Source organism: Erpetoichthys calabaricus, chromosome 15, assembly GCF_900747795.2.
Source record: "Erpetoichthys calabaricus chromosome 15, fErpCal1.3, whole genome shotgun sequence".
In the NCBI taxonomy this organism is placed as follows: Eukaryota; Metazoa; Chordata; class Cladistia; order Polypteriformes; family Polypteridae; genus Erpetoichthys; species Erpetoichthys calabaricus.
The window spans coordinates 28,213,175-28,357,353 of record NC_041408.2 but is presented as its reverse complement, the minus strand read 5'-3'; the positions used below and the strand labels follow the sequence as shown (position 1 = coordinate 28,357,353).

At 40.7% G+C, this 144,179-nt stretch overlaps 1 protein-coding gene across 1 annotated transcript; it reads right to left on the bottom strand.

Annotated features, from left to right (window-relative positions):
• Window positions 1-25,843: 25,843 nt before the first annotated feature.
• LOC114644474 (CB1 cannabinoid receptor-interacting protein 1) lies at window positions 25,844-68,895 on the bottom strand. Its single transcript, XM_028792569.2, has 3 exons — window positions 68,579-68,895; window positions 67,792-67,936; window positions 25,844-26,609 (listed from the first exon to the last, which is right to left on the bottom strand). Exons 1-3 carry the CDS (start codon window positions 68,755-68,757, stop codon window positions 26,445-26,447), a joined length of 489 nt encoding a protein of 162 aa, XP_028648402.1. The 5' UTR covers window positions 68,758-68,895; the 3' UTR covers window positions 25,844-26,444.
• Window positions 68,896-144,179: the final 75,284 nt, after the last annotated feature.

The window sequence follows — 144,179 nt, the reverse complement described above, 5'->3', positions numbered from 1 at the left end:
TTATCAGTATGCTGCTGCTTGAGCATGTGAATTTCTAACGTATCTATCTATCTATCTATCTATCTATCTATCTATCTATCTATCTATCTATCTATCTATCTATCTATCTATCTATCTATCTATCTATCTATCTATCTATCTATCTATCTATCTATCTATCTATCTCAGAGTACAACAACATTTACAACAACAACATTTATTTATATAGCACATTTTCATACAAAAAGTAGCTCAAAGTGCTTTACATAATGAAGAGAAGAAAAATAAAAGACAAAATAAGAAATTAAAATAAGACAACATTAATTAACATAGAAAGGAGTAAGGTCCGATGGCCAGGGTGGACAGAAAAAACAAAAAAAAACTCCAGAAGGCTGGAGAAAAAAAATAAAATCTGTAGGGGTTCCAGGCCACAAGACCGCCCAGTCCCCTTTGGGCATTCTACCTAACATAAATGAAATAGTCCTCTTTGTAGTTCGAGTCACTTGATGCTGATGGTCATACAGACTTCTGGCTTTTAATCCATCCATCATTGTTGGAACATCATGGTGCTTTGCGCCACCACCAACAGGACACCGGAAAAGGAAACAGAAGAGAGAGTAGGGGTTAGTACAGATTTTGAATGAATAGTTATTATAATGAATTAGATATACAGAGTATCAGGATTAAATTACAGTGAAGTTATGAGAAGGCCATGTTAAAATAATGTGTTTTCAGTAGTTTTTTAAAGTGCTCCACTGTATTAGCCTGGCGAATTCCTACTGGCAGGCTATTCCAGATTTTAGGTGCATAACAGCAGAAGGCCGCCTCACCACTTCTTTTAAGTTTTGCTCTTGGAATTCTAAGGAGACACTCAGTTGAGGATATGAGGTTTCGATTTGGAATATAAGGTGTCAGACATTCCGATATATAAGCCGGGGCGAGATTATTTAAAGCTTTATAAACCATAAGCAGAATTTTAAAGTCAATTCTGAATGACACAGGTAACCAGTGTAGTGACATCAAAACTGGAGAAATGTGTTCGGATTTTCTTTTCCTGGTAAGGATTCTAGCAGCTGCATTCTGCACTAGTTGCAAATGATTGATGTCTTTTTTGGGTAGTCCTGAGAGGAGTGCGTTACAGTAATCTAGCCGACTGAAAACAAACGCATGAACTAATTTCTCTGAATCTTTCGATGATATAAGAGGTCTAACTTTTGCTATGTTTCTTAGGTGAAAAAATGCTGTCCTAGTGATCTGATTAATATGCAATTTAAAATTCAGATTACAATCAACGGGTACCCCTAAGCTTTTTACCTCCGATTTGACTTTTAATCCTAATGCATCCAGTTTATTTCTAATAGCCTCATTGTATCCATTATTGCCAATCACTAAGATTTCGTTTTTTTCTTTATTTAATTTGAGAAAGTTACTATTCATCCAGGGCGGCACGGTGGCGCAGTGGGTAGCGCTGCTGCCTCGCAGTTGGGACACCTGGGGACCTGGGTTCGATTCCCAGGTCCTCCCTGCGTGGAGTTTGCATGTTCTCCCCGTGTCTGCGTGGGTTTCCTCCGGGCGCTCCGGTTTCCTCCCACAGTCCAAAGACATGCAGGTTAGGTGGATTGGAGATTCTAAATTGGCCCTAGTGTGTGCTTGGTGTGTGGGTGTGTTTGTGTGTGTGTCCTGCGGTGGGTTGGCACCCTGCCCGGGATTGGTTCCTGCCTTGTGCCCTGTGTTGGCTGGGATTGGCTCCAGCAGACCCCCGTGACCCTGTGTTCGGATTCAGCGGGTTGGAAAATGGATGGATGGATGGACTATTCATCCATTCTGAGATACAAGTTAGACATTGTGTTAGTGAATCAAGAGATTTGGGGTCATCAGGTGCTATTGATAAATACAGCTGTGTGTCATCAGCATAGCTGTGGTAGCTCACGTTATGTCCCGAGATAATCTGACCTAATGGAAGCATGTAGATTGAGAAGAGCAGTGGACCCAGGATAGAGCCTTGTGGAACACCATATAGAATATCATGTGTCTTTGAGTTATAATTACCACAACTAACAAAGAATTTTCTCCCTGCCAGGTAGGATTCAAACCAATTTAAGACACTGCCAGAGAGGCCCACCCATTGACTAAGGCGATTCTTAAGAATATTATGATCAATGGTGTCAAATGCGGCACTCAGATCTAAGAGGATGAGAACAGATAAATGGCCTCTGTCTGCATTTACCCACAAGTCATTTACTACTTTAACGAGTGCAGTTTCTGTGCTGTGATTTGTTCTAAAACCTGACTGAAATTTATCAAGAATAGCATGTTTATTGAGGTGCTCATTTAACTGTATAATGACTGCCTTCTCTAGAATTTTACTTAAGAAAGGCAGGTTAGAGATGGGTCTATAATTTTCAAGAGCAGAGGGAACGAGATTATTTTTCTTAAGTAGGGGTTTAACTACCGCAGTCTTAAGACAGTCTGGGAAGACCCCCGTATCTAATGACGAATTTACTATGTCAAGAACATTATCACTAAGCACGCCCGATACTTCTTTGAAAAAATTTGTTGGTATTGGGTCAAGGGCACAGGTGGAGGGTTTCATTTGAGAAATTATTTTATGTAAATCAGGTAAATCTATCCTAGTGAAAGACTTTAATTTGTTTATTATGGGGTACTGGGGTTTAGGAGGATCCTTAGTGTTGGGGAGATATACTATGTTATTTCTAATATCATTAATTTTTTGATTGAAAAATACAGCGATAGCCTCACAGGTTTTACTGGAAGTACTTAGGAGGCATTCCTTTGAGTTACCTGGGTTTAACAGACGATCAATCGTTGAAAATAAGACTCTGGGATTACTAGCATTGTTATTTATAATCTTAGAGAAATAGCAGCGCCTCTCAAGACGGACTGTGTTATTGTATTCTGTTATTTTAACTTTTAATATTTCATAGTCAATAGTTAGTTTAGTTTTCCTCCATTTACGCTCAGCTCTACGGCATGTTCTCTTTAAATCAGACACTCTTTGGGTCTTCCATGGTATAACAATCCTAGAAGATTTTTTAACTGTCTTTTCAGGTGCAACTAAGTCAACAGCAGCCCTCACTTTAGTATTAAATCTTTCCACCTTACTATTTACATTCTCCTCGCTATTATAGTTGGCATTATAAACGGACTGATTGGTTAGAATGTTTGAAAGTTTTAAAGCTGCTGATGAGTCAAAGAAGCGTTTTTTAACAATATGCTTCTCATGAGTGTTTTCTATCATTATTTCTATATTAAAGAGTAGAAGAAAATGGTCTGATAGACCCGTATCAATGACCTGCTTTATATCAACTTTTAGTCCTTTAGTAATTACTAAGTCTAACGTATGACCTGCTTTATGTGTAGGCTGATTAATGAGCTGTCTCAAATCAAAAGAGTCCAGGAGGTTCATAAATTCTTTTACTTTCTGGTCACATTGATTATCTATATGAAAATTTAAGTCGCCGACTATTAAGAGTGTGTCATAGTTCGTAATTAAGATTGACATCAAGTCAGAGAATTCCTCAAAGAGTAGACATCAATGACAGAGGGTAAACCAACCCCTGGAGTGGCGGAGAATTGTCATTGTCAGAGCCATTAAACTTTCCCCTATGCATGTATATATAGCTTACCCCTTTGGACAACTGGACCCTGCTTTGTCTGAAACTTACATGCTTATATAAGCAGGTAAATCATTCCACAGCACTGGTGCCCTATAGTTAGACAAGAAGTTGAAATCATAAGTAAGAATGTTTAAACAATGAAAACACCCATTTAAAAAATGCAAATGTTCCAAGAAAGAATATAGCAAAAGAAAAAACTTAAATAAGCAAAACATAGAGGCCCACTTAGCACAGTACGAGAGTAGTGGCTGAAAGAAACCCTTTGTCCTAAATTCACACACACCCCACTAATGATATGATTGCTAAATTATTAATGTTGTGAAGGAACTCAGCAGGAGACTCTGTTTCAAAGGCAAAGAAGAGAGCACATGAAAACTGTATTGAAGAGTGGAGTCTGAAACAAAACCTGGTCTTTTAATTGAGAGAATATAATAAAACACTAAGGTCTGTGTATCAAGTACCTCTATGCAATCTGATTGATCTGTTTGGCTTTGGTGTGATTGGTCAGTTTGGCTTGGGTGATGCGATGAAAGAGGAAGTGTGTGTTTGAGACACACGAGGAGGATTAAAGGAGTACGAGGCACGCTGATAGAGTCACCTTCAAAGATGTCATGTGTAAAACCAGACAGGAGACGAGAAAGACACCTTGAAAATAGCAACAGATTCTGAGAAACAGGTTTTGCTGGAACAGGCTTGAGAGAAGGAGCGCAGGTGAAGAGACATTAACACACACAAATAAAGATGAAAGGCATTGAAAGTACACATAGGACAGGAGACAGCAGATATTTTTAAATTATTCTAATACCTGTCTTCGACAGATCATGCGGCTAGTCTTCTACTATATAATAAAACACTATGGTCTGTATGTCCAGTCGCTCAGAGCAATCCGATTGGTATGTTTGGCTTTGGTGTGATTGGGCAGTTTGGCTTTAGTGATGCAATGAAAGAGAAAGTGCAAGTGTGAGGCACATGAGGAGTAGAGGAGCATGCTGGAAGTTACCTTTAGCGCCGGTAAACAGAGGCTCAGACACCCATGAATACAAAGGAGAGGAGCTAAAAGTACACAAAGGGCAAGAGATAGCAAATATTTTTAAATTATTCAACAGGTACCATGGCTAGTTCTTAATAAACCTCCTGTAATATCTTGAAAACACTATGAATCAATTACTTTCTTTTTTAAACAAACAAGGCAGAAGCCATTAATTCACATGAACCCATTAATAATGCTGCTAAAATCTTGTAATCTAGATAAATTACTGATGACTTAAAGAATTATTTTTTTCCATTGTTATCCCCATGTACATAGGGGACATCTAAAGGGCCATGGTGATTCCAATACCTGCCACTCCAGGGGATGGTGCTGTGCTGTAATGCCTGTTTTCTACCTCTCTTTGCAGACCAGGGGCCTCATGTATAAAAGGTGCGTACGCACAAATATGTTGCGTAAAAACGTTTCCACATTCAAATCGTGATGTATAAAACCTAAACTTGGCATAAACCCACACACATTTCCGCAGTAGCTCATACCCTGGCGTACGCAAGTTCTGTGCTCGGTTTTGCAGACTGGCGGCACCCAGCGTCAAAGCAGTGCTACTGTTCCTGTGTGGTTACCCTTTCTTTTTTAGATCCACATCCCTGACGTGGCTTTATCATATACACTGAAACTAACTGCATATTGTTTATTAGTTTAAGGCATCTGATTGTAATTAACCTGTAACAATATAATGGTCCACAGAATGGTCAAACTATTCTAAATACAATAGCTGCTTTAGCGTTGTTACTCTCACTGCACCTTCTTCTTCTTCTTCTTTCAGCTGCTCCCATTAGGGGTTGCCACAGCAGATCATCTTTTTCCATATTACTCCCACTGCTCCACTCAGAGTATTTATATCACTGTATCTGAGTGGGGAATCACAGCTGTACAGCAGCTGATCAGAAAGAGAATTATCAGTATACAGCATCAAGCACACGCTGCCTCAGCCATGCTGTCTATTGAACTGCTCTCATACGGCAAACGCTTCAGAGCCTTTCCTGTACTGACTTCGCGGTTCAGAAACAGTTTCATCCCAAGAACTACAAACGCGCTCAATCAGTCCATCAAGTGCTCCTTGTAGAACTGTTTGTACCTATAAGTACAATTACCTCACTGTAAACTTGCAATACAGTTATAATATTGCACAACCTGAGCAACTTTATAAAGCGCATATTTACATACTGTATGATGATGATATCATTTTTAAGATGAAATGCAGCAAAATATGTTTATTATACAGATAAAACTTTAACTTCATTTAAATAAGCTATATTGTTAATAATTAAACATGTGAGGACACGGTGCTGCAGCGCTAGTGAGGCACTGGCGTTCCATTCATGGATTGTTCCTGCCTCGCACTGTATTCTTGCTGGTGCTGGAAAGATATATGGATAGAATAATTAAACACGTACTACACAGATATTTCAATGTTCCTTAAGAGTTTTGAAGAATTGGCATTCTAAGCTTACAGATGTCTTAACGTCTATTACAGAGCTGATTGTGTGGCGATTGGGTATTTGGAGAAAGAAAAGTAAGGACAGGAATTAGGGGTTAGTACGTTTGAAAGAGACAGTACTGCTACAATAAAGTATTTCATCAAAGGTCGCGCATGGCGCAGCAAGCATCTTGCATGAGACATGAACAATCACTGCGCCACCATGTTCCCATGTTTAATAACGTTGACATTTTGTGCTTTTTTCCCACTGTGTGCCTATTTTTTTCTCTCTGTACCCTAATAAGCTTTCATATGACACTCAGACAGTGGGCTACGACTCGCCTTTTCACGGCGACTTTGATATGTGACTTCTTTTTTATTTTGGGCACTGTGCAACTTTGTGAACTTGAGCTTTCGAGTTTCTCCGACACGCTATGTCACTCGATCAACTTCCTTTTGTTGTTTATACCACTGTTTAAACCAACAAATAGTACGTTTTTCCTTGCCTCCAGTTGATATTCACTGAAATCCTTCTATTTTCCCTCGTGCTTTCGTCATTGTCTTTTCACAGAAGGCTGATCTTAAGGGCTATTTATATTGATTTTTATATTCAAAGAGGCGTAATTCTGGGAGGAGTTGGGGCAGGATAGCAGGTGCGTGCACGTGTGTTACTTTTCACGCTGACCGGGATTTATGTAGTGGAAGAATGTGGAAGTTGGCGTTCGCACAGATTTATGCATCTGGATTTTTTTGTGCATAAGCACATTTCCGCTTTTGTGCTTACGTCATGTTATAGTGCGAATTCTAAGCACGGCGTTATGAATGAGGCCCCAGGTGATTAACAACTATAACATCTCTGATCTCCGCTTCTTCCTGCCAGAAGGACATACAACCAGAAGTTTGAACATTTTGAAGTCAGTTCACTGTGGACATTAAAAGACATTCCTTGCAATTATTGCCTGTTTTCTGCTTTTCAATTATTTAAGGTCACTGGGTGGTTCCCTAACTCTTTATCGTAGTTTGTCTAATCTCATACATCATATTTGCCAAAGATTTTAATTCCTTATTAATAATTTAATTTCTTAAATTTGTTGACTTTTTTATTTCTCCATTTTTGAAAGTAAAAATGTCATCAATATTTATCAATTCACGCACTTTCAATTAATCCATGAAAAGATAATTATCCATCCATCCATCCATCCATCCATCCTCTTCTGCTTATCCAAGGTCGGGTCGCAGAGGCAGCAGCTTGAGCAGAGATGCCCAGACTTCCCCCTCCCCGGCCACTTCTTCTAGCTCTTCCGGGAGAATCCCAAGGCGTTCTCAGGCCAGCCGAGAGACATAGTCCCTCCAGCGTGTCCTGGGTCTTCCCCGGGGCCTCCAACAGCTTTGTTAACTGGTGTATAGGACAATAAAGAATGTTTACAATGTTCATTGTTAACTATGAGTTCCACTTGTCTTTTTTTCTAATTTGTATTACACTGTAAACCTTAAATCCAATTTTGTAAAAATTATAATTGTTTGCCATGCTCCAAAAAGAAGACATTTGGTAAAATGAATGATTTTTGTTGCAATAGTTGGTTTGAAAGACTTAGAGATAGTCCATATTACTGACCGAGAATGGTAAACCAGATGGCATGGACGCAGGCTTACTAACTAAACCAGATGGCATGGACGCAGGTACATGGCGATGGGACCATGAGACGTACTGCGCAGGCGCGTACAGCGCACGTCTCATAAACCGCAATCGAAGTCGTATCCACCGCGAACAAAGGACTCACGGCCCAAAAACGAAACAGCTCTACTGACGTGAATGAGAAATGAAGCAACAAGGCGCCCATAGCGAACGACTACCGACACAGCCACGCCAAAAAGAGGATTCTGTGCTGCAGCCCGGATTCAAACGGAAGAGGCTACGGCGGCCCCACAGGTCCACAAAGATAGTACGAAGGGAGCAGGCGTCACCGCCATATTGTGAGTGGCACTACTGCGGGGTGAAATTAGGAGTAATGTGCTGCTTGGGATTGTACAAACCGCTGAACGCTTTACACCGAATTCAAACACAATACAGCTCAACGATACAAACACGGGCCCACCTGGATAAGATCAATGAACGCAGGCGCCTACAACACGTGTCTGAAACTGCGGCAGCAAAGCAGGCACGGGTTCAAAACGAACGAGTACGACTGACAGATATACAAACGCGAGCCCGGCTGGATAAAATCAATGAACGCAGGCGCCTACAACGCGCGTCTGAAATGGCGCAAGCAGAGCGGGCACGGCTCCAAAACGAACGAGCTCGACTAATGTATTTCAGGATACCCAACGCCGGGGGTAGGCGAGCGAAGTGAGCAGGGGGCGGAGCCCCCCTTGTACATAGTCTCTATGAGCTTTCTGGAATCTAAGAAAGTTTCAGTGCATTTCCCCACCTGTTTCTTGGTACCTTTTCTGCTTTTCTTCTCATTTGTTGTGGTGTTTGATATATTCATTTTTTGTTTGTATTATGCCTTAGTACTTTTGAAGTTGTCAAGTAGGCACCAGTCTGATACACCAATAGAGGAAAACACAAACTCAGAGCAGCGTCTTGCAGCCTGAATCAAGTATGGAGTGCAGACCTGGATGACACAGCAAGAACCATGATTAAATCGGTAAATATAGTATATTTTGTTTACATCTATAAATCCAGGAAGCAATTCAATAAATAGGTCAGACACGATCACAGAAATCAGGCAAAGCTAGCAAAAACAGAGATGAAAGACAGAGCTCAAAAACAGGCAAAACATTTATTCACATTAAAAAAAATCCAAAAACTTTGTAGCCCCCTTCCCCTCAAGTGATGGATGAATGATTGATGTTGCACTATGCACTGACAGGAGGAACCAGGAAGAAATGCTGTCAAAATGAATGGCAAAGGTTAGGATCCAAGCCAACTTCATGTTAACTCCACTGAAATACCATATATCAGATGTTGGTAGGTTAAGGGAATCACTGTCCAGTATGGCCAAGTACATGAAAACAGAGCACTTTTAACTACCATATATATCCTGATGTTTATGAGCCTCTTATAATATTTTAATGGTACAGTATGTAATTCATTTTTGCAGGTATTATCAAGTTATGTTGTCTTTCCATGGGTGCCGCCATCTTTTTCACTGTTTCCATGTCAGTTGCCTTCACATGACTTTCATCACATTACATGTAATATCATGACTGTGACACTATATAAGATGGTGGCACACAATACTCTATATCCTATTTTTGGGATATAAAGGACAAATGAATTGTGTTTGTTTGCTGTTATGGATTTTTGATTAAAGTTGGTGTTTGAACTTTTAGCTTTCCCTTTTTGACTTTGTTTTTTGTCTAATGCAGTGTTTCCCAACCTGTGAGAAGTGGCCTACTGCTAGGCCATGGTGGCATTACAGGGGGGCCCTGGCTGATCCCGGACAAAATCTCTAAAGTCTGAGAATCACACTGGAGTCACATAGTCAGCATCGCTGGTGGATCGTGGCCAAAGCCAGATGAAAGCCCACCCACTGGCAGCATCATAGGTGGATCTCCGCTAAAGCGTTCATGATCACACTTGATTCAACTAAATCTCTGACCCTATATGATTGTGTGGGACCCATCCCTGTTTTGATGATCATGCTTGATTTGTCAAGGATGACTTCCCCACTCTTCAGCTCAGAAAATCCCGCTAAATTCACAGAGGGGGACACCAGAGTGGAAACCCCCCTAGAGGGTTGCAAACACTCTGGCATGTGAAAAAATGGTTTGTGTCACCACAAAGGATGGAAAACACTGATCTAATGTTTTGGCTTTTTCAGCTGGTGTTCGGGTTCTCCCTACAAAGATTTTTGACCAGTTTTATTGACAATCCTTTTGGTTTTACCTCTTAACTTCCAACATTTCTCTTGATCTCAGTTCACAACCATTTCTAAACTCATTAGGCTTTCTTTGCATCCTGGAACTTCCAGTTTCCTCACTTGGCATTTCCATCATGAACATTTACCAGACCACTCCTGAGAAAAAAAGAAGAAGATTCTGTTGTAGTGTGTAGGACAGACTGGTATTATTCATTATGCTATGTTTTGGCATACAAGACTTTACTGAAAAGCAAACTGCCAGCCACTATGGCAGACCTCACAGAGACTTTTTGAAATGCAGCCTCTGGGCCTTATCTGATAAAATGATCAGTCACAAAGAGACATCCCAAAGATGACTCCTCGATGCACCATCTAAATACTCATCAGTGAACAAAGAGCTCTACATCAATGATGGCCAAGATTGATGGAAAAAATCTTGCACTCATTTTCATCTGGAAAGGTTGGACTTATGTGGACCAAAGAAATCAATGGCAAAACTCTTCCTTTTTTTAAAAAACATTGCGAGCACCAGATCTATGCCTCAGCCTTGCTGTAAGTTTACCACATAGCACTACCCCATTGCCAAGGAAATGGCTTTAACAAAGGCTGGAGTGATTCTTTTTATTTCAAAGGGTAGTCTGGAGCTGGACTGGAAGTGTGGAAGGCTTGTCTGTCGAAGTTAGACAAGGGTGCAACAAGTCCAAAACTTGCTAAAGTAAAGCAAATTGCATGATCAAGAGAGAGACCATATGTAAAAGCCATGCATTCGTCTTACTAAAGTTAAGAGTTGACAGATAACCAACTACGCAGCAGACAAATTATACTAGCAGAAGATAACACATTCTGTAATACTTTGAGTAGAAAACTGAAGTACTGCCTAGAACTAGAGGGTATGACTGAGGCAGAGAAGGAGAAGATATCCTGAACAAAGAAACTTAACTGCTTTTCTGATTTGAAGGAGTAAGCTGACCCAGAAGGAACAAAATATCACTTACACCAACCCATAAGTACACCTACTCTGATTTCTAGAACTATTAATTGTGACATTGTAGCAACCGCCAAATTCGGGAACGCGATTCCTACACTTCACAACCCGCACAGGGGGGTGGACAATGTTTGAAAGCATAATAGCACAACCATATTCGGTCCTCGTCCCATCTTGCCACGATTCCCTTCTTAATAATTTGCAGCAAATAAAAACACAACAGGAAGTGGAACAGAAAAAACATATTAACAGTTGCTGTTACATTAACTTGACCGGTGCCTGAGTGCTCCTTAGTGAACCCCTTCCCCAGACGCCCTCCCTAGCGCCCAAATATTAACCCCTGGTTTGACACCGACAAAAAAAAGAAAAAAAGTAAATAATAAGAAAAACTGTTCTTTGAGAAAGCAAAAGGAAGATTTCACTTAGTCCAAAATATAGGAAAACAAGAAACACTGCAGTTTAGTTCCTCCGTGAAGGCAGGAAACACACTCGTCCTTTGGCGGAACGGCTTCTCCGCGGACTATCACAAAGAATAAAACTCAGGAATCCAACTCACCAGACGGGAGCACCCGGAGAACACCAGACCCTGGCCTCTTCTCGGGGATTCATCCTTGAATATTTCTTCGGGGGTGGCCACCCATGAATAGCAGACGTCCCTGGGTGAAGTAAAATCCTGAATAGTTCTTAGATCGTGGATAGTCGCTGCGATGCCTTCAGCCTTATCCTTTCTTTTTCCCTCCTTACTTGTTCCGCCATTCCCCTTAAAAAGAAAAAGTTTCCCACCGAAAATCCTTGCCCCCCTCGGTTGTTATAGCAACCTCACGCCGGCAACAGGCAGCTGGAAAGTGTACTCGGGCGGGACGTCACCAAAGGTGCCTGAAGGGCTATTTAAAACATCCTCCCAGTCAACATTATAAAGTGACGGACAATTCAGAAGGCTAACCCGACTGTCCGTTATGTAGCCTTGCTACAACATAGTAGTTAGGATAAAGCCAGCTAAAGGATTATGGTATTGGTATCACTGTGGTTGAAGGTAACTTTTGTGAAGGTTTAGCTGTTATAAGTTTATTTTCCTAAATCTACTAGGAAAGTTCATAGTTGTCTTACATACACAAACACACACACAAAGAACAAACTGTGTTCAGAGGTAAACAGTTTTTGACCACCACTGTCACAGTATAAATGCTAGGACCCTAATAATAAGATGAACAACTTGTCCATCTTGACCACATGCATTGAAAGATTAGAATTCATAAGTTACTAGCCATTCCCCACAGTTCCGCCCACATTGTAGTGAAACAGGACAAAGTTTAAAAATCAATAAACAAAAGGTATCACTAGCTTAGTGAAGGCAAGTTACCCTCCAAAATACAGAGATAGAACGACTCCCCACTCCTGACATCACGCATCCCCCTTCTCTCTGCCCGCAGCCTCTGTCTCGGACTAGCACAAATATATCGTTCCTGCCAGCGAACTATGATTCTTAGCGCGATGAGAGAAGTCGCAAAATGAACGGGAATGTTCAATCAAATTCTAGGAAAAAACACGATCTAAATCCGTTAAGTAGTTCTTTCGTTCGCTAGCTATGCGGGTGTAAGATACACCCCAAGGCTGGCTCGGCCCGCTTCGTCTCACTTGGATTCATGCAAATAAATCGGTACTGCAAGCGAACTATGATAATTAGCGCGATGAGAGAGGTCACAAAATCAACCGGAATGATCAAGCAAATAACAGAAAAATAAAAACCCAATCTAAATCCGTTAAGTAGCTCTCTCGTGAAAAGCGGACAGACAGACGTTGGATTTTATATATATACAGATGTGCCTTTTTCTACAGGAGAGAACTAAGCTAGCATAACTATATGTTTTGTGCTGTTTGTCCTGTATGTTATCTGTCTTATGGAAGGCCAGAACTATGAAGAGATCCGTACAATTTATGATAAACTTGTGCAACTTTCACTTTCTCTGTGGTTTGGATGTGATGATATACTATTTTTCAACAAATAATCCAGACATGCTTGTTGCAATAAACCAAGTAATACAATGGAAAAACAAGTAGGGATGCATAGAAACAAAACAATACACAAAACTAATGAAAAACACATTATAATACAAATGATACATATATATAGCAATGTTAGCTTCAGGAAAGGAATCAAACATGAACAAAAATGACATAAAAAAAGAATTTGAACACAAGCAAAGGGAGGAACCCTGGTTGAAACATAACATTAGTATTTTGCAAAGCTTGTAACTGCATTTATCTGTGAACTAAGCTGAATTTAGATGATTTTTTTGTTCTTTATGTCACCTTATACAGTTTCTTGAGTTCAACAGACTATCTGCAGTTACTTGTCGATTCTCCAGGTATTTCCCCTGCACTCCAGCTCAGTCATCATGAGGAGGAAGAGGAGGAGGAGGTGGTGGATAAGAAAACTGTAACACTGGGAAGATAAAAGCGTTATGAACGCAGTTGTGTTTTTGAAAGAAAAGCGAGTAACTTTTTTAAGAGAATGGAATTTGGACCTTGCAATGATCTGTAGAGTAGGGCGAGGTCTACTACTGATTTCTGTGCAAGTCCTGATCATGAAAACATCACTGACTTTTTTTGCCAAGGCAGACAAGGAGAATTGAATTGGAGGCAACACCTGTTGCTTAAACTCAGCCCGATATCCTGCTGGATATCCTGGCAATAGCACAGCAATTTTAACTGTGCAGCACATATGTGTTTGAACTGCACTGCAAGTGTTATCGGGAAGCAAAGCTTGTTGACTGTGCTTAATTACTTAGAGGCATGCTGGCACCCGTTGCTTCATGAGGGTCTTCAATCCCTCAGACCCCCTCAATCATTGATCATGTGTTATTTCCTGGTGGTGATTAATGCTTTGATGGATACCCCAAACCCTGGATCATCAATCAACTGTCTAAGTTTTACAGGGACACATTTACAACATTATTGAGATTTATAAAGGTTTTGCTCAATTTCTCAATTTATATTTATATTTTATACTTAAATGGTCACAAATTTATACTAAAATTGTCACAATAATCAAATACCTGTTATTGGAGGAGAGAGTATATCAACAAGAAAGAAGGAGACCTTGTGCAGATTTCCCCCAAAACAACAGTTGGTTTCGCCACCTACTTAATAATTCTGCAGTCTTCTGTGCTACTTTAGTCTGGATTTTTATATTGAATGCATGATTCTCAAGTCTCAATTTTAATTGCTTTGCAAAATTGAATTCCCTAAAATCTTCTGCAGCATTTTAGTCTATGAAGGCTTTTAAATGAACTTGTGTCTGTCCCAGTTTAATCCTTTCGATACTCTACTGCTATATTCATTTACATTATTAGCTAACAAGTGTTAACATTTTCTATGAATATTGAAGCAATTTTTCATCTGAAATAAGTAGCAGTTTCTTTGTTATTCATCATTTACACTATTCAGTATAACTGTCTGTTGAGTAAGAATCATTGCCAGGCCACATGGCATTTCTGCTTCAGTATGGCTGAAAAGACAGTAGTAAAAAATCTTTAACATATCCGAGCGTAGCAGGCTTTAGTAGAGCCTGGCCAACAAACACGTATGTGATGTTTGTGATTGTAACTTTGCCTTTAAAAGTAAGGTTTGCAATACCAGTTTACACTGCTTTTGGAAAGACATGATGAACTTTGTATTCTGCAAACCCCTGGGAATATTCTTTTTACACGTTACAAGTCGAGAAGGTTCAAGAAGGCAGGTAGAGACTCCTGGGACACTGAATAAATAGCAACTCTGAGAAGATAAGTGGGGATCACTGAGACAGACAGACTGAGAGATGATCAGAAACATAAGAACATCAGAAATTTGACAAACAAGAGGAGACCATTCAGTCCATCAAGTCTTTTTGTTTAGCTAATAGCTAAGCTGTCCTGATATCTCATCCAGATTCTTCTTAAACATGGTCAAGGTTTCTGCTTCAACTACATGTCTCTGTAATTTGTTCCAGAGTCCAACAACTTTTTGTGTAAAGAAGTGCTTCCTGGCTTCAGTTTTAAAGACACTTCCCCTTAATTTACACTGTTGTCCTTGAGTACATGATTCGCCTTTAAGCCAAAAGAATGTTGCTTGATCTACTTTACCAATGCCTTTGAGGACTTAAAATATCTTGGATTAGGTCCCCATGCAGCCTTCTCTGCTTGAGCGTGAGCAGTTTACATTCTCTAAGTCTGTCAGAGCAGGACATGTCCTCACGTCCCAGGATGCACTTGGCTGCTCTCCTCTACACAGCTTCATCTTTTGCTGTGTTCTTCTTATACTGTGGAGGCCAGAGCAGCACACAGTACTCCAGATGTGGTCTTACTAGGGCATTATATAATTTTAGCATAATATCCCTTGATTTAAATTCATACTTTATGATATAACCTAACATTTTATTTGGCTTTTTAATTTCTTCTGTGCGTTGCTTAGTCAATGGAAATGTGTAAACATAAACCCCTAAATCCTTTTCAGAGGTGACTTCCTGTAGTTCAGTGTCTCTCACCTTTTTTTTTATAATTGATGCTCCTTTTACCCCCATGTAGCACTTTGCACTTCTCTGCAGTAAACTGATGTTCCAGTTCTTAAGGTTATCCAGGTCTTTTCTAATTCTTTTTGCTGTCTCCTCAGTGTCTGCCATCCCTCCACTTTTAGTGTCAACAATACCAGAATCAATGCCATTAGTAAAAATGAGAAAAAGTAATGGTCCAAGGACAGACCCCTGAGGGACTCCACTGATGACCTCTCTCCATGTGATTCTCCTCTTCTCTGAACTCTTTGCCACCTGCCAGTTAACCAGCTAGAGATCCCGTTTTGTATGTTACCTCTGATGCCTACAGCTACTAATTTCAGAATTAATCTTTGGTGTGGGACGACTGAGTCAAAGGTTTTTTGAAAGTCTAAGTAAATGATGTTGTATGCTTTTGTTTTTTTATCAATTTTTCTGGTTGCTTCTTCAAAAAAATCTTAAAGACTGGTTTGGCAGGACATTCCTCTCATAAACCCATGCTGGCTGCTATTTGTTTTATCATTTTCTTTTGAATAATTTCTAGTTTATTTATTATAGTTTCCATGTGAATGGCATGGAAGTGAGACTTATTGTTCTGTAATTACCATTTTGTCTCCCTCCTTGAAGACTGGAGTCACATTTGCACCCCCTTAGAACTAACTCAGATTGTGACATTTATGGTAGGGGAGATTGATGATAGGACTGCTGGCAGAAGTAGTGGATGAATTCTGAAGTGTACACGGTGAGACTTTCTGCTCAGACTCAACCAATTGCTGCAAAACTGATAGGATGACGCTTCACAGTACAGATGGTCAATGAGCCAAAACATACTGTGACAGCAAACCAAGGGCTGTTCAAGGCAAAGTAGTGGAATGTTCTTCAAAGGCCAAGTCCATCAAATCACCTCAGTCCAACTGGACATGTATTTCACTTGTTGAAGACAAAACTGAAGGCAGAAAGTCCAACAAACAAGCAGCACCTGAAGACAGCCGCAGTAAAGGCCTGGTAAAGCATCTTGAGGACGGACGCACAGCACTTGGTGGTGGCCATGGGTTCAGACTTCAGGCAGTCATTAACTGTGAAGGATTTTCAACCAAATATTGAAAATGATCATTATATTCATGATTATGTTAGTTTGTTCAAATACTTTTGAGCCCCTGAAAAATGGGGGACCACATATAAGAGTGGCTTTCTTTTCTAAACAGCTCATGCAATATTTTTGGTAAACCCCTTGAATTAAAGCTGAAAGTCTACAATTCAGTCACATAATGATTGCTTAATTTCAAATCCATTGCCTTGGTGTACAGAGCCAAAATTATGTAAACTGTGTCACTATCCAAATACTTATGGACCTGAGCGTGTATATGAAACTTAACCCCTTCCTTTTTCTTTACTCTGTCTAATTTCCCAAGGTTATACAGTCATATGAAAACGCTTGGGAACCCCTCTCAGCCTGCATAATAATTTACCCTACTTTCAACAAAAAAAAAAAAAAAATAACAGTGGTATGTCTTTCATTTCCCAGGAATATCTGAGTACTGGGGTGTTTTCCGAACAAAGATTTTTAGTGACTCAGTATTTATTTGTATGAAATTAAATCAAATGTGAAAAACTGGCTGTGCAAAAATGTGGGTCCCCGTGTAATTTTGCTGATTTGAATGCTTGTCACTGCTCAATGCTGATTACTTACAACACCAAATTGGCTGGATTAGCTCGTTAAGCCTTGAACTTCATAGACAGGTGTGTCCAGTCATGAGATATAAAGGTAATTAAGGTGATCAATTACAAGTTGTGCTTCCCTTTGACTCTCCTCTGAAGAGTGACAGCAAGGGATCCTCAAAGCAACTCTCAAAAAATCTGAAAACAAAGATTGTTGAGTCTCATGGTTTAGGGGAAGGTTACAAAAAGCTACATCAGAGGTTTAAACTGTCAGTTTCAACTGTAAGGAATGTACTCAGGAAATGGAAGGCCACAGGCACAGTTGCTGTTAAACTCAGCAGGTCTGGCAGGCCAAGAAAAATACAGGAGCGGCATATGCGCAGGATTGTGAGAATGGTTACAGACAACCCACAGATCACCTCCAAAGACCTGCAAGACCATCTTGCTGCAGATGGTATATCTGTACATCGTTCTAGAATTCAGCGCAATTTAAACAAAAAACATCTGAATGGCAGGGTGATGAGAAAGAAGCCCTTTCTGCACTCACACCAAAAACAGAGTCGCTTGTTGTATGCAAATGCTCATTTAGACAAGCCAGATTCATTTTGGAACAAAGTGCTTTGGACTGATGAGACAAAAATTGAGTTATTTGGTCAGAACAAAAAGCGCTTTGCATGGCGGAAGAAGAACACCACACTCCAAGAAAAACACCTTCTACCTCCTGTCAAATTTGATGGAGGTGCCATCATGCTGTGGGGCTGTGTGGCTAATTTAGGGACTGAGGGTCGAGGGTCGGATGAATTCAACCCAATATCAACAAATTCTTCAGGATAATGTTCAAGCATCAGTCACAAAGTTGAAGTTATGCAGGGGTTGGATATTCCAACAAGACAATGACCCAAAACACAGTTCAAAATCTACAAAGGCATTCATGCAGAGGGAGAAGTACAATGTTCTGGAATGGCCATCACAGTCCCCCGACTTGAATATAATTGAAAATCTATGGGATGATTTGAAGCAGGCTGTCCATGCTCAGCAGCCATCAAATTTAACTGAACTGGAGAGATTTTGTATGAAGAATGGTCAGAAATACAGTACCTCCATCCAGAATGCAGACACTCATCAAAGGCTATAGGAGGCGTCTAGAGGCTGTTATATTTGAAAAGGAGGCTCAACTAAGTATTGATGTAAAAAATTTATGCACCTGTCTAATTTTGTTATGATGCATCTATATACAGTATATAATTCTGTAAGCCGCCGCCAGAGCGGGCAAGACACCCATGAAAGCACACAGAGCAAGCAAGGCATCCATGAAAGCACGCAGGAAGGAGCCACGCCCACCAACTCTAAGACCGTTCAATACGACGAAAACTCGCAGAGCCATGCCCACCAACTCGGATGCAGCAACTAACAAAACACGACGTCATTGGATATGACGAAAACTCGCCAAGCCACGCCCACCAACTCGGACGCAGCAACTCGCAACACAGGGCGTCATTCACGTTCGTCTCTGCTAGACTCCACATGCACCTCTGAACCATGTTGACTTTTTATTAGTCAACCTCAGTGGAACCTCGGTTCACACACAGGCAGCCCGAGAGAGAGAGCCACGGACACACACAGGCAGCGCCAGAGAGAGAGGGGGCTGGATTCATAAGGTAGGAAGGCAGTTAAAGAATGCACTGGGCTTGATTTTGTTTTCACTTCTGTTTACAGCGATCGGTTCGTAGTGTGCATTGTTGCAATGTTACTTTTCTTGGTGGTTTATTCAATTACGAATTTTTTCAAGTGTTCATTTTTTTCCCTGTGCTTAAAACTCATTAAAAAACCAAATCGGTTTACGACCAGAGTTTTGGAACGAATTATGGTCGTGAACCAAGGTTCCACTGTATTCTTTTCGGTTATGACGCACGACCGCGTCCACCATCGCAAACTGTTTTACACACCATGGTCTTAGAGTTGGTGGGCAGGTCTCCGTGAGTTTCTCTTGCGAGCGGGCACATGACCAGGCGGTGTGTATGCTTCGAGACCGAGGGTGGACGTGGCAGGACTATCTAAGAAGAGGCATGTTTGTCACGGATGTGAATCGCTGTATGCAACGTGTAAAACGCTGTATTGTATGTTGCCCTCTCCAGAGTTCCATCTTTTCATTAACTTACAGTCGTATCCTCAAAACCAACTCCATTTGGACAACTGTGTCTTTCAGGAAGTGTTCACCCATCAATACATAATTATGCGGTGCGGGTTGGCTAGTATTGCATATTTTCTGTTAATCCAATAAACTTAATGTCACTGCTGAAATACTACTGTTTCCATAAGGCATGCCATATATTAAAAGGAAGTGTCTACTTTGAAAGCTCAGCCAATGATAAAGAAAAATCCACATATGACTGTAGATAAAGAAGGGAAAGAGGGAAGAAGTGCTAAAGTGCCTGACCACAGAGTGGTACTGTAAGTGTATGGGATATTAAGACATTTTATTAAGGTTCACACAACAGAGGGTATAAAAAGAAAAAATAGGGTGACATAGGAACCTAGAAGACAAAACACATTTCATCATGTCTCCTGAAGTAGAAAAATAAATTAACAAAAAGGATGAATAGATATTTAAATTGATTTTAACCCTGTGCCAGGACTTTAATAATTTTTCCTTTCTGATTTTAACCTTTAAATGAAAGGGTTGGACCAATGGGGAAAAATTTATGGACAGGAAAATGCTAAAATTGGCAATGGAAAAAAAATCCCAAAATGATTATCTTACAATTTAAAATGATTCATTAAGGATCTAATGTTGAAAAAAAGAAGATTGAAAATGTGAAATATCTACTACACAAGGTCACTTGGTATTCTCAGCTTTAACCAAATTAAATTTGTCAAAGTGGATGTGAAACAACAGACCAGAACTAAAGGCAACAGTTCTCTTGTGTGCAGATTGTACCTTAAAAGTAATATTATGTGGGTATTTGGTAAAGGAGCATGCACATAGTATGGTTAGGTTGTAAATGGTAAGACTGATGTGTAGGTCATTTACTAGCTGTCTTCTTGTTTTGATGTCAAACTAGTCTGTAATGTTCCATTAGTCATCAGGGAAACCATTGCTGATGGCCTCTGACAGAGCAATGGTCAGGCAGCAGCCATTCACAAAAATTGAACTCTTTGGGCAGACGTCAAAGCAGTTTGTCTGGCAAAGACCAGACACTGCTCATCACCTGCCTAATACCATCCCAATGATTAAAGGAATATAATGGGATCAAAGTGCTTGTCAGCAGTAGGGACAGGGAGTCCAGTCAGAAAAGAGGGAAGGATGAATGCATCCAGATACAAAGAGGTCATACAACGAAACCTACTCCAGAGTGCACGTGACCTGAGATTGGAGTGACAATTCGCCTTCCAGCATTACACTAACCTGAGTGGTCCAGCCTAACTTAAACCCCATAGGACAGGGGTAGGCAATGTCGGTTCTGGAAGGCCGCAGTGGCTACAGGTTTTCATTCCAATCCAATTGCTTAATTAGAAACCAATCCTTGTCAATCTCACACCTTATTTAATTTAATGGCTTGTTGCTCTACAGTTTAAGGTCTTATATCTGAGGATATCATCCAAATAATTTGAAGCCTAAAAAGGATAATTTTCAGTCGGTCACATTTTCTATTAAGTGTTGTATTAAATCAAACAGGGTATGATAAACACACACAGATATAAATGGAAAAAGCTAGACGGAGAACTATTGCCTGCTTTGTCATTTACATCTTATTGCTAATAAGAAGCCATTAAATCAGTGAATGAAGCTGTTTAAGACTGAAATAAGCAATTAAGGGTGGGGAACCTTAACAAGCGAGACCACTATATTGAAGCATCAAAGTGTCACTTAAGCAATATGTGCTTCATCAGCAATAAATGACTTCTTATTAAGAAACTGGGTTGGAACAAAAACCTGCAGCCACTGCGGCTCTCCATGACCGACATTGCCCACCCCTGCCATAGAACATCTGCGGAGAAACCTGAAGATAGCAGTTTACAGATGCTTCTCATCCAATCTAAAAGAGGATCTGCCAAGAAGAATGGGATAAACAGCCCAAATCCATGTGTGCAAAGCTTGTAGAGACTTCTCAAAGACGATTGAAGCTTTAATGGGTGCCAAAGGGGCTTCTATAAATTAGTATATTAAGGGTGTGAATACTTATATGAATGAGACATGTCAGGTTTTGATTTTTAATAAATTTGCAAACGTTTCCCGAAAACGTTAGGGTTACTGAGTGTAGATTAATGGGCAAAAATGGCAAATTTATCCATTTAAAAAAATATACACCACAAAAAATTGTGCAGAAAGAGAAGGGGTCTGAATACTTTCTGAATTCACTGTACTTCACCAACCATCCGAAATTACGTATTGATTCTCCATTAGGGAAAGCACACATCATCTGATTGTTGTATTGTAATCATGAGTGGGATTAAATTACAAACGCACCATCTCTTTATCCCTATGCTATGGTGGCCCCGAAGTGCAACCGACAGAAATTAAAAATAAGTGTTGCGCACAAAATAAAAGTTGAGTGTCAACTAAGTCAAGCAAAAAGTTGAGTGTACGGAAAGGGTATAGGTACATGTTCAAAACGAAAGAACTGTCAATCAGTTCCGTGTGAGCGGGATGACAGCAGCAAGCAGACTTTCTAATTCATTTTCATTTGCAATAATGTAGATGCCGTTCTAGATTTCCTATAACATCAGTCCTTTTTACGTACACCGGAGCATTTATATACCTTGTGATTCCAGTTCTACCATTGAATAATCAAGATAAATTAACATACATGTGGGTGGGGAGGAGCCAAAGTAGGGCATAAACAAGCCTTGGGCTCAATGCCATCACATGCACATAAGCATGATCACCAAAACTCAATAAGCACGTCTTTGAGAGGAGTCCGACCGTTGGGTATTTAACACCTTAATGAATATCCATCCATCCATCCATTGTCTCCCGCTTATCCGAGGTCGGGTCGCGGGGGCAGCAGCTTGAGCAGAGATGCCCAGACTTCCCTCTCCCCGGCCACTTCTTCTAGCTCTTCCGGGAGAATCCCAAGGCGTTCCCAGGCCAGTCGAGAGACATAGTCCCTCCAGCGTGTCCTGGGTCTTCCCCGGGGCCTCCTCCCGGTTGGACGTGCCCGGAACACCTCACCAGGGAGGCGTCCAGGAGGCATCCTGATCAGATGCCCGAGCCACCTCATCTGACTCCTCTCGATGCGGAGGAGCAGCGGCTCTACTCTGAGCCCCTCCCGGATGACTGAGCTTCTCACCCTATCTTTAAGGGAAAGCCCAGACACCCTGCGGAGGAAACTCATTTCAGCCGCTTGTATTCGCGATCTCGTTCTTTCAGTCACTACCCATAGCTCATGACCATAGGTGAGGGTAGGAACATAGATCGACTGGTAAATTGAGAGCTTCGCCTTGCGGCTCAGCTCCTTTTTCACCATGACAGACCGATGCAACGCCCGCATTACTGCGGATGCCGCACCGATCCGCCTGTCGATCTCACGCTCCATTCTTCCCTCACTCGTGAACAAGACCCCGAGATACTTGAACTCCTCCACTTGGGGCAGGATCTCGCTACCAACCCTGAGAGGGCACTCCACCCTTTTCCGGCTGAGGACCATGGTCTCGGATTTGGAGGTGCTGATTCTCATCCCAGCCGCTTCACACTCGGCTGCGAACCGATCCAGAGAGAGCTGAAGATCACGGCCTGATGAAGCAAACAGGACAACATCATCTGCAAAAAGCAGTGACCCAATCCTGAGCCCACCAAACCGGACCCCCTCAACACCCTGGCTGCGCCTAGAAATTCTGTCCATAAAAGTTATGAACAGAATCGGTGACAAAGGGCAGCCCTGGCGGAGTCCAACTCTCACTGGAAACGGGTTCGACTTACTGCCGGCAATGCGGACCAAGCTCTGGCACCGATCGTACAGGGACTGAACAGCCCTTATCAGGGGGGCCGGTACCCCATACTCTCGGAGTACCCCCCACAGGATTCCCCGAGGGACACGGTCGAATGCCTTTTCTAAGTCCACAAAACACATGTAGACTGGTTGGGCAAACTCCCATGCACCCTCCAGGACCCTGCTAAGGGTATAGAGCTGGTCCACTGTTCCGTGACCAGGACGAAAACCACACTGTTCCTCCTGAATCCGAGGCTCGACTATCCGACGGACCCTCCTCTCCAGGACCCCTGAATAGACTTTTCCAGGGAGGCTGAGGAGTGTGATCCCTCTGTAGTTGGAACACACCCTCCGATCCCCCTTCTTAAAGAGGGGGACCACCACCCCGGTCTGCCAATCCAGAGGCACTGTCCCTGATGTCCATGCGATGTTGCAGAGGCGTGTCAGCCAAGACAGTCCTACAACATCCAGAGCCTTGAGGAACTCCGGGCGTATCTCATCCACCCCTGGGGCCCTGCCACCAAGGAGTTTTTTGACCACCTCGGTGACCTCAGTCCCAGAGATGGGGTAGCCCACCTATGGGAGGGGCCAAGGAGGTCGGGTGCAGTGTGAGTTGGGTAGTTTTATTTAATTAAATGAAAACTTTACCATGGCTACGACCTGTGAACTAAACCTGAGGTAAAGTGTGCACGCCAGGTTGTACAGCGACCCGAACGCGACTGCCCACACCACCGCATATACGACGACACAGCCATAGAAAAACAAAAAAGAGACTGCACGAATAAAAACAATAAAAGAAGCGCATTGAAATGAACTTTCCCAGGACGCACCCACCCTCCATGATATTTCATCCCTCCAAATATCGGAGGGAACAGAAAGTGATTGCCATTCTTGGATTTGCGATTCTTTCGAGAATCACGGGCTTGCTAGTGTCCAAGAACTAAGACTGGACATATCCCTGCTTCTGCGGGCAGAATATACTTTGTGTACGCATTCACTCGAATGGGTGTGGCTGGGGGTCTTCGTAATCTGGTAAAAGTTGTGTCGAACATCTCAGAAAATCGTGCCTCAAGTTAAATGGGCAAGTTTCCGTCCAGTTGTTAGCGTTCTCGGTCCATGGCTTCGGCTCTTCCTTACTTGCTGACATAGTTTAAATGTATACAGAAAGCACTAACTATCCATCCATTTTCCAACCCGCTGAATCTGAACACAGGTCACGGGGGTGGATAGAGCCAATCCCAGCCAACACAAACTAGGGACAATTCAGAATTGCCAATCCACCTAACCTGCATGTCTTTGGACTGTGGGAGGAAACCGGAGTGCCCGGACAGACACGCACACACGGGGAGAACATGCAAACTCCACGCAGGGAGGACCCAGGAAACGAACCCGGGTCTCCTACCTGCGAGGCAGCAGCGCTACCACTGCGCCACCCAGCACTAACTACAATACTGTTAATTTATCTCGATGTGCATGCTCGCAAGATAACAGAAGATTGCGACTTTTAGGTTTTCTTTTATTAAACTAGAATTGCTGCATTGGAGCTGAAAGCAAATTTTGAAGATATAGTCTTTCCTTTGCGGACATACGTTCCGATTGCTATATACAGTATTATTCAATATAACAAAAAGCTATATATTAACTGTCATCACGGTTACTAGGGAGTAATTGACAGTTCTTTCCACCATCCAGCATTCTTCTTTTGTTTTGAATGCATACCTATACCCGTTAGTGTTACTGCACTGGAATTATGGATTCATTTTTACTTGGGACGCCATCTACCTGTTAATTAGCTACCTGATTTGGGAACCAAAAAAAAAACCAGAGAAAAACACAAGGAAACATAAGGAGATCACACAAACTCCCACAGAGAGTGTTGGTATTTGCGAACACCTCCCTGTAAGTGTGGGACAGATATATTATCAGGTTGGTTAATTTGCTGTGTCTATTGCAGTTCAGACTGATTACATTTATTTTGATGGCCTCTGACTACCAGTGACAAATTTCATTAATAAGTGGGTAACAAAAATGAATACATGAATGAAAAACAATAGACCTTATGTCTCTTGTATTCACTGATTTTCATAACTGAATGTTTTGAAACTCACTTAATCCATTGTCTCTCATGCGCAATCTTTGGATCAGCCCAGATCAAGTATGTGATACAACTTCAGGACAAGAGGGGGAGCTGTCGCTGACAGTCTGGTCTCTTCACTCCAAAGCTCTGAGACTGCATCTGGCCCCGCCCTCATCGCTCTGAGATGTCCCGCCCCTTTCAGTCCAAATGATATAAACATGGCTGCAGGACGAGGCTCCCAGACAAATCCTTACCATGGGGCCATCAGAGGCTAATGTGTTTGCATTGTCTAGCACCTGTTTTTTTTGTTGTTCCGTTAATGAATAGGGTGGTAGGATTGGCACCCCATCTTTTCTTTGTACTTTGTCTGTCACTTGTACCTGACACCATTGAAAGGTGGTAGAGAGTAAGGGTTGGAGCCTATCCTTGTAGCACAGAGTGCAAGGCAGTAAACATCCTTGGAAGGACACAGCACACCACAGGGCCCACTCACACTCACAACACACACTCACCTAAGGTCAATTGGGAATCCCCAGTTCAACTAATATGCACATCTTTGTAAATGTGTGAGAACACCCATGCAGATAACTTGCAAACTCTGCTCAGACAACAAACCAGTGTGGGATCTGAACGAAGGATTTTGAATTCTAGCAGTAACCACTGCACCACCATGCTGTGCAGCATTGATTTCCATAAAAAGAGAAACTTCGCGACACTTTATAAAGATTAATTTAGTGAACTTTATTGCATCGTGATTGGTAAATTGAAGAATTTCAATTAAATCAGAAAGTATTTATAGAATTGTGCCTGCTATTTTGTGTTAAGATTTTAAAATAATACAGGAGATTGTCGTAATTTAATGACTTTGTCGAGTATGTAATTAATATTATTATTTCAATAAAAACACACAAATAAGTAAACAACTGAAAACATAATGTGATCACATGTCATAATAAATAACTTAATGTGTAAACAAGTAAACTCGTTTTTAATCTAACTACTGTAAACTTGCTTAAGCTTTTGGGAATCAGAGGTAGAAAATATTTTGACTGCACAAAAATCACCAACACAAATACTTGAAAGGGTAAATGGCATGATCTCAATCACAGTACCCACTTTATCTTGAACTTGAAATGCAAAAACCACTCATCTTTTTTTTTTTCAGACTGGGAAAACACTAAACATACTACAACAAAAGAATATTTTCCTTGAAGAACCAAATGTTGGGATCGATGCCTATTTTAAGGCATAGTGCTTTCGGAGTAGCCCTCAGAAAACACAGTTTTGTTTTTGCATCTCCTTCTTCTTCAGGCATCTTCAGTGAAATGTCTCCTTGTTTATCCACATCAGGCTACGAGTCTCGTTGGGTTTGCATTCATATTCAATGCTGCTAAAGCTGTTCCCCCACTGGCAGTGGTCCCGCTTGTGATAGTTGTAGTATTTTACTTGCCAGACCGTCTCAAAAGCACCAACATCATCAAACTGGAAAAAAAATTTAAAAAAGTTAAACTATAAACATGATTTGAAGCATTTGATTTGATATACTTGTTTCATTATTTCAAAGCAGTTTTCATTTAATTAACATTTGATAAAAAGATGAATACCTTAAAATACACTGAAAAAATGTTTTAAATAAATACATAAATATAAATATAAATATTTTTTGCGCACAAATATTTTGCTTTGTTATATTATCTTCCATAATGTTTGAAAAAACCTATTTATCTTTGATTTACCCCTCTGCTCCACAGTTTGAAATTACAAACAATTTAGACAGTGCCCATTGTAGAATTTCATTTAAGGGCATTTGCATACATTTTGGCCACAATATGTAGACATGACAATGCTTTTTATATATGTACTCCCCATTTCAGGGCACCATAATGTTTGGGACAATTGATGTCACAGGTGTGGTGGGTGGGTTTCATTGCTTCATAAGATAACTTGGCTTGCTTGCTTGGAGTCTGTAGTTGCCATTATTCAACATGAGGACAAGAGCTAGATAGGTGAAAGAATGGTTCTCCTGGGATTTGAGGCCACAGCATCGCCTCCAGCCGAGAGCGAAAGTGGGAGTGAAAGTGCAAGTGAGTTGGGCCAGGAGACCTCATCGATTCCAGAGGGTTCAATGAAACTGAAAATGGCCTTACTTTCCATGGAATGTTCCCTCTAAGGAGTAGCATATAGTGAGCAAAAAACATTTTGTTTAAGCCAAAAATTTATGAGCACCAACTCCGACGGTTGGAGTGAGCGATCGTGCGATAAGTACGAGCGACGCCGTCGGAATGAGCGATCGCGCGGGAAGTATGAGCGACGCTCTGAATTCGTGTGAGTGATTGCTCACGCGCTCAGCTTAGAGGGAACATTGTTTCCATGCTGTCCACTACCCACTGCGAGCCAGCGGCACCGACTCCGACTGGGCTTGCTACTCCACCCACGGAGCTCGGAGAAGACCAGATCAAACAGTCCGAGCTAAAGATAACAATTCTTGCAATGATCACCACAATAACTACCACACTCGGGGAGGATATAAATGAGATAAAGAGCAATATAAAGAAGATCACAGTGGATATAAGGAAATATATAAAGGACATAAACATGACAAATGAGAAGCTGTTTCAGTATATTAAATGCTTGAGGAAATGTTTCAGTAATTGCTTTGAGGCAACCTTTAAAGGTATGCTAGAATAAAATTGAGGAAAAAATACAAGAGAATGCAAATAAGTTTGAAAATAAATTTAGAGCACTTGATGCTCAGCTTGAATACGTTAAGCAAATGTTCACGACAAAATGGTTACTAAATCTGAATGGAAAGTGCTTGGAGACAGACTAGCTGTGCTGGAAGATGGATATAGAAGAAATAATATCAGAAATGAAGGACTCCCTGAAAACCATAAAAGCCCAAACTCAGTGATATTCACCACTGAACTATTCCCTTAAATAATTGGAGAGGACTTCAAATCAGCAGTTTACCACATATGTGGATCGAACGCCTCAAAACCTAGAGGTACATTTCAATGAATTACAGTCTAAAATGAATCTGATGTTGCCTCACAGACTGAAACAAGAGATTATATTTGAGAATAGCCACATTCACATTGTCCCTGATTTTTCACTTTCAACAGCTGCCAAATGTGCCACAGTTTACAGCATTAAATGGCGCTTACGCAAAGCCAAATTTAGATACAGCCTCTCGTATACTGTCAAATTGAGAATGGACATTCAAGGCAAGTTCTACATTTTTAGTTCTCCGGACGAAGCAGAAAAAGAGCTAAAAAAATTGAGAGAGAAGAGAAAGTGAGCAAGCTATTTCTGATCTATTCAGTTTTATCCCCACAATTGTAAGTGCCAACACAACAACAATAGGCTTCATAGACATACCGTATATACTAGTGGATAACTTCTCCCATGGATAAGTTGGGGCTTGATTTTACCGTATAATTTCCGGTATTTTATAATGTTGGTTGTATAAGTCGAATGCGGAAAACTCACACTATTGGTCCAAGAGATTATGACATGCTAACGGCCACCTGAGAGAGAATCATGGAGCACACTGCCTTTTTTTTCTATGTATTGTGCCTACGTGACCACACGGTAATACCCGAACTATTTTGAAACAACGTTTGCACTGATTTGTGTTTTTTGTATCTCACACCCTCATACACCTTTATCATAAGAGCATCCCTTATTTAAAATGGAGCGTTTGATCAGAAGAAAATATGAAGACGGTTTTAAATTAAAAGTCATTGAAGTAGCGAAAAAAACTAGTAACTGCGCTGCTGCAACAAAATTCGATGTGTCTGAGAAACTGATGCGAGATTGGAGGAGGTAAGAAGATGTAAAAAAAAAAAAAATGAAATTTCACATTTTTGAATGGCAATATAAGTCGGGGTCTGATTTTATGATTGATTTTTCGGGTTTCAAGACCCAACTTATACGTCAGTATATATGGTAACTTCTGGCAATATTGGAAATTAAGGTTAAAGCTATCATATGTAATAATGTACAACCTTAATTTAAGATTATAAACTGACTACAAAAGTTCAGAAACAATCTTTCTATGACCATTCAGTGAACTATGTTAGCTGTAATGTCAAAGGTCTCAATCAAAAATTAAAGAGGAAGGAAGTATTCCCTCACTTAACAGCTCTAAATGCCAAAATAGTATTTTTACAGGAGACTCACTTAATCAGCAAGGATCAGTTTCAGTTTCAAAGAGACTGGACTGGCCAAATATTCCACTCCAGATATTTAAAGAAAACTAGAGGTGTGGGAATCTTAATTCATACAACAGTTTCATTTGTAGTATGAGATGTAGTATCAGATCCTGAAGGGAGATATGTGATAGTTATGAGAAATTTATTTAATTGTAAAATGATTTTGATAAATATCTGCACACCCAATGTGGATGATAGAGACTTCATCCAAAATGTATTTGTATCCATTCATAACTTGAACACTCACAAAATTATAATTATAAGAGACTTTAATTGTGTTTAAAATCCAGACCTGGATAGGTCTTCAGCTACAGGGGTGATAATGTCTAACACTGCAAAAATAACCACACAGTTTTTAATTGATCATAACTTAGAAGACCCATGGATATTTCTAAATCCATACTTAACAGCATATTCCTTCTTCTCACCAGTACATCATTGTTACTCAAGAACTGATTATTTCTTCATAGATAACAATTTCTTACCCACAATCAAATCTTGCAAATATGATGCTATGGTTATTTCCACCCATGACCCTCTGATCAAGGAGCTCACATCACTATGCTCCACATACTCATCTTCACTTGTCTTAACCCCCTGCTATTAGCTGATGAAAACTGTACAGAATTTATATCTAAGCAAATTGATTTTTTAAGAGACAAATGCATTCTCAGAGGTTTCTGCAGGAATACTCTGGGAAACTCTGAAGGCATTTTTAAGAGGCCAGATTATCTCATATCTCTCCCACAAAAATAAATCTGAAACCAAGAAGGCCTCAGAGTCAATCAGTGAAATTACCAGAAGAGATCAAGAACACCCCAGGTCTCCAAATCAGGTACTTTGCAAGACAGGCTTTGCAATCAGAACTCAACCTTTTAATAACAAAAGAAACAGAACAATTCATTTTAAAATTATGACATCATTACTATGGACACAGAGAGAAGGTTAATAAGATCTTAGCTCAACAAATCTGCAAGCAGGAAGTTTGCCATGGAATATCAGTAATCACCAACACAGACGGGGATATAATCATTGGCCATAAAAATATGATGCACACATTTATTACCTATTCACCATTTTGCATAAATTTGGGTTTGGCCCGAACATATGTGCATGGATCAAATTATTGAACCAGTCCAGAAGCTTCAGTTTGTATTAACAACATTATTTCAGACTACTTCAACCTAGAACGTGGTACTAGACAAGGATGCCCACTGTCACCACTGCAATTTACATTCGCCATTGAGCCATTGGCTGTTCACTTTCGAAATGCATCAGAGATAAAGGGGATTTTCAGATAAGGACTTGAACAGAAAACATCACTATATACAGATGATATGGTACTGTATATATCTGACCTACAAAATTCTATGCCTGCAGCCCTAACTGTACTAGAAGAATTTCAAAAGATATCTGGACTCAAAATTAATTTGAACAAAAGTGTGCTTTTTCAGTGAATTCTCTAGCAAACAACATTAGATTGGACACCTTCCTTTTTATCATTACAGATCAGTTTAAATATCTAGGGGTAAACATCACAAGTAAATATAAAGCTCTTTTTCAAAATAAATTACTGTTTGCATGGACAAAATTAAACAAGACGTGCATATGTGGTCTACCTTCCATCTTACTTTAGCAGGGAGAATTAACACTATCAAGATGAATATCCTCCCTAAGCTTCTGTTTCTATTTCAAAACATCCCCATGTACATTAACAAATCATTTGTTATTAAATTAGATTCAGCCATCCATCCACTATCCAACCCGCTATATACACTAACTACAGGATCACGGGGGTCTGCTGGAGCCAAACCCAGCCAACACAGGGCGCAAGGCAGGAAACAAACCACACACACACACACCAAGCACACACTAGGGACAATTTAGAATCGCCAATGCACCTAACCTGCATGTCTTTGGACTGTGGGTGGAAACCGGAGTACCCGGAGGAAACCCACGCAGACACGGGGAGAACATGCAAACTCTGCGCAGGGAGGACCCGGGAAGTGAACCTGGGTCTCCTAACTGCGAGGCAGCAGCGCTTCCCACTGCGCCACCCTATATTAGATTCAATCTTAATCTAATTTACTTGGAACTCGAAATATCCACGCATCCAAAGGGCACCCCTAAAACAACCTAAATCAGAAGGCAGCATGGCTCTACCTAATTTTCAATTTTATTAATGGGTGGCAAACATACATGCTATAAAAACCTGGACATTGACACAAGTAGATGAACACACACTAGGTTGGTCTGCAATAGAAATGAAATCCTGCAGTACTTCTTTGCTTTGTACACCAGTAAATACAAGGTATCTTCAATATACTAACAACCCAATTGTCCTTCATTCACTCAGAATATGGAACCAACGTAGGAAGCACTTCAAGTTAGAGAATATTTAATCTGTGGCACCTCTACATGATTACCACCTTTTTCCACCCTCTCGAACTTAGTTTTTAATGTTTGGAAAATATATGGGATGAAATCATTTAGAGATTTGTACATAAATAATGCCTTTGCATTCTATGAACAATTATACACTAAATTTAGTTTCCCATCACCACAATTTTTCCACTATCTCCAAATTAGAAACTTTGCTAAATGTACAGTTTTCCTCACTTTCCACCTATTTCTATTCCAGAAGACATATTGATCAGTCTTGAAGACTCAGACATTTCTATAATATATAAAACCATTTTAAAGTCCCGTCCTTTTATAGATCCCAGAGTACAATGGGAAAGGGATCTCTTACTCAACATTTCAGAAAAGGAGTGTAAGGCAGCTGTGCACAGAATTCGCTCGAGCTCCATATGCGCAAAGCATACAATTATTCAACTTAAAGTCTGTTGTCGAGCACAACTATCTTGTTTAAACTTGTCCATAATGTTTCCAGGGCAATATCCAACCTGCGACATTTGCAATTGAGCTCCAGCTTCACTGGACCATATGTTTTGGACCTGTACCAAATTAACATCTTTCTGCACAAAAATTTTCAAATGCCTATCAGATAGCCTTGGTGTCACAATCCCTCCTAATCCACTAACAGCTGTGTTTGGTGGACTCCCAGATTGATTTAAAGTGGAGAAATGTTATACTATGTTTTGTTATTAAGTTTAATGTCACTGTTCTCTGTGTCCACTGTTATGGACTCATTCATTCAGGCAGACCAAGTATAGTACACAGGGCACAGCACCAGCATTTAGAATTGCCGAGCCAAGCACAGAACTAGAGAGCCAAAGACAACTGGAGAATTGAATAGTCAGCCTAAAGACAGACTAGTATATTTCTGTCTTCTGTCAGCACACTATCCTCTTTCCTTGTTGGGAGAATGAGAACTGTATGTAGGCATTGTGCTGTTCTTGTATTTTTGAAGGTGGGGTTTGAGTCCTTTCCTGTCCTTGTTTGGATCCGGAGCCAAGAGCCTGTGCATGGAGCAACCACAATATAAGGATGGACCTATGGCCAACACACTTTGAAGCTACCGGGCGGAAGATTATGTCTTCCATCCGAGGCCGGGCGGAAGATTATGTCTTCCATCCGGTGAAAATCCTTTCAGCGTGGTGACGAAAGATGGCAGACTGCGTAGGTCAAGATACCCACATTGCTTGATATGTCTGTCATAAGCTTCCCGTCTAATACTGTGTGAACCCAACAGTAAAGAGTTAAATTATCCTTTTTACTTCTCGTGTAATCTTTTAACCGTCATATTGCATGCGGGGGGGATAATACCTTTTTTATTTATAATTATTTAAATTCAGGTTAATTAAAACGCCGCAATTGAAAAGAACACATTTCCAGAGAGCTACTGCCTCTTAAGGAAACAAGAAGGACAAACAAACTGCAATTACCTTTACTTCACTACCAGCACATAGACTTATCTTGCTCAACTGGAAGAATCCTAACCCACCTCTACTAAGTCATTGGGTAACTGATGTTATGTACTATTTGAAATTGGAAAAAGTCAAATTCGCACTTAGAGGATCTGTTCAAACCTTTTTTAAAAACCTGTCAGGATCTAATCAATAACATTTTAGAATAAGCATTTATATTCGGGGAAAAGACTCCTTTCTCTCTTTACTACTCTCAAACATTTTACTCTGGCTGTTGGCCTTCCTCTCTTTCTCATGGGTGGGGGTTGAATTTAGTTTTGTTAAGTTTGACTTGATTGTATGGAATGTTACACGCTTTTAATAAATAAAACCAATAAAAGATAAAAAATAATAATAATAAAATGGCAATAATCCAAAGCTCTGTTCAAAATCTACCAAGGAATTCATGCAGAGGCACAAGTACAATGTTCTAGAATGGCCATCCCAGTCCCCAGACCTGAACATCATTGAAAATGTATGGATTGATTTGAAGCAGGCTGTCCACACTCGGAAGCCATCAAATCTGACTGAACTGGAGGCATTTTGTATGGAAGAGTGGTCCAAAATACCACCAGCCGGAATTCAGGGACTTGTCAGTGGCTATAGGCTGTTATTTCGGCAAACTGAGGCTCTACTAAATATTGATGAGATTATTCATTTGGGGCACCCAAATTTATCCACATGCCTATTTTTGTTTAATTGCACATTAAATTGGTTCTGTTGGCCCAATAAAAAATATTTCACTACTGAAATGTCGCTGTTTCCATAAGGTGAAACATATGTTAAAATGAAGTTGCTGCCTCAAAAGCTTATAAATTGATAGTGATTTTATCAGAGGTGCCCAAACTTTTACATAGCACTATATGATAAGGTGGGCGGCACGGTGGTGCAGTGGGTAGCGCTGCTGCCTCGCAGTTAGGAGACCTGGGGACCTGGGTTCGCTTCCCGGGTCCTCCCTGCGTGGAGTTTGCATGTTCTCCCCGCGTCTGTGTGGGTTTCCTCCGGGCGCTCCTGTTTTCTCCCACAGTCCAAAGACATGCTGGTTAGGTGGATTGGCGATTCTAAATTGGCCCTAGTGTGTGTTTGTGTATGTCCTGTGGTGGGTTGGCACCCTGCCCGGGATTGGTTCCTGCCTTGTGCCCTGTGTTGGCTGGGATTGGCTCCAGCAGACCCCCGTGACCCTGTGTTCGGATTCAGCGGGTTGGACAATGGATGGATGGATGTATGATGAGGTGTTATGGTAATTTTTAGAGGTGGTCCTTGTGATATGGCATTTTCAATAATCCAGCCCTCCTCAGGTCTCAATGATGTAGAAATAGTGAAGGTCTACCTGCATTATATCTTAGGTGTTTGCAGGGTGACAGATGGGGCACCAAAATCACAGCGAAAGAGAGGTAAAGGAGTTAATGGCAGACTGAGAAGGCACCCAATACATGTCAGAAGCATATGAGCTTGTGCTTCCACCCTGGTTTTAAAGGCAGCATTGAAATAACATGTTAAGGTGTATAGAAGGCTAAGACACTTTTAGGACATCAGACACAGGGCCGTCTTAATGCATAGGCAAGCTGGGCAGTTGCCTGGGGCTCCACGAGCATAGGGGTCCAATGCTAATCTATGTATGTTGTGACTTGCTGAGAGGTTGTGTAGGTAGGGGCCCCAGTGCACTGCTTTGCCCGGGGTCCTATAATGCTGTTAAGATGGCGCTTATCAGGCGGCTGTAGAATGGGGACCCTGGAGCAAATACACACCTGGAAGTGATACAGGAAGGAATTTAAATACACTGCTGACAAATAAATAAATAAATAAATAAATAAATCCTTACTCTGTCATTAACTACAACAAACGCCTCAGTTTCATCAGGTGCTGTCTATTACCATAGAAAACACTACGTTTATCAGAATAGGATTTTTAATTCTGCCTTTTCCTTTGAAAAAAATCCTAGAAAAAATACAGCTTTCTATAATTAGTCCTACATTATTACTTTCAACATGAAGAAAAAATATCTATCAGCTCTCCTCCCTAGACACCCCGTAGCAGAGAGGCAGCTCTGATTAAAGCAGTGACTGACATACTTCAATCTTCATACACAGGAATAAGTTTCAGTCCTTCTTCTAATAGATTTTATTCTAGCTGTGAACTTCCATGCCTCATTTAATTTTCTTAAAAGTAAAATCTTTTTGTTATTTATATTTCAGTAAGTGAAGACAAATAACAAGGGTCCAAATGTCCCTTTGATAATTTTTGATATCAACACCAGAGCCTCTGTCACAAATAGAGATAGAGAGAGATAGAGAGATAGATACTTTATTAATCCCAATGGGAAATTCACATTTTCCAGTAGCAGCATACTGATACAATAAATAATATTAAATTAAAGAATGATAATAATGCAGGTGAAAAACAGACAATATCCATCCATCCATCCATTTTCCAACCCGCTGAATCCGAACACAGGGTCACGGGGGTCTGCTGGAGCCAATCCCAGCCAACACAGGGCACGAACCAATCCTGGGCAGGGTGCCAACCCACCGCAGAAAACAGACAATAACTTTGTATAATGTTAAATGTTAACGTTTACCCCCCCCGGGTGGAATTGAAGAGTCGCATAGTTTGGGGGAGGAACGATCTCCTCAATCTGTCAGTGGAGCAGGACAGTGACAGCAGTCTGTCGCTGAAGCTGCTCCTCTGTCTGGAGATGATACTGTTCAGTGGATGCAGTGGATTCTCCATAATTGATAGGAGCCTGCTGAGCGCCCGTCGCTCTGCCACAGATGTTAAACTGTCCAGCTCCATGCCAACAATAGAGCCTGCCTTCCTCACCAGTTTGTCCAGGCGTGAGGCGTCCTTCTTCTTAATGCTGCCTCCCCAGCACACCACCGCGTAGAAGAGGGCGCTCGCCACAACCGTCTGATAGAACATCTGCAGCATCTTATTGCAGATGTTGAAGGACACCAGCCTTCTAAGGAAGTATAACCGGCTCTGTCCTTTCTTGCACAGCGCATCAGTATTGGCAGTCCAGTCTAATTTATCATCCAGCTGCACTCCCAGATATTTATGTTCACATTACCAGGCTGAAGTGACTCAAATCTGATATTTTACCACAATGTAACACAAATCTGATGTTTTCAGGTATGTGTGGACACGGAAATTCAATCTTTTCAAATCAGATTTGAGTCACTGTCATATGTGGTCCTAAATCCGATTTGTGGCCATGCAACATGAATGGTTACAGTCACATCGGAATTCATGTGTGTGTTTGCCTATACACCTGGGCTGAGTGTTGTCATCATCAGCCAGCACTGGTAATGTGGTATAACAACAACGAGGGGGAGCTACAGCTGTGACAACAGTTACGTTCCCACAATTTCTGACTCCTTTTTTTACCCACATATTTCTTGGTAAAACTAGCCATCTAGCTTTTTCTCACCTTCTTGACCTAATAATGTACAGCTAACAAATCGTTTGCCATCCTCTGGAGCAAAATGCGATGGTACCCTAGATGCTAGCACATCGATTTTGTTGATTTTAATGGTGTGTTCCATTTGAACTGGGAGGCCAAGTACCTAGTCAGAATTTTCAACTGGAATACCCTCAACAAGTCAGATTTCCTATTCAGTAACCCGGGGCTGATCTGTTTGTCCAAATCCAGATCCTAACATCAATCCAAAATGGCCACACACACTGCAAACTTGAGTGAAAGCTGTTGTATTATAAGCTTCTTTAGAATATTTGTCTATTTGTGTCTCATTAAATCAGTGACACACACAGCACTGCCCAATCCCTATCTGTGGACATATTGTTGTAGTGTTTCGATGCATAAAATACCATGTAATGCGATGTTCAGTAGTTGTCTGTATTCCGAAAGAGCAAACACAACAAAGGATTTCCTGAAAGTGTCCGTATTACTTTTTTGAATATTTTACTGAAGCATGGGCACCTCAGATGTGATGTCATTCCCAATTCTGATATCTGACTTCCAAGGTACAGTATATGGAGTGCAGCATTGAACTTGAGTTGTCTCACAAATATGACATGTTTTGTTTTTGGTGACGCAGAGGACTCAAATGTATCAATGTGTGCCTGTGTGTTGCAATGCGTTCACATTGCAATTAGATACAGGTGACTTATTCTTGTGAATGTGGACCATCAATGAAGAAAAATCCAGTCTGAGCAAAAAATCAGAATTGAACAATGAAGCCTGTAATGTGAATATAGCGTGAGATGTCTCGGTGGTACATGATCAGCACAGCTGATACACAAACAATAATGTTTGAATCATGGCATTTCACTGACTATATGGAGCTTACATTTCTTTCCTTCGCACGTGTTTTATGCCCTGGGTATTTAGTTCATAATTCCACATCCTAAAGACTTATGTGTTTTTATTGTAGTGTAAGAAGCACAGGAATATTTTATGAGAGAGATTGGGACAGGAGACATAAATAAAATGTAGTAATATTATACCAGCAAAAGAATCTTCAGCAAAAGTACTAAGACTTGAATAAAAAATAAAGGTAAAAAAATCTTAGAGCAGAAGCAAAAACCAGATAATACAATAAGAAGGAATTAAAGAGGCAGATGCTAAGACCCAAAATGTAGTTATCTATCTGCTAACTCAGATGAAGGGGTGCTCTGATGGCTGACCTTTCAACCTGTTGTGTGATTAATGTTGGGGTTGTGACCTCACTGACTCCAACCTAACAACTGCCAAAGCCACCTAGCTTACTCTATATTGCTGTATTTTGTCAGAAGATGAAGATGATGATGATGATGAGGATATGAGAAGGTATTACAATGATCTAATGCCAGTCAAGCCAGACCAGCACCAGCATCTCATTGTTTTGAGTTTTTGGAGATGCAACTGATGTGTGAACTTGCACATCTTGCTACTTATTATAGATAGATAGAGCTTTACTTGTCCCCATAGTGAAATCTGGCTTTTTACAGAAGCTCCATAAATAAATAAATACGCACGCACACACAATATGGAAAGAAAGAAAGAGAAAGAAAGAAAACTTCTGACTTGACAGTTCCAGTTACAGCAAGGCATTATGCAGGTGTATCACTGTTGGCATGAAGGAGCCCACTTTTGCTGAATAATTTGTTGGCTGAAAGTTCTCAGTTTTGGTGTATCAGAGAGAGGATGTGCAACATTGTTCATAATGGCCCTTAATTTTTTTAAAATTGTCTTCGCTACAACCTCTAGGGGGTCCAGAGTGGATCCCATAACTGATCTTGCCCTTTTAATTAGGATGTTGAATCAGTGGGCCTCATTTGAAGTGATGTTATCAATCTAGCACACCGCAGTGTAGAAAATTGCAGAGGAAGAATTCAAAGAAAATATTTACCTAATTCCAACAGACAGCTCACAATGATCCACTGGCTGGGCTTCTTACTTGAGCCTCCACACAAAGCGTAGAGGAAGCACCCAGCAACAGTGACATTAGGGTGGCCACGCCTCCTGGGGCTCCACCCACAAAGTGCACTGAAAAGAATTTTATTTAATCATGGCTTACCTAAATACATATGTAACAGGAAATACATTAAATTTACAAAATGTAATAATTTAAAAATAACTATAAAACATACTGGGAAAATACAGATCCATACAGTACATAACACTGTTCTTTTACTTCTAAAATATTGAATCTCCTTTTCTGCAATATTTCTTTCCAACAGCCATTTAGCTTTCCTAATATCCTTTTTAACTGTTGCTCTTATGCTGTTATATGCCCTACTGTTAGTGCTTTGAGTTACTAGCCTTATACACCCTAAGGCTGTGTCACGTTACATGACTTTTCCAGTGATTTTAAGTTGTAGCCTTCATTTACATACTGTAATCTTCATGAGTTGGAGGCATTCGGTTGTCTGCTCCGGTGAAAACAAGTCACCTAGTCTGATATGCCCAGCAGCTTACTCCAACTAGTTTGCAACTTGCCCTGACAAACTCAAACACATTTGACTTTGTGTTTATTCGTAGGGGTGGACTCAGTGAACATGAGAGCTGAGAACACATGAATGCCCATGTAGAGTAATGCAGAGACAAGGAAAAAGGATTGTGGGTGTTTTGGACCTCACGAAACTGAACAGAAGCTGGCCTGTCTGATGTCTCATGTTTTATGTTACAGAACAAAAAAAAAAAAAAAAAGGAAAAGGAAAGGATAGAGATTGCAGCTGAACTTTATGTGCCATTCATACAGTCAGGGTTCAGTCATGCAACAGGCTATTAGTTGTCAGAAAATGGGGTTAGAATGACTGTGCTAGAAAGTGCAGTTACATAATTAGTCACGGTCTGGCTATGACATTAGCAACACAGTTGGCAACCTTGACATAGCCTACGACTAGAAGTTGCACGATATGGCTTCATACAGCTTTGTTCCTTTATAACGACTTTCTGGTAGTACTTTATTATAACTTTCATTAACAAACCCTAATGTTTAACAGATCATGAGTTCATGCTCATTCAAATAGTTATAAATGTTATTAAATGATAATTCATACATTAGGCAATGTACTTTTAAACATTTAAAAATGATTTAACAACTGGTTAGTAAGGCATTTTTACTGTTTGTTAGCACATTACTGATGTTGACACTGCATTCACTAATGTCTAGCTGATTAGGAACAAATATCTTTAAATATTAGTTACACATTTTATTTATCATATGCAAGTGTGTGGTCCATGTATTGTACAGTCTGTAAAACTGGTTATTTAATATTCTGGCCTTCTTGTGACACTGCAAGAATTTTTACCAGCTTTCACACTTTGCATATTTTCAAATCAGTTATTCATGAATTGTACATGTTTTAAACAATTTGTCCATTGTAATCATTTATGAATTTTTATGAACCATTTATTCATTACTTGTAAATGTTTTTATAGTATCCAATCTAAAGTTCCAACTCTTTGTGCATTATAAAGGTGCGTAAATTGGTAATTGATGCATTAATAGGTAATAGGAAGCATTTAACATCTATGTCTTGTGAGATTTAGTGACATAATTCCATTAGCTTAGAACAGGCATGAAAAACTATGGGCATTTGTTGTTAGTTTCTCATACCTATATTATTGTTAACTATATTCGGAAATGAAACTTTTTTAGAGGTCTGTTATGATTTCTGTAGAAGTAACATGAATAATATAAAATCTGATATTTGTCAGACCTATATAAGTAATCTAAAGGTTTTTTTTTATAACAAAGTCTTAGCACTACTATTTCTTTATGATGAAATAGGGATATAATTTGTTTTAGAATGTACTGTATTACAAATCTGTAATTTAATCAAACTGAGTTGTTCCTGAGTTGAGTTAATATCGGTTACAAGGATAAAACTAAGCTGTTCAACTACCTACTCCTTGTTGCTTTCTTCAGCAGGGTGCAGACCTGGGGCCTCATGCATAACGCCGTGCATAGAACTCACTAGTACTCACACTAAAACATGGTGTACGGACAAAAGCGTAAATGTGCGTACGCACAAAAAAATCCAGATGCATAAATCTGTGCATATGCCAACTTCCACGTTCTTCTGCTACATAAATCCCGGTCAGCATGAAAAGTAACGCATGTGTACGTGCCTGCTGTCCCGCCCCAACTCCTCCCAGAATTACACCTCTTTGAATATGCAAATCAATATAAATAGCCCAGCATTCTGTGAAAAGGCAATGGCAAAAGCACGGGGGAAAATAGAAGAATTTCAGAGAAGACCAAGAGGAAGCAAGGAAAAACATAATATTTGTTGGCTTTAACAGTGGTATAAACAACACAAGGAAGTTGATCGAGTGACAGTGTTGGAGAAATTCGAAAGCTCAAGTTCACAAAGTCACACAGTGCCCGAAATAAAAAAAGAAGTTGTCAGATATCAAAGTCGTCATGAAAAGGCGTGTCGTAGCCCACCGTCTGAGTGTCATATGAAAGCTTTTTAGGGTACAGAGAAAAGAAAAAAATAGGGACACAGTGGGGAAAAAAGCTTGAAATGTCAACTTTAATCTCGAAATTTCCACTTTAGTCACGTAGTTTATTTTGTCATTAAAGTAGAACATCATAAACTTCATCTTTAAATTGTTTAATTTACTAGTTTCTCAAATACCATCATAACTAAAGCAGCACGTTAAATGTATTTGTTCTTCTATGTGCTCTATGTGTGTGAATCACTATGTGATTCTTAAACTGGCTTTTTCTTCCTCCGACAGGACACAGAATTACATTCATGATATTACACCTCTCTGAATAATTAAAATACTGAGATGTAAACTTGATATCATTTTCATGATGGTAGGAGTTAAAGCATGTTATTAAACATGGGAAACAGTGATATTGATGAACTGCAATCCAGAGATTGTTCCTGCCTCACGCAAGATGCTTGCTGCTTCATGCGTGACCTTCGATGAAATAATTTATTGCAGCAGTACTGTCTCTTTCAAACGTACTAACCCCCAATTCCTGTCCTTCCTTGTCTTTCTCCAAATACCCAATCGCCACACAATCAGCTCTGTAATAGACGTTAAGCCATCTGTAAGCTTAGAACGCCAATTCTTCTAAACTTTTAAGGAACATTGAAATATCTTCATAGTATGTGTTTAATTATTCTATCCATCTATCCTTCCAGCGTCACGTCGGTCCCAGCAAGAATACAAAGCGAGGCAGGAACAATCCCTGAACGGGGCACCAGATCACCGCTAGCGCTGCGCCACCGTGTCCTCACATGTTCAATTATTAACAATATAGATTATTTAAATGATGTTAGCATTTTATCTGTATAATGTAATAAACATATTTTGCTGCATTTCATCTTAAAAATGATATTGTCGTAGGTAAATACGAGCTCTATAAAGTGGCTCAGGTTCTGCAATATTATAACTGTATCGCAAGTTTAAAATGAGGTAATTGTATTTATAAGTACAATCAGTTCTACAAGGAGCACTTGATGGACTGATTGAGTGTGTTTATAGTTCTTGGGATGAAACTGTTTCTGAACCGGGAGGTCAGTACAGGAAAGGCTCTGAAGCGTTTGTCATATGAGAGCAGTTCAAATAGGCAGCATTGCTGAGGCAGCGCATGCTTGACGCTATATACCGATAATTCTCTTTCCAATCAGCTGCTGTAGAGCTGTGATTCCACATTCAGATACAGTGATATAAATACTCCTAGTGGTGCAGTGAGAGTAATATGGAAAAAGATGATCCGCTGTGGCAATCCTTAATGGGAGCAGCTGAAAGAATAAGAACAAGGTGCAGTGAGAGTGACAACACTAAAGCAGCTATGGTATTTGGAATAGTTTGGCCATTCCATGGACCATTATATTGTTACATGTTAATTACAATCTGATGTCTTAAACTAATAAACAATATGCAGTTAATTTAAATGTATTTGATAAAGCCGCGTCAGGGATGTGGATCTAAAAAAGAAAGGGAAATCACACTGGAACAAAAGCACTGCTTTGATGCTGGGTGCCGCCAGTTTGCAAAACTGAGTGGAGAACTTGCGTACGCCAAGGATTTAGCTAGCGTGAAAATGTGAATGGCTTTACGCCAAGTTTAGGTTTTATACATCGCGATGTGAGCGTGGAAACAGGCTTACACAACATTTTTGTGCGTACGCACCATTTATACATGAGGCCCCTGGTCATGCTGCAGCCCAGTGCCTATTAATGCATCAATTACCCATGTACACACCTTTATAATAAATGAATAGTTGCAACTTTAGATTAGGTACTGAAAAAACCTCCACAACTAACGAAAAGATTACAATGGAAATATTGTTTAAAACATCTACTATTCATGAATAACTGATGTGAAAACATGCAAGGTGTGAAAGCTGGCAAAAATTCTTGCAGCGTTACAAGCAAGCCAGACCATTAAATACCCAGTTTTTCAAATTGTATAACTCATGAACCACAAACTTGCATATGATATATACAGCATTTGTAACTAATATTTAAAGATATTTGTCCCTAATCAGCTACACATTAGTGAATGCAGTGTCCACATGAGTAATATGCTATCAAACGGTAATAAATACCTTACTAACCATTTGTTACATTATTTTTAAATGTTTAAAAGTACAGTACCTAATGTATGAATTATCATTTAATAACATTTATAACTATTTGAATTAACATGAACTAATGATCTGTTAAACATTACATAATGCTTGTTAATGCTTTATTAATGAAAGTTATTATAAAGTGCTACTGACTTTTTAGCTCCTTATTTTTCCACCATGGAATTCTCATTAATTTCATACTGCTTCGAAATGTTGGGATAAAGTTGTGCTGCATTTTATATAAAACACGTTTATACACACCGCACGTCTCTTCAACACTCTTCACACTTAAAAGCTTATTCAATTTTATTTTACTTATGTTTTTCTGTATCTGCTTGGAATTTGTATTACTAACAGTTAAATACAGGTTTAATAAACTGTTATAGTTTATGAATGTGAAGTCTGCAGTAACATTGTGAAATTTATTATATTATGGTCACTAATGATTCAAATACATCTATTCCCTGAATCCTATCCTGATTATTACAGAATGATATATCTTGACAAGCTTCCTCACTTGTTGGTGCTTTAAAAAACTGCATTAAAAAAGTGATTGATTAGATCCAAAAAAATCAGGTCTACTTTGCTATGTAGATTAGATTAGATACACTTTATTAATCCCCGAGGGGAAATTCAAACGTATGCCACAGCAAAAACATAGAATGAACAGATATTGACTTAAAATATATGACAATAGAATAAAAACATGTAATACAGTAAATGTTATGCTAAAATAACTGTAGTAGGCAGAGTCTGTACTATCTTCTTATGACTTCTGGGTGAGTGGAAAATGGATGTTCATGGGAAGAAATGATCTGTCTAACAGCAGCAGTCAATAAAGGTCCCCAGAGGTGCTTCTTATTGCACCATGGGGAAATGAGCCTGTGGCTGAAAGTACTCCATGAATCAACGCTGGAAGGGATGGGCAGATTTGATCATGATGTCATCCCATTTTGCCACCATCCTCTTTTCCACAATCACCTTCAGCTACAGGGTCAGTCCTGTGATCAAGATGGCTTTTCTAAGAGGTTTGGTCAGGCATTTTCATCACCTGAACACAAATTCCTTCCCCAGTAGACCACACAGTAAAATAACACATTGGCTACAAGGGACTGGTACAGCATTTCCAGTAGCTCACTGGACACATCAAAAGACATGAGTCTGCTCAGAAAAAAGACTACTTTGACCCTTCTTTACGTGCCATTGTGTTGTCAGACCCGCACAGTCTATTGTTCGTATGGACCCCAGGTACTTATAGTGCCCTCCATAATGTTTGGGAAAAAGACACATTTTTCTTTAATTTACTCCTCTGCTCCACAGTTTAAAATTACAAATCAAACAATTCAGACGTGAGTAAAGTGCATATTACAGACTTTCATTTAAGTGTATTTGCATGCGTTTCAGTCATACCATATAGAAATGACAATACTTTTTTACACTGTCCTCCTGTTTCAGGGCACCATAATGTTTGGGACACAGCAATGGCAGGTCTATTAAAGCCGTCATATTTAGTTCTTCGTCGCATATCCCTTTCATGTAATGACTACTTGAATTCTGCAATCCATAGACATAACCAGGTGCTGAGCATCTTCTCTGGTGATGCTCTGCCAAGCCTCTAATGCAGCCATCTTCAGCTCCTGCTTGTTTTGGGAGCTTGTCCTCTTAAGATTTCCCTTCAGCATATGGAAGGTATGCTATACTGGATTTAAATTTTGTGATCAATGTTCCAAACATTATGGAGGGCACTGTATATTTTTCACCACCTTCACTTCTTACCCCTGGATGATGATGAATCCACCACTAATGCTTTTGTCTCCTCCAGCTTTCTGCATTCTAACTCATCTTCTTTATCAATGTAACCAATGATGGAGGATTCGTCTGAGAACTTCTGTAGATGGCAAGAGCTGGCATTATACTGGAGGTCTGTTGTGTGCAGAGTAAAGGAGAAGGGAGGCAGGAGGAGATCCAATATTACACACCACGATCTCTGACACACAGCCCTTGAGCCTCACAAATTGTCATCTGTTGGTCAGGTAATACTTGAAAGTATTAAAGGGACTGGAGCAATTGAAGAAAATGATCCTGACTGTGGTGCCGGCTTTGTCCAGGTGAGATCTGGCTCTGTGGAGTATATAAATGAGAGCATCCTCGATATCTACACAGTATGTGCCTAGCAGACAAAATGCAGAGGATCAAGATGGTCTGTAACGTGGTTGTCAGAGATTTTTCAGGATGACCATTTCAAAGGTCTTCATAATATGTGTAATGGGAGCAATTGTTCTAAAGTTGAAGAGTGCCATTTCTTAGGCACTGGCACCACATAAAATGTGTTACCCAGTAGGGGAACCTTTTGCAAACTCAAGGAAAGGGAGAAAAGATAATAAAGGACCCCAAAGAACTTATTTGCATATGTTTTCCACACCTTGGTGCTGATTTCATCTCTCTCATCACTTGGTCAACAGAGACAGGAAGTCTGGGATGTGGGAGGGTGTGGAGACCACAGGTGTAATGATACTGGAAGGGAGGTCCTGGGGAGGTACAGTAGTCGTGAATGGAGGATGTGGCAATAGGGAGCCCAAGATGTCCTCAATTGGAACATACAAGCTGGCGGTGATTGGGGAGGACTGGACTTGCAAGTATGAGTCAAACCTATTATAGAACTGGTTCATTTAATGGTCCCTGTCCTTGATCTTCTGCAAATTTTACAGCCTGCTTATAGCCAGTGCAAGTCCTCATTCCATTCCACATTTCCTTTATGCTGTTCTGCTTTTGCTTGTGTTCCAGCTTGCCCTAGTAGCAAACCTTCTCTTCTCGAAGCGGCTTCCTTAGCTCTGATTGTACCCTCTTGATCTGATGTTTATCACCACACCTGAAGACCCTCTTTTTATTTTCTGGTAGGGCGTTCAGGTCCTTTGTAATCCAGTTTGTTATTAGCAAACAACGCATTGTTTTGTGGGAACTGTGTGACTCACAAAGCATATCGCAGTCAGTGTCTTCAAAACCATCCTGCAGAGCCTCCTCAGCCACCCTTGTACATACCTGCACAATTGTGGTGGTGACTGACAGCTACTGCACAATGGGTTTATATGTGGGCATAATCTGAACCAAGTTGTTGTCCAGTCTAACCAGGGGTGTCAAAGCAACAGAGTAATAGGTCCCTTTAACATTGGTATATAACAAGTCCCTGGTCTGATTATTCCTTGCTGTACCACTCACAAACTGGTAAAAACTGCTGAGGGTGGAAGAGAGTGACTCCTTCAAGAGCCCAGAAATTGTAAAGAAAGTGCTGGGTTGATCGGTGAAAAGTATGGTGACTGCAGAATATACTGTGTCCATTATGATTGCTGCATCTGCAGATTGGGGAATGTAAACAACCAACACAAAGGCATGTGAAACTCTCCCAGTGTATAAGAAGGTTATAACCCACCACAAGTAGCTCAACGTCACAGACTTTTGGTTTGATTGTAATGAGTCCACTTTTCATTCACAAAAATGGCAAGTCCACGTCCCTTCTTCTTAGCTCTTTTGCTCCTACTTGCTCTCTGTGTGCAAAATATTAAAACCGTCCAAGGCAACCACAAAGTCCAGAGTTTAGGCTCTCAGCCAGATCTTGATGAAACATATAAGGCTGCGGTGTTTGCATTTCCTGTGGCTTCCAGTTGTAGTGGGGCTACATAGTAGTAATAGTGTTTTCAATGTTTGTGCTGAGTGCGTTTTGTTTCCATCGTCCCGTTTGCTGTTTATCTTGTGTGCGTCAGTGAATGTTGTCCCCGTAAATACAGAGGGGACGGATGATGCAGGGAGACCACAGCCCCAAGATGGAAATTACATCTGGCTCATTACCATATAAACAATCAGGAGGGAACAGACCAAGAGAGGAGAGGAGAAAGACGGAGATTACATTTTCATGACAACGAATCAACTTTACATGCTGTTTTTCACATCGCGCTTTTGTAACCAGTTTGTTTTTCATTCCGCCAGAGACCCCGGGATCGGACTACATCATCCACCACAAGCTGAGGATTCACAGTGAGGTTGCTTCATTTTTTCCAGGAAATTCAAACACATCACTTATCTGTTGACTATTCATCCCTATTCAGGACCTTTGTATACTCGGACTCAATTTCACTATCATTGGCATTTTCCGTATTCATTCATTGTTATTTGTGTTTTGTGTTTGTTGTATGTTACTGGGACAAGGGAGGGTTTGTTATTGTGTATATACAGTATATATATATGGTGTTGTCATGTTGTTGCTTTGGTGGAGGGATATACATACAGTGGAACCTCGGTTCACGACCATAATTCATTCCAAAACTCTGCTCGTAAACCGAGTTGGTCGTGAACCGAAGCAATTTCTCCCATAGGATTGTATGTAAATACAATTAACCCATTCCAGACTGTACGGACTGTATGTATATATATATTTGTTTTAGTTTGTAAGCACAAATATAGTTAATTATACCATAGAATGCACAGCGTAATGGTAAACTAAATGTAAAAACATTGAATAACACTGAGAAAACCTTGAGCAACAGAGAAAACTAACACTGCAATAGTTCGCGCTATAGTGCTAGGAACCGCTTGCTAAAAACACTTTTTTAATGAGTTTTAAGCACAGGGGAAAAAATGAACATTTGAAAAATCCGTAATTTAATAAACCACCAAGAAAAGTAACATTGCAACAATGCAGGCTATGAGCTAATCACTGTAAATAGACCTGAAAACAAAAACAAGCCTTCTCTACCTTAAGCGTCCCTCGCTCGCTCTCTCTCGCGCCTGTGTGTGTGTGCGCGTGCATCTCTCTTTTGCGAGCCTGGAGTGTGTGTCTCTCTAGTGCGCTCCTGTGTGTGTGCGCGCCTCTCTCGCGGGTGCTCCTGTGTGTGTGCGCGGCTCTCTCTGTCTCATGCTGCCTGTGTGTGTGCCTCTGTCTCTCGCACTGCCTCTGTGTGTGTGTGTGTGTCGCGCTCTCTCACTCTCTTTCTTGCTTGCTGCACAGGAAATGCACAGGGAGAGACTGAACATGTACAAACCGAAAGGGAACCTGGCTTGTTCGTATACCGAATGTGTGGTCGTGAACCGAGGCAAAAGTTTGGCGAACTTTTTGGTCGTAAACCGAGTTGTACATGTACCGAGACGTTCGTGAACCAAGGTTCCACTGTATATTTTTTTCTACGTGGGGAATGTGCAGTAGTGTTTTGTTGTGTTCCATTTAATATATTCACTTATTTGACATACCTGTGTAGAAGAAGAATGTTCTCCTCAGCACCATGTATTTTGTGTGTTTAGTAAATTAGAATTTTTATAATAACTATTTTGTAACTTGCCAGTGAGAGACACTTTGGCTTATGAACTAACAAAAATATGTTATTCCAGGTTTCAGGAGAAATAGTGTCCAGATGAATAAAATGTAAGCTGTTTCTTGTTTTTCCCTTTCTCAGAGTGAATGTTTCAGGGACAAGGTCACAAGGCTGCAGAAAGTACATGTGGTTTATGCAAAGGCGTCTCTCCTGTGCTCAGCTTCCAAAACACAGATAATGCTTAGCTCAACAGACATATTGTTTAACTTTACTGTTTTGATAAGGATGTTCTTTCTGTCTTATTAATCATGAGATGCTGAAGTATAAAAAACTCCTCCTGGCTTTTAATCAGGGTTCAATTGAGCTTTGCGGCAATAAGTTATGCTCTTTTGAATCTCTACTTACTGCGACTCCGAATGAATAAATAAAGTGAATTGAGAAAATATTATCTGTCTGCTTTCCAGTGTGCCTTTTTCGTCCACAGTTTTTGGCGCCCGAACGTGGGGCAGGAGACGGCAGACGACTCCCTGGGCGGGTTCGTCCAAGTGGACCGATTTCCGCGGATCGAGGACCAGCTCCGGTAAAAGTTAGGACTGGCCAACCTTGGGCGTTTTCCTGCGTGGGGAGTCGCTGACCTCCTCCTGACCGAAACGAAAAGCAACTGGATGGGATTTTTCCAGGCAGGCAGAAGGAGTCGTGGTGAGTAGATTCGGGGGATTCCCGTTGGTTTGACTGGTGTGCTGGAAGAAATAGAAGTATACGGGGAAAAGAAAAAAGAAAATAATAATAAAAGAGAATAAAAAATAAAAGCATGCTGAAAGAATAGAGAATCATACCGTATCGACCTAGAAGGGTTTTAGGGATTCATAGAGAGTGATGGCACAGTGTGAATGCTAGTAAGTCATCCCTTAAGAATTCGAGTAGAAAGGACCGAGTGGCACGTTCCTATATTAAGAGGAATAGGGGTGAAAGGGGCAGTTAGAGTACGTGTGAAATTTGGAAGAGGGGAGGTTGATTTCCACTTGTCAACTGGTTGATTCCGGGGACGACAAGTGGGACGAGAAATAATCGGGGATTGAGTTGCTCTCTGTTGAAGGCCTGCCGCTTACTATGGGAAATTATAATGGCACGCCAGTCAAACAGGTCCCCCAGGGTCCTCAAAACCTAATGTTAGAAGGATTATTTTCAGAGAATCACCAGGCTCCTAGTACACCGTCAGGATTGAAAGCGGGTCCCCTAAACAGTTAATAGAGAAGCAGACTGGGTTGGATTTAAAAAGGCATGTAAGAAGTGGAATAAGCAGAGGCGTAACAACCTGCTGGCTGCTGAAGTCAAAACACAAAAAAGACAAGGAAGAATTATTGCTAGCGTTGCAGAAAGTGAAGATAGAGACAGCGCCCAAGCCTGAAAGTAAAAGAAAGCAGACCGAAAAGAAAGACCCCCTATACCCCATAATCTGTCCACCCCCTCCTTACCAAAACTCCCCTGCTTCCACCTCCTGCACCCTCTTCTCCAACAACACCCCTGTTAACAGACGAACCGTCTGGAGCAGGTTTTTACGATGAACAATATCATTATGACCCATCCTCACATATTGACCCTGAGGAAGATAATTCAGATCATTCACAAGATGCTACTGGATTGTAATGGCAGAAATTAAAAGAGTCATCTGTCTCCCAGCGCACGAGCAGTCGGTGGACTGCAATTTGTGGAGCCGTTACAGCAGCTGGATAACATGTATGAAACAAATGTTGCAGAGTGGACACAGGTGCTCCGTCGACAGCTGAGCACCACATGGGCAACTGTAAATCACGGTGATCATACCGGTGTCCCTTGGTGTTGGAATGAAGGTCCTTTCCTCGCCCAGTGAGAGCCTTTGAAAGGAGCCCTGGCAGAAAAATATAAAAAGGGCACAAACTGGTCACTACTTTCAGCCGGCTCACCGATTGCAAGATCTGATGGCTAATCACTCTGGGCTAGACAATATAAACGATAGAACTCATGCTGCAGTGCCTCCTTTCATCTCGAGACTGAGAAGTGCCATTCAAAGCAAAGTCTGCACGTCCTGAAAAAAGGCTGGAAGACCGCAACGTTCGAGGAAGACAAGCGTCATGCAGAGCATGCTGACAGACAGACTAAATTAAAAGAGTCAGAGACACAGACCAAACTTTTGGCTGCACAAATAAATTATTATACTGGAAGAACTGACCTGGCTAGGGGGAGAGGACGCGGAAAATTATTTGGAGGTCGAGGGCGAGGGCACAGAAAAGGACGTGGGTTCCATTTATCAAACCCTAATAATCCTTTTGCTCAGATGCCTAACCCTTCGGAGCAGACGCCAGCGTCATATGCCTGCCGCTGCTGCGGTGAACTTGGACATTTCAGACGCAACTGCCCACACAAGCGCCTCCGTCACCCCCTCTCCCTGAGCCTAATAACATTCCTTGGTCCTAAGAAATATCAGGGACCCCAGCCACTTTTTCCAGTTTCCTTTGCTTACTCGTCATGCTGAAACTGATCTTTTATTGACTTTAATGGCAAAGAAACTGCCTTTGAAATGGACACAGGAGCCACGCGCTGAAGGAGGTTCCTGTGCAATTACAGCTCAGCATTAACAGTTTCATTATTGACTCGTTGCTTTCTGTTAAATCATTTGTGCCCTGTGAAACTGCTGGGATGGGATCTTATGACTTAATTGTCAGTCTCAATTTTCTTTAACTGAACAAGGATTTTTGCTGCTCCATTCCTAAGCTCCTGTGCCACACTTCACACCCCAAGCCCTCTTTTACAGCCTGGACCCTGAACATCTCCCCGCACACCTTCCTCTTGAAAGCCCTTCATTCTTTCCCCTCATGCCTATTTTCCTCACTTACAAGTCCCGGACACCCTGCCTTGTACTGCCCAGTATTTCCCTACTGAAGTGGACACACCTTGGTTAGAATTTTTTCTTTCCTCCAGCACATGCCCTGAAACTTTGCACATTCCATGCATTTTTGTTGTCTACTAAAGCTGTTGCTTCAGTGCACCTCACATATTCACAAAGCGTTTTCTGTTTAGGAGATTCGGTTCCCCATGTTTCCTTAGCACTGTGGTCCCAAGGGAAAAATTGATTATGGAAGGATAGCACACTGAGCCACTGGTGATTTTCTCAAAATCTTCCTTCCGCCCGTACCGTGTCCAGGATCCTCTGTCTCCAGAGGCAGAGGCTGGCATCGCCGCCGTACATTCTGATCTCGTGAGGCGAGGAGCGATTATTCCAATTACATACTTTCCAGTCAACTCCCCCATTTTTTCCTGTAAAAAAAGGCTGACGGGTCCTATGACAAGTTAACTCTGTGGTTTTTTTCCTAGAACACCTATTGTTCCTAATCCATCCACTATTCTTTCCACGATACCCCCATCCGACCGGTACTTCTCTGTTCTTGACCTTGCTAACGCTTTCTTTTCCATTTCCCGTGCACCCTGATTCTCAATCCTGGTTTGCTTTTACCTTTCAAAACCGCCGATGGACCTGGACCGTCATGCCTCAGGGATATACTGAAGCCCCTTGTGTTTATGGTTTTGGCCAGAAAAAGATAATAAATTGATACAGTATATAGATAAGAAAAAAGAAAAGAAAAATAAATAAACAACAAGTGCACATGATACTCAGAAAATTGCTATTCTTTTTAGGTGAAAATGGCCATAAAAAAGTGTTGAAGAGAAAAAAAAAAAAAAAAAAAAAAAAAAAAAACTGCAGTTACTTCAAGCTATCGTTAAATATTTAGGTCATGACATTTCTTGCGATACAAGAGCTCTCTCTAGCGGCCGTTTAACCATCATTCAAAACCTTCCAAGACCGGTCACAAAACAACAGGTTAAGTCAGCATATTTCTCTGTGGCTGCATAGCTTTTGGTGGGAATGTTTTCTTGTTGTGGAGTTGTGCTGTGTGTTTCCCGAGATGGATTATTTTTGTTTGCAGTTGGCATTTGGGTCGCCACGGAAATTAGTGTTTCCTTGTTGTCGCTGACCCGGTTCCGCCTCAGACTTTTCCATGATCTGGAGGCTAGCATGTATGGCACCACGGTGAGATGAATTCCTAATTTAAAAGTAGTACCAGCTTGCGGCCTAAGAAGTTGTTTGATTGTAAGTTTTTCAGGAGGAGCACAGCCTTTACAAAATCTAGCTAACACTGCGATCTGGCTGCATGCAGTGGTATAGCAGGCTGACAAGGCTCTATGTGATTAAAAACAAATAAATAAATAAATAATAATAATAATGCATTACTCTCACTAACTATATTCTCGTCCATTCACTGTGTTCGTGGACGAAAAAGGGGGGATTAATGAATGCAGTTTTAACGCAACCACATACAGACAAACAAAGTGCTCATGAGCCCCCTAACAGTAAAGGTACCTCACACCGTTCGTTCTATTTTAGTAGAGGATTTAAGACCAGCGCTGGCAAACCGATCCAACATCAAAAACTGATTGAATCCCTCTTAGAAGCTATAACTAAACCATCAAAGTTAGCGATCGTTAAATGTCAAGCTCACATAGGAAAACAAGATCCTGTCAGCAAAGGAAACGAATTAGCTGATCACTTTGCTAAACAGGCTGCATAAAATAACACACCAATCTCTTTATTCCAACAGAGAAATAACCAGGACCCTGATAATCAACTTGTTTCTTTACAGAGTGCAGCCACGGACAGAGAAAAAAGAAAATAGTCCAAAGAATGGTCCCTCTCTTATGGAGTCTGGACCCATAGGCAAACTAACAAACCTTTCCTCCCAAAGGCTTCTTTCCCAGGTATGGCAAAAATCGCTCATGGTCTAGACCATGCTGGAAGGGACGCCATAATTCAGGATGTTGAAAAACACTGGGAAGCTGCAGGCTTTTCTACATATGCAGAGCAGTTCTGCAGACGCTGTGCATTATGTCAAAAGTCTAATGTAGGAAAGGGCACCCAGGTACGTTCAGGTAAGTCCCGCCGTTACACCTAATCCAATGGGTCCGTTTGAACACCTCCAAATGGATTTCATTGAACTAACTCCGTCTAAAGGTTATCGTTATTGTCTAGTAATTGTTGATGTGTTCTCCCGATGGGTAGAACTTTTTCCTGCTAAACACGCTGATGCTAAAACTGTAGCCAAAGCTTTAATCAAAGAAATTATTCCTAGGTGGGGCATACCACAGAAATTGCAAACTGACAATGGCACCCTAACATCTAAATTAGCCAAAATCTGTGAGCAGACAAATTTATCCTGGCCAGACACTTTGCCTCTGGCCTTAATGAGATTGAGGGCAAGAACACACCGGCAATTAGGACTGTTGCCGTTTGAAATTCTGACCGGACACCCATGCCTGTGGGCATGGTTATGTGAAATGTTAACCTGCATACTGTGGACAATGATCTTCTCTCTTGTCTTACAGGTCTCCGAGCTTCTCTGAAAGAAGTCCACGAGCAGGTTAACCAGGCCTGGAGGACTAGTCTTCCATCTAAAGACACGCCGATTCCCTTAGGCACTTGGATCCTCGTCCATGACACTCGGACGAAACATTGGCATCAGCCGAGGTGGAGAGGACCGTTCCAAGTTCTTCTATCCACACCACATGCAGTGAAAATGGAAGGATTGCCCGCCTGGATTCACGCCTCACATTGCAAGAGATGGCACCCTTGATTGCTGTGCTACTATGCTTTCTTTTCCCTTGTCTACTGCCCTGGTCACCTTGACTTTCCTGTTAGGAATCACCACATCAGTACAGGTTGATTTCTGCTCTATTATCAACTGTGGGACTGGTCGACAAGCCCAGTGGACCTGGTCTGACAAATACGTGTGTATGACTGTTACGAAGTATTATTGGGGAAGTAACTGTGACACCTGGCAATGGGTTTTTGCTAACACTGGAACTGAGGACTGGGGTTCTCAACCTTTTGAGGCCCAAAAATACGGTTTGAAAAATCGATTTTCTATCATAAAAGGACATGCTTCTCATAAATGTGTTGACAACCATTGTAACCCCTTGATCATCATTTTGAAGAACTCCTCTTTACATGACTCAGGAACCTATATATTAGGGGCATATGTATCTGGAACAGACCCTTTAGGGAGATTTCTAATTAAGATTGACAATCCTGTTACTAACACCTCATTCTCCTGCACACACACCTGTCTCCCCAACTTCTGGTTCAGACTTTTCTTCTGTTAAGATTATGAATATTTCCACCCTCTCATCCACTTTTTCAATTGAAACTGGCTATGGCGATCAGAATCGTTGGTTACAGTGGGTATTATATTCGGCTAAGCAAGTAAATCAATCTGATTGCTACGCCTGTGCTACGGCCAGGCCACATTTGGCTACCGTCCCTTTCCCTCTTTCTAATATTTACCCTGTTGGTCTTCCTTGTCTCCTTGCCCTTTTTACCTCTCCGTCCACACCAAAAGACTCTAACTGCATTACACTTTCTCTCCTCTTTCCCCCCCCACTTCTCATATGACTCCCCCGATGTTCCAGTCTCATGAAGGCAATTATACCTGCTTCTCTAGTAATTATAGTTCCCCTTTCCAAAGTACTAATGTTGGTCATATCCCTTCTTCCTTCTGTTCCCAGACTTTCCAGGTTAACTCCACCTCATTTAATTCTACATTATCACTTTTCCCGTTGACACAGTCCACTCCGCGTGCTGATGTTTGGTGGATGTGCAGTACATTAAAATTACTTGATATTCTTCCCCCTGTTTGGACTGGCACATGCGCATTAACCCAACTTGTTATGCCTTTCCGCCTCCTCCCTTTGAATTCTCCTCGCATGTCGTCCAGCTCTGGCCGACGTCGTCGACCCCGCTCTGCTGACCCCTCCACATTCTCTCTTCACGGCCCTGGCGTTTACTTTGATTCCATTGGTGTCCCTCACGGAGTCCCTGATAAATTTCAAGCGCGAGATCAAGTTGCTGCCGGATTTGAGTCTATTTTCCCCCAAGTTACAATAAATAAAAATGTAGATTAGATTAATTACTTATATTACAACCAACAGCGTTTCCTGAATTTTACTAAAGAGGCTGTTGAAGGGATACATGAACAGCTTGATAGAACATCTCTTATGACTTGGCAAAATCGATTAGCATTAGATATGCTCCTTGCTGAAAAGGGGGGTGTATGTGCTATGTTTGGTGATGTGTGCTGCACTTACATCCCTAATAATACGGCTCCCGATGGATCAATCACCGTGCTTTGCCAGGTTTAACTGCCCTTTCAAATAAATTAGCTACCACTTCTGGCATTTCTAGCCCCTGGGGCTGATGGCTCAGGTCAGTTTTTATTTCACTGGCCGTTGCTTTTATCATTCTGTTGCTTGTGGCCTGCTGTATAGTCCCCCTAATTAGATATATTGTGTCCCAGTATTTCACTGCCTCCGTGGCCAAGGCTTATATGTTACACGAAGAATGCATGCTTCCCATTTCTTCCTCCTTTCCTTCCACTCCTTCCCCTTCTCCTACTCTCTCCCTTGTTACTCTTATGTCACCCATATTTTTGTTGGTTCAAAAAGGGGGGAATGTAGAAGAAGAATGTTCTCCTCAGCACCATGTATTTTGTGTGTTTAGTAAATTAGAATTTTTATAATAACTATTTTGTAACTTGCCAGTGAGAGACGCTTTGGCTTATGAACTAACAAAAATATGTTATTCCAGGTTTCAGGAGAAATAGTGTCCAGATGAATAAAATGTAAGCTGTTTCTTGTTTTTCCCTTTCTCAGAGTGAATGTTTCAGGGACAAGGTCACAAGGCTGCAGAAAGTACATGTGGTTTATGCAAAGGCGTCTCTCCTGTGCTCAGCTTCCAAAACACAGATAATGCTTAGCTCAACAGACATATTGTTTAACTTTACTGTTTTGATAAGGATGTTCTTTCTGTCTTATTAATCATGAGATGCTGAAGTATAAAAAACCCCTCCTGGCTTTTAATCAGGGTTCAATTGAGCTTTGCGGCAATAAGTTATGCTCTTTTGAATCTCTACTTACTGCGACTCCGAATGAATAAATAAAGTGAATTGAGAAAATATTATCTGTCTGCTTTCCAGTGTGCCTTTTTCGTCCACACCTGCTTTTGCATGCTTGTGTAAACCGTTGATTGTGGGGAAAATTTCATTTTTTAGAGGTACGGCTTGATATAAGATTCATCTCAGTAATTTATCCAGGCTACAGGTCTTGGAAGTGTAGCTGCCGGCTGGGTAAGGAGTCGGCCGTTACACAGTCAGTGAAGAGAGCTCGTCTGTTTTGCTCACCAGCAATCTTATATTACTCCTAATGGTAAAAGGCAGGTAAGGTCTGTACAGTCAACTCTAATAGCGAAGCTGGGCTCCCACTCTCTTCCCTTTTTTGGGTTGCTCTGTTGGGAAGTCCAGTCTGCCTTGAGGCAATGGGCACAGGTCCATCAGGTGTTGTCACCTGTGGATGAATGCTAGTCTTTCATTATGGATTTTGGTATCCATGGGAAAAATATGAAGATGAAGATATTTAACTTGGTTAATTAATTATCAGTCTTGCCTTCAAAAATGCTGGTAATTAATCAAATAATTCGGTAAGGCTCCTACTTTATTTACCTTGTCTTTCTCTGTTGTTGGCGCCTCTAGCTGGTTTCCAGCTCAAGTCAACTGAAGCCAAATCATTTTTAAAAAAAGAATAATATAACTTCTTGGTAAACAGAATGTGGACAGTAGGGGCGCTCCAGCTCCTCAAACACCCAACACAGACAGACACAGGGCACAAGTTAAAAGCACAAAGAGCCTTTATTGTGGAAACCTCAAGTCCATTTGGCACATTTGGTCAGAAAGATGTGAGTTCAACTCTCATTTATGCCTTTGTGATCAGAAGAAGCACAGGCTGACATTTGTACGAACTGCAGTTCAGCCACATATATTGGAATATAAATTGGGGGATGATGAAGCTGGATGTCTGACTCCCTGATAAATCTGCTATCTTAACAAGCCTTGAGTGCCACTAAAGCCTAGCAGAATGGACAATGTCCACTTTGTCCTACAGCTAAGGTCCAAAAACAGTAGCTGATGGTAAAAACAACAACAACAACAAACAACATGGGAGCATCTTTAGCTGGCAGCCACTCAAGGCTGCATTGTAATACTAATCCAGTTAATATTTGGGTAATTAAAGCCCCTCATAAATATAATATACCCCTCTAACCTTGCCTTTGTAATATTATTAAAAACATAAAAAATGAAACTGCTGTCTGCATATTTCTACAAAACACTCCTAATATGAAGCCTCAATTCATAATGCTGTTTCATTAAACCTAAACATTCTCACTAAGCTGTCTCATACACCATTTAAATGAAAACTTGCATTTAACTTCAATTTCACTTAAATGGAGAATCCAATATTTTTTGATTTTGCCTGTCTAGGTGTCTGTATTGTACCCGACCCCATCTCTGTTATTTAGCCAAGTTCCAGTTATTCCTATTATATAATTGTTATGTGCAGCTACACATTAATCCAACTCATTTATTTTATTAGCTTTTAGGCAAGAAATGTTTAATGTATTACTTTACTTTTACATAACAACCGTTATGCTCGGAGTGTAGTTTTGATAGTACTTCTATCAGAACTGTGCTTTACTTATTGAAATATGACATGCATGGTCCATGCAATTTACAAAAAAGAATCTTAATTTTGAGGTCATATACATGGAACATTTTTTCTTTCTCTGTATTTTAACAAATTGATCAATGCCAACACAGAACAATACATTTGAGAATCACATGACTCTTAAACACTAATTAGGATTACAAGCCATTAGTCTGTAGAAAGTAACAAGAACAATGAGCCTGACTGCATTATCAAGTGTTGTGAATGAGGCCAACCCTTTAATTTAAATTATGATCGATCAATGAGCTTTAAAAATACCCCCATGGGTACTTTTTTGTAATCTGAGCTGTTTTATTATTTGGAAATTCGACAATAAGTATTTGATAAAACTAAAAATAAGTGCAATAGCAGTAAAGTATTGCAAAGCACAGTTTACCGTAACAAAAACTTGTATCTTAGCTTTTAAATCCCAGCTGAAGACTCACTTCCTCAGTGTAGCTCACCATGACTAGAGCTGCTGATTAGCTGTGTATACTGCATCTCTGTTGTTAGGCGTTAGCACTAAAATGTAAGTAATATGATATTTATAAACTGTTACTAACTCTCCCCTATTCTTTTTCTATTCTTTGTATTTGGATGTGGCACTTGGTGCCACTGCTCTACTGCCAGGTTGTTGACCTGCCTATGGAAAAGTCATCTCTTATAAAGGAGCACTGGAACAACTGGGTAGAATGGTCCTTCCATCTGATTGGCCGGCCCAGCACTGACTGCACTGTAGTTTGGCCAGTAGGGGAATGTAGCTGTTTGGATGAGGACTCCAGGACTCTCACTCTGTCTGGCTTGTCTGATTCCTTTTCTGCAATCTGGACATGGTTCTGCAATTAACTCTTGGACAGAATTTGTTGATTTTCTTTTACAGTATGTTGTTCAGTTTTTACTTGGATGTTGATGTACTTTAACAAATCTGTATCCTCATATGTGATAGTTCTGTATTTATGGAGTGGTATAATCTATTTTTTCATCTTATCTTGAGAGTTGCCACGTCTGCACTTGCACTTGGTGATCAACATTGTACAACAACAGAATAGTTTCTACTGTTGTGTTGAATCTCTGAGGTGGCCATGATAAAGTGACGATCTAGCTCTGTGAAGAGCATAACTTGTGTTCTGTTTTGTGTGATTTATTTAAACCATTTCTGACACCCATTAATGCTTTCTCTGAATTAGAAGATCTAATTAATAAAATTTTAGTATAAACATCTATATCATGAATAAATCTTTCCCAAGATTTTTTCCATTTTTTTTTTTTTGGGAGTTTTTTCTTGTCTTCTTAGGGAGTCAAGGTGGGGGGGGGGGGGGGGGTGGTGGTGGCTGTCAAAGCATACGAAACTATGTACAAATTGATAATATTAGTTATTATTATTATTAATATACTTTTACATTTATATAGCACCTTTCCCATGTTCAAAGAGCTTCAAAGAAATTCAAAATGGACAACAGGGAATAAACAACATTGGGTACAAATAATATCTGCATAAAACACTAAATAAAGAGAAATACAAGAAACACAAAGATTTGAATTAGAATAAGAGGCAATAAATAAGAATAAAAATACAAAATATTGTATATAAAGTACTACAAGAAAATCTTGAACAAATTAGATAAATTGTGATACAAAAACAATCCTGAGCACCTGATAAAGAGGGTAAAGAGAAGGGAAGGGTCAGAATGTCAGGGTGAGTTAAATGCCTTCCTGAACAAATTAATTTTTAGTTGTTTTTTAAAAGAATGATTTGAGACAGCCGGCAAGTCCCAAAAGAAAAACAAACACAAACAATAAGTGTATATACAGAAAAATTGTCGGTCGCCCTGAATAAAAATGCTGGCAGGAAGATACTACACAACAACACAGTCCTCCAAATAGTACAATCCACAAAAATATTTACAAAGAAAATAAATCCAGTGTATAGTATATAAAAAAGTGCACCACATACCTAATATGTGGGACATAGCAATGGAGGAGGTCACTGATGTAGTCTGGTGCAAAGCCATTTAAATCTTTGCAGGTTAGTAATAGGATTTTATATTCTCAGTTAAAAGGAGACAAGACACAACCTAATGAAGATTTTGATGATGTTAAGATACTCCTCAAAGTTCTAGGTAGAAGGATTGAGAAAGTGCTTTCTTCTGTAATACCACAAGACCAAACAGGATTTATTAAAGGCAGACACTTAACTTGTAACTTTTGGCATTTGTTTAATGTAATATACTCACCCATAAAATCTAACACAGCAGAGATTTTATTATCTTTGGATACAGATAAAGCATTTGATATGGTTGAATGGGACTACCTATTCATCACATTGCACAAATTTGGGTTTGGCCTGAACAGTTGTGCATGGATAAAATTACTATATACCAGTCCAGAAGCTTCTGTCTGTATTAACGTGATCTTAAACTACTTAAAACTAGAATAATAATAATAGATACTTGACAAGGTTGCCCTCTACCACCATTGCTTTTTGCAATTGCCATTGAGCCATTGGCCCATCACTTTCAAAATGCATTAGAGGTAAAGGTATTATCAGAGAAGGAAAGTATCACTATATGCAGATGATATGGTACTGTATATATCAGACCTACAAACATCCTCTGCGGTGGGTTGGCACCCTGCCCGGGATTGGTTCCTGCCTTGTGCCCTGTGTTGGCTGGGATTGGCTCCAGCAGACCCCCGTGACCCTGTGTTCGGATTCAGCGGGTTGGAAAATGGATGGATGGACAAACATCCTTACCAGTAGTCCTTAATGCACTAGCAGAATTTCAAAAGAAATCAGGACTCAAAATCATTTCTGGGACACATGTGTTGGGCAAACACCAAATTAACATAATTTTGGACAAAAATCTGTCCTATCAGATAGCCTTGGTGCCCCAATCACTCCTAGCCCTTTAACAGCTGTGTTTGGCGTACTCCCAGATGGGCTTAAAGTCGAGAAGGACAGCTTGATTATAATTACCTATACCACACTACTAGCATGTAGACTTATCTTGCTTTACTGGAAGAACTTCAGCTCACTTTTTATAATTCAATGGGTAACTGATGTTCTATACTATCTGAGACTGGAAAAAATCAAATTATTTTTTAGAGGATCTGTTCAAAGCTTTTTTTTAAAATATGGTAAGATTTAATTAATAAAATTTTAGTATAAACATCTATATCATGAATAAATTACATTCTCCCTTCTTTGTTGTTTTTAAAGATTTGCTCTTGCTTTTGGCTCTCTTCTCTTTCTGTTGGGTGGAGGTTGATTTCTTAAGTTTGTCGTGATTGTATGTAATGTTATTTTCTTCATTGTACAAGATAGTATTGATCATATGGAATGTTATATTTTTCAAACAAAATTAAAAAAAAATTTATATTCAATCCTGTAAGGACAAGGAGTCAGTGAGGCCGAAGTGGGATGGGTGGTATGTGATTGTTGCTGTGGGTTTGTGTAAGGACTCTTGCAGGAGAGTTTTGAACCAACTGAAGCTGTGGTAAGAGAGTAGTAGGAGGACCTGCAAGTAGGTTGTTACAGTGATCAATGCCAGGTATAATAAAAGCATGGAATACAGTAGTTTCTGAGTATCACAAAAAGAGAGGGGCGAGCAAACACAAGTTATGTTATGGAGGTGAAAGTTTCTTCAAGTGATTTATACGTGTGGAATATGCTGCAGTGCTGGTTGAAGCTGATTTGGAGCCCAAGATACTGCTGATGGACGTTGCCCCTTGTTGTCCACAGCAGATAGTAAGTATTATTAGTCTTCAACAACCTCTAGGGGGAGTTCTCCCTCTGTGTCCAGAGCGCGCACACCTTCAATAGCACAAACAGAAACCCTTTTTGTGCATGTAGAAGAAGAATGTTCTCCTCAGCACCATGTATTTTGTGTGTTTAGTAAATTAGAATTTTTATAATAACTATTTTGTAACTTGCCAGTGAGAGAAGCTTGGCTTATGAACTAACAAAAATATGTTATTCCAGGGTTCAGGAGAAATAGTGTCCACATGAATAAAATCTAAGCTGTGTCTTGTTTTTTTCCTTTCTCAGAATGAATGTTTCAGGGACAAGGTCACAAGGCTGCAGAAAGTACATGTAGTTTATGCAAAGGCGTCTCTCCTGTGCTTAGCTTTGAGAACACAGATAATGCTTAGCTCAACAGACATATTGTTTAACTTTACTGTTTTGATAAGGATGTTCTTTCTGTCTTATTAATCATGAAATGCTGAATTATAAAAACCCCTCCTAATTTTTTCTCGGTGTTCAATTGAGCTTTGCGGCAATAAGTTATGCTCTTTTGAATCTCTACTTACTGTGACTCCGAATAAATAAAAAAGAGAATTGAGAAATATTATCTGCCTGCTTTTCAGTGTGCCTTTTTCGTCCACATGCATATACCCCGACATTTGATGTATGGAGCATGCTCACTTTTACTTTCACTAATATCACTCAGCGGGTAATGACGCCCACTCAGTATCATCACAGTTCATCACACAGGGGGCAGGGGCAATAGTCCTCAGGTTTACTTTCATTAATGGTGCCCATTTATTATCATCATATTTTGACAGCGATTTCCCTCTCAGGAACGTGCATGCCATTAAAAACAGAAATGCTGCCTTTTTTATACAGATCAAGCACATTATCACACTTCTACAACCCAGTGAGGGGTGTCCGGAGTGGGTGCCTTCTGAAACACACACAGAAGCGCATGCCCCTTAACTTTCATAGCCATTCACATGATTCACTTCACCATTAACATGATACACTCTTTATCAATTAATGTAAAGCATGGTGTAATTCAGCTAAAAATGGTAGTTTTCACTAAGATTATCCAAAATATATCTGGGACAAAACCTAAATAGTAAAATAAGTCATTAGGCACCTTCCTTAGTAGGTCAAATGAATTGGGAATGCCCACAAATACAGTATATACTCGCATTTAGGTTCTCCCGCAGATTAGTCGGGGCTTGATATTACAGTATCATTTCTGGTATTTTATAATGTCGGTCGTAGCGGAAAACTCACGCTATTGGTCCAAGAGATTATGATATACTAACGCCTACCTGAGAGAGTGACCACGGAGAACACGGCCTTTATTTTCTATGTATTGTGCCTACATGACCACACAGTAATACCCAAAGTAACGTTTGCACTATTTTGTGTTTTTTGTATCTCACACCCTCATACACCTTTATCGTAAGAGCATTCCTTATCTACGATGGATTGTTCGATCAGAAGAACATAGGAAGCTGGTTTTAAATTAAAAGTTGTTGAAGTGGTTAAAGAAATTGGTAACTTTGCTGCTGCAATGAAATTTGATGTGTTAGAGAAACTGATACGAGATTGGAGGAGGCAAGAAGATGTAAAGAAAAAAAATTAAGTGTTGCATTTTTGAACGGGCATATAAGTCAGGGTCTGATTTTATGATCGATTTTTTCGGTTTTATACATGAGTATATATGATAATTCCTGGCAATACTGGAAATTAAGGTTAAAGCTATCATATGTAATAATGTACAACCTTAATTTAAGATTATAAAATGATTTTTTGGTTTTCAAGTCCCGACTTATATGAGAGTGTATACGGTAATTTTCTTTGCTTGGTTATTTTGATTTGTATTCTGGTAATGGTGTTATTAGTGAATGGTGCTATGTAATATATATTTAAAAACTATGGTACTTTCTTGGATACTTATTATTGTGACATTATCATCTTTACTGTTTCAGATATAAAACAAGTTTAAAGTGTTACTCATTCTATTATTTAACTCTCAGATGAACTTTGCTTATTTATTTATTTATTTATTTGTTTGTTTGTTTTTTACCACTTTGTCAACAAAATTAAATATTTGAAAGAAGAAATGAAATAAATTAGGATTTTAGAAATACACCTGATCACCTGCCTTTTCAATTTTTAAAAAATTTTGCAATTATCTGAAAGCTGTTCAAGTACAACAACCCTGCATAGAAGTGGGATGAGGTGAAGAGGATTAAGAAAAGAAGACCTATAATTTCAAATTAAGCCAAACTAAGGCAGAGGTAAAGAACTGTTATTACAAACGTGAATGCAAACTTCAAAACACATGTTAACCCTACTATTAAGACTGCAGTTTTTCACATAAGAAATATTGCAAAGTTTAGCTCTCTTGAAACATCTGAAGATACTGAAAAATTAATTCATGGTTTTATTTTCAGCCAGCTAATAACTACCTAAGAAAGACATCAGTTGTCCAAAGCTACTATAAAATACAGCAGCATGAATCTTATTCAGTAAAAGAAAATTCAAACACATCTCATTGGTCTTAATTCATTACCTGTGTCCCATAGAATTCTTTTGAAAATAGTATTAATCATATGACCCTCCTGATAGTTTGGGGAGCCTGTCCCCTGATATTTCCAGACATAATCTTAGAACCTCAAATGCTAGTGATCTTATTATTTAAGACAATTTCACCCTGTTTCACTTCCTTCTATTGCCTCTCCTCACCTTCCCCCTGTGTAACATTACTTCTGCTTTTGTGAATTGTCATTTCTAAATGGTGTGACTGAAATGTATGCAAATCCCCTTAAATGAAAGTCTGCAATGTGCACTTTAATCATGCCTGAATTATTTCATTTATAACGTTAAACTGTGGAGCGGAGGAGTAAATCAAAGACAAATGTGTCTTTGTTCCAAACATTATGCACAATACTGTTGTCTTCCACCAACAATGCAGCCATTGTTTCTGAAATGTTTCAAAGTTGCAAATATTTTAAACACATATTTGTTTATTTTTTTATTATTCAATCATTCAATTTCCTAAACCAGCCAAAGCTCATGAAAGTCAGAAAGTACAAAAAAGTTTAGGCACACAAACCACAGGGCTCAGCCACTAATATAGGGGAAATTAAGTTTCACCAATCAGCCCAACGTGCACCTGTTTGGGATGTGGCACAAACCTGAGAACAGGAACAATACACATGCAGATATGTGGAGAATGTGCAGATTCCAATAGACAGGGGAAAGTGAAACTGAAATTCTAAGAATGGGAATGAGCAATGCATGCCTATGTGTGTACTGTTGAACCACCATCTTAAATAGGGATAACACAATGGTGTCAAATGCTTTGATAACATAAAAAAAACGATTTGCAACAAATGTTACTATAAACAATATGGCCTCGGCCACAGCTAGATGATATTTTGTGAAATACCAATGGGTTCCTAATTTTAAAAGGACTCTTGCTGGATGTGAACAGTAACACATGCTAAGTCCAGGTTTTCTTATCTGTTAGTGTAATTTGCCTACCATATATTATAGATTTTATATTTTTTTATTTATTAGGAAGTTTTTCAAAGCACAAAGAACCAACGTCATATGCACTGAACTCTTCCCAGAATTAAATGGTGCTTTGACAAGCAATGGTTCTGTCGTGATCTGAGAATCCTGAAAGCACAGGTAACCAAAAACAATTCCAAAGTTGCCCATTGGGTGGGAAAAAAACAGCTGAGACGAATCTTCATAAAAACAAATGATTTATTTTCACAAAAGACTGTGCAAAAACCCAGGGCTCCAGAGAGCACAAGGACATGCCTGAAAAGGCAAAACAGAATCCAAAAGTTGTGGTCGAAAACAGAGTTAAGGTTCAAAAAATAGCAAAAACACAGTCCTATTGTGAAATCCAGAGGCGAAGCCAAAAACAGAGCAAGGATTCAAAAAAATCAATCATAGTCCCAAAACAAAATCTAAAAACAAAGTTGAAAAACAAAAGCACAGGATCGAAAATTTCATAAAACACAAGAAATAGCAATAGCACAGAAACTCACCAAAACTCTCCACTCATTAGTGCAGCCAATGGCAACCTTTTTCGAGTTGTGGCGCACTAAGTCCAAAAATTTTCTTTCGCGGCGCACATAAATAAAGTTGTGACGACACAATCTATGGACAATCGCCAATAAAAACAGTTAATTTTACAAGTCTGAAAGACATTTTATTAATAAAGGAATCAAAGGATAAATCTTAAATTTAATTAATGTGAACGTTGAGATTGTTTTTCAGCACATATTTGCTTCACCTTCTTCTATCCGTACAGTGAGCGAGATCTTCTAACAACGAGACTTTTTAAGTCTCACGAGATGTGTTTTTGACACCGCTGGTGTTGATATTATGATGAATGGTGAACAGCGAAAATTTTAACTTGCATTCAATATAAATACATTCGTTTATTCAACAATCTGATTAACCGTTATCTGTTTTTCCAACATAAAATATTTTTTTAAACATTATCTTTTTAATCAATCAAAAGTTCAAAAACACTAGCAATTTTAAATATTTTACAAAAGTTTTCGCGGTGCCCCTAGAAAATTCCACGGCGCAGTTGCCCGACAGTGCATTAGTGTGTGCAATGAACCGCAAAGAACCGTGGAAGGCCCTCCCTTAAATAGGGTGAAGGATCATTCTTGCTGGTGATTGGCAGGTGGCCCCACCCCTTGGGGAGCCACCCACAAAACACAAAGGTTATAACCTAGGCCTTGCCCCTTTCTCAACACACACCCAGTAAAATGTACAAAGGAAACATTACTACAAATAAATGATGCAAAATTAAACAAAACAGAGAAGAAACACAACTGCGAACACCAGCAAAGGGGAAAATGCTGGCTGAAACATAACAGGTTCTATGAGGAACCACACAACCCAGTAAAGATCCCTAAAATGTCACTAAAGAAACAGTATTTCTCCTTAGTGAGTGTGAAGTGGTGCAGAATTAAACTTTGCAGGAGCCAGGCAGAAGTACTACTTGAATAAAGTGTCCAGGAAAGACAATACGGCACCACAGCTTATGGTTATTTTATACTGTATATAATATAGGTTATTTATTTTATATATAACCTATAGGTGTACATCACACTCATTGCCAGGGTGTGTGATAATTAAGATTACTATAAAGGTGGCAACAGAAGGAGTCAATGGAGAATCAAGCCAAATATATTCAGCATTCAGAGTGTGCTCTGACCCCCAAAGGTCATGCAAAAAGACAATTTCCCATACAGTATTCCAAAAATACACTTATTTAATTTTAAATGGACAATTTGTTATATTTATAAACTACAAAAGCGGACATAGATGTTAATTTGTGGAAAGAAATTCAAAATCTGAGATGTTACTGTTGCATTTGTAACTCGCTTTTCGTTTTTCCAGCTTGATATTAAGTGTCAGTCAGTTATTTTCCAACCAGCTTAGTCCTGAACAGGGTCCCGGGGGTCTGCTGATATGTCACCTTTTTAATTTTTTTTTCGTGGGGTTACAACGATGCATATATACTAAAAATAACCTTTCTTACTTTCTATTTTGAATTAAACACACGTCTTTCTCTTATTATGTTACAATTACTTAACTGGATTCCCAAGCAATTAGAGTTTGCTTACTTAATGAGCATGAGAAAAATCCATTAATGTATGAACAGTGATTGCCTTAAAGCCTTGAATACATGCTGATCTCTTTTCATTTCTGTACCATAGCAGTTTCCTGTTGCAAAATATATTTCCAAAATAATTCAATATGTCTAATGATTGCCATTTTTGTTAAAATATGAAACAGGCGACCATGTCGGTTTCCCGACGGATGCTGGGTAGACTTCAGTTACCTGTATAGTCATTTGCACCGGCTGTCTCTCCCCGCTTTTGGTGTGACCCACTCCTTCGGTGTCATATATTCCGATGTAGTTGACAGCTTGAGGGTCTTTAGACTTCTGCTCTAAGGGGAAGCTCACGGAGCCTATGCTCATTGTCCTAAAAAAGGGAAAGAAAAAAGGGATGTTATTTATTTCTTTTTTTTTTTGTCGACGGCAATATGCAATTTAAAAACGCACTGATTACCTTACAGTGTAGGCTTTCGGGAAAAAAACATTAAAAATTGCAAAAATGCACCAATGATTCTAATCTTATTAACATATAAAAAAATATCGAATGCTATAAATTACTGAAAGAACTAGCAGAACAGTGCCGATGAGAAGCCATTAGAGCGACAGCGTTGGATAACTACGAAAATGCAAGGAGAGGATTTATTGCAGGCTCTGGATTTGGTCGACACGCAGACCAGCAATCTGGCAGCTCCTTCTGTCATTTTATCCGTCCTTGAACGTAAACAAATTGAAAAAAGAAATACAAATGTAGAAATCGGGCTGTCAAAATATCCAACAAAGAATGAATGGGAAATATATACACTATTGTTTCTTTGAATCGCAAAATTCATCCATCTTTAAGGTTTGCTTTAAGACTCCCTATCTTCCAAGAAGAAAATGCCCATTTACTTTCAGGAATCGCTGTATACAGTATGTGGTATCGTGCGCTAGCCGAACTGCAAAACAATTATTTATTATAGAAAGCATCAGATTAGAGTATACCTACGTAAAGGTAGGCTTCAGTACTTACGTTGCAGATATCGCTCCAGGTTTTACGACCAATTCGATTTTGTATTTGGAGCCCGTTAGTAATTTTATAGTCCTGTTTTGGCCGAATCTCTGCCCGTCCACTTTAAAATAAACAGGTCCGTCATTAGGCTGTATTTTCAAAGAAACGTTGATTTTAATTAATTGTGGAACGTCGCCCATGATTTGTGAATATAATGCAGGAATCTTTTTTTGATAGCACTCCCTGCTTAAAGCGATAGTGCGCCTAGTAGGAGGCAGAGAGAATTTCAAGGCATAAAGGATTTTGTGACCCACCCTTCCCCCATTCCTGTATATTGCAGATGCAACTGCCACTAAAAAGCGATGCATTCTCTTATAATCCCTGTAGGACAGGCGGCACGGTCCACCTTCTGTTCACGGGATGGAGACACAGAATTCTACTTTGCACAAAATAAGAAAATAAAAGATATTGGAAAACAATTCGGGGGAATATCGCGAAGAGATATTTTTCAATAAAACTGTCGAAAATGATTAACTTTCTGTATAGAATAAAATCATGATTGTATTCAGACCTTTTATTCCTTTAAAGTATTTTTTGTTTGTTTTGAACACCTCTACCTATCCACTCATTACCGGTAGTTTATGAATAGATGTTGGCACTTTTGTGGGCATTTTACTTTATAATCGATTATTTAACATAAAGGTGCCTGCTTTTAATTAATATGTTAGTTGCTTCTATTCCCAGTAAATTCACACTGATTTGAAAAATCTTTTAAGCATCTTATTAAAAGTTTCTACTTAAACAATACATTTCCCGAGACAGCTCAGCTTGCACAAGTCCGATTTGTCATTACAAGGCTTTCCTGCTTTGATTATCTCAAGATTTCAAAAATCCGTAAAAAATACATTATATTACTACACAGTAAAAACATCGGGTCAGCTTCAGGGTCAACAGCTAAAAGCCCCCCCCCCCCCCCCCCCTTTGCAGATGTTTCACCCCTTTAAACCCAGAACATCTCCAGGTGGTGGGCCAGCTGTACTGACATCTCCCTCTACTCTTAAAAATAAAGTTGCCAGAGTGGTTCTTCAGAGCAACGCCATAGGGGAAGCGGTTTTAATTTCCAAAAGACCCATCCACATGAAGATTCCCGAAAGAACCTTTATTTATTTTCAATCTGTAACAAGTTCCATATAAATAAATATGAAAAGATAGTAACAGAGTTATGAAATACCGATGGGTCCTGATTTGAAAAGGACTCTCACTGCATGCGTAAAGTAACTTGGGCTAATTTCAGGTGTTCTTGACCTGTTAGTGTCCTGCTAGGTATTTTACCAAATATTAAAGATTTCTTTTTTTCCCCTACATTTTTCAAAGCACAACCTATTCCAGAATGAGGTGTTTCCTTGTCAATCAATGATTCTGTGAGAAACCATAAAGTGGCATTAAAGAACCATTATTGCTAAGAGTGCACCACTGCCTTCATTTGACCATAAAATGCTTTTCATCCTACCTTGCAGCTTTCCTTCAGAGCTACAGCCAGAAACTCACCTTACTCTGCTTCCTCAGCCAGCTCCTTGAGTGCCTTCTTCTGTATGGACCTAGTGATTCCAAGTGCTTTCAGGAATTGTTGGATGGATTTTCCAAAGTCTCCGTAGCCTTCATACTTTCATTTGCTGGGGACGGTGATCTCGATAATGACCACTGCCCTGGCAGAGGTGGACCCAAGGATAATAGTGACCCGACAAATGCGCGATAGACACATGCGCGCCGACAAATGCGCGCTGACAAAATCGTGACGTCAAAATCGCGCCGACAAATGCGCGATAATTAGTAGTATAAAAGCATAAAAAGTTCTACTTAAATATGGTTTGTAAAACTTAATTTAGATGTCAATATTATGAGATATGAGAAATAAAACATTTTGCTATATATTACATGATACCTGGCTACATATTAGTGGGTCAGCACAGTCAATAGGATTTCCACAGCTTGTTGATACAGAGATTTTGATTTTCGCGATTTTGTCGACGCGCATTTGTCGAAAATCAGTTTGCGGGTTTGTCGGCGCACATTTGTCTATCGCGCATTTGTCGGTGAACCAAGGATAATACCTCATTATAAGGAGGTTGTGGCGATCTCACATGGGAATTTCAGCTGTTGGTTCAGATCCACTCTCGTATAAAGCCATCTATAACTTACCTTATAGTAGTCAAATTTGAGTTTATTGATACACAATCAGTATTGGTAGATTTTTCTTATCACAAAAGCCCACCTCAACAGCATAACTACTCAAACACACAGAAACATTATAAAGGTACAAGCAATTCTAAAAATGAAGTCCAAATCCAGACAAATGCCACAATTTTAAAGTAGGGCTGTTGTGCAGTAAGTCACCCAATACTTGGTGTAAACTGGGAGTTCTTAAACATCTCTCTATTATATAAAAAAATCCTGGGACGAGACAAGACTTTTTATACTGCAACAAGATGTGATCATTTGAAGAGAGACACTTTCATGTCCCGCGAGACGAGACTTTGTCCCAAGAGATTTAACCACACCTGGGGCCGGAAATAAAAGACAAAGAGTAGATGACAAAGTAGAATGTCGTAAAGAGGTTTGAAAACGTTGGCGCGATACTCATGCAGAGCAGGTTAGAGATAATGACAGTATTAAAATTCGAAAGTCTCCAAAAAATGATAGTAAAAATCACATAAGCGCAAACAAATGAAAATTATTACTCGGTGAAATAATGGAACAGCGAAAAGAGATTGAATATATTGTTTGGATTTAAATTTTAAGTCAGAGACTTGTAGATCGTTTAATTCGTATTGCCATCAGGGAATTAAATAGAAAAAGAATTAAAAGATTTGTTATTTGGTGAAAGTGAAATCCACATATGTGAGCCGCAGAGATGCAAAATGGCTGGTGTGTAGTGCAGGCTAGGAGGTTAGCAACTGAAGCCCCCTAGTTTTAAATAAGAATATCGGTATCATACTGGTATCCTAGGATAGGATCATTATCATAATGACAACAGAGCCATACAAAGAGAAATAACAGTAGACATATCATAAAAAAGTTAATATTTTTGACTATATTCAAGCATATTTCTCACATAAATATTACTTAAAGATAAAGGTATAAAGCAAACATGTTACTAATAAAGCAATAACTATCCTTCAAAATAGATTCTTTAGTTATATTACTGCCAGTAAAGCTAAGAGAAATGCATTTCCCTTAAGACTGGGGATGGCGTGAGGTTATTGACATATTCTTGAATGGTCATTTAACTTAGTCAACTCATGGCACCAGATAAGCAATCAAGCAGTCAAGAAGATAATTAATCAATGCAATTTATTTACCTTGTTTTAAATAATGTTATTTGGCAAAAGTTTTTTTTTTCCAAATGACTTCTATTCATTAACAATATATTCTTATAAACAAATTTGCAGATTGTTTAAACCAGGGGTCTCCAATCACAGTCCTGAAGGGATGCAGTGGCTGCAGGTTTTTGTTCTAACCCAGTTGCTTAATTAGAAAGCAGTTCTGCCAATAACTTAATTTCATGGCTTGTTAGTGCTTTAACTCTGCTATGTCAGGTCATTCTCATATCCTAGACTTTCTTCCCCTATCTAAGGATATCATCCAAATGATTTCAAGGCTAAAATGGATGAGCAATTCTCAATCATTCACGTTTTTCTCTTTACTTTCCTTCCAAGTATTTAATTAAACCAAATAATGCAAGATAAATACACACTGGCGTAAATGGTAACAAGCCAAATGGAGAAATGCTGGTCTCTTCTGTCATTCACATGTTATTGCTAATTAGGATCCATTAAAAACTGAATGAATACAGCTGTTTAAGATGAAAATAAGCAATAAGCATTCAAAATCTTAATGAGCGAGACAACTAAAGTGAAGCAGAAGTGTTACTTGAGCAATTAGTGTTTCTTATTAAGCAATTGGGTTGGAGCAAAAACCTGCAGTCACTGCAGCCCTCCAGGACTGTGATTGGAGACCCCTGGTTTAAACTAAGGAATTATGGGGGTTGGGGGCAGGGAGTAATAGACAGGCCAGGTTTAGAATTGTTCATGAGGAGACAAATGATGAAGTAAAAACAAATACGCATGTTAATGTAAATTATAGTCCGTGGTTTAGGTACAAAAGTAAAATAAGTAACACATTAAAAATAGCTTCCTTTAATGCTAAAAGTTATCAAAAAAAGAAGTAAGTTGGAGTTGTATGTGGCCAAGTGTAATTATGATATTATAGCAGCAACAGAAACCTGGCTAAATAAAACAAATGAGCATAAGTATAACAAAAGTGGGTGCACAATTTTAGGAAGGATAGACAGACCAGAAAAGAGGGGGTTGCTGTTTATGGAAAACCAAATTTAAATGCAAGTCTTCTTCCATTTGGATGGTAAGCCACATTTTAGTGAGGACGTCTGGATTCATCCGGAAAGCATTACCGAAAGAGGTCTTATTTTAGGAGTTTGCTATTGATCCCCCCCCCCCCAAATGCAGACAGTAACTTAAACATGCATCTTTATAATGGTATTAAAAAGGCAAGCTTACAGAAGGATATTCTAGTCATGGGGGACTTTATCTACCCGGATATTAACTGGCCTAACCTTGCAAATAGTGGCGCATGAGAACAGGAGCTTGTAGATATAATCCGTGACTGCAAGTTTAACACAGCACGTTAAGTATGTGGAGTGAAGCCCGTTCTGATTTAGTATCTTGCAATAAGCGGATGGAATTGAGGGTACAGAGGTGATTGAGTCAAGTGAGCGTAATATAATGAAATTCTCAGTGTTTTGGAAGAGCACAAATGCAGAGACTAAATTTTGAACATATGTGGCAAAATTGGGAAGGCATAAACTGAGACCAGAGAATTTTCTTTCTCATGGTCTGAGAGTCCTTCAGGTGCCTTTTGGCAAACTCCAGGCGGGCTGCCATGTGCCTTTTATTAAGGAGTGGCTTCCGTCTGGCCACTCTACCCTACAGGCCTGATTGGTGGATTGCTGCAGAGATGGTTGTCCTTCTGGAAGGTTCTCCTCTCTCCACAGAGGACCTCTGGAGCTCTGACAGAGTGACCATCGGGTTCTTGGTCACCTCCCTGACTAAAGCCCTTCTCCCCCGATCGCTCAGTTTAGATGGCCGGCCAGCTCTAGGAAGAGTCCTGGTGGTTTTGAACTTCTTCCACTTATGGATGATGGAGGCCACTGTGCTCATTGGGACCTTCAAAGCAGCAGAAATTTTTCTGTAACCTTCCCCAGATTTGTGCCTCAAGACAATCCTGTCTCGGAGGTCTACAGACAGTTCCTTTGACTTCATGCTTGGTTTGTGCTCTGACATGAACTGTCAACTGTGGGACCTTATGTAGACAGGTGTGTGCCTTTCCAAATCATGTCCAGTCAACTGAATTTACCACAGGTGGACTCCAATGAAGCTGCAGAAACATCTCAAGGATGATCAGAGGAAACAGGATGCACCTGAGCTCAATTTTGAGCTTCATGGCAAAGGCTGTGAATATTTATGTACATGTGCTTTCTCAATTTTTTATTTTTAATACATTTGCAAAAACCTCAAGTAAACCTTTTTTTCACATTGTCATTATGGGGTGTTGTGTGTAGAATTCTGAGGAAAAAAATGAATTTAATCCATTTTGGAATAAGGCTGTAACATAACAAAATCTGGAAAAAGTGATGCGCTGGGAATACTTTCCGGATGCACTGTATGTGCAGTATATCAGGAATAGTAAAGGAGAATTAAAAAATACAGACTGTGAATTGGCAGATGCTCTAAACTTGCATTTTTCTGAGATCTTCACATGTGAAGAAGTAGATAACCTCCCAGCGGTAACAGGGACTACTATGGTGGGACTGAGTGATTTGGAAATTGTAGAGGGAGAAGTACTGTTAAGATTAAATAGGCTGAAATTAAACAAATCACCATGACCAGATAATATTTATCCTCAAGTGCTTAATGAAGTTTGCGATTACACATATAAACCCTCAACACATGTAAGAGCCATTTGTTACTCCCTAAAGTTATGATAAATTGATAGAAGTATTTTTTAAAGTATTTTATTAAAATCAAATAACATTTCACACAAGCAAGTCAAGGTTAATAAAACTAGGTTAGAAACAAATCAACCCCCACCCCCGGGGAAAGAGAGCTAGACCAACAGAATAAAACTTTAAACTAGTAAAAATAAGTATATGGGTGGCACGGTGGCGCAGTGGTAGTGCTGCTGCCTCACAGTTAGGAGACCCGGGTTTGCTTCCCGGGTCTTCCTTGTGTGGAGTTTGCATGTTCTTCCCGTGTCTGCGTGGGTTTCCTCCGGGCGCTCCGGTTTCCTCCCACAGTCCAAAGACATGCAGGTTAGGTGGATTGGCGATTCTAAATTGGCCCTAGTGTGTGCTTGGTGTGTTTGTGTGTGTCCTGCGGTGGGTTGGCACCCTGCCCAGGATTGGTTCCTGCCTTGTGCCCTGTGTTGGCTGGGATTGGCTCCAGCAGACCCCCATTACCCTGTGTTTGGATTCAGCGGGTTGGAAAATGGATGGATGAAAATAAGTACATAGATAAATGAATAAATATAAATAGAATAAAAAAGAAGGGAGAGAATCCACTTCCTCAATTTAAATGTTTATTCTAAAATGTTATTGATTAAATCCTGCCAGGTTATGAAAAAGTTTTGAACAGATCCTCTAAGTGTGAATTTGATATTTTCCCATTTCAAATAGTATATAATATCAGTTACCGAATGACTTAGAATAGGAGAGTTAGGATTCTTCCCATTGAACAAGATAAGTCTACCTGCCAGTAGTGTAGTAAAGGCAATTCCAGTTTGTTTGTCCTTCTCCACTTTAAGCCCCTCTGTGAGCCCACCAAACACAGCTGTTAGTGGGTTAGGAGGGATTGTGACTCCAAGGCTGTCTGATAGGCATTTAAAAATTTTGGTCCAAAATGATATTAATTTGGTACACACCCAAAACATATGCCCCAATGAGGCTGGAACTTGATTGCAAGGTTGGATCTTGCCCTTGAAACATTTTGGACAATTTTAAGTGAGACAGATGTGCTTGAGTCCTCAATATTTCTTCTGGAATATAAATAGGTGGGAAGTGAGGAAAATTGGGCAGGTTCTGTTTAACAAAGTTTCTAATTTGAAGGTAGTGTAAGAAATGTGTTGCTGGAAAGTTCAATTTGGAGTGTAATTGTTTGTAGGCTGCAAAGACGTTGTCTATGTACAGATCTCTAAGTGATTTAATCCTGATTGTTTTCCAGACATTAAAAACTGCGTACGTTTGAGAGGGTGGAAAAAGGTAGTTCTCATACAGATGTGCCACAGATAAAAGCTTCTCTGTCTTAAAATGCTTCCTACATTGGTTTCATATTCTGAGTGAGTGAAGCACAATTGGGTTGTTAGTATATTGGCAATGAATTGTACTTATTGGGGTACAAAGCAAGGAATATAAAGAAATACTGAAGGATTTTATTTCTGTTGCGGACCAAGCCTGTGTATATTCATCTATTTGTGTCTATGTCCAGGTTTTTATAGCTTGTATATTTGCCACCCAGTAATAAAATTGAAAGTCAGGTAGAGCCATGCCACCTTCTGCTTTAAACCAGCCTCTATTTATATTTCCTTTTAAATAGTTGTGGAATTTTATTATTATAGAAGTCTTTCCCATTCACTTTGTTTAAAAAATGTTGCAGGGGAGATAAAATAAAATTTAGGAAAATGAAGGTATTTAAAAATAATCCATCCTTTAGGGCTGGGAAAGAAATGTAGAATGAGGAAAATAATTTAAAATTGATTAATTAATTATCAGTTTTGCCTTCAGTAATACCAATAATTAATTAAATAATTTGGTAAAGCTCCTACTTTATTTCTCTTACCTTTCTCTGTAGGAGGTGATTTCTGTTAGATGTATATCAAGGTAACTAAAGAAAACCTTTTCTGAGAAACCGAATAACATAATCTATTGATAAACAAAAGGATTGCTAAATTATGATAACTCTACATAGAAGAAATAATTCAAGACAGATCAGACAGACAAATATATAGCACTGAAGAGGCCAGCTATCTACTTGCTATTTAGAGTTTTAATTTATCTTGACACAGATCAACAGTTTTACAGTACCATGTCTTTAAGGGTGATGTCTGATTGTTGTGTGGAGTTGTTTTTTGTTGCTCAGGTGGAGGATTTGTTGTGTGTTTGAGTGCAGCCTTTCTCATATGCTTCTTTGTGGTGTGCAGTGCTTTTTGCTGTACCATCTGCAACTTTCATAGGGACAATAATGACTCTTTCTGACACAAGAGTTTAGATACTGAAGTTCTCTCCTAGAAGTAATGGCTGCTTCTCAGTCTTCTCAGACTGGGCTCAGTCACTGACACAGAACTTGTGGATCTCAGCTTTCAGGTCCACAAAGATAAGAGATTGTCAGCTTTCAGCTTTCAAGAGAGTGAGCGGCTCATGAGCTTTTAGGTTTCGGAGAGTGCAAGAAGTCTTTTCAGAGATTGCTTGCTGCTTTTTCCCCTAGAGAGATGAGTGCAGCTAGTTTTTGATGGAAGTTATAAACTCTTATAATTGAGTTAAAATCACTCGCAGTTACAAAATCAGTGCTCACATGTGCATATTTTGTCCATCACCGTTGTAACTTATTCAATTATAGCGCTTTGTTCGGACTTGGATTTCCATTTGGTGTCTTCTGGTCTGAAGGAGAACTTTGCAAAGGTGCCAGTTCAACTCTGATTTTATCTTTGTTATCAGATGAAGTACATGCTGATCCTGGCATGATAAAAGATGCAGTTCAGACATTTATTCTGCAGTGTAGGTTTTGGGAAGGTGAAGCTGCATCCTTGTTAAATCTGATGTCATAACAGGCCTTGTGTTTCACTAAAAGCCTAGCAGAATGGGCAGTACCCACTTTGTCCTACAATGTCTTGCCACTTTAATCAATTTATCCCTCTTAACCCTAGAACATGAATTTCAATTCAGTTTTCTTTTGTATAGCACTGTTCACTGTGCACCCACGCTAGTTTCCAGCTATAATTCAATGACACTGGAATGTATTTATTATCGCTAATCATAGACCCAGTTTCAGACAGTATGTCATTTTTCATTAAAACTTCCATCCAGAGCCTCTAACATGCTGCATAATGAAATATTGAAAGAGTCGCCGCATCTTCATATGGCCCTGCAATTTTGACCTGATATTTTCCTATTGATTGTGGATCCAACAAAGTTGACTTCTCTTGTGCTGATTGGACAAAGTCACTTGTTTTCTCTCCTTCCTTGTCAGTGAGCCTTCATACATCATCAAATTCTCATATTTCTAAGAACCTACAAAAGTCAATAGATAAATAGTATATGTTGCTTATCTGTGCTCCATCATTTAAAACTACAAATCAAACAATTCAAACAATCAAATGATAAATGATTGAAGTGCAAATTGGAGACTTTAAGGGTATATGTGCACATTTTGTTCACACTATGTAGAAATGACAACGCTTTTTTCGAAATGGTTCCCCCATTTCAGGGCACCATAATGTTTGGGACAATTGGAGTCGCAGGTGTTTGTGATTCCTTGCTTTCATTGCTTCGTAAGATAACTCAGGCTTGCTTCTACCCTTTCAAGACTGTAGTCACCAGTGTTCAACATTAGGACAAGAGCTGTGCCAATGAAAGTCAAAGAAGCCATTATGAGGCTTTAAAACATGAATAAAGCCATTTGAGATATCAGTAAAACTTTAGGATGACCAAAATCAACTGTCTGGAATTTCGTTAAGAAGAAAGAACACACTGGTGAGCTCAGTAATCACAAAGGGACTGGTAGGCCAAGGTAGACCTCCACCACTGATTACAGAAAAATCCTCACTATGGCCCCAAACGCCTGTCAGAAAGACCATAAACAGACTTCAGGAGGAGGATGTGGATGTGTCAGTGTGACGATGCGGGTTCAGCTCCATGCTCCTCTTCTATTAGGGAGCCCTTGAACCCATCACCGTCGATAATGTCACCGATGAGCTAGCCAGCGAGGCAATAAACAATTAAGCAAAGGGGATGATGTTTAAAGTGCAAAAAGTGCTTTTATTAAAAGAACAAATCAAAAGTGCAAACAAAGTGCTGTGCAGTTCAATATCTTCTTTAAATAAATAATCCAATAAAACATTTGTGAAAACGTGGAGGTTAAAATAGAAAAATCTTCTAAAACAACGTGGTTAAAACGTACAGGATGCAAAATGTTAAAATCAAAAAGCCTGGTATCTTCTGTTTTCATGGCGGCTCCCCTGCTATGCCCATCTGGTCTGCTCTACAGGAGAGTCGCCTACCTGCAGGATCAACTGCCCTTCTAACAGGTCCGGTAGCCCTCCGTTCCTTGGCTTTGTCAGGCTCCCAACCGGACCGAGACTTGGGATATTTCCCAGCGGCCAAGGCGCTCACGCTGGGGCTACACCTGCCCAAAGCCACCTCGACTCCCGCTCCTAGCAACGGCCAAGTCGAATACTTCTACTGGTCACTCCAGCTACTTAGTCGCTCAGCTGGAGCGACCGCTTCCTTCAACTCACTGAGTGTCGGCCAAACACTCCTCTTGTAGGCTCTCCTCCCAGGTGCCTGCTTTCTCATATGCGAGTCTGCTCTCGCTTGCTCGCTCTCCTTCCTCACACCGGCTTTCTCCACCTGCTTCCTGTCTTCTCCTACAACCTCCGTTTCGTTTCTTTTCTTTTCTTTTCTTTTCTTTCTTTCTTTTTTCCCCCTTAACCGGCTTGCGCTTCACTATACATGCGGGGAGGACATAGCAGCTGCAGCCCATTAGCCACAGGAACAATCATGGATGTGGGCAGTTTCCCACCTGTGCACTTAGGTGAAAACCGCCCACACCGCAGATCGCCCTGTGGCTTGCTACAGCCACCACACCCCCTCGCTAAGCCGCGAGTGCGGCGATTATTTATTTAAAATAAAACGGCCTTTGATGAAAGAACTGTGGACCCATAACACCACAGTCAGAGACGACTATCTGCAGAAGACGTCCTGAAGAGAAACACAGAGGCCACGCTGTGAGATGCAAAACACTAGTTAGCTACAACATCAGGATAGCCAGATTACAGTCAGTTAGTCAGTCATTTTCTAACATGCATAGTACTGAACAGGGTCAGAAGGGGGTACTGGAGCCTATCTCAGCAAGCATTGGGCGCAAGACAGGAACAAACCCAGTCCATCAAAGAGCAAACACACACACACAGACTAAACCCACACTAGAGCCAATTTAGTATCACCAATCCACCTAACCTGCATGACTGTGGAACTGTGGGAGGAAACTGGAACATCTGGAATAATCCCACACAGACACTGGGACAACATGCAAACTCCAAGCAGAGAGAACCCAGTATGTGAACTCTGGTCTCCTTATTGTAATGCAGCAGTGCCACTACTGTGCCACCCCAGTTAGATTACAGTTTGTGAAAAAGAAAGACAAACTGTAGACAAGTAACTTTCACTCATATAATGTTTTACTATTTGAGCAATACAGGAAAAGCATAATAATATCATCCATCTATTATCCAACCTGCTATATCCTAACACAGGGTCACGGGGGTCTGCTGGAGCCAAACCCAGCGTGCAAGGCAGGAAACAAGTCCCAGGCAGGGCGCCAGCCCACTGCAGGGCACACCAAAAACACACTAGGTACAATTTAGGATTGCCAAAGCACCTAATCTGCATGTCTTTGGACTGTGGGAGGAAACCCACGCAGACACGGGGAAAACATGAAAACTCCATGCAGTGAGGACCTGGGAAGCGAACCCAGGCCTCCTTACTGCGAGGCAGCAGCACTACCGCTGTGCCACCATGCTGCCCATAATAAAATCAAGGTATATTAATATCCAGAATTTTCCTGAGGGGCTTCTATCAATTTAACAGCTAATGTATATGCAATTCTATTGGTGAAGAAATGACAACATATAAAGAAAACCATTGTATCAGTCATAGCAGTCTGGCACAATATTTGATTTCAGACAAGAATGATGAAGTAATTTCATTAGTGTCCTGCAAATATTGAAAATGATTTTAAACTAGGAAACAAACCTTCTAAAAATAGAACCTCACAATCCAATGTGTTTCTCACGCCTGTGTAATAGAATGTAGTGGTCATCTATTTGTGCCAGATGCTCAGTTTAAGCTTAAAATATCATTTATTAGAAGCCAGACACTCTTACAAATCCTGATTCTAGAATGACAGTTTATGGTTCTTTACTGGCTTGTGTGGTTCCTCATTGAACCTTTGCTTGACCAAAGACCATTTCATTCTGGGAAGAGTTCTTTGCATATGAATTTGGCCAGGAAAATGCAGTTTGTTGTAGAAAAGTGCAAAGCAATACACTGGGCAATAGGAACATCAATTACAAATACAAGATGGGAGACACAGTCATACTGGAAGGGACCTCTGAAACTAAGCAATGAATGAAGCAACTAAAAAGGCAAATAAAATGTTAGGGTTATATCACAAAAACCATTGAATTTAAGTCAAGGGACGTTATGCTCAAACTATACAACACACTCATAAGACCAAATCTGAAGTATTTCGTGCAGTTTTGGACACCACAGTACAGGAAAGACCACAACAGCATTTGAAGCTGTGCAGAGGAGAGCAACCGAGTACATCCTGGGACTTGAGGACATGTCCTACTGTGACAGGCTCAAGCTGAGGAGACTGCATGGGGGCCTAATCCAAGTCTTTGAAATCCTAAATAGCATTGATAATTTAGATAGAGCAGAATTCTTTCTTTCTAAAGGTGAATCACATACTTGAGAACATCTGTGGAAGTTAAAGGGAATTACATTTAGAACTGAAGCCAGGAAGCACTTCTTTACACAAAGAGTTGTTGAACTCTGGAACAAACTACTGATACATGTAGTTGAAGCAGACATCTTGACAACCTTTGAGAAGAATCTGGATGAGATATTCAGACAGCTTAGCTATTAGCTAAACAAACAGGCTTGATGGACTGAACGGTCTCCTCTTGTTTGTCAAATTTCTGATATTCTTATGTTTCTGACCATCTCTCAGAGATGCATGACCTGTCTGTCTGTCTCAGTAAGCCCCACTTATCTTCTCTAAATTCTCTTATTCAGTTCCCTAGGAGTCTATACCTACCTTCTTGAACCATCCTGACTTGTAAGGTGTAAAGCAATTGTTCCCAGAGTTTTGCAGAATGCAAAGTTCAGCATGTCTGTATGACACCAGCCTGACAATCACCTATCCAGTCCTACCTATCTTCAGGGTAATGTGCTGACTAGTACTATACAGTTTGTATCCATGACCACCTATGTGTTCATGCCATGGTATCACTTGTGATTGACATATGCGTTTTTATCCATTTTTGGAACAATGATCTTTATGTGGCAATCTGCATGAATGCAGATTGCTTAAACATTATGTCATTATTAGTGTTAGGCAAATGGATTAATCTGCATATTACTTCACATATTGCAAGCGCATTCAAAGTTTGGTGCAAAATTTGAGAACTGCTTAGTTCTGGCAGCACCCAGTGAGTTAGAACAGCTCACAAGCTCTCCTAAATGCTGGTGAAGTTACTTGTAGTTTCTTATACAGGTAAAATTCCATTAGAACGAACTTCCAGGGACCTAAAAAATATTTTGTTGTAATGAAAATTTTGTTGTAATGAGATTCTGTATCTGTAGCTATAGTGCTTTGTTTAACTTGCGTCCAGGCATCTGCAATCATTTCAATAGCTTCTTTCGCATTAATTTTAATCTTCTCCTGTCTACAAGTTATGCTGACGAGAATTTTTCTCAGCATTTATTTGTGATAATACACTTTCAATCTGCGAATGATGCCCAAATCCAAAGGCTGAAGCACTGCTGTGCAATTGGGTGGGAGGAATTCAACGCGAACATTATCAAAATGTGGGCAGTACAGTTATCAATCAGAAGTCGAATCATCCTTTTCTTCTTCTTCATATTGTGAGGTTTCTGAACTCTTTTGGGATGTTTTGTGAGTTTACTTTGGCGGAGAGACGCAGCAGAGCTGCAACATATAAACAGTCTTCCACAGACGCGGTGATCGCACTTCGGGACGCTCTTCGGCTTGTTGTCCAGTTGTGGGAGGTCCCAAGAGAGTTTAGAAGCCTCACATTTTCTCGAATGAGTGCAGCATTAATAGGAATGTTTCTTGAACGAGCATCACTGAACCACATAAAAACAGCTTTTTCAACACTTGAGATTTTTCTTCTTTTTTTTGCTCGGTCTTTCAAGAAAGTTGACAGTGTTGATGGCGAAATTCCGAATTCACTGGCAACGTCATTTTTTCTTTCTGCCGCAATCGAAAGCTGCAAAAATTGTAAGTTTTTTTTTCTAATATGAACTGTTATCATTTTTTCGTGCCTGCCGTTCCTATAGGAGGGTGACAAAGTGTTAAATTCCAATGAATGTTTTTCAAATGTTGACAAGCAATAAGCAAAAGGCATCAAATAAAAACAGGAAAAAAAACAGTATGAGTAAAGTTCGAAGAAAGAATTTTTTTTACAATGTTTCTGTTTGGGGATCGTTGTGCACAATTGAGCTGCGACCACAGAACTAACTGCTCTGTGGATGACTCATTCAAGCATTTCAAGGTCTTTTGGGCACTTCGTTGTAATGAAAGTATCTACTGAATGCACTCGTGTCATATGGGGAAACTGTCGGGACCACAAAAATACTTCGTTGTAATGAAAATTTCATTGTAAAGATATTTGTTGTAACGGAATTTTACCTGATGATAAAAGGATAGGCCAATATCACACCCCAATAAATTTCCCGTATACCCTTTATTCTACTCAAAACAGTTCCTTAATACCAATGCATTTATAGCCCACAAAAACTATAGTCAATATCTATACTCACATTACATCAAATAAACAACAAAAAGAAATACAATCCCTTACACATGCACCCCGCCACCCTGAAATAACCCTTATATTGCAGCGCCACATACATATACATATATATACACAACAAAATATTAATTCCCCCAGTTCCCCTTCCAGAGATGATAAATAGCTCCACAGATTGTCCACTGTTCTGCCCCGCAACTGCCGGCAGGCAGACGAGGAGTCCTGAAAATTGCGGACTATAAGCACAATCACCTCTTCGTCATAAAAGACATACAGTCAATCTTGCACCATGATAAAATATAATAAGTCGTTTGAAATAGCTCACCAGAGTCCGTAGGAAATAGCGGAACTTTCGATTCCCCGATCAAAATAAGACCTTCCACCTTCTGACAGGATTGTAGGAGCTCCTAGACTTCTTACATGGCCAGTGCAGTCGCTGATCTGTATTTTAATTATCCGATGCTCTTTTTTTACTCTTTTCCTCCTTCTTCCTTCTCTCTTTAAAACAGCGCGCTTTATACAAATCATTCCCCGAAAAAACAGTAAAACCGGAAGTTCCACCTCTGGGGCACCGCTGTCAATCTCTGGCTGTAAGAATGTTCCCCACAACACCCGATCGGCAGCAGAAAACATATCATCTTTATGTGGCAGCGCTACACTCCTACTCCTAAGAGTAGGGCCAACTTTGTGCTACTCTGATAATTTTGTGCCAGTTAGGACTCTTAGGACTCTGAGATACTTGATAAATTCAGGCACAGGTTTCTAGCTATCAGTGAAAGGAATGTATTCTGCTATATGCCACATCCTTTTTCTATAATCTTGGTAAGAAGCCAGACATTATTAAGTTCTGTCATTTTCTTTTTGCTTTAGTAGAAAAGGATATGAAGTTCCTCTTTAATACCTCAGATTACTGCAAACAATATTGTTAGTGCCAACATGTAGCAGAATGGTGGCCACTCTGACCAGGAAGTCCAATTTAGCCTTAATGTGGGATACCTTCATCAAAAGGTGGCATTTTACTTTAACTGCTAGATTGTTTGGAATTCTAATATTCTGAACTATGGAATCACCAAATATAAGCAATTATTTGTGCTCAGCCTTGACTGCTGCTGAGTACTGAATATAAGTTTGGGGTCTGAATAGGTGACCTGAGTGCAGAGGAACTACGTTTCTGATTTCTTAAACCCTTGTTTCACTGCTGCTCATTTATCCTGAGACTTGATTGGTGCTGCTGAATTTTAGTCTACAGACTACAGTGGGGCCTAGACAGTTTGAAGCTGAGTCAAAAATGAAAGAATTGTCTAAACAAACTAAGTCAATCCAATTTTCGGTTTGCCTAAGGTCTCCGGCCGTTAGACTTATATCAAGGTAATTGAAGCACACTCATTTTAAGAAAGAGAATGTGGACGAAAAAGGCACACTGACAGCAGGCAGATAATATTTCTTTAGTTCTCTTTATTATTCATTCGGAGTCACAGTAAGTAGAGATTCAAAGAGCATAACTTATTGCCTCAAAGCTCAGTTTGAATAAAAATTAGGAGGGGTTTTTTATAATTCAGCATCTCATGATTAATAAGACAGAAAAACATCCTTATCATCTAAGTAGAGTTAAACAATATGTCTGTTGAGCTAAGCATTATCTGTGTTCTCAAAGCTAAGCACAGGAGAGACGCCTTTGCATAAACTACATGTACTTTCTGCAGCCTTGTGACTTTGTCCCTGAGACATTCACTCTGAGAAAGGAAAAAACAAGAAACAGCTTAGATTTTATTCATGTGGACACTATTTCTCCTGAACCCTGGAATAACATATTTTTGTTAGTTCATAAGCCAAAGCGTCTCTCACTGGCAAGTTACAAAATAGTTATTATAAAAATTCTAATTTACTAAACACACAAAATACATGGTGCTGAGGAGAACATTCTTCTTCTACAAGAATAATACAATTTATAGATAAACAAAAGGATTATTAAAATATGATAACTACATACATAGAGGGCCGAGTGGTGGCTCTGAGGCTAAGGATCTGTGCTGGTATCCCGAAGGTTGCCGGTTCGAATCCCCGTCACTGCCAAAAGAGATCCTACTCTGCTGGGCCCTTGAGCAAGACACTTAACCTGTAATTGCTCCGGGGCGCAGTACAATGGCTGACCCTGTGCTCTGACCCCAAGGGGTATGCAAAAACTAACAAATTCCTAATACAAGAAATTGTATAAGGCGAAATAAAGAACAAAAAAAAATATATTGATATATAAGAGGACGCAGACAGACTAGACATCCAACTCTAAATTAACTTTGCATTTTTGGCAGGTGAAGCTGTCTGTACTCTTGGCAGGAAAACCTAAATTGTAAATATCGCAGGGCACACAACATATAAATGTGTCCTCAGCAGGCAGAGAAAAGATCAAACTAGTGTTTTGTGCCAATTTCATCTTTATTTTTGTCTTCTGAGTATCTTCAATGCCTTCAGAAATGTCGCTTTTGCCATGGAATTCAGCAGTTTGGCTGTGAGACACTTGTGTTTAGTTTATTTCCTAAACAATCGACTTTGCTCCACTTGTTTCTTTTCCTAGTAGGATGTCGGCATTTAGTCCAACCAGATTTTATTTATTTTTTTCCGTTGGCTTCAACTTGTTTTCCAGTCCTGGTAAGTCATAAGATATTCTCCTCTGCTGCCATTAAACACTAACTCTGTTTATTAACTTCTTCATGTGTATGTGCTTCCGCTCCTTGCCTCCTCTCCTCCTGTAAGTTGAGCACATGTTAAAATCACCCCCCTGACTCTGTTCAGAATGATCCTCCTCCAATTACGTTCTAGTTGGACAAAAAGGCATTTCTAGTTGGACAGCTTTTAAATTGTTATAGGCAGGTGTGCAGATATTTTTTAAGGGTTGGACAAGAGAACTGTCTAAGGCGTTGCTATGTCTTTACTTCATGAGATCATTATATAGTTGACCAAAAGCAAAATAGAAAACCAAAATCATAGTCTAAAGCAAACAAAAGCAAAATTTCATTCCAAAGTAATTGATGTTGAGTCTCTTGTGCAGACTTACATTTACGAGGTCTTTAGAATCACATGCTTTTTTACGGGAAGCGTTTTAAATGACATCTCAAGTCACTTCCAGTCAAGCCAGTATTCACTTCTAGCTTTTGGGTGGTCTTGTTTATGTCAGTGACAGGTGACATTCCTGCCCCTCTGAGTTTTCTGTTACTTTTAAATGACCTGTCTCTCTAAAGCAGTTGTCCAGCTGCTCATTCTATAGTAGGCAGAGCAGAGTCCCACCTGCCAATTTCTGAGACTGTGTGACCACCAGCAGACAGGTGGTGTTGTGACTTCACTGTATGACAGACTGGCCTTATCCATTATCTGCTATGCCTAGATCAGAAATCTTTTTTGCTTAAAAAGCTGTTGCCAGACACTCATAATGTCAGCTCCTTGACTGGGCCTCTCTCCAGATGCAGCCTCTGTGCCTTATCTGAGGAAATGACCAATCACAAACAAAGTGACACCTCAGAGATGGTTCTTTGAGAAACCATCTAAACATTCAAATTGAAACAAAGATCCAGAACTCAACATCTTGCAATCTTGATGGACAAAACTTTGCTCCAGTAGTCAACCAAAATGTATGACATTATGTGCACCCAAGAAACCAATGTCATAGACGTCTATTCCTTCCTTTAAAAACCCTTGTAGACCCCAAACCTGGCCTTTCTCTAACAGGCTCACTGCTCTCAGGCTGTAACCTCTACTCTCTATACCAGAGACCTGTTGCCACAGGGTGGCCATAACAAAGTTTAGAGCATTCCTTTTCACTCCAAAGGATATGGTGGTGCTGAACTGGAAAAATGTAAGACCACCTGAAAAGGAGTTGGATGAGAGGTGCCATTAGTCCTAAGTGCAAGGAATGAGGAGAGATTTAACTTGGCCAATTAATTATCGATTTTACCTTTGCTGGGAATTAATTAAATAATTTGATAAGGCTCCTGCTTTATTTACCTTACCTTTCTTTGTGCCAGGAGACAGGTCTTCAGCCATTAGACTTATCCATCCAACCATCCATCCCGCTATATCCTAACTACAGGGTCATGGGGGTCTGCTGGGTAATTGAAGCACACTCATTTTAAGAAAGGGAATGATACAGTTTACAGATAAACAAAAGGATTATTGAAATATGATAACTACATACATATATTGATATATAAGAGGACACAGACAGACTAGACATACAAACATATAACATAGAAGAGGGTGGCTGTTTACTTGCTATTCAGAGTTCTAATTTACAGTATCTTGGTACAGATAAATAGTTTTATGATACCAAGTCTTTAAAGATGATGTCCAATGTTATATGGTGTTGTTGCTTTGTTGCTGCTCCGGGTTCAACTGGTGGATTCTTCTTGTGTTGGAGTGCACTCTTTCTCTTTGCTGGGTGTTCATTTATCTGTGTTGTGCTGTGCTTTCTTTGGCTCGCATCCTGCTGTGTATTCTGCAGCTTGTAAGTGTTACATGGGAGTCGGGGAAGACACCTTACCTGGATGGGAGGACCCGACTGGATAGAAAGGCATCCAAGAGAGGGAAGGATATCACACCTGGACAAGCTTCTCTAATGGATGGGGTGCTGCAAAGAGATGTACTCCCAGTTATGTGGGCAACAGTAATGGCACTGGAAGTACTCCTGGGTCCTCAATAAAAGGTACCGCACTCCCTTGTCTGGGAGAGTTGGAGCTAGAAGTTGGAAGGAAGGCAACAATTGACTGGAGGAGAACAGTGTGGTGGTGAGACAGGAGAGGTGAACTGGAGGAGAGATAATTTTGTGCTTGTGGTTACTGAGGTACTGTGGTGGGCTGGTGCCCTGCCCGGGGTTTGTTTCCTGCCTTGCGCCCTGTGTTGGCTGGGATTGGCTCCAGCAGACCCCCGTGACCCTGTAGTTAGGATTTAACAGGTTGGATAATGGATGGATGGATGGGTTACTGAGGTATTGTGGATTAAACACACCTTTGTTTGAACCCGGGACTGTCTGGTGTGTTTGTGGCTCTCTGGCACCCTCTTTCCTTCACAAGCTTCATAGCTTTATAGCATTACTCTTTTCTGCATGAGAGTTTAGTTGCTGAAGTTACCTTCTTGAAGTAATGACTGGATCTCAGGATTCAGCTCTCCAGAGAGGGAGCGGATCATCAGCTTTTTGGTTTCAGAGAGAACAGAGTGAGAGCAGAGTTTTCCCCTGGAACAGAGTGGCACATAGCGAGTGCCCTGGGAGAGTCACCAGGGAGTTCAGTGAGTTTGGGCCTCTCCCTCTCCTAGAGTTTCTCCTTAGGAATAAGGGTACAGCTAGTTTTTATGGAATGTGTATCCTCTTGTTATTGAATCAAAGTCACTTCTAGTTACAAAATCAGTGTCATCCCATTCGTATATTATTTTGTCCATCACAGTTGCTATTCATCAGCTTACAGTTCTTTTCTCTAGCTTGAGTTTATTTTGCACATTATGGCTCAAAAAGTGTGCAGAGGGGCCTCTGCACAGATGTCAGTTCAACTCCAATTTACACCTTTGTTTTCAGCTGGCCCTGGTATGAAGAATTCAACCATTTACTTTGGAATGCAAGCTATGGGAAGGTAAAGCTGGATGTCTGCATCAATGTTAAATCTGCTTTCTTAACAGGCCTGGTGTGCCTTTAAGACATAGCAGAATGAGCAATGCCCACTTTGTCCTACATACCCATCCTGCTTGGAGGCTAATGTCCGTTGAGGCATGTCATGCTTCGAAACACGAATAGTCAGTAGGCATTTTATCATGTGTCTACACAGCAGATTTCAGTTACTGTACACTTGTTATGGCAAGACAATTAAATCTAGCTTCTCTGATATGTAAGCCAGTACATCAGAATGGTTTGTGTTGATCAGAGTTGACTCCATTACTGCACAATTTAAAGTTGTACATGAGAGTGTTTAACCATTCATTCTGCATCAATAGATTCACAAATTTCTCTTAACTGTTCTCTGCCATTTGGTGCTTTCATTTCAGACATCAGTTACTTCAGTGGTATCTGACATTCAAGACAGTGTGTGGGGGTTAGTGTGGCAACATACAGTATGTGGCCAAAATTTATGCAAATCCCCTTAAATGAAAGTCTGCAATGTGACGTCAGAATTGTTTGATTTGTAATTTGAAAAAGTGTAGCAAAGGGGTAAATCAAGGAAAAAAAGGCCTGGTGTGCCACTGAAGCCTAGAAGAATGGGCAATGCCCACTTTGTTCTATATTAGGAATACCAAGTGCACAAGTGTAGAAAGACCATACGTTAAAGTCAAGCTTTGGTCTTGCTAATGGTGCTAATGGCTACCCATCAGGCATAACTTTTCTAGCTGCTAAGAATATTGCATGTAAAAACCTCAACGAGAAACTTTCAGTACTGCCCACAACCAGAAAGGGCGACCAATGCAAAGAAGGAAAAGAGCTTCCAAATAAAGAAAAAAGAGTGCCATGAAGAGCTTTCTGTGTGCTGGTAAAAGCTGATCATGAAATGAACAAAGCACCGTGTACACCAAACAATAAGTACATCTACTTTGGTTCCAAGAAATATTTATAATTTAATTGTTAGGATAAAGCCATATACATTTTTATTTATTTGCTTGGCAGACACTTTTATCCAAAGTGACTTACAAAAGAGATAAATATAATCAAGTAACATTAGCCTAGGGCCTGTTTTTTCAGCAAATGTAATACAGGTGCATCCGGAAAGTATTCACAGCACATCACTTTTTCCACATTTTGTTATGTTACAGCCTCATTCCAAAATGGATTAAATTCAGTTTTTTCCTCAGAATTCTATACACAACATCCCATAATGACAACGTGATAAAAGTTTACTTGAGGTTTTTGCAAATTTATTAAAAATAAAAAAATTGAGAAAGCACATGTACATAATTATTCACAGCCTTTGCCATGAAGCTCGAAATTGAGCTCAGGTGCATCCTGTTTCCCCTGATATTCCCTGAGATGTTTCTGCAGCTTAACTGGAGTCCACCTGTGGTAAATTCAGTTGGTTGGACATGATTTGGAAAGGCACACACCTGTCTATATAAGGTCCCACAGTTGACAGTTCATGTCAGAGCACAAACCAAGCATGAAGTCAAAAGAATTGTCTGTAGACCTCCGAGACAGGATTGTCTCGAGGCACAAATCTGGGGAAGGTTACAGAAAAATTTCTGCTGCTTTGAAGGTCCCAATGAGCACAGTGGCCTCCATCATCTGTAAGTGGAAGAAGTTCGCAACCACCAGGACTCTTCCTAGAGCTGGCCGGCCATCTAAACTGAGCGATCGGGGGAGAAGGGCCTTAGTCAGGGAGGTGACCAAGAACCAGAGGTCCTCTGTGGAGAGAGGAGAACCTTTCAAAAAGGACAACCATCTCTGCAGCAATCCACCAATCAGGCCTGTATGGTAGAGTGGCCAGACGGAAGCCACTCCTTAGTAAAAGGCACATGGCAGCCCACCTGGAGTTTGCCAAAGGCACCTGAAGGACTCTCAGACCATGAGAAAGAAAATTCTCTGGTCTGATGAAACAAAGATTGAACTCTTTGGTGTGAATGCCAGGCGTCACGTTTGGAGGAAACCAGGCACCGCTCATCACCAGGCCAATACCATCCCTACAGTGAAGCATGGTGGTGGCAGCATCATGCTGTGGGGATGTTTTTCAGCAGCAGGAACTGGGAGACTAGTCAGGATAAAGGGAAAGGTGACTGCAGCAATGTACAGAGACATCCTGGATGAAAACCTGCTCCAGAGCGCTCTTGACCTCAGACTGGGGCGACGGTTTTTCTTTCAGCAGGACAACGACCCTAAGCACACAGCCAAGATATCAAAGGAGTGGCTTCAGGACAACTCTGTGAATGTCCTTGAGTGGCCCAGCCAGAGCCCAGACTTGAATCCGATTGAACATCTCTGGAGAGATCTTAAAATGGCTGTGCTCCGACGCTTCCCATCCAACCTGATGGAGCTTGAGAGGTGCTGCAAAGAGGAATGGGCGAAACTGGCCAAGGATAGGTGTGCCAAGCTTGTGGCATCATATTCAAAAAGACTTGGGGCTGTAATTGCTGCCAAAGGTGCATCGACAAAGTATTGAGCAAAGGCTGTGAATACTTTTACATGTGATTTCTCAGTTTTTTATTTTTAATAAATTTGCAAAAACCTCAAGTAAACTTTTTTCATGTTGTCAGTATGGGGTGTTGTGTGTAGAATTCTGAGGAAAAAAATGAATTTAATCCATTTTGGAATAAGGCTGTAACATAACAAAATGTGGAAAAAGTGATGCGCTGTGAATACTTTCCGGATGCACTGTAATAACCTTGTTCATACGCAAATAGTATAAATCTGTTAATGTTTCTGGTGTTCCAGCTATAAGATGAGACAAAGATTCTTAGGTGGGCAGCAGTTAAAATCTTCGCACAAAGTACTTTAACCTGGTGTCCTTGGATGGGCATCTTACTTTTCTTTTAATCAATTAATTGGATTGCCAGAGGTAGCACTGATAATTAATTCATTGATTAGCAGCAATCAATTCTTCTTCTCTCACCACACACATTTCTTACACTCCCTTTTCCTCCTCATTGTCACTCAGTCTGCAGCTTTGTGTTATCGGTTCACCTGACTAAAGTCCTGGTAGAGCACTTAGTGAAAAATAAAGGTGTTGCCTTTCTCTTTATTCTGGCAGAGCAAAATACTACCTCAATGCTGGCACCAAATTCCTTCTTTAAAGATAATGTTGCTGTACCACGTTCCTGTTAGACTCCACTCTTTGTAACCTGTGAGTCCTCTGTTCATCAAACCACACTTTACAAACTCTAAACAAGCAGGTAAGCAAAATCATATGCTAGTTTTAGATTATGTGCCTTATATATAAGGATATGCAAAACCAAAGTTAAAGAGCATCTCAAAAAAATAAATCAACAGCCAAAAAAAAAAAGCAGAGCCTTGGGACAAAAAGCTGTCAAGACTCGGCAGGCCCCACAGGAATGGAACTCTCTAGAAATACTCGCCTTGTAAGCAACAGTAGCCAGGTGATCAACCATTGCTTAGCAGGGGAGCTCAAAACACAATTAAAGTATAACAGTCAAAATACAATAAATGTTAAAACACAGTTACAGATGAGGTGCTACATCATACAGGTTCTTATCAAAACATAAAAGACGGCAAGAACAAATAAAAATATTTAAATATTAATCTGATTTCATTGACCGTAGAGAAAATAAAGTTTTGAATGTCAATGGTAATAGGTGTAATTTAATGTAGGTTTTTGAGAGTGTTAACACATGACAATTTCTACATACACAATAGATATAATTAAAGATATTAGAAAACTGTAAGACATCAAACTAAACCTTGCTGCCGCTTTGTGTTTGCACAGGTTTGGAAGTTCTTTGTAGCTCACCTGCCTGCCTACTTCAAATTTGCCAGCAAGCATTCACTTTTCACTTTCTGTTCCTTGCATGCTTTTACACTGGTACTGTCTTCTGCCTAAACTGCTCCGGACTAAGAACTCCAGACTCAAAGAACATTTTCTGTTAAGACATTGTATATTCTTTTGAGATCAATTTTTTTTCATTGAAATACTGTACAAAGCAAACACTTTAAAGGAAATCATAAGACATTCTGACAGGAATTATAATAAGGTAAAACCTTCTGCTTGGAGCCCATCCTATGAACCCATAAAACAACCCAACCTAACACAACCCTGCTCCATTAAAGCTGTTAGCGACAACAGAGCAATAAAGGAGTCCATGAGGAGCAGCAAGGTAGGGAACAGCAGAACATCAACCTCATTATGGAGAAGAGGAGCTAAGGAGTAGGGTTGTGGCCAGGACCTGGGTGCATCCATGCTGTACCGTATACATTCATTTATCAACATAAGAGCCAGATGACCCATTGATCATCACCGCTGACCGCTCCAGGAGGACCTGATTAAAAAAGGAAGACTTCCAGACAGAAAAAGAAAAAATTAGGATATTTCCAGTGAGAGGCAAATGCAAATTTAACAGTGATTATCTCTAATGCAAATAGCTTCAGCTGGATAATAAATTAAGTGAGGAATAGTCTAGAAGTAGGAAATGTTAAGAAGCAAGTACAGTGGAACCTCGGTTTGCGAGCATAATTCGTTCCGGAAATGTGCTCGTAGTCCAAAGCACTCGTATATCAAAGTGAATTTCCCCATAAGAAATAATGGAAACTCAGATGATTTGTTCCACAACCCAAAACTATTCATATAAAAATGATTAATGCAAAATATAAAGTAAAAATACATAAAACAAATTAACCTGCACTTTACCTTTAAAAAGAATCATGGCTGGTGTGAGTGAGTTTCTAAACTCTTGTGGGATTGCACCCAACGGGACGACACGCGGAAGAGCGTCCCAAAGCAATCGCAGTCTCCCAGCGATGTAGCAGGTCACCGTAAAAGCGAATCCAAAAAGATCGCGGACATGATATAAGCGCCTGCCGTCAATGGGTGATACAAGGAACAAGAAACATTATAAATGTACATGGCCCAGCCTGACTGCTGTGTCTGTTTCAAGCTGAATAAAGCTGGTGTTGCTGAAGTACTGAGACTCAGCTTTGTGTTTTAGTGTGCAAGATGGGGACTTGCACGTCACAGCACACACGCGCGCGCGCGCGAGCACACACACACACACACACGAGCGTGCGTGCGTGCACACACACAGTCACAATGCTAATGCTGCAATAAACAGCATATACTCGTACAAATAATTACTATGAGTAAGGCACGCCGACTCAGACGGAGAATAGGAGACGATTGCCCACAATCCTGCAGCGAGAGAGAGAAGAACCATCAGCTCAGTTGTGATCACATGACGCTCAGCAGACAAAGAGTATACATACTACTCGTACTGCAAGACCTCGCTCGTTTATCAAGTCAAAATTTATTAAAAATTTTTACTCGTCTTGCAAAACACTCGTAAACCAAGTTACTCGCAAACCGAGGTTCCACTGTACTGTAAATGCTAATGGAGAATATGGAATTAAGAAAATCACCCAAGACCAAAAACTAAACACAGAAGAGCAGTCCCAAAACAGGGAGCAAAAGTCACAGACAATCCTCAAACATATCATTTATTACGACATAATCGTTGGACAAAACGTTAAATTAAGTTTGCTGATGATCAGGAGTCCTTCAGACCAATTTAATATGTTTAAGAACTAAATTCAATGAAATTGAAGAGGGCATGGTAGAGAAATCTCTGAGCCACACTGACTTAATTGATAATGGGCAATATAATGCCTTAGAAAGCTTTGCATATAATGTAGACACTGGTTTGTGACCAGGGAAAAGAGTAAGTGAGAAATTAAACAGGGTGGGCCACAAGGGCAGAAGAGATTGGAACCTAACAAGCTTTAAAGACAGATCTAAGTTGAAAGTAAAATAGAAAGGCAGATGAAGGGATAGAAAAGGACAATTTGAGAGAGTGGAAAGTCTGAAGGCCTGGCACATCAAATATATCACCCAGTGTGTAAATACCTTTACTAAGCCAGGGCTGGAATGTAATGGGACCACCTCCAATTCACAGGGCTGGGTTGTGAGAAATACAAGAGTGTGTGTGCCAGGCTAGGACAAACACCAAGATGTTTCTCCACCTTACACCATTTTTCTAAAGTGTGAGTGTTTAGAGGAGCTACTGTATCTTGGATGCCCTAAGTTTAATACCATGGAAGATAAGGGTGGAAATAGAACCAGGAAAACCCTATTGGACTCCAGCAGTAACAGCGAGGGATGGTCAGCAGAGGGGAGACTTCCACTGCCATACTGTACACAGTGCAAAAGCCAAATGGCATAATTCAAGATCTAGCAGTGAAACACCACCCTCACCTTTGTCTCGATTCATTGTGGTGTTTAATGGTAGGTCTCTTTTTTCCACAGAAAGTTAGACAGAAATGATCTTATGTTAATCCAATACTTGAGAGGCGGAGGGAGTGGAAGTATTACATTGGAAGCAGAATTGAGGCTGGGGGCTATATTCATTTTAATAATGGCCTGGATCTGAAAGATAAGGGCATAGATGACCATGAAGTCAGAGACTCTCTTACTTTGAGAGTTTGGTGATAATAGAGAGTAATGGTGTCTTGTGGCAAAGGAAAAATGTCAATTGGTATTTAACTGAAGTAGCTAAAGGGATATAAGGGGGAAAGGAGCAAATTGTAAAAAGTGAATAAAGAGGTAAACACAGATTTTGACCAATTTATTTTATAATATGAAAGGCATTCATAAGAATCAAATAATTTAAGAATGCGTAGAAGATCACTAAGGGGTATTTCCCAGGAAGAGAAGGATATCATCTGTATATAATGAAATTTTATGGTGGGAGCCAAACATTCAGATTGGGGTAAATAACTGATGAGGGCTTTAAGTAAGGGATTAAAGTGCAATGGAGATAGAGGGCATCCCTGATTGGTTGCTTTAAAGATTCAAAAAGGGTGAGAGATATTCAAATTAATGAGAACTTCTGCCATAGGAGATGAATATAGGGTCTTGTCCATACTAATAAAACTTGACCTGAACCGAATCAAGTACATGACCTGCCACAAAAATGCCCAGTTCATCTGGTCAAAGGCCTTTCCTGCATGTAGAAACAATAGCACAGCCAGATGGGATAGAGATGGGGCAACATGTAATATATAGAGAAGGTGTCAGACAAGCTCTGGGAGTGTTGCATGTCTGTCAAGTATGCCTACTTCCTTTAATGGAGAATTCCCAGATACCCATATGTAGCCAAAACATGCCATGATGTGGGACGATGATGGTGTGAGTTCTGGTGATACGAGTGATGAGGACCTGGCCCTGCTGCTCATGAAAAGAACCTTGGACTTCTGCCTGTTGCCCCACCTGATAGATAGGATCCCTTGAAGAGGGGAGGTGGTGGTGAGTGTCCAAACTGCCTTCCCCGGAGCAGGTAAAGGCTAGGGAAAAACTGCCAGTAAATTGGTAGAGTTGGGAATGGCTGGCCAAGCAAATGGCCTTCCCAAACCCCTGGGACACCTGACTGAGCCTGTGAAGGAGAGGAACAGACTTAATGGCTCATAGCCAGTGGACAGTGATGAGCAAGACCCAAGCCCACCACCAGCAAATACTGTAACTGTATTGAGGATGTATGGGAGCTGGAAAGGGTGCTCCAGCACGTAAGTTCTCTTTTGCAGACGGTTGGCCTATTGAAGAAGGTGATCAAGGGTCTGGAGAGGACAGCCCAGGTGCCTCTAAAGGACTATTTGAGGAAGCTCAGCATGGTACTCTCACCCAGGTAGAAATGGCGGTACAGGTCTGTGTTTCCTATACTGTACATTAAAGAGGAAACCCTAGCAAATGGAGTCCAGATGGTTCTGAAGGATGTCAAGTAGCAGGGGTTCCGACAGTGGAGAAGGGAATGATGACCAACCACCCGGTGTTGGGGAAGAAAGACCAAAGGCTGGACAAAATGGAGCAGTTGGTTTGGCATCCAGACTGTCTACAAAAATCTAATAGGGAAACCCAGACTGTTGCTGTTACCCAGAGCACAAAGAAGATCCATGAAAGGAAGATTGTGTCTCCTAACACGGCAGCATGTGCGCTCATGTGTCTTAGAAGACGCTGCTCCAGTGAGACGGATGCCCAGGACGAGCTCAGCTGAGTGTGGGGAGGGGCAGGATTTCATATCCTGCTTCCATACTTGCAGGTCGCAAGCTCCAGGAAAGCAGTGGCTGCAATATGAAAGGCTAAGATGCTGCTCGTACATGGCAAGGAAGGACACTGGAAGGCAACATTGGCGCAATATCTGCCCGTCAACCTATTGTTTATGTATTTCAGGGCGGAACCATGTACAGGTCAACAGTGACAGCCCCACCTGGATGCTTCACAGGACGCTTTACCTTTCAAGGCCTAGCTGACGGAGGGACCGTGTGGCAGATGGCTGGTGCCCTTACACAGTTAGGATGCCTTTATAGTGGAAGAAGCCCATGACACACCCGAATGAGCCTGTGAAGAGAGCATCAATAGGGCATTATCTCTCCTGGATCTCTAGGTGCCAGCCCCCAGATTCCCACATGGTATTCTGGGACTTGATGTTTGTGGGTTTAGCCCTGCTGGGTTTCGGGGGTGCCACCAGGGGATGCTGCAGGGACTGGGGATCCCTATTTTGTCAGGCTCCCACCTCACCTGGTTATGCTTCGGGACCACGCTAATGGGCCACCGAAAGTACTCCTGGGTGCAGCATAAAAGAAGCAACCTCACTTCATTGCAAGAGCCTGAGTTGGGAGGAAGAGGGATGAAGCTTGCTGGAGGCTGAAGGAGAGAAAAGAAAAATACAAAGAAGAAGCAAGACTTGCGTTTTCCTTCTGAACTGTGTACTGTGCTGTGCAGGTAGTAAGCACTTAGGAAAGAGTTTCCCACAAAATAACTATACCTGTATCTGTCTGTGTCAGGTTTGGGGAGCTGAAATGACCCCTTCAGGCCACTATATGTGTATAGTGCCACTATACAGGTATATACTGTAAACAGGCCACTATATGTATACAGGAAATAATGAGATTAAAGGCAAACTTTAATACAAATTAATTGATTGTTTTGCAATGAGATGCCCAGTGGAATTCAGACAAAGATTAGCCAAGAATTGCAAAATAATATACAAAGAAAAAATAGGACCAAGTAATAGATAGATAGATAGATAGATAGATAGATAGATAGATAGATAGATAGATAGATAGATAGATAGATAGATAGATAGATAGATAGATAGATAGATAGATAGATAGATAGATAAAATTTTGTCTCTGGTGGAAATTTGGCTCTTTAAATTAAATAAATACATAAATAGAAAAATAAATATATACATATACAGAGTTTTAATATTTGGACAGTAGGTGGCAGTGTATAAAAGCTTCTATAAATGGCTGTTACTGATGAGAAGGGAGACATTAATGACATAGTGTTGAATTAATAGTTTGGTAAGAGTTGTTTTATTAACAAGGAGCCACAAATTGACAATGAGGGATTATTTTCCTAAGAATGAATATGTCTGTTATTGTATGTCTAAAGCTTTTTTTCTGTCCAGGAGATCAAATATGTTTCAATTTCAGTCATGGCTGAAACTTTCTGAAAATTATTTGCTAGTGATTGGTGCACATGGAGACATCAATATACTAAGCATAAATGCTCTCCTGCTTAAGAACTGTAGGACAGACTTTTCATGCATTGCCAAATTCAGGCATCATGGACACCAAAGCCATGTAGGTGTAGGGTGGGCCTTTCTTCTATAAGTATAACATGGTTGTTGAACTTGGTGACAGGGTGAAACTATTCCTGAGTTAATTTCTGCAGTGTATGTCCTAGTTTATTCAATTAGTAAGTTACAATAAATGCTTGTACATAAAACTGTACATACAAATGCTGTTGCCAACCTAGTAGAAAGAGCTGCTTGCCCACACATGTGGAAGACATATTAGAACAAAAGCCACACCCTTAAAATGTCTTAAGCTTGTATTGTGGATCAAGGCTTCTAGGAAACAAGCTAATGTCATTACTGCTTCTTGTTCAGTTTTATTTGACCCAGCCATATATAGGCCCAGATTCCTACAACACTGTTACTTCCAGAAGGATGTCCTCATTTTTCTCACTGTGCATCCAACACACACCTTGCAAATGTATTTAAAAATTTTATCAGCCAAATACAAGAGCTGTGGAAAAGTTAGATATCTTTCAGTATGTCACTCTCCAGAGTAGAGAAATTCTAGAAACAACAATTTTGTTTCAATTGAGTGGTTCATTTTGAACAGTAGGTGGCAGTATGTGAATGGAGAAATTTTTTAAAGAGAATAATTTAATGGGGGATACTGCACTGACTGAGATAACAGTTGTTATAATAAGGATAGACTGGAAAATAACATATCTGTGTTTTTCTCTATGGAAGAGATGCTACAGCATTTGAAAAGGAAGGACACTGAACAGTGAATTACAGTATAAAAAGTGATAAAGGCATGGCAGAGAATTTGTACCTTACAGAAGAGGAAGCATAGGACTCTAGCAAAGTTCTAGAAGTGCTAGAAAGATACTTTGATTGTGATTTTTGTAAACTGTAAACAGTACACTATATGAAGTTACCTTAATAAAGAAAATACACTTTGATCAACAAGTAGGAGAATTACTCCTTTGTTCAACAAAAACAGTAAATAGAACATTCAATTCAGCCCAACAAAGCACATCAGTCCTATCCCGTTAAATCCCCCAAAATAACATCAGCTCGAGTTTTGATAGTTTGTAAAGTCCTGTCTACCACACACCTTGGTAACTTATTCCACGTGTTTATGGTTCTCTGTGTGCAGCAAAAGTTCCTAATGTTTCTGCAAACAACTGGGTCTCTGTGTTCCTGTTGAACTCATCTCTATATATAGGCTAATCTTCATTTGGATCTTGATCTTTGTTTGTCCGCGAATGAATTAGAAGAAGAAGCACTAGATGGCAGTAGAGAGACAGCTAAAACATAGGCATTGCATTAAGAATCTCCTCCAGGCTTATACTACTGAAGACTGTAGTACTCCAGTCACACCTCAAAACACAGACATTCAAACTAAACAAACTGTTGTGCTTTAAATTAACTAATTTTTACATATAATCTTCATTTGGATCTTGATCTTTGTTTGTCTGCGAATTCCACGCATGCGTAGACCACCTTCCAGTTTAGTATGTTGTTGTTACTCACGGATGTCAACAATGTGCCAGAATAACGAAAGGGGTGTTGGACAGTGTTACGCTGGTTAGCACCTGAGGCCTGGTTAGAGAATGAGATTGCCGAAGATAAAAGGTACGTGCCTACGTAACATATGAATGAAAGAAAGACAGTGGGTAAAATGAATGACAACGTAACAGCATGTTCCGGAAATTATTATTGTTACGTTGTAGCCGGCGAGTGCTGCGCGTCTCACAGTTGTACCGTGGCTTGCTCACATGTCAGTGAAGTGATCCCTATTTATGCTTTAAAGAGCCTGGATACCTATGTGTCCCCCTTTTATAACCATTGCTCCGTGTATATTGCCTTACTCTTTGGATTGCCACAAAGCAACCTACGAGATTGGAGAAAGGTTGAGAACAGATCGTGAGAGGAAATGACAGCGTCGTGAAAACGAGACGGACTGTGAACGGAGAGAAGCAGAAATGCTCCTACACCACCACATAATTACTATTCGGACAGTGATTCCGAGTAGGCCGTTCCTATCGAATCAATGTCCAATGGTTTTCTTTTGTAATTTTGTTTCCCTTATAAAAAATCATAATGCTGTGTGACGAAGGGCCTAGTTCACGACTGGCAGCCGCGTTTAAACAGGGAGCCCTTCACAGACAACTTTAACACGCGCAACGTAGTTGGGTGCACATGGCTAGTTTTAAAATAACAGTCTCAATCCACTAGACTAATTCCCTTCATAATTTTAAACACTTCAATCCTGCCACCACTTAATTTTCTTCTGCTTAAACTCGAAAAGCTCAGCTCTTTTAATCTTTACTCATAATTCAGCCCTAGAATCAGCCTAGTCGCCTCTGGACCTTTTCTAGCGCTGCTACGTCCTTTTTATAGCCTGGAGACCAAAACTGCACACAGGACTCCAGATGATGCCTCACTAGTGCATTATAAAGGTTAAGCATAACTGCCTTTGACTTGTACTCCACACATCGTGCTATATAATCTAACATTCTGTTAACCTTCTTAATGGCTTCTGACACTGTCTGGAAGTTGACAGTGGTGAATCCTCCAGACTCCCCTGCTTTGTCTGGAGTCTCCTCCTGCACCAACTTATCTCTCTGTAAAGGACACCTGGACGAGGTCTGCCAATCTCTAGTAAAACTTTGGCCACAACTCCTCCTCTAGTTCAGTGACCCTGAGCTTGAAGGTACTGGATCAGCTGGCATCTCCTGTAGATGTAGCCTTCAGGGAGGACTGACTAGTCCAAGCCATCCTCCAGAAAGTCTAACATACAACAATTTTAAAATCTGGCTTTGGATTACTAAACTGCTCAACTCTTTTATTAAATTTCAATTATTTAACTTAAATTATTTAAATTAATGGATTAAAGAAATACTGTAGTTTTTTAACACTTTCTGGCCCATTATGCTCCTGTAATACTCTCCCTCTCAACTGCCTGCTGTGTGTCTTTCCTTGAAATTATTAAAATTTACCTTTTCCCTGTTTGTTTTCCTAATTTTGTGCTCCTCTTATTTCTTCCTTGCTTTGAACCTTTCCACTTACACTACTTGTATTCCTTCCTATGAATGAACTCTTCTTGTGTCGACCTCTTAACTGTGTTAACTTTCCTGCCTGCTAAGAACTATTCTATTGAGCAAAACATTTCACACATTAACTCTTTCTTACAGTTTTTTACAATTGCTAAAGCACAATTTTGACAACAAGGCTCATTGTTGCAAATCATTTAGGACAATTCACAAAACACCTCACCCAAAGAGCAAAACACCTCACATATCCTGCAAAATGAAACACTGCAACCAAAACTACATATATAATGATCATAATCAAACTACTGCACTAAATGGCACACATGTCAGTTATATCACCAGATTTTTGTCTAACCAACTACACACTGTTGGGCAAAATGAAAAGCACTCTCATCTTTAGTATGCTCTGCCACAATACTAAAATAGTCCAAATTGTAGAAAATTAGAGTGTTCACATGCACAGAAATATTTGCAGATACACACACATGCATTTATTTTTTTATTTTTCACCAAACAAGTCAGTGCAACATATGCACAGCAGATATATTTACATTGGAGTGAACAAAAATATGCTCAGAAAAAACAGTAAACTGAAAAAGAAAATGTGCAGAAGAAATATATAGAAAAAAAAGAGGCAAGAAAAATAATTAGGCAGCATCTTGCCTCTCAGCTGGGTCTGGCCACAATGCCTCATCCACATCACAGGCAATATCTTCCCTTGCCAGACATCGAGGGAAGAAGCGCCTTGAGTGCCTTATCCATCCCTGAATCGCACCCACATCAATTTCATCACATGCCTCTTCCATAGCCTGCACAAGAGGCATGCGCACATAGGGCTGCCGGTCGTATACCTTCCACCGCCATGCCGAAAAGAACTCTTCTATGGGGTTCAGAAATGGTGAGAATGGTGGGAGGTATTGCATGAGAAACAGTGGGTGGTCAGCAAACCAATTTTGGACTGGGGCTGCATGATGAAAGCTCACGTTGTCCCATACTACAACATACCAAGTTCTTGCATGGTCTGCATCATTCATACGCTCTGGTGGAATGAGAATGTTATGGAGTCTGTCCAGAAATGTTAGAATATGGCTTGTGTTGTATGGTCCAAGGTTGGCATGACGGTGGAGGACACCATGCATATTGGAGATGGCAGCGCACATTGTGATGTTCCCACCACATTGGCCAGGAATATCTATAATGGCTCTGTGGCCAATGATGTTTCTTCCCCTTCTTCTGGTCTTTGCTAGGTTGAAACCAGCCTCATCTATGAAGATGAACTCATGTGGGATTACATGAGCATCCATTTCCAGTACTCCCTGAAAACAATGAACTAAAATCAGTCAATATGGTGTTATCCAGTACACTGGGAAACAATGTTGCGTGTAATGTGCTGCAGTCAATATTGAACTTACATCCACATATACTCGTCTGAGCTCTTTGTTTCTTTGAGAGTTTCTATCAAAAGGCACCTTATACAATTGTTTCAGGCTGATTTGGTTTCGCTTGAGAATGCGAGCCAATGTGGACAGACTGACTCGTTGAATGTTGGTGAATATGGTGTTGTCTTGGATGATGTTGCTTTGAATTTCATTATTCTCCAAGACCAAGTTTACAATGGCAGCTTCCTGTACCCCTGTGAACATTTCGCCCCTTCCTCCACCATGGTTGCGTCTCTCAGTCCTTTACAAAAACAAAAAACAAAAATATAGGGCTTGGACAATGCAGCCTAAAGATTCCCCCACAGTAGAGTAAATTGGACAGGAAACTTGTACAGTTAGTGTATGACATTAGCCATTCATGAAGTACACAGGTGTCACCCAACTGATACACTATGACATGGGGTGTACTACACAGTGTGAAAGACATTTTGGTTGCATACCTGTGCTCCAGTCTAAATGTCCGGATGACAGAGGCGACAGTAAAACGGCTCAAGTTGGGCTGCACTCTACGTCCAGCCTCTTGCATTGTCAGCCCATGGTTGATGACATGATCAACTAAGGTTGCTCTGATTTCATTTGACAGTTGCTGTCTTCTTCGCCTATGACCTCCTATACCAGCTCTACCCCTACCTCTCATTCTTTCTCCCCCTCTCATCCTCACCCTCCCTCTTCCTCTTCCTCTCTCTGCAATGTCTTCCATTGTTCTTGAAAAAAAGGTACTCATCTGTGGTCTTTTTATAGTGCTTACTTCCTGATTGAAGTGGTAACAATTAACCATTGAGGTGTTTGGCCAGGTGGCACATATATTGGCCAATTAGCTCATGTTCTGTCCTTTTGAATGGCAGTGTGTTGTAATGGCAAACATGTGACTTTATGTCAGATTGTTGTGTCTTATGCAGAGAACCGTGTTCAGTGCATTTAGAAAGTGCTATTTTGAATTGCAAAATGTGTGTAAAGCAGGAAATGTGTTTAGAGTTTTAGAGACTTGAGAAGAGGTTTTGCTCTCTGTGTGTCAGTTTGAATAAATGTGCTATGCATGTCATTTTTGTGTGTTAGCAATTGTGAAAAACTGTAATAAGAAAACTCACTTACTAAATATCAGCTACTGGTTATTTACACCTCACGTCTCTGTTACTACTGCCACTGAGCCCCTCTCTTAACTGCTTTGAATTCATCCACCTGTACCTGTACTTAAATAAATACTTTCTTCCTAAGGAATGAAGTGTATGCCCTCGCTTTCTACTAACTCCAACGCTTTACTGTGTGAGTGCTATATGCTGCTCTGTCCAATTATTCTTTACATGCTTTAACTTCTTCTCGCCATAAAATTACTGTTACTATTAACTATTCGTCATTACAGCATCAGTTATTTACTTACTGTCTTCTTGGTTTCTGTAAGTACTTTCTGCCCTGCCTTGCCTCACTGACACTAGTTTTGAACACAAGTACAAGTAAAAAGTAACTTTTTCACACATTTCTTAAATCACGCAAGTACTTTTGCTCCTGTGCAGGCAAAAAAAAAAAGAAAAAAAATCTTCTAAGAAGAAAAAAGCTTTAAAAATGCCCACGTGTCTCCTTAGTGGCAACCAAAAACAAAGTTTTAGGAGCAAAATTAGTATTTTAACTAACTCTCATGCAGCAGTAACAGAAAACACTCAGCGTTTCCACTCATAAGGATGACGTCAGTATGCCTCAGTCTCCATCATGTGCTTGCAACTGGGGTTCACTACATTTACTGCACCTTGGCACTTAACTCAAATTAAATGCCATACTCTTGCCTTGTGATTTGTGATGTGCCACATCAGACAGACTGGCACATGCAATGTGCTGAGACCCATTTCTGTTGACAGCCAGTAGATTGGTCAAGCCGCATGTTTACAAACATTGTATGTTCCCTTCTCTTAAATATTGTCTTTTAATATTGAGCACAGAATAATTTCCTATAACATTAACATTATATTATATTATATTATATTATATTATATTATATTATATTATATTATATTATATTATATTATATTATATTATATTATATTATTATAATTTCCCATTGGGATTAATAAAGTATCTATCTATCTATCTATCTATCTATCTATCTATCTATCTATCTATCTATCTATCTATCTATCTATCTATCTATCTATCTATGCCACATAGCAGAAACAAAAGTTGGTATGGAATAGTCCGTATGGCACTTCCATGTAAATTACACTTTAGTAACACAGCAGAAAATCACTCAATGGAAGATTTTACAATAAAATACAATCGATTATACTATACAGTAATATACAGTCAAGTACATATATCTTTATATATAATATGCTACCATGGTTGTCCTTTTGTCTGTCCAGGATTTTAAATCACCTGTAGCTCGCGAACTGTTTGACCTATTGACCTGAAATTTGGTACACATATACTATATGATGTCTACTGTCCGTTTTCGGGGTGATGATTAACCTCCAAGGTTATTCCTCTTTTTACTTTTATTTTATTTTATTGTAGAATCAGCTCTTAGCAGAGGCCAGCAGGGTGGCCGCACGGCACATGCCTATGGGCGCTGTTCTCATCCCAACCATCTTCGCCATCACTTCCTCTACCTCTTTATATCTTAAATCATTCTTGAGGCAGATTGAAGACTTAAGTGCCAGCTTAAGTGAAAAATTAAAGAAAACATACTAAGTAATTGCAACACAAACACTGACTTAATCAGTTTTAATGTGAAAAGATGCCAATGAAAGAAGAGAAGAAGCGGGCCACTAGGGTGGAGAAAAGAAGAGCTGCTCAGGAAGCAGCAAGCGCATCAACCTCTGAGCAAACAAATGATAAACATACAGAGAAAGATTCCAGAGTCCACACTGTGCGTCGAGGTGAGCCCGACTATATCTAGCCGGAACTTCTCGACCTCGCGCACAAGCTCAGGCTCCTTCCCCTTCAGAGAGGTGACATTCCATGACCCAAGAGCCAGCTTCTGTAACCGAGGATCGGACCACCAAGGTCCCCACCTTCGGCTACCACCCAACTCACACTGCACCCGACCTCCTTGGCCCCTCCTACAGGTGGTGAGCCCATGGGAAGGGGGACCCATGTTGCCTCTTCAGGCTGTGCCCGGCCGAGCCCCATGGGTGCTGGCTCTGCCACCAGGCACTCGCCATCGAACCCGACCTCCAGGCCTGGCTCCAGAGGGGGGCCCTGGTGACCCACATCCGGGCGAGGGAAAACGCCGTCCAAAGTTTTTATTCGTTATGGTAGGTTTTCTGAACCGCTTTGTCTCATCCCTCACCTAGGACCAGTTTGCCTTGGGTGACCCTACCAGGGGCATAAATTCCCCGACAACAGAGTTCCTAGGATCATTGGGACATGCAAACCCCTCCACCACGATAAGGTGGCGGCTCGAGGAGGAGATATATATATACAGGTGCTGGTCATAGAATTAGAATATCATGACAAAGTTGATTTATTTCAGTAATTCCATTCAAAAAGTGAAACTTGTATATTAGATTCATTCATTACACACAGACTGATGTTTTTCAAATGTTTATTTCTTTTAATGTTGATGATTATAACTGTATATACAGTACTGTGCAAAAGTTTTAGGCAGGTGTGAAAAAATGCTGTAAACAAAGAATGCTTTCAGAAATATAAATAATGATTGTTTATTGTTATCAATTTACAAAATGCAAAGTGAGCGAACAAAAGAAAAATCTAAATCAAATCAATATTTGGTGTTACTACCTTTTGCCTTCAAACCAGCATCAATTCTTATAGGTCCACTTGCACAAAGTCAGGGATTTTGTAGGATTCTAGTCAGGTGTCTGATCAACCAATTATACAAACAGGTGCTAATGATCATCAATGTCACACGTAGGTTGAAACACAGTCATTAACTGAAACAGAAACAGCTGTGTAGGAGGCTTACAACTGGGTGAGGAACAGCCAGACTCTGCTACCAAGGTGAGGTTGTGGAAGACAGTTTCATGTCATGGCAAGATTGAGCACAGCAACAAGACACAAGGTAGTTCTACTGCATCAGCAAGGTCTCTCCCAGACAAAGATTTCAAAGCAGACTGGGGTTTCAAGATGTGCTGTTCAAGCTCTTTTGAAGAAGCACAAAGAAACGGGCAACGTTGAGGATCGTAGACGCAGTGGTCGGCCAAGGAAACTTAGTGCAGCAGATGAAAGACACATCAAGCTTATTACCCTTCGAAATTGGAAGATGTCCAGCAGTGCCATCAGCTCAGAACTGGCAGAAACCAGTGGGACCCAGGTACACCCATCTACTGTCCGGAGAAGTCTGGCCAGTGGTCTTCATGGAAGAGTTGCAGCCAAAAAGCCATACCTCTGACGTGGAAACAAGTCCAAGCTACTCAAGTACGAAAACATAGGAACTGGGGTGCAGAAAAATGGCAGCAGGTGCTCTGGACTGATGAGTCAAAATTTGAAATATTTGGCCGTAGCAGAAGGCAGTTTGTTCGTCGAAGGGCTGGAGAGCGGTACAATAATGAGTGTCTGCAGGCAACAGTGAAGCATGGTGGAGGTTCTTTGAACGTTTGGGGCTGCATTTCTGCAATGGAGTTGGAGATTTGGTCAGGATTAATGGTGTACTCAATGCTGAGAAATACAGGCAGATACTTATCCATCATGCAATACCATCAGGGAGGTGTATGATTGGCCTGAAATTTATTCTGCAGCAGGACGATGACCCCAAACATACAGCCAAAAGTCATTAAGAACAATCTTCAGCGTAAAGAAGAACAAGAAGTCCTGGAAGTGATGGTATGGCCCCCACTGAGCCCTGATCTCAACATCATCGAATGTGTCTGGGATTACATGAAGAGACAGAAGGATGTGAGGAAGCCTACATCCACAGAAGATCTGCGGTTAGTTCTCCAAGATGTTTGGAACAACTTACCAGCCGAGTTCCTTCAAAAACTGTGTGCAAGTGTACTTAGAAGAATTAAAGCTGTTTTGAAGGCAAAGGGTGGTCACACCAGATAGTGATTTGATTTAGATTTCTCTTTTGTTCATTCACTGCATTTTGTTGATTGATGGAAATAAATGATTAACACTTCCATTTTTGAAAGCATTCTTTGTCTACAGCATTTTTTCACACCTGCCTAAAACTTTTGCACAGTACTGTATATGCACAAAAAAATTAAAGGAACACTTTGAAAACACATCAAATCTCAATGGGAAAAAAATCCTGCTGGATATCTATACTGATATGGACTGGGTAATGTGTTAGGAATGAAAGGATGCCACATCGTTTGATGGAAAATAAAATTATCAACCTGCAGAGGGCTGAATTCTAAGACACCCCTAAAATTAAAGAGAAAAAATTATGTGGCAGGCAGGCTAGTCCATTTTTGTTGAAATGAGATCCTGGACAGTCTGAGGTGCAACCTGGCGGTGTCGGATGGCCCAGTCAATGGTATCAATTCCTTCATCCTCCAGGAACTTCCTGCATACTCTCGCCACATGAGGCTGGGCATTTTTATGCACCAGGAGAAACCCAGGATCCACTGCACCAGCATAGGGTCTGACAATGGGTCCACGGATTTCATCCCGATACCTGATGGCAGTCAAGGTGTCGTTGTCTGGCCTGTAGAGGTCTGTGCGTCCTCCATAGATATGCTTCCCCAGACCATCACTGACCCACCACCAAACCGGTCATGCTGAACGATGTTACAGGCAGCATAACATTCTCCAAGGCTTCTCCAACCGTAGCCAAATGCAAAACTATTGAAAAAACAATCAGAAAAAATGAGGAGGGAAAAATGTCAGTGGCCTCCACCTATTAAACCTTTCTTGTTTTGGGGGGTCATCTCACATATATAAATGTGTGTGTGTGTGCATTTATCATACTTCTATAATCCTTGTATTTATTAATACATTGTGTTATTCTGTTCCTTAAAATGAATGTGCCTCAGTTACCATGATGTAAGTCTTAAGGCTCGAGAACTGCTTCTTACAACAAAGAAAAATACAAGGTAAATAAAGTAGGACCCTTGCTGAAGTATTTAGTTAGTAAACAGTATTATTGAATGTAACACTGATGATTAATTAACCAACTTAAAATTCACTCAATTCCTACATTTAAAATGACTGTCCCTGGGTTGGGAAGTTAAAATGTCCTTTACAAATCCTACACTGCTATGATCCAATCTTGGAACAGTATTCTGCTGCCATCTTGTGGATAAAATAAAATCATTCTGCAAAAAAAAATCACGACTATTTCTATGTGTTTGGCACCTCATTGGTATTCATGGGAGGGGTGGGGCCTTCAATCAAAGCATACAACAGCATGTAAACAGAAGGTTGTAAAAACAGTTTTAGAACAAACTTGAAACTCAACATTAGTTGAATCATGCTACAGGGTAGGATTCAAAAGTAATGAGCCTTTGTTCAAAAAGACAAATTTATTGAGCAAATAAACTAATTAATAGTCTTATAAAGAACAACTAATTAATAGTCTTCAAAATAGGCACCTCCTGCATCAATACACTTTTGTAGGCGGCTTTTCCATGACTCGAAGGCGTCCACGTAGGCCTGTTCCGGGATGGCTGCAAGGGCTGCCTTGACATTTGCTTGGATGTCCTCGATCGAGTCGAAGCGTTTTCCTTTCAGTGCTGATTTTAAGAGCGGAAACAAGAAGAGGTCAGAAGGCGACACGTCTGGACTGTAGGGAGGCTGGGGGACCACCGGAACATTCACCCGGGCCAGGTAGGCGCTCACGATGAAGGCAGTGTGGCTGGGCACGTTATCGTGGTGAAGCTTCCAGCTGTCCTTGATGTCCCTTCTCTTGCGCGCGACGCTTCTTTTCAGTCTTTTCAGGACTTCCAAGTAGTAAGCAGCATTCACGGTCTGTCCTTGCGGGACAGACTCGTAGTGGATGATCCCCTTCACTCCGAAGAAGGCAATGAGCATGGTCTTTGTCTTCAATGCGTACTGTTGCTCTAACGAACTTTTCATTCCGCCGTGTAACGCACTACTGCACAGGGGTTCCCGTCAAGGCTGATCCTACCGCTCCGAAAGCTCGGAGCGGTAGGAGCTCCGTTGCGTTGTGAAGCCAACACCCACCGTCGCCGTCGCTGGCAAGTGGGGCGCGCGGCGAGGTACGTTCGCGTCAGAACAAAATGAGGCTCATTACTTTTGGATCCTACCCTGTATAGTGATGGCAAGGTGAATTGCACTTCAGACTTTGACAAAGATAATGAAGTAAGTTAGTAAGTTACCTAACATTTCTTAAAATTCTTTAAAAAAGAATAAGTGTCTGTGTTTCTCTGTGTATGTCCAGTTACTATATCTCTGTCATTCCAACAGAGTTTCATTCAGAAACATTAACTTTGTTTTTATGATTTCCATACCAAATGACATATAACAGAGGCATATGGATTGCATTTATCATTCCAAAAGACGGCGCATCACAAACATTTGCAGTGATGCATTTTATTACTATAAGTGCTTATGATGCACCATCTTTTGCAACAACAAATGCAATGAATTTTTATTACTACATGCATTACAAAATACATTCCAATAGATGGTGCACTGCAAGTGTTAACACTGAGGTCTATGTTGATTATTTAAATTTCAATCCCTCTTAAACAGGTAGCACAGCTAGTTTAACATAACTGAATACAATTGATCTATCTGTATACTGTGTACAAAAAGAGCTGCATCCATCTGTCATGTAATTACCCACAAACCCTTAGGACTTAAACCTCGATCTTGGTCGTAACTGAAGGCTTATTACATGATATGTGCTGGCAAAGCAAAACATTTGGCTAGTGGCTATCTCTGCTAGTATTGGTCCTCAGGATTAGGTTAATTTAAAAAAAGTATTCAGCCACTATGTAGCAAAACATCTCTTTGTTGCCTGTTTGCGAAAAGAAAAATACAACTTTATAAAGTTAAAATGAAGGATTCACATTAACTTGATTTTTGTGTCTTTCTTATGGTAAACTCCATAGGCAGACAGATTGAGAAAGTGACATGGTGGCAACATAATTCTTTTAATTCTTTGCATTTATATAGCACTTTTCTCACTACTCAAAGCGCTCAGCAATTGCTGGTTAAGGGCCTTGCTTAAGGGCCCAACAGAGCAGAGTCTCTTTTGGCATTTACGAGATTCGAACCGGCAACCTTCCGATTGGCAGTGCAGATCCCTAGACTCAGAGCCACCACTCCACCACTCCAACATCTGCTGAGCGTGAAATGAATTGCAGAAACTGATTACGTGATGGAAACACTGACACTTTTAGTGCACCCCAAACTCTGTCATTCATTAATGAACTTGTGATAATGCTAAGAATGTATGCTGCCAGAACAGCAACTGATCTTTCATTAGTTTTTTTGGGTCTGAGTGTAAACACCAAGTATCAGTTTTCATTTAGAAATTAAAATTATGATTTATTTTTCTGTTATCATGTTAAATTACTAAAGTGGTGAGTGTAAGGTGAGATAGGGTTTGCCAATGCAATATATTCTTTGCAAGGTCATGCTGAAATCTGTGATCTTATATTGCCAATTTTATCATTAAATAATTTCATAAAGTCTGGACTGGCTTTGCATTGAAGTTAAGAATTCTCATTTGTGAGATTAGTGACTTCTCTAAACAGTACATGAGGATAACTTCTGTTGTCATCTGCTAAGGAATAAGTTTGATATTTTTTAGGTTGAAGTTATTTCTTCACAATAATGGTATATATTAGCTTGCCATATAAAACTGCATTCTAAAGTGAAGCAGATTTAATGGACTTTAGAAAATAACTGCAATTCTCTTGCACCTTATGACAGAGTGAAGGCTACCGGGTTTCTATTATTAAGAAAAACCTTAAAACTTATTGAATGCATCCTTTTTTAATATACAGTACAGTTGTGCTTGAAAGTTTGTGAACCCTTTAGAATTTTCTATATTTCTGTATAAATGTGACCTACAACATCATCCGATTTTCACTCAAGTCCTAAAAGTAGATGAAGAGAAACCAGTTAAACAAATGAGACAAAAATATTATACTTGGTCATTTATTTATTAAGGAAAATGATTGAATATTACATATTTGTGAGTGGCAAAAGTATGTGAACCTTTGCTTTCAGTATCTGGTGTGACCCCCCATTGCAGCAATAACTAACTAAACGTTTCTGGTAACTGTTGATCAGTCCTGAATTTTAGCCCATTCCTCCGTACAGAACAGCTTCAACTCTGGGATGTTGGTGGGTTTCCTCACATTAACTGCTCACTTCAGGTCCTTATACTTTTTGATTAGATTAAGGTCAGGACTTTGACTTGGCCATTCCAAAACATTAACTTTATTCTTCTTTAACCATTCTTTGGTAGAACGATTTGTGTGATTAGGGTCGTTGTCTTGCTGCATGACCCACCTTCTCTTGAGATTCAGTTAATGGACAGATGTCCTGACATTTTCATTTAGAATTCTGATGTAATTCAGAATTCATTGTTCCATCAATGAAGGCAAGCCGTCCTGGCCCAGATGCAGCAAAACAGGCCCAAACCATGATACTACCACCACCATGTTTCACAGATGGGATAAGGTTCTTATGCTGGAATGCAGTGTTTTCCTTTCTCCAAACATAACACTTTTCATTTAAACCAAAAAGTTCTATTTTGGTCTCATTCGTCCACAAAACATTCTTCTAATAGTCTTCTGGTTTGTCCACGTGATCTTTAGCAAACTGCAGATCAACAGCAATGTTTTTTTTGTAGAGCAGTGGCTTTCTCCTTGCAACCCTGCCATACACACCATTGTTGTTCAGTGTGCTCCTGATGATGGACTCACGAACATGAACATTAGCCAATGTGAGAGAGGCCTTCAGTTGCTTCGAAGTTACCCTGGGGTCCTTTGTGACCTCGCTGACTATTACACGCCTTGCTCTTGGAGTGATCTTTGTTGGTTGACCACTCCTGGGGAGGGTAACAATGGTCTTGAATTTCCTCCATCTGTACACAGTCTGTCTGACTGTGGATTGGTGGAGTCCAAACTCTTTACAGATGGTTTTGTAACCTTTTCCAGCCTGATGAGTATCAACAACTCTTTTTCTGAGGTCCTCAGAAATTTCCTTTGTTCGTGCCATGATACACTTCCACAAACATGTGTTGTGAAGAGGAGACTTTGATAGATCCTGTTCTTTAAATAACACAGGGTGCCTACTCACACCTGATTGTCATCCCATTGATTGAAAACACCTGACTCGAATTTCACCTTCAAACTAACTGCTAATCCTAGAGGTTCACATACGTTTGCCACTCACAAATATGTAATATTCAATCATTTTCCTTAATAAATAAATGACCAAGTATAATATTTTTGTCTCATTTGTTTAACTGGTTTCTCTTTATCTACTTTTAGGACTTGAGTGAAAATCTGATGATGTTTTAGGTCATATTTATGCAGAAATATAGAAAATTCTAAAGGGTTCACAAACTTTTAAGCACAACTGTAAAATGTAAAGCGCTGGTTGAGGGCTTGGGATGGGGTGTGTTCTGCATTGGGTCTTCATCTGGATTGGGACCCGTGTGCAGTGGGTGACACCTCAGCACTACACTGGAACAGGGTGAGGTTTTTTTTATGGTGGCTGGCGTTTTCCCTGTAAATTGCAGGACCTGCTTGCAGGGCTGGATGCAGATTAACGTCATTCCCAGGACAAAGCAATTACAGGTTAAGGGCCTTTGTCAAGGGCCCAATGGAGTAGAGTCACTTCTGAAACTTATTTAACCTTCCAATTGCCAGTGCAGATCCCTAGGCTCAGGACTACCAGTCCATATTTGCTACTTCACCGTTTCATAACCAAGAAATAAACTTTTCCACCCTGGCTCCTCTCCTCTGCCTCATCCCCTTTATCAATACACTCCATAAGTGCAGAATCATCTGAATATGTCTGCAAGTGACATGACCTGGTATTAAATTTATCGTCTGAGGTGTACAGAGTGAAGAGAAAAGCAGACAGGACTGTTGCTTGTGCTGCTCCAGTGTTGCTCACACAGTCCTTGAGTCTCACAAACTGTGGTCTGTCCAACATATAGTCCATTCCCCAGGACACCAGAAGCTCATCCACCTGCATATCTCTGAGTTTACCCCTTAACAGTGATGGCTGGATGGTAATGAAGGCACTGGAGAAATAAAAAACATAATCCTTACAGTGCTGCCAGCTTTGTCCAGGTGAGAATACGCTTTGTGGAGCAGTAAGATGATGACAACCTCCACTCCAGTCTTTGTCTGATTGGCAAACTGCAGTGGGTCCAGGTGGTCTACCACAATAGGACTCCTATAGTCCAGGACCAGACTCATAAAAGGTCTTCATGATGTGAGATGTAAGTGAAGAGGCGCCTGCCTTTTTTTGGAACCGGAACAATGCAGGACATTTTCCAGAGCAGCGTCACTTTCTGTCACTATGCACCTTTTGTCATTAAATATGTCTGTGTCTGATCTGATTTTTTGGAATAAGCAGTTTTCCAACTATAATAATTTGCAAATAGGCACGACTTGCTTGTGCTTCATTAACTCATTTAAAGGCAGTGTGCTGCTTTTTATGCTTCTTGAGTTAGCTTATTTCTGTTGTAATTTATTGCGTGATTTAGTGAATAATTTTAACTGTCTGTACTGTTCCACTGTGGTTTCACATACTACGTGCAAAAGCAAATTAAATACTCCTTTAGGAATATCCTCTGGTTCAATGATCTTATATATTCCATAAATTAAATTAAGAATGGCAAAAAATAAATTGAAAAGATGCAAGTTACAAGTGGTTCATCATTTATTGAAGTGAATTAAAGTTAAATGTCAGACTGTGGTTAAAGAAGTTTCCAATTTGGTTGCAGAAAATAGAGCTAACGCTAAAGAACTTTTCAACACAAATGACAGTCTTACCGTGGTTAACACTAGGGGTTAGAGCACAATAAAGTATATTTCATATCTGTGTGCAGAAAACACACTTTTCAGTACAACCCTTAGCCTTCATAATTCCTCCCTGGTGATACCAGCAGTTACTCTGAAGACCCAATGCAGGTAAACATGGAGTCATTTGTTCCTCACAGGCAGCACAGTCTAATCTGCTTTTTTTGCTTCTGCTTTTCCAAAGATGCTTTGTGTAGCAATTGGTACAATGCTAGAATTTGTGCTTTGATACTTTTTGCTCTTTTTACTGTACATACACTCACACAAACACGCGTGCATACATAGCATATCCTTAATTTAATCTAATAATTGGGGAGGGGTGTCCAAAATTGTAAAGTCCAAATGACCATGAAACAGCATCTATATGATACCAAAAGCTCCATCCATCCATCCATTCTCTTCTGCTTATCCGAGGTCGGGTCGCGGGGGCAGCAGCTTGAGCAGAGATGCCCAGACTTCCCTCTAACTCCGGCCACTTCTTGTAGCTCTTCCAGGAGAATCCCAAAGTGTTCCCAGGCCAGCCGGGAGACATAGTCCCTCCAGCGTGTCCTGGGTCTTCCCCGGGGCCTCCTCCCAGTTGGACGTGCCCGGAACACCTCACCAGGGAGGCGTCCAGGAGGCATCCTGATCAGATGCCTGAGCCACCTCATCTGACTCCTCTTGATGCGGAGGAGCAGCGGCTCTACTCTGAGCTCCTCCCGGATGACTGAGCTTCTCACCATATCTTTAAGGGAAAGCCCAGACACCCTACGGAGGAAACTCATTTCAGCCGCTTGTATTCGCAATCTCGTTCTTTCGGTCACTACCCATAACTCGTGACCATAGGTGAGGGTAGAAACATAGATCGACTGGTAAATTCCTTTTTCACCACGACAGACCAATGCAGAGCCCACATCACTGCCGACGCCTCACCGATCCAAAAGCTCAGTAAAAAACAAATGGTTCATTTTGAAGAATGACATCACCCATATTTACGTGAAAAATATCAAATGTATTAAATATGTTGCAGAAAGAAACAACAACACATATAAAGAGTTATGGCGTCCTAAGGTAGACCCTGTATGTTGTGACGCAGAAAACAACAAACACGAATTAACGTGTGATGGTAAAACAACTTCACAGACGCAAGTCTACAGTTAGACTGGAGAAAGATGGCGGTGATGCCGGTGTGATGGACGGCCGGGGATCCTGCCTGGACGGGACGTCCTTTATAAGTGAAGACCGGGGGAATGGGCGTACTACCAGTAGTACCTCCCACAGGGTTCGAGCTCAACCCGCTGGAGGTCCGTGGCCATCACCAGGGGGAACCTGGACAGCTCCAAAGTCTGGGCATGCAGCACTTCCGCCACACCCGGATGTGCTGCCAGAGATTAATCAAGAGACACCTGGAGCACTATAAAGGAGGCCGCCTCACTCCATTCAGAAGCCAGAGTCAGGTGGAGAAGGATGAGGTTGCGAGTGAGGAGTGGAGGTGGCAGAAGAAAGACAGAATATTATGTTTATGTGTGCGGGACTTTATTGTAAGAATAAAACGTGTGTTATTTTGGGCATTTTGAGTCTGTGTCCGGCTTGATCTTCTACACCGGTCATAAAGTTGGTGAGGTCAAAAGGGGCAGGTCCAGTGATGTCATGTGCCGACAAGGGGTTGATTTCTGGATCTGCAGAGAGAAGGAGAGGAGAAGCATTACAAGACAGTGCCAACCCTTGGCTCAAGATGGAATTACAAGTTGACAAGCCCTGGAATTGTCTTCCAGGAATGCTTGTGTGACAATTATAAAAGAAGAATCGGACACAGAAGAAGGTTTGGGGCACATCCATGACCCCATATAATGAAAATACATCAGAAAGGAATTCATCTTTTTACAAAAATAAAGTAGACATCTTTTCCAATGAGGGTCTGATAGTGAACTGATTCAAAGATGGCCAAATCTGCTGGTCATATGGGTTCCAGGCAGGAAAAGGCGGGTCCAGGAGGGCAGACAGTGGAAGTGATGTCAGCTGTCAATCTTTCATTAGGCATAGAGAGAAAGAGAGAAGGCATTAGCACACGGCGCCAACCTCTGGTTCAGCAGGTAAACATTACTAGAGCCCTTAAGGTGACTCCCAGGTGCATGGGCATGACATAATGTATATATGCTATATATCAGGGGTCTCCAACACGTTGCTTGTAACCCTTTTCCAAGTAGCTCGTCAAATTAGAGGTGGGCAACCTTTCCAAAAAATCATATCACAATCCTTTTAACACAAAATCATGATCCACAATCTGAATTGCAATCTATGTTTTCAATGTGGCATACACAAGAGAATATCCAGAATCAAACTCATCAAGACCCAAGTAACACTTTATTTTAAATATCAAACAAAGTTGAATTCAATTGATCTCTCGTTCGCTAGCTAAGCGGAGTTAAGGATCATGCCCTGAAGCTGGCAGTGTAGGTGAGGCAGCTCTTCTGGATTTGACGTGTTCTGGCAAGAAAAGGTGGATCCAGGTGGGCGGACCCCAGAAGTGACATTGAAGGTGGGAAGCTGTCAGTCTTCCTTTCTGCAGAGGGAGAAAAACAGAGACCATTATCACACAGTGTCAAGCCCTGGATCAGTGGAATATCACAATTATCAAAGCCTTTAAACTGTTTCTGATGTGCACGTGTGTGACACGACGTACCAAACAGACTCTCATGAAGAAGTACCAAAGTACTGACCTGCAAGGTAACAGAGAAATATTTGAATACGCACTGTAGAATTGTGTCTATGAAATCTATCAATTTACATTATAATAAGAGGGAGCTCTCATTACAGCCTAGCCAGAATAACAACTACATCAATGTGTTTCTTGTATGGCCCAAAATCACACAAGGAAGGCTTAAATGGGCTTTAATAGGCCCTATTTTATGACAGCCCCCCCAACCCCGACTCTCCAAGAAGACAAGAAATACATATAGAAGGTAGCAGTAATAAAAATAACACAAGGAAAGAATGACTAATGGGAGCAAAATACAAAATAAAAAGCATATAAATCAAACCCTAGTGTCATCCTGGACTTAATTATATTGTGCTTAAATCTATTTCTGTTTCAGAGGGTCACTCAAGTCCACCAAAATGATCATGAAAGCATATTTCACTTCTCCACCTCTGTGTTCTGTTTTACCTCCTGATCCTGGAATCAATCAGCTTCTTGCTTAGGCCAGCTTTAGACCTGTTCGGTTGGCATTTGTAGCTGAGCTCTGAAATCATGTCAGAACTGAAAAGCCAGCCCCCTCTTCCTCCAGCAACACCACCACTTGTGCCCCTTGAGCTTTGTTTTCCTTGTAAGTGAGGCAATATGCTTCCAAACCTCTTTAAACTATAGCTCTGTACTGCCATCTGCCAAGCTAGAAGTTAACTGCTGACCTTCTGCCAATCTTCAGAGGTTTAAAGGACAGCACGGTCCTGCTTCATACTGTCAACCCTATTTGGTGTCACCATCTCTTTGTGGAAAGTGTTGGGCGCCTATGGTTGAAAGTCGATCGCCTTCATTGTGGTGTCTTGGGGAAAGGTATATGCTTCACTTCAGGTTGCATTCTTCACTCACTTGTGTTGGTGCACACGTACTATATGTCAGGGGTCATATTGGGTGAGAAATAAAATTCTAAAAATATACTGAAAATATCATTCATGAATGACTAAAATAGAGGTGGAGCATTAGCTCAACTAAAGGGCAAAACCAGGTATGCATAATGTCCTGAGAAGATGTTAAAGGCAGACTTCCACTAATCCCCCTTTTTAATTCGGATTAAACTTTATGCATGATGAAGATTCAATTTATCGAAAACAGTGAACTCTGCAACGTGACTTAGCACTGAAGAAGTTAATGAACATGGCTAATTGTTTTTAATGGTTATTGTATTTAGTTTCCGGTAGTTGCCCAATTCTACTATTGGACAGGTGAATAAACCATTAGTATTTTTTTTTTTTAAATATAATCATCTCCCACCTTTATTCTGAGTCATGAGATATCATAGATTTTTCCTTTGGGTAAAGGTGCCCAGGTAGTAACTCAATAGCCTAATCATACGGATGATGTGGGGGCAATTCCATGGATTTTTGCTCACTAATACTCGAGGAAAGACTTCTGTAGCGAGTCAAGGGTCAGTTTATACTTCACACTCAGAATGTGTACGCGATAGATAGATAGATAGATAGATAGCACACCACCGAGGGCGCTCACCACAACTGTGATAGAACATCTGCAGCATCTTATTGCAGATGTTGAAGGACGCCAGTCTTCTAAGGAAGTATAGCCGGCTCTGTCCTCTCTTGCACGGAGAATCAGTATTGGCAGTCCAGTCCAATTTATCGTCCATCTGCACTCCCAGGTATTTATAGGTCTGCACCCTCTGCACACAGTCACCTCTGATGATCACGGGGTCCATGAGGGGCCTGGGCCTCCTAAAATCCACCACCAGCTCCTTGGTTTTGCTGGTGTTCAGGTCTAAGTGGTTTTAGTCTCACCATTTAACAAAGTCCTTGATGAGGTTCCTATACTCCTCCTCCTGCCCACTCCTGATGCAGCCCATAATAGCAGTGTTGTCAGCGAACTTTTGCATGTGGCAGGACTCCGAGTTGTATTGGAAGTCCGATGTATATAGGCTGAACAGGACCGGAGAAAGTACATTTCCCTGCAGGGCACCTGTGTTGCTGACCACAATGTCAGACCTGCAGTTCACGAGACGCACATACTGAGGTCTGTCTTTAAGATAGTCCACGATCCATGCCACCAGGTATGAATCTACTCCCATCTCTGTCAGCTTGTCCCTAAGGAGCAGAGGTTGGATGGTGCTGAAGGCGCTAGAGCAGTCTAGAAACATAATTCTTACAGCACCACTGCCTCTGTCCAAGTGGGAGAAGGATTGGTGTAGCATATAGATGATGGCATCCTCCGCAACCACCTTCTCCTGGTATGCGAACTGCAGAGGGTCGAGGGCGTGGCGTACCTGTGGCCTCAGGTGGTGAAGCAGCATCCGCTCCATGGTCTTCATCACATGTGACGTCAGAGTGACAGGCCGGAAGTTGTTCAGCTCACTAGGACGTGATACTTTTGGGACTGGGGTGATACAAGATGTTTTCCAAAGCCTCGGGACTCTCCCCTGTTCCAGGCTCAAGTTGAAGATGCGCTGTAGAGGACTCCCCAGCTCCAGCACATAGGCCTTCAGTAGTCATGGCGATACTCCATCTGGACCCGCTGCTTTGCTGGCACGAAGTCTCCTCAGCTCTTTGCTCACCTGCGCTGCTGTAATTGTGGGTGGGGGTGTCTCTCCTATGCTGGTATCAGCAGAAGGATGGGTAGAGGGTGCAGTACTCTGAGGTGAGAGTGGGTTAGGGTGGTCAAACCTGTTAAAGAAGTTGTGCATTTGGTTTGCTCTCTTCATGTCTCTCTCGATGGTGGCACACCGCTTCGAGCTGCAGCCAGTGATGATCTTCATCCCATCCCACACTTCCTTTGTGCTGTTATTCTGCAACTTCTGCTCCAGCTTTCTCCTGTACTGCTCCTTCGCCGCCCTGAGCTGGACTCTGAGTTCCTTTTGCACGCACTTGAGCTCATGCTGATCTCCGCCTTTAAAAGCCTTTATGGTTGCCGCATGTTCCCAGTGTTCCTTTGACACATCCTCTGATGAAGTCTTCATTACAGAGAACACTGTTTGCAGACATGATGTGAAATAATTCATTCCACAGCCAGTGAGCTCTTCATTTGCTCAGTTTATAGTAGGGAACTGTTTCTAAAGTCATTGAAATCCTAAAATATTTTTTTATTCAGACGTCTTTAATATGTAAAAAAATCTCTACATAATGAATACACTGAGTTTTGAGACATATGGCTGGGATTATGAGTTCAATTAAATCCTTACCTATAAGACCCCCATTTACATATGACATGCATCAGGTAACTTTTCAAAAGATCTAAGGGATGACTAAGTCTTGAAGAATACTAGATCTAATAATACTTTCTGCAGAGCCTGAATTAGCTAATGTCAGTAAATCTAGAGTGTAATGAATGTGAACAGGCACTATAAAACAGTTCAAGTTAAATGCCTCTACTCCTCAAAGCCTAACATGGAGGTTGTACCGGGGCCAAGCAAATCCAAAAATAACTGGGGTTCCAAACAAGCAAACCCCAATTAAAATCAAACAGAAAAACGTGAAACAAAACACATTCTTAATGGTGCTATACTGACAAGCCAGTTGCCTTTTAAATTGGTCACGTGGCATTCACAGTGACTCTCTCTCCAGTAAGAGCAGGTCCAAATGAGACACCACCTTCTGTTAAGTGTCTGTCTTCTTTTTATAGCAGACAGAACAGAAAGGGACAGAGCTTCTTTGGCTCCATTGCCTCTCGAGGCTGTGAAGGAAAAAAGGAAATAAGATCATTAGTGACTGCACCTTTCATTCGTACCAGGCTGGTACCACATACCTTAGGTGAGCCCGGAAGGTGATCCTCTGGTGTGTCTGCATGATAAAGTATGTGTTTTTGTTCCAATTACAGCCTAGTACACATGGAAATATGTCCAAAACTTCCAAAATAGAAACACAACTCCTCCACAGTTCTGCTCTTTCACTTAATAAAACTTACATCAACTTTCTCAAAAACATTTCTTCATTTTAGATCAATTTTAAGCAGGAGATGGAAAGAACGGCAGGGCTAGACAGAACTGAGCCACTACAACAAAAGAAGCTGTCAGAACAAAATTTCTAAGGCAAAATGCAAAACCAAAGTTGTAGTTGAAAGTAATTTGGCAAAGTCCTCAAACTAATTTGTTTTATTTGACCCTAACCAACAATAATCTTCACAGCTTGTTAAAGAAATGGATCCAATGTTTTGATGTCAAAATCTCCGAGCTGCCATCTTATATAGATGGATGAGATGGCATAATGCATCATAAACTGCTCAAAAAAATTAAAGGAACACTTTTTTAATCAGAGTATAGCATCAAGTCAATGAAACTTCTGGGCTGTTGAGCTGGTCAGTTAAGTAGCAGAGAGGGTTGTTAATGAGTTTCAGCTGCTTTGGTGTTAATGAAATTAACAACAGGTGCATTAGAGGGGCAACAATGAGGTGACCCCCAAAACAAGAATGGTTTAACAGGTGGAGGCCACTGACATTTTTCCCTCCATCTTTTCTGACTGTTTTTTCACTAGTTTTGCATTTGGCTACGGTCAGTGTCACTACTGGTAGTGTGAGGCGATACCTGGACCCTACAGAGGTGGTACAGGTAGTCCAACTTCTCCAAGATGGCACATCAATACGTGCCTTTGCCAGAAGGTTTGCTGTGTCTCCCAGCACAGTCTCAAGGGGTTGGAGGAGATTCCAGGAGACAGAAAGTTACTCTAGGAGAGCTGGACAGGACTGTAGATAGTCCTTAACCCATCAACAGGACTGATCGGTATCTGCTCCTTTGGGCAAGGAGGAACAAGATAAGCATTGCCAGAGCCCTACAAAATAATAATAATAATAATAATAATAATAATAATTCATTACATTTATATAGCGCTTTTCTAAAATGACCTCCAGCAGGCCACTGGTGTGAATGTCTCTGACCAAACAATCTGAAACAGACTTCATGAGGGTGGCCTGAGGGCCTGATGTCCTCTAGCAGGCCCTGTGCTCACTTCCTGGCACTGTGGAGCTCGATTGTCATTTGCCATAAAATACCAGAATTTTGATGCCTTGTGCTTTCACAGATGAGTGCAGGTTCACCCTGAGCACATGTAACAGACGTGAAAGGGTCTGGAGAAGCCGTGGAGAATGTTGTGCTGCCTGTAACATCGTTCAGCATGTCCGGTTTGGTGATGGGTCAGTGATGGTCTGGGGAGGCATATCCATGGAGGGACACACAGACCTCTACGAGCTAGACAATGGCACCTTGACTGCCACTGGGTATCGGGATGAAATCCTTGGACCCATTGTCAGAGCCTATGCTGGTGCAGTGGATCCTGGGTTCCTCCTGGTGCACAACAATGCCTGGCCTCATGTGGCGAGAGTATGCAGGCAGTTCCTGGAGGATGAAGGAATTGAAACAAACTATTGAGTACGATTTGATGTTGCTGCATCATTTTTTCACTTTGATTTTCAGGGTGTCTTTGAAATCAGCCCTCTGTAGGTTGATAATTTTCATTTCCATCAAGTGGTGTGGCATCCTTTCATTCCTAACACATTACATAGTCCATATCAGTAGAGATATCCAGCAGGATTTTTTCCCATTGAGATCTGATGTGTTTTCAAAATGTTCCTTAAATTTTTTGAGCAGTATATGACAAGCAATGTATATTGTAACCATAAACAACAAAAAATGGCAACGACCGCATTAAATCAAGAAACAAAATGTCATCCCCAACATAATAATAAAATCAATTCAGTATCAGAAAAATACCTCCAACAATGTCACAAATTAAATGAACCAAATCTAAAGATGATACAAATTCTGATTTGTTACAATGACAGATGCATTGGTTTTCCTCCAATGATGTGCTATTTAGCGTAATTGGTCATTTCAGATGGCATCATTTGTTCCCAAGTGGTCTCTTTCATATACTGTATATTGTTGTGGTTGTACAACAGGATGATGGGTTCCAACCTGGCCCTCCTCATTTACTTCCACAGTTCAATAAAAACAGTGGAAACAAACAAAAGAGTTGCCCACTGACATTCTAAACAAAAGGCATATTCGTATTACCTCAAAAGACGTCATGGTTCACTATGGTTGGAGTATGAAGGAGTTCTGCCTCTTTAAGCTTCCAGTCAATAAATGACACCTAATTCCGTCCTTGGACCGGAAGGAGTGGAGTCAATTGCCCTCACTGGCTGGTTTCTCTGCACTGTGGAGGCCAAGAAAGATGACATAGTTAGCGGCAGTACCCCATCTTGGCCTGCGTTAGAATTACATTACCTGGGAGGAACCCAGAGGGTGACCCTCTGACGCACATGCGTGGCAAGTGTATATATTCTAACTAAAGAAAGAAGGAACAGTTGAAGAATTGGGGTCCAGGATGGAAACCTTATTTAGTTGAATGCAGATATCTGCAGAGAAAAGGCAAATTTAACAGATGTCCTAAGGGACTGTGACCAGAAACAAACTTCAGGAAACAAGGATCTGTCTTTCTCTGAAACTGGTCCATCAACGACTGTGTCATTAAATAGCAGTTGAACCAAAACTCAGTGCTCAGTGCTTGTAGGCGACATCCTCCTCTACTCTAAAGGTAAAGAGGGGAAATAAGTTATTGCCTGTGATATTCCCTTGGCCTTCCACTTGATTCTTACCTGGTCAGAGTCTGTAAAACACCCCCTAGACTCACGTGTTTGACAATACGAGTATATGCAGTATAGTATATGAATAACATAATTAATAATAAAAATACGTTCCGGGAGGGGCTCAGAGTAGAGCCGCTGCTCCTCCGCATCGAGAGGAGTCAGATGAGGTGGCTCGGGCATCTTATCAGGATGCCTCCTGGGCGCCTCCCTGGAGAGGTGTTCCGGGCACGTCTAACTGGGAGGAGGCCCCGGGGAAGACCCAGGACACGCTGGAGGGACTATGTCTCTCGGCTGGCCTGGGAACGCCTTGGGATTCTCCCGGAAAAGCTAGAAGAAGTGGCCAGGGAGAGGGAAGTCTGGGCATCTCTGCTCAAGCTGCTGCCCCTGCGACCCAACCTCGGATAAGCGGAAGAGGATGGATGGATGGATGGATGGATGGATGGATGGATGGACGTTCTTTAAGAAATTATATTTGTACCATAGTTGAAAACAAGGATTTGGTCTTAATAAATGGATATCCTCCAGTGTGAATGGCCATGTTAAATTTTATGGTTGCCATAATGTCACTGGTCACATGGCACAAGCATCATGTGCAACCGCATATGATCACAGTGACCAGTGTGAAGGATTTCCAACATCTTTATCCATCCAGGATGCCTCCTTAAAGGACGGACAGGGGGAGATGGCTTTTGAGGGACTCTATCTCCCCTGAACTGCTGCTTGGCAGCCCTCCTGGGTTGCAGTGGTGCCTCGGATTCCCAGAGGGCTGTATGAGAACTGGTATTTGTCAGCCCTGTTTGGTTCTGGGGATGCTGCTAGGGGGAGCTGCAGAAACTGCAGAATCCTACTTTGGGGTTTTACCACACCGAGGAGTGATTCCAGACCTCACTAATGAGCCACCTGGAGCACTGCCAGGTGCAGCATAAAGGGAGCCTTCATTCCGAGTCGGGAGAAACAGGACAAAGGTTGCCAGAGGAGGAGTGGAGGTGGAAACAAGACAGAGACAAGAAGAAGTGATGTGATTTATCCTTTGTCCTTTTTGTACTGTGTTGCTGAGGGGAACGATTTGGGAAGTGTTTCCCTGTGTAAATAAATGTGTGTGTTGCTGCACTTGTGGCTGTGTCTGTTCTGTCGGCTGTTTGGGTAACTGGCACGTCCCATGATGGTTACACCAGACACACCAAACAGTAGAATCCAGGAAAACAAAAACTCAAAATGGTGATGCCTATGAAAACAAGCGCTCACAAAATGATGTCAACCATACTAACCATAAAATATTTTCAAGAAAAATTGAAAAGAAAAAATTAATATTATTCAAAAATGAAACACAATGAATTAAACAGATATCAAATGTGTTCATGATGGTGTGAGACAGAACTTCCCTCGGCTTGTACTCAACAATGCGTGCTGTGTAACTCAACATAGCCTTTCTATTTGCTAATAACATAACATGCATGTCTATAAAGCACCAGCTACATCGTATTTCATTTTCAAATCATTGCTTGTAGGCAAGAGAAGTGGGAGGAAAGAGATGGAAAGAAAAGATAGCTTGTGCATGAAAATTAAATGTAAACTTCCTAGAAGATAAAAAGTAGTCAACAAATACCAGAAAGTGTACACGCACTGGGAGCGTTAAGGTAAGCACTACTTCTCTGTGTACAATTTCCAAGTCACTAAGTACCTCCGTGGCTATTCCTGTTACTGCTGGGAGGTAATCGAGTTCTTCACACATGTAAACTTCAGAAAAATGTCATTACTGTGCATTCACTCTTTCACTGTCTGTATTGTAACGTTGTTCCCTTAAAGGAGGTGGGTGAGCCTGTCTAGTGTTGGAGCAAAGTTAATATAAAGGAGTGGGTAGAGTGGACGTTTACCTGCTTGTTAAGAAACTGACTGAAAAGTGCTTTGATGTTCTATTGCAGCCACTTCTAAGAGTTGACAAATAAAAAGTTACTTTTTTGCTTTAAGTCTGATAACTTTACAATATTGTAATGACCCAGAGGTGTGAGAGATGGAGGAATGGAATTAGCCCCTTAATGCCAACTGCTGGTGAGTAGCCCTAAAAATGATCATTGGCATCTTCAGCAATGTTTCCACCTGCCGCTCAGATGTTTATCAGTGACACAAACTCCCAGCTGCTTTGTCCTTTATGGTGTTCAACACACCATCTGACTTCATCTCAGCAACGGTCAGAGATTACCCGTATGTCACGCTACCACCCCATCTCTCTGTGACTCACCCCAAGCCCAGGGTTCATTCCACAACCAAGCATCTGAGCCGATGTACTGCAGTAGCCAGGAGACACATCCAATCAAAGTGTTTCTTCTAAGTGTTGTGTCCGCACCCCATTACCTCTTGCTCACAGACTGCTTTATATATGGCTTCTCCAAGTATTCCCACCCCCTAAGACAGTCTGCTACCACTTTAAAGCTGCACATAATCATCATATCAAAACCTGACTAAAACTGGAGACGACCATGTGAGGTCTGACTCAGAGCTTGTTACAAGTTTGCTTCAGTTCACCCTTACTGAACATACCATTATTAATGCACAGCCTCATTCTGGACATTAATTACTCAGATACTGAAAAAATATATTTGGGACATCTGTGTTATTTCTCTCTAACTGCCTTTCAGCTTTTTCTTTTTTTAATCATTGCTCTAATTCTCTAATAAGCCCTGAATTTAACACTTGAGTTATTTGTCTTGGTTGTCTCATAGAGATTTGCAGCCTCTTTTTCAGCTCCTTATTTATCCACTGTGGAGTTCTCTTTAATTTTTTTACTACTTTGAAATTTCAGAATTAACATGTCCTGTATTACATGCATGTAATACTTTTAATCCTTAAACTTTGCACTACTACTGTAACATTGGGAAATGTATTATACTGCATTACGGTCACTGGATCCTAATGGCTCAATCACATTATTGGCAAGGGATCATAGCAATACAGCAGTCTTTTCAATTTCAGACAGATATGGGAAACAATGCAGTAGAATCTGCCTTGTGTTATAACGAACAAAAAGAGGTCATATGTCAATGGGTAGGAACATTGCCTCATTCATGTTACATATCTTAGCTGTAGACAGTCAGTTATTGGCACCATATATCAAATTCCACTGAAATGCTTTAGATAGATAGATAGATAGATAGATAGATAGATAGATAGATAGATAGATAGATAGATAGATAGATAGATAGATAGATAGATAGATAGATAGATATTTTATTAATGCCAAGGGGAAATTCACATTCACATTAGACAGATGCTAAATCTGCATGTGCCATGGCTACACACAATGTAACACAGGGCGATGGTACCCACTATAAAGGCCCGCGGGGATTCTATTACAGCAATGTAACTAATGTAAGAGACAAAACTAGTAATTACCTCTGCAGAAGAAATTCAGGAGATCTCCACATACCACTGGTGAGAGTTTTCACCAAGCGGTCACCCTATATTAACAATTTGTTAAATGTAACTGCACATTCAATTGTGTATTAATTTGTAGTTCATATTGTTTTCACTATTGTAAAAAATATATTTATACTTGCTAGAAGAACAAAACAAGAACTAGGTAGACTCCAGTTCTCTAGAAACATTCTTGATGAGCATTCTGCACTGTAGGGGTGGCACTGAGTACCTCCTGCTTTGTGGACAAGCTCTTCATAGACTATTCACAGGTCACAGTGTCAAAGGGTGGATTGTAGCCAAAGGTTTGAAGTGTGCCAGTGTGATATGTAAGGTTTATTCTGTACACATTAATTTATGAAAAACTAGGGGGCTTTGCCCCCTGCTCGCTTCGCTTGCCTACCCCTGGGCCGGTGCTACGAGCTAGCCACTTTGCATTTCTGCCGCTCGTGTATGGGGATGCAGATGTACAATTTAAACAGATTGTTATTTTCATGGGAATTGTTACTTATGCATAATAAAATTAACTATTTAAAATTACAGCAATTCGCTTCCCGGGTCCTCCCTGAGTGGAGTTTGCATGTTCTCCCCGTGTCTGCGTGGGTTTCCTCCGGGCGCTCCGGTTTCCTCCCACAGTCCAAAGACATGCAGGTTAGGTAGATTGGCGATTCTAAATTGGCCCTAGTGTGTGCTTGGTGTGTGAGTGTGTTTGTGTGTGTCCTGCGGTGGATTGGCACCCTGCCCGGGATTGGTTCCTGCCTTGTGCCCTGTGTTGGCTGGGATTGGCTCCAGCAGACTCCCGTGACCCTGTGTTCGGATTCAGCAGGTTGGAAAATGGATGGATGGCTGGATTACAGCAAGTAATTAACCATATTAAAAATAGTAAAACGTAATAATTTGAAAGTAATTTATGTTTCATGTTGCATTAGAGATATTTGTTACGTTATACTTTCTGTTCTGTTTGGCTTTGAAATTAACACGCAAATACTTTTTAAACTTACTTTTACTGTAAAACTTCAATTTTTTAAATTAAATTTTAGTCAATATTGCATTGAATTTTGATTTGGTGTTTGGACTTACATAGTGACAACACAACGTATAACTGCCCTTGAGTGAATTTCATTTCTTTCTCTCTAATAAATAAACTGACTTTTTCGAATGTTTGTCTCTGTGATTTGTCAATTTTCTTTGCAAAAGCTATTCTAACGGGAAACTGTTAACGTTTTAATACGAATGGCATATCAAGATCTCCTTTGTTGTGTAATGTTATCTGCGGAAGATGTACTACATTACCTTTCTTGGATACATCCTTCTTTCAACAGTGATTCAGGCAGTGGGAAACCGGACAGTGTTAACAGTTGTAGATATTCTTCAGGATATTGTAAATCGATATTTTCATCTTCCGACGATAACCACCAACTATTTCAGCATAGTCTATTGATACGCATTTAACCAATTTGCCATGTAACCAATCGGCATTTTTGGCGTTAATTCATTTCACTTCATCGTTTCTCTGTGCTAGGTTTGCCCATGTACTGATTTATTCTGTTGATAACCCTTGTCACAAAGACGAGACATACTTAAATAAAGGTTTGGGGCAGCCACCCGTATAATCTGGTAACCTGGCTGCAAAAGTCGTTTTACGTGAATAAACAGCACTGGTGTGCATACAACTGAGTCCAAAACAAGACTGAGGAATTAGGACAAAGGGCAGGGTTTTAAAGGGGAAGACAGGAAGTGAGGTCATAAGGATCAGGGACATGTTCGTTCTCCATTGGTTCGGGCCCGGACGTGACGTCAGAGGGGCCGGAGCCAGTAACGACTCCTTCCATTGGTTCGGTCCCGGAAATGATGTCACGAGAGCCAGGTGGAATCTCCCGGGAATGGTCTGCAGGCAAGAAAGAAAAAGAGTCAGTGCACTCTGCCACCTCCCGGCATATCTCAGAACTGCCGTCACTCAAGCCCTTTAGCTGCCTCCCATGTGCACGTGTGTGACACCCTTCGGGATGAAATTCTTCAATAAGATTTGGACATCATAAGTCTTCTTTATTTGGGATCTTAAAGTGAGGAAAACGTAAAAATTTATAAGAGCTGAGAGAGCAGGAACTGTGTCTGTCAAAAGCATTCACACGAATGAGAAGTGAGAGGACCGTGTGCATGGTTTGATTGAGAGGAGGGTGGGACTTGAAAAAGTCTTATGACAAAAGTGTTGTCTCACAGGACTTGAAAAAATCTCTTGGAAATAGTCTTGTCTCGTCTCAGGATTTTTATTTATAGTAGAGAGAAGGCTAATTGAGGCCATAACTAAATACACCTGAATTCACGCAAACAAGCTTGCAGGCAGAACCTGACAGGGGGATGGGAAGAGACAAGTCGAAGTTGACTCCGGCAGGCTATTATAAAGTGCTGATGTGCTCCCTTTTTGGTGATAATCAATATATGGCCATGGGCTACTGTCTGCTATTTAGAGTGTTCCATTGAATGTATCCATGTTTGGGAGATGCATGTTCTTATTTTGGCACCTGAAAAGGTATACAACTCTGGCAACTACACTGGATATTAGAGCTCACCTATGGATGGATGGCAGACATCACTCCTGCCTGTACTTAGGAAACACGCCTTCCACACTCTCTCTTTCAAAGCAGGCCAGGGCCAACAGCAGGAACACCCGAATGCATCACGCTTTCACTTTAAAATTATTTTTTTCTCTCTTCATCTTAGAATCACTGCCATACCACTAGGGTAAGATATACTATTTTATTTTATATATACAGTATATGAGTGTTGGTTTAGCAAAAGCTGCCGTCTGTAATAAGCATATTTCCAGGGAGTATGTGCCACCAGCTGGATACAGTCTTACTAAATACCTCTTGTGTTCTGTTTTGATTATTACAATACACTAAAACTAAATAGGTCTCCCCTTCAATTGAAGCTTTAACATACTGGTTATGTCTAAAAAACTCCTGTTCTTGTGCTTTGCTATGTGTAAGGTCGGCCCAGTTAATCTATGGGTAATTAAAACCCCCATGACTGGACTATTCCCCGCTAAACTTTCTTTTTTAATATTGTTTAAAAGGTATATTATAATACTATCTGCATTCTTCTTAAATCCAAACATCTTCACTAAGATGTAGCTTGTCATCTTACAAAAGAATGCATGCATTTAGGTGCAGTTTTACATGAATGGTGACTCTCCCACCATTTCTGTATTGCCTACCTTTCCTAAATAATATGTACCCATGTATGTTATACTTATGCCCATCACTCAGCTTTAGCCAGGTTTCTGTTACTGATCTAATGATTATATGCAGCTAAAGACAAAGGAAGAAAAGGAGGACGAAAAAGCAATACATAAAAATGAAAGAGGTTGATTAAAAAAACAGATCCCTAAAAGAAGAAATAAGACAAAGATAAAACCATGCAAACAGGAGAAGGAAAGAAATTGGGATAAAATTGAAAGCATCAAAATAGTAAATTCAATTTGTGAGAATTACTGCAGTTATTGTAAGAAGCACAGATGAGGCAGGGCAAGGGTGAGGAGAATAATCTTTTCTTTTCTAGTTATAGTAATTGACCTGTAACTAGTTTTCATGAATGTAGCATTATTTTCATGAATACAAATGTGAAATACCAAAAAATAGGAGAAAGGAGATTCATTTTTCCAGAATAAATGAAAGGTTCTGAATTTTCATTTATAACACATAAATAAACATACAAAAGTGTGAGGAGCTCATCTCAAGAAGATGTTTTTTAGTTCAATTTGATGTCAGAAATGGAGATACAATGAACAGATACAATTGTTGTGGCCAGTAGGAAGTGACACAGACCTGGGTTCAAAAGAAAGATTTTTATTTACAAAGAGCCTTATAACACGTTCCTCTTTCCAGCCAACACAATACAAATCAATAGACTTATCTTTCCTCACTCCTTAAACTTCTCCCATGCAGGCCTTGTCTGGCTCCTTCTGACTCTACATGCCCAATCCAAGTGAGGTGGCTTCTTTTATGCTAGGCAGAGGAGTACTTCCAGTGCCTGTGCATTACACAGTGAAGCAACTCCGGACCATGTAGAAGTTCCATAAAGCAGGGAGGTCTTCTCCTGTTAGTGCCATCTGACTGCACAAAAGGACCCCTACAGGGCTGTCCTCCTGGACTACGAATCCCATGGAACTCTGCAAGTGTCCAAAATTGGATTGTGCCAGAGGAGCACTGCCATCTATCAAAATATTCCAGACAGACAGTTTTTCCCAGCCCCGCTTCATTCATTAATTGTTCACCCCGAATGGGATGAGAATTGCGGACCATCCCATCTTAGTTATGCCTCTATCTATAGTGTCCTTTCATTACGGCCTATCAGCTAAGCAAGGAATCACCCTGCACCCCAGTCAGGATGCCAGTTTATCTGTTACATCTGACCTCATCGCAGCAGGACACCAGATCAACAGTGCACATAGGTGTCCCTTAGTGTGACAGAGGAAAAAGCAGTCACAGAGCTTGGGCTTTCCTCCGTTTCAGAAGACATGGCTTTCATCCATCACAGTGATGGGTGAATCTTTGTGCAATAAAATCAATGAGCTTTGATTACGTATAAGGTCTAGACAGGGGCAGACTGGCCATTAGGGCATTTTGGCAATGCCCGGAGGGCTGCGGACTCTGGTTTGGTCAGCCGTTTCATGAAATAAATTTTACGTTCTGGTTACTGTTTGACATTAAAATAAATTTTCTAAACTACTAAACATTATCTGTGTAGTACTGCGATTTATGTAGTCCTATATAATACACCGCATTACATCATCAAGTTGTTTAAATTGTCAGTACACAACGTTGCAGGGATAAATTTGGTCAAAACTGCCTTTTGCCGATTTCTATTTCAATACCGTTACATTTCAGATAGCATATACATTATTGCAATTTATTTTATCTCATATTTAGTATTTAAATTCTTCTGTACTAATAATTAGTTTAGATTATGTATTATGCATTTTATTGTTCTGTGGTCGTCGGCGTGAGTGATAATTAGTGGTTTTCAGCTGCGATTATTAGTACGATGAAATAAAGTCATTCATAATTTCACGGTGGCGCAGTGGTAGCGCTGCTGCCTTGCAGTTAGGAGACCCGGGTTCGCTTCCCGGGTTCTCCCTGCGTGAAGTTTGCATGTTCTCCCAGTGTCTGTGTGGTTTTCCTCTGGGTGCTCCAGTTTCCTCCCACAGTCCAAAGACATGCAGGTTAGGTGGATTGGTGATTCTAAATTGTGTTTGTGTGTGTCCTGTGGTGGGTTGGCACCCTGCCCGGGATTGGCTCATGCCCTGTGTTGGCTGGGATTGGCTCCAGCAGACCCCCGTGACCCTGTGCTTGGATTCAGCGGGTTGGAAAATGGATGGATGGATGAAATAAAGTTATAATAAAGCACAGGATAGGATTTTCTCATATTAGGACAGAACATTTATAGTTTACCGTTAAGTTAATGGAACATTTCATTCATGTGAGATTTTCATTATAACCTCGGTTATAATTTATTCCATTGTAAATGAGCAGTTTGATTATCAAGTTGAAAATAGTTGTTTCATACCTGTAATCACTTACTTTGCTTTAGGCCGCCTAACTGCCTATATGGATAATTATTTTGCATTAAATTAAGTAAAGTTCTATTAACACCCACTCATGACCTCGTCCTCGTTTGACCTCGTATCATTCTCTGCGTTGAAGAGAATCAAAAGCTGCCTGAGAAGCACAATGACGCAAGAACATCTTGAGGCGTTCATGTTGATGTCTGTTCAGAAATGTATCTGAGCCAAACTTGACACTAACAGTATTGTTAATGATGTGGCTGCTAAAAGCAGCGAACTGCGTAAGCTACTAGCCTACTTGGGTACTGGCACTTGGGCATGACATTGATGTGTACTCTAAGAACGTGTAAGCCGTTTTTATTTTTCATTAAATTTTATTTCTAAGCATGTCGTAAAATTTTAAGTTGTGTCTAAACAACAGTGTACAGATTAAGTTTGGCAACAGTTTAGATTGAGTTCATTTCATAGGTCCACAGCAAGTAGCGAGCCACGTACTAATCACACATTTTAAGAAAATTACAATGAATAATGGGCTGTGTGGGTCGACCTCGTCACTTCACTCGTTGAAGGATGCCCGGGCTGGTTTTGAGACCCAGTCCACTCCTGGGTCTAGAACTGACTGTTTATTCATTTCAGTGTTTTGCTTTATTGAGACTCGGCTGACTAATTTAATTTAAGACAAGATCATCAGCCTTCTTGGGTACGAGCTTTTTAGAGCTGACCAAAGTTATCACCAACACAATTACTATAATGGTGGTGGAGTGTGATTCTTTATCACCAACTCATGGAGCATATTTCTTAAAGTGCTGGGAAGAAGCTGTTCACCTCATTTGGAATTCAGGACAATTCATTGTAAACCTTTTTACCTGCCTAGAGAAGTCACATCAGTCATTCTAATTGGAGTTTACATGCCACCTCAATCAAATAGCACTATTGTAGTGTAGGTAAGCACAAAATGAATGCAGATATCCCTTCTCGACTTGCGGAACTTATAACAGAGGGTTGCTTTGTTAAGTAAGCAAATGAAGCTGAGGGAGAGTGTGTGATATATGGGGCAGAAAATGCTGCTCTTTACTTTTCTAGACAAGGTTTAGCTTCTAAGAAAATGCACTGTCATGCAAACACTAGTCAAAGAGATATAAGATCAGCTGTGTGCTCACTGCCTTAGCCTGAAACTCTTAAATCTTACAGTAATAAAAGTCTTTAAAAGTGCTTGTCTTATTAATGCAATCAGCTTTCTCCCAGCTACAAGGATTTGCCTGTCTGCTCAGTCTCGAAATGGGAATTTCATTAAGTCTGAAAAGACTGAAACAGAGCCAAGTTTAATTGAAGATAAGTTTTCATTTCTGTTGTCTTTGTTGCTGAAAGACTCTAACTCCATTTGTACTTCTTCAAGAATAAAGTGTACTTTTAAAAAGAACTGTTTATTAATCTCATTTATGCAACTCAGAGCCCAGAACGTGACAATATGTACTGTATATATACAGTGAAAAATTAAATATACAAAAGTAGAAAAAGAGCTGGGCCACCATCTGGTGATCCTTATAATTTGTAAAGGATTATTTGTTTGGACAAGTAATAAATTGAAACAAGAGCCTCTTTGAAGATGTGTGTCCATCTAGCAAAATGCCTCCATGATGGCAGGAGGAGGGTATTCAGAATTTCTTCAGGGCAGGAAGTGGCGGGTCTGAGAGATGAAACCAGAAGTGACCTGATGGGTCTTTGATATTCTTAGCGTCTGGTCTGTGGATGAAAAATGACAAAATCTGATTACCAGTGCTCCCTCTTGACATGGGTTAGAACTAATGAGACCACACAAGCCCTTTGAATGATTTCTACTGGCTCATGCGTGACAAGGCTCCCCCCCACCACCATTCTCTGCCCAGACCTGTCAGGTTGGGTGACTTGAACCACAAGATCATGACAACGGAACAAGGCATCAGCATTGGAGTGATGTGATCCTCAACAGGGTGTCAGACCATAAATTTATGTGGCTGCAAATCCAAGAACCAGCGGATGATCTGACGTTTTGTCTATTTGTGCAAGGCCATAAAGATGCGTGGTCCATCATTAGGATGAACTTCCATGCCAGCAGGTATTACCTCAGCTGTGTAATGGCCCGCTTGATTGCCAGAGGTTCACATGCCTGGTCTTATGCTGTAACAGCTTCCAGCTTAGGTACATGATGGGGAGTTCAACACCATTGAAGCTTTGGTTCAGCACAGCGCTCACGCCAGAGTCTAAAGCATCAGACAATGAAATACAATGTAAAGAGAAATTAGGAGAAATTAATATATGTGTTGATGAAAATGTCCTTTGTAAATCATAAAAAGTCATTTTGGTGTTAGGATCCCATACCACCTTGCTGGAAACACTTTTCCTTATACAGTAAGTCAAGAGTTCTATTTCAGGGAACCAAGGCACAAACTGATGGGAATATTTTTCAAGCCCCAAGAAAGCCTACACCTGTCTCTTGGATTGTGAACTGGGCAAGGACATTATGGTATCCACTTTGGAGCATCAAGATTTCATTACTCCTCCACCCACTGTGTAGCCTAAATATCTGGCTTCCGACATTCCAAAGAATCTATTTTTTTTCCTTAGCAGATTCTGTTAGGGGAATTTGCCAATATCCTTTAGTCATATCTAATGTGGTAAGGAAGCAAGCCTTTCCCAGCCATTCATGGAGTTCATCCACTTGCGGCATGGGTTATATGGCAAGCCAAATTATCCAACTCTCGTCGGGTCTGGTATTAGCACAACTGGACTGGACCAGGGACTAAAACTTTCCTCTATCACTCCTAGATCTAGTATTTGTTAGACTCCTCCTCATTTTTTTTGCCTCCAGGAGTTGATATAGGCATTCCTGGATGATTACCATGAGCATGGTAACAATGTCATTCACAACTAACGTGGTTCAACCAGGTTTCTTGTCTACTAGAGCTTTTACAGAAAGGATGGGTTGTCTAAGCTCATTTCATTGGATATCGGTAAAATTCTAAGTATAATTTGAAATGGAGGACAAATCATTGGCAAGCCACAATATGGAACCAATTAAACAGCCAAGCCTGAGATGATTGTGTGTGCACAATGCTTTTATTTAATAAAGGTGTGATTTTAGCAAATCGTTTGTGCAAGCATGACAAGTTTATATGTACTTACAGAATTTGATATGTTGCAGTATTTGGTATTATGATTGGCTATTCAGTACCCTTATTATCTGGGGATAGAACGTGTCCCTGAATCTACAAGTGTTAAGTGCTAAAGGTCCTGTATCATTTGCCAGAAGGAAAGAGTAAGAAAAGTGTCTGTATATGATGGCTAAGGTCTATTTTTAAATGTTGTCTGCCATTCTAAGGCAACGAGTGTTGTACAGCGTATTTCCAGAGCAGCAGGCAGCTGAGTGTTGGTCATCGGCTCAAAGGCAGTAGGATGTGATGTAGCCAAAGAGAATAGGCTTCATGTGTACCTGTAGATGTTAGTGAGAACAGATGACAAAAATGCAAACTTCCTTCAGAGAAAGCATCGGTGAATCTTCTCGACAACTGCTGAGATGTGTTATACCTATTTCAGTTTATCACTAAAAGTCACTTCAAGAAATGTAAGGCTCATCAGCATACTCTCAGATGTAGATGTGAATGTGGTCTGCCTACTGCTTCCTGGAATCTATGACGAGCTCCTTGGTTTTCCTAACATTATGGGTCAGTTTGTTGTCATAACACAATTAAATCAGCAGGTAAGCCTTTTCTCTGTAAGCCCTCTCCTCACTGTTGATGGTTAGGCCTATGATGGTGGTGTCATTTGCAAATTTAATAAAGGAGTTGGAGCTGTGTTTGGGAAACAAAGGGTACGTGGTGGAAATCCTAAACATCTTCTGTAGCAATATGGATTACAACAATAAATATTATACTACAAAAACAAATATTTATATATATATATATATATATATATATACATACATACATACAGTACATACATACATATATATGTATATATATATATATGTGTGTGTGTTTGTACTGTGACAGTTTAAGGGTCCCCGTGACCCCTTGAACCCTCAGACCACACGTCAGACACCAGATAAAAGTGAAATTTATTTAAAATGAATTTATTATAATAATAAATGTGCACAAAGCACCTTCCACTCCACAATACTTAATAAATCAATAATCACTAATTAATAATCACAATCCTCCACTCCCAGACGCGTTGCCACCCTTCCACCCAGCTCAGCTAAACATCAGGGATTTCCCACAATCCTTTTATAGTACTTGACCCGAAAGTGTTTCACCCTCTCTGTCCATGTGACCTAGAACACTTCCGGGTCAGATAAAAATCCTTCTTTCTTCACCCCGGAAGCACATCGTTCCCCTTGTCCATGTGACTCGGACGTACTTCCGGGGCATAAGGCAAATAGTCTTTATTCCTCCCTGCAGCACCTTCTAGCGGGCCCCAAGGTATCCAACAGGGCTGGGGATAAAAACTACATTGTCCAGGATTCCCTGCTGGCATTTGGGGCACCTCCATACTGCAGGGAGGGCTCCACCTGTATATATATATATGTATATATATATAGTGGAAAGCCAGCCCCCGGACATAGACAGACAAACACCAGAATGTCCAAAAAACACACGTTTATTTATATACAGCACCATAATGCCTTATTTACCAACAGTCTTGTCTCTTTTCTTGTCTCTCTCTCTGTCACCTCTACTCCCCTCCTCACAAGCTCCGTCTCCTTCCTCACAACTCAACTCATCTACTGGAGGGAGGCAGCCCCTTTTATAATAACCCGGAAGGGCTCCATGTGCTCTGTCCAACAACACTGCCTGGTGTGGCGGAAGTGTCAGATGAGCACCCGGAAGCACTCGGGGTGCCCCTGGGATTTCTTCCAGCAGCACTTCCTGGTGTGGCAGAAGTGCTGCCATCCAGGATTCCAGAAATGTCCGCGTGTCCCCTGGCGGTGGCCACGTCCCCCCACAGGGTTGAGCTTCCCAGCTCTGTGGCCCCCATGCAGTCCAGGGAGGCTGCCCTCTTGCGTTCCCTGGGAAGTACTGCCCCATTTCCGGTCCTCTGTTTCTTACAGCGTCCCGCTGGGGCAATGTCCCCAGAAGTCTGTCACACTATATAAATATATATATATATATATATATATATATATATATATATATATATATATATATATATATATATACTATACTATATATATATATATATATATATATATATATATATATATATATATATATATATATATATATATATATATACTATAATATATATATTGCATAGTTTACTGTAAAATAATGCAAAGAGTATGCGACACGTGTTTCGCTCTCATTTGCGCTCATCAGGCGTACACACTCTACTGCTCACCTTGCAGGGATCGAAGCTCCTTGATGCTGCGCCACGGCGTGTGGTTCGTTTATTTGACAGCCTGTAGGTCCGGAGTAATTACATTCATTGCATTCTTAGTCTGAGTCCCGAGCTGATTGTATGGGTGGTTACCTACCAGGTAACGCATGTGGGTGGTCTGCCCTCGGCAAACATCCGCCACAGTGCCCTCTTCAGTTGCGAGAAGCAGATCATGGAATGTTGCATAGTTTACTGTCAAATGATGCAAAGAGTACACGACACGTGTTTCACCCTCATTTGGGCTCTTTAGGCGTACACACTCTACTGCTCCCCTCACGGGGATCGAACCTCGGAATGCAATGAATATATATATATATATATATATAATATTTAAGGTCAATGACTAAAACCAAATTAGGCTTTTGATGTCAACAGGTAATAGTAATGTTTTAAATAAACTCTTGTCAAAATTGTTCATTCGAAGTTGTATACTAAAGTAATTTTCATTGTTATGTTTCTGTTTTAGTGAGCTCTCTGAAGCAATGTACGTTTTGTAGATTTATTGTTCTCAATTGCTTTTGAAAAAGATAAAAATATATATTTTTGCTGCCAATAGATGGCACTGTTTATTTAAAACAGATAATGTTTTTATAAAATATAGAATCATTCAAATGTATAATTTAAATTTGAATTCTATTGCATATGATCTTACAAGGTGGTACTATCTCATTAGTCATTTGAGCTTTTTTTCTGTAAAGTATTTACCAGTTTTGAAAAAAAAAACTGCAACATACTTGTGCCATGCCTACCAGAACTTGGTACATTACAGTTCATGTGTCGTAACTAGCCCAGCCACAAAAAGGTAAAAGAACTCACCATGTCTGCTGAGCTAAAGTAACATTCACCAAGTTAAAACGTTTCTGTTACAAGGTAGTCCTAGCACTGCCATTCTGATGCAACAGATTGTCTCCCGGTCACACAAATATAAAAAGTGGGATGCCATCCGGGTTGTCCCATAACTGAATTGTCCAACAAAAGAACACCTCTTGACAATTATTCTTCTTGATTCTAAGCTTAATGCAAAACACATAAATTCGGCTTTAGCCACAGGTTCAGGGTGTATCAGACAGGAGCTCTAAGAGGCATGGTTTTTGTTGGAACTCTGAATTAATTAAATAGGATGCCCTGCTTGACATCCTAACTTTTATTTTCTTGACATCTGTTGTTCCCACACCTGGTCACAACATAAAATCCAGTTCTCCCTCAGAATTTAATTTTTTTCACTTGTATGCTACTTAAAAATAATATGTTGTATTTACTAAACATATTTATGATATTTTAATATGATGATATTAGTTAATCCACACAATTAATACTTTAGCAGTTCCAAAACAATAAATGACCTTTAAGGTATGGGGTGTAAAAATAGTTCTAAAAGCATTTATAATATATCAGTACAAACAATAAAGAATATCAATCCATCCATTTTCCAACCCGCTGAATCCGAACACAGGGTCACGGGGGTCTGCTGGAGCCAGTCCCAGCCAACAAGACAGGAACCAATCCCGGGCAGGGTGCCAACCCACCGCAGGACACACACACCAAGGCCAATTTAGAATCGCCAATCCACCTAACGTGCATGTCTTTGGACTGTGGGAGGAAACCCATGCAGACACGGGGAGAACATACAAACTCCACGCAGGGAGGACCCGGGAAGCGAACCCAGGTCCCCAGGTCTACCAACTGCAAGGCAGCAGTGCTACCCACTGCGCCACCGTGCCACCCCAATAAAGAATACGATAAACTTATTCATTTACAGTATTTTGTTTGATTGTACTTTCAGGGATTCTTGACATTAAATACTACGTTGTATTATTGGAGTCAAAGAAAAAGATGCTTTTGAGATGAAGGGTGGATGACTAGTTTGCCAGTGTGCCAAAAAAAGTGTTATAAATCAGCTTCCACAACCACACAAAATCTACACTATTCAGAAAAAAAGAAAAACCACAATTTACTAAAATCTTTACCTTTCTTTCCAATTGAAAAAAGATGTGGAGAGCACAATGCAACAAAATGACAGAGCTTTTTGTGAACATAAGATAATCATATTCATAAAACTTGTTTATTTTAAATTCAGTCAACTGGGAATTGGAAAAATAGGAATAGAATGTTATGATTATTAAATCTATTGTTAATTTTGAGTAAATTTAACATAAAATTGTTAAGTAATGACAATCTCTGTGGCTGATTACGTTTTTGTGAAAAGAAAATACTTTAATAGCTTTGTTTCAACATTAATCAATTGTGTTAAGGCAACATCTAAGAAATTTTTGTGAATGTAACTAGTGCGATGCATGGCTGGGAAAGGAGGCAACTTGAAATGTCAAGAAAAGCTTGGGGTACCACCCCAGTAACCCCTTTTATAGAAACGAAAAAGACCTCTGACAAACAGCTCAAACAAAAATAAAGCATTTGTCAGACATAATGGCAAGCTTTTGGGAGCTCTGTGCTTCAAGGATGTCAGTTTGACATCTGTCTCCACCGTCCAGGAACGGGCCGACTTTATAGAGCTGGGACAACAAGGGGCGGAGCTTTCTCTGAGTGTTAGGGTGGGATCAGACATCCTCCTTCGGAGGCTTCGGAGGAAGAATGAGAAGGTAATGTTAGTCCTGGGGTGTAACTGCTGTAAAGAAAGCACAAACGCACATAAAGGTTTGGGGTTTTCCGGCCCCGTATACTGTAGGAAAAGTGCTGAAAAATAATTGCAAAAATACAACAGCTTCATAACACCGTCTGCCATCATGGCGGATGGGGGGAACATTTATGTAGCGGGACCGGAAATGGATGACAGGACCGCTGGGAAGGAACCGAGATGGATGCTGGGACTGCTGACGTCATCGTGGTGAGACAGAGGGAAGGCGGAAGTGGCGTGTTGTTGTGCAGTGTTCAGGAGGATTCATGGCGGCGGTGCGTCTTTCTTTCTGTAGAGATAAAGAGAGAGAGGTTAGTACCCCGCCATTCCCGTCTGGCATATGATGTCGCGTTACCTTTTGGATCGTTCCGCGGCTCCCTAATCGTGCATGCGTGACATGGCCCCCCCTCAGCCCAGACCCATCGGGTCAGGTGGACCGAACCGAGAGGTCGTGAACCCGGGAGAGGGCATCAGCATTGGCTTGAAGGGGACCCCGGCGATAAGTGACAGTAAACTTTTAGGGCTGCAGGTCCAAAAACCACCTGGTGACTCGGGGGTTTGACTCCTTGTGCAGGGCCATCCACTGGAGAGCAGCATGGTCCGTTACCAGGGTGAACTCTCGACCCAGCAGGTAGTACCGCAGATGAGTCACCGCCCACTTAATGGCCAAGGCCTCCCTCTCCACCGCTGCGTACCTGGTCTCTCGGTCCAACAGTTTCCGGCTCAGGTATATCACGGGGTGTTTGGCACCTTCGACGCTTTGGCTCAGCACGGCACCCAGGCCTGTGTCCGAAGCGTCGGTCTGGAGAATAAAAGGTAAAGAGAACTCAGGGGTATGTAATATAGGTGCCGATGTCAGGGCCTTCTTTAAGTCACTGAATGCTTGTTCCGCTTTGTTGTTCCATACCACGTACACAGAAGCCCCTTTCTTTGTCAGATCAGTCAAGGGTGCTGCCCTTTCGGAGAAACGGGGAACAAACCGGCGGTAGTATCCCGCTAACCCCAAGAAAGCTTGCACCTGTTTCTTGGTTATCGGATTGGGCCATTCCAAGATGTCTTTTACTTTGGAACATTGCGGTTTCACTTGTCCCCGTCCCACTAGGTAGCCTAAATACTTGGCCTCCCTCAAACCAAAGAAGCACTTACGGGGATTGATGCGGAGGCCGGCCTTCGCTAGTGTGGCAAGAACAGCATACACCTGCAGTATATGTTCCTCCCAGGTGCCAGAATAGATGACTATGTCATCCAAGTAGGCGGCAAAATAGGACTGATGGGGCCAGTGCACTCTGTCTACTAGACGTTGGAATGTCGCTGGTGCCCCGTGCAGTCCAAATGGGAGGACCTTATACTGCCAATGTCCACTAGGGGTACTGAACGCTGTTTTCTCTTTGGCGGATGCCGTTAAGGGAATTTGCCAGTACCCTTTAGTCATATCCAAGGTAGTCAAGTATTGTGCCTTACCCAGGCGTTCCAATAGGTCATCCACTCTGGGCATGGGGTAGGCATCGAACTTGGAAACCTGGTTCAGACGTCTGAAGTCATTGCAAAATCTCCAGGAACCGTCTGGCTTAGAAACGAGGACGATCGGACTGGACCAGGGACTATAGCTCTCTTCAATAATATTCATGTCTAACATCCTCTGGATTTCAAGCTCCACTTCCACCCGTTTTGCCTCCGGGAGGCGATAGGGTCTCTCCCTGACTACCACCCCCGGGTCGGTAATGATATCGTGCTCAATCTGTGAAGTACGGCCAGGTAGCTCGCTAACCACTTCGGGGATGGCTCGGATTGCTTGTTCCAGCTCCAGCCGTTGTACTGATGTTAAGTCCGGACCGAGGTTAAGGGCAGTTTTTTCTGCGAAAAGGGAGAGGGCTGTACTGGAGGGAGGAGCCTCATCCCTGTCTCTCCACGGCTTTAACAAGTTCACGTGGTACACCCTTTCGCTTGGTCTACGATTTGGTTGTTTCACCAAATAATCTACCAGCCCTTTCCGCTCCTTAACCTCATAGGGACCCTGCCAATGGGCCAGCAATTTAGAATGGGATGTGGGTACGAGCACCATTACGCGGTCTCCGGGGTGAAATTCCCGGAGAACAGCATTTTTATTATAGGACCGGGCTTGCGTTGCTTGAGCACGGGTCATGTGATCTTTTAGGATGGGTCGGATTTTGTTCATTCTATCGCGCATTTGCGCGATGTACTCCAAAACATTACAGCCAGGCAGAGCCTCCTCCTCCCAGCCTTCTTTTAATATATCTAAAAGCCCCCGGGGCTGACGTCCATATAAGAGTTCAAAGGGGGAGAAACCCGTGGAGGCCTGTGGGACTTCCCGGTAAGCAAAGAGCACGAAGGGCAAAAGCTCGTCCCAGTTCCGACCGTCCGCGCTGACTACCTTACGTAACATCTGCTTAAGTGTCTGATTAAACCGCTCCACTAAGCCATCGGTTTGCGGGTGATAAACCGACGTCCTCAGATGTTTGATTTTCAGTAACTTAGCAACCTCCCTGAACGTATCCGAAGTAAAGGGAGTACCTTGGTCCGTGAGGACTTCTTTAGGTATTCCCACTCGGGCAAAGAGCCTGACTAATTCCCGTGCGATATTCTTGGAAGTAGCGGACCGTAAGGGTACCGCTTCTGGGTATCGAGTGGCGTAATCTACCATGACCAATATGTATTTTTGGCCACGGGTCGAAGGTTCCAGGGGACCTACAAGATCAATACCGATCCTCTCGAAGGGAACATCAATAAGGGGAATAGGAACTAAAGGAGCGCGGTCCCTCCTAGGAATCTGACGGATCTGACACTCCGGGCA

Coding starts and splice junctions, on each gene's coding strand:
- LOC114644474 (XM_028792569.2), bottom strand. CDS start 68,757: ATGGGCGACGTTCCACAATTAATTAAAATCAACGTTTCTTTGAAAATA. Junction 67,937..68,578: donor CCTGGAGCGATATCTGCAAC/GTAAGTACTGAA, acceptor TCCCTTTTTTAG/GACAATGAGCATAGGCTCCG. Junction 26,610..67,791: donor CGGTGCAAATGACTATACAG/GTAACTGAAGTC, acceptor TTTTTTTTCCAG/TTTGATGATGTTGGTGCTTT.